This window comes from Pseudophryne corroboree, unplaced genomic scaffold, assembly GCF_028390025.1.
Source record: "Pseudophryne corroboree isolate aPseCor3 unplaced genomic scaffold, aPseCor3.hap2 scaffold_573, whole genome shotgun sequence".
Taxonomy (NCBI): domain Eukaryota; kingdom Metazoa; phylum Chordata; class Amphibia; order Anura; family Myobatrachidae; genus Pseudophryne; species Pseudophryne corroboree.
The window spans coordinates 411-144,589 of NW_026970172.1; positions in this window are offsets into that span (position 1 = coordinate 411).

The window sequence follows — 144,179 nt, forward strand, 5'->3', positions numbered from 1 at the left end:
TATCCCTGTCATCAATGTCATCACTCTCTCTCTCCCTGTCGTCATTGTCGTCACTCTCTCTCCCTGTCGTCACTGTCTCTCACTGTCTTCAATGTCGTCACTCTCTCTCCCTGTCATCACTGTCGTCACTTTCTCTCCCTGTCGTCACTGTCATCAATCTCTCTCCCTGTCATCAATGTCGTCACTCTCTCTCCCTGTCGTCGCTGTTGTCACTCTCTCTCCCTGTGATCACTCTCTCTCCCTGTCGTCACTGTTGTCACTCTCTCTCCCTGTCATCACTGTCTTCACTCTCCCTGTCATCACTGTCGTCACTCTCTCCCTGTCGTCACGTCATCACTCTCTCTCCCCCCTGACGTCACTGTCGTCACTCTCTCTCTCTGTTGTCTCTGTCATCGCTCTCTCTCCCTGTCATAAATCTCTCTCACTGTTGTCACTGTCATCACTCTCTCTCCGTGTTGTCACTCTCTCTCCTTGTCATCATTGTCTCTCGCTGTTGTCACTGTCATCACTCTCTCTCCCTGTCATCACTGTTGTCACTTTCTCTCCCTGTCATCACTCTCTCTCCCTGTCGTCACTGTCTCTCCCTGTCGTCACTGTCGTCACTCTCTCTCCCTGTCATCACTGTCGTCACCCTCTCTCCCTGTCGTCACTGTTTCTACCTGTCTTCACTGTCGTCACTCTCTCTCCCTGTCGACACTTTCTCTCCCTGTAGTCACTGTCATCACTCTCTCTCTCCCTGTCTTCACTGTCGTCGTCACTCTCTCTCTGTCGTCACTGTCATCACTCTCTCTCCCTGTCATCACTGTCGTCACTCTCTCACCCTGTTGTCACTAACTCTCCCTGTCGTCACTCTATCTCCCTGTCATCACTGTTGACACTCTCTCTCCCTGTCATCACTCTCTCTCCCTGTCATCACTCTCTCTCCCTCTCTTCACTGTCATCACTCTCTTTCCCTGTCATCACCGTCGTCACTCTCTCTCCCTGTTGTCACTGTCATCACTCTCTCTCCATGTCATCACTCTCTCTCCCTGTCGTCACTGTCGTCACTCTCTCTCCTTGTCGTCACTGTCATCACTCTCTCTCCCTGTCGTCACTCTCTCTCCCTGTTGTCACTGTCAACACTCTCTCTCCCTGTCATCACTCTCTCTCCCTGTCGTCACTGTCGTCACTCTCTCTCCTTGTCGTCACTGTCATCACTCTCTCTCCCTGTCGTCACTCTCTCTCCCTGTTGTCACTGTCATCACTCTCTCTCCCTGTCATCAATGTGGTCACTCTCTCTCCCTGTCATCACTGTCATCACCCTCCTCCCTGTCATCAGCATCATCACTCTCTCTCACCGTCGTCACTCTCTCTCTCTCTGTTGTAACTGTCATCACTCTCTCTCCCTGTCATCACTCTCTCTCCCTGTCGTCACTGTCGTCACTCTCTCTCCCTGTTATCACTGTAATCACTCTCTCTCCCTGTCGTCACTCTCTCTCCCTGTCGTCACTGTCTCTCCCTGTCGTCACTGTTGTCACTCTCCCTGTCAACAAAGTCTCTCCCTGCCGCCACTGTCATCACTCTCTCTCCCTGTCATCACTGTCATCACTTTCTCTCCCTGTCATCACTGTCGTCACTCTCTCTCCCTGTTGTCACTCTCTCTCCCTGTCATCACTCTCCCTGTCATCCCTCTCTCTCCCTGTCGTCACAGTCGTCACTCTCTGTCCCTGTCATCACTCTCTATCCCTGTCGTCACTGTCTCTCCATGTCGTCACTGTCATCACTCTCTCTCCCTGTCATAACTGTTGTCACTCTCTCTCTCCCTGTTGTCACTGTCATCACTCTCTCTCCCTGTCATCACCGTCGTCACTCTCTCTCGCTGTCTTCACTGTCATCACTCTCTCTCTCTCTGTCGTTACTGTCATCACTCTCTCTCCCTGTCATCACTGTTGTCACTCTCTCTCCCTGTCATCACTTTCTCTCCCTGTCGTCACTGTCTCTCCCTGTCGTAACTGTTGTCACTCTCTCTCCCTGTCATCACTGTTGTCACTCTCTCTCCCTGTCATCACTGTTGTCACTCTCTCTCCATGTCGTCACTGTCATCACTCTCTCTCCCTGTCGTCACCGTCGTCACTGTCTCTCCCTGTCGTCACTGTCTCTCCCTGTCATCCCTCTCTCTCCCTGTCGTCACTGTTGTCACTATCTCTCCCTGTCATCACTCTCTCTCCCTGTCATCACTCTCTCTCCATGTCATCACCGTCGTCACTCTCTCTCCCTGTTGTCACTGTCATCACTCTCTCTCTCTGTCGTCACTGTCATCACTATCTCTCCCTGTCATCACTCTCTCTCCCTGTCATCACTGTCGTCACTCCCTCTCCCTGTCGTCACTGTCGTCACTCTCTCTCTCCATGTCATCACTGTCTCTCCCTGTCGTCACTATTTCTCCCTGTCATCACTCTCTCTCCCTGTCATCAATGTCATCACTCTCTCTCTCCCTGTCGTCATTGTCGTCACTCTCTCTCCCTGTCGTCACTGTCTCTCACTGTCTTCAATGTCGTCACTCTCTCTCCCTGTCATCACTGTCGTCACTTTCTCTCCCTGTCGTCACTGTCATCAATCTCTCTCCCTGTCATCAATGTCGTCACTCTCTCTCCCTGTCGTCGCTGTTGTCACTCTCTCTCCCTGTGATCACTCTCTCTCCCTGTCGTCACTGTTGTCACTCTCTCTCCCTGTCATCACTGTCTTCACTCTCCCTGTCATCACTGTCGTCACTCTCTCCCTGTCGTCACGTCATCACTCTCTCTCCCCCCTGACGTCACTGTCGTCACTCTCTCTCTGTTGTCTCTGTCATCACTCTCTCTCCCTGTCATAAATCTCTCTCACTGTTGTCACTGTCATCACTCTCCGTGTTGTCACTCTCTCTCCTTGTCATCATTGTCTATCGCTGTTGTCACTGTCATCACTCTCTCTCCCTGTCATCACTGTTGTCACTTTCTCTCCCTGTCATCACTCTCTCTCCCTGTCGTCACTGTCTCTCCCTGTCGTCACTGTCGTCACTCTCTCTCCCTGTCATCACTGTCGTCACCCTCTCTCCCTGTCGTCACTGTTTCTACCTGTCTTCACTGTCGTCACTCTCTCTCCCTGTCGACACTTTCTCTCCCTGTAGTCACTGTCATCACTCTCTCTCTCCCTGTCTTCACTGTCGTCGTCACTCTCTCTCTGTCGTCACTGTCATCACTCTCTCTCCCTGTCATCACTGTCGTCACTCTCTCACCCTGTTGTCACTAACTCTCCCTGTCGTCACTCTCTCTCCCTGTCATCACTGTTGTCACTCTCTCTCCCTGTCATCACTCTCTCTCCCTGTCATCACTCTCTCTCCCTCTCTTCACTGTCATCACTCTCTTTCCCTGTCATCACCGTCGTCACTCTCTCTCCCTGTTGTCACTGTCATCACTCTCTCTCCATGTCATCACTCTCTCTCCCTGTCGTCACTGTCGTCACTCTCTCTCCTTGTCGTCACTGTCATCACTCTCTCTCCCTGTCGTCACTCTCTCTCCCTGTTGTCACTGTCATCACTCTCTCTCCCTGTCATCACTCTCTCTCCCTGTCGTCACTGTCGTCACTCTCTCTCCTTGTCGTCACTGTCATCACTCTCTCTCCCTGTCGTCACTCTCTATCCCTGTTGTCACTTTCATCACTCTCTCTCCCTGTCATCAATGTGGTCACTCTCTCTCCCTGTCATCACTGTCATCACCCTCCTCCCTGTCATCAGCATCATCACTCTCTCTCATCGTCGTCACTGTCGTCACTCTCTCTCTCTCTGTTGTAACTGTCATCACTCTCTCTCCCTGTCATCACTCTCTCTCCCTGTCGTCACTGTCGTCACTCTCTCTCCCTGTTATCACTGTAATCACTCTCTCTCCCTGTCGTCACTCTCTCTCCCTGTCGTCACTGTCTCTCCCTGTCATCACTGTTGTCACTCTCCCTGTCGACAAAGTCTCTCCCTGCCGCCACTGTCATCACTCTCTCTCCCTGTCATCACTGTCATCACTTTCTCTCCCTGTCATCACTGTCGTCACTCTCTCTCCCTGTTGTCACTCTCTCTCCCTGTCATCACTCTCCCTGTCATCCCTCTCTCTCCCTGTCGTCACAGTCGTCACACTCTCTCCCTGTCATCACTCTCTATCCCTGTCGTCACTGTCTCTCCATGTCGTCACTGTCATCACTCTCTCTCCCTGTCATAACTGTTGTCACTCTCTCTCTCCCTGTTGTCACTGTCATCACTCTCTCTCCCTGTCATCACCGTCGTCACTCTCTCTCGCTGTCTTCACTGTCATCACTCTCTCTCTCTGTCGTTACTGTCATCACTCTCTCTCCCTGTCATCACTGTTGTCACTCTCTATCCCTGTCATCACTTTCTCTCCCTGTCGTCACTGTCTCTCCCTGTCGTAACTGTTGTCACTCTCTCTCCCTGTCATCACTGTTGTCACTCTCTCTCCCTGTCATCACTGTTGTCACTCTCTCTCCATGTCGTCACTGTCATCACTCTCTCTCCCTGTCGTCACCGTCGTCACTCTCTCTCCCTGTCGTCACTGTCATCACTCTCTCTCTGTCGTCACTGTCATCACTCTCTCTCCCTGTCATCACTCTCTCTCCCTGTTGTCACTGTCGTCACTCTCTCTCCGTGTTGTCACTGTCGTCACTCTCTCTCCCTGTCATCACTGTCGTCACTCTCTATCCCTGTCATCACTGTTGTCACTCTCTCTCCCTGTCATCACTGTTGTCACTCTCTCTCCATGTCGTCACTGTCATCACTCTCTCTCCCTGTCGTCACCGTCGTCACTCTCTCTCCCTGAGGTCACTGTCTCTCCCTGTCATCCCTCTCTCTCCCTGTCGTCACTGTTGTCACTATCTCTCCCTGTCATCACTCTCTCTCCCTGTCATCACTCTCTCTCCATGTCATCACCGTCGTCACTCTCTCTCCCTGTTGTCACTGTCATCACTCTCTCTCTCTGTCGTCACTGTCATCACTATCTCTCCCTGTCATCACTCTCTCTCCCTGTCGTCACTGTCGTCACTCCCTCTCCCTGTCGTCACTCTCTCTCCCTGTCATCACTGTCGTCACTCTCTCTCTCCATGTCATCACTGTCTCTCCCTGTCGTCACTATTTCTCCCTGTCATCACTCTCTCTCCCTGTCATCAATGTCATCACTCTCTCTCTCCCTGTCGTCATTGTCGTCACTCTCTCTCCCTGTCGTCACTGTCTCTCACTGTCTTCAATGTCGTCACTCTCTCTCCCTGTCATCACTGTCGTCACTTTCTCTCCCTGTCGTCACTGTCATCAATCTCTCTCCCTGTCATCAATGTCGTCACTCTCTCTCCCTGTCGTCGCTGTTGTCACTCTCTCTCCCTGTGATCACTCTCTCTCCCTGTCGTCACTGTTGTCACTCTCTCTCCCTGTCATCACTGTCTTCACTCTCCCTGTCATCACTGTCGTCACTCTCTCCCTGTCGTCACGTCATCACTCTCTCTCCCCCCTGACGTCACTGTCGTCACTCTCTCTCTCTGTTGTCTCTGTCATCACTCTCTCTCCCTGTCATAAATCTCTCTCACTGTTGTCACTGTCATCACTCTCCGTGTTGTCACTCTCTCTCCTTGTCATCATTGTCTCTCGCTGTTGTCACTGTCATCACTCTCTCTCCCTGTCATCACTGTTGTCACTTTCTCTCCCTGTCATCACTCTCTCTCCCTGTCGTCACTGTCTCTCCCTGTCGTCACTGTCGTCACTCTCTCTCCCTGTCATCACTGTCGTCACCCTCTCTCCCTGTCGTCACTGTTTCTACCTGTCTTCACTGTCGTCACTCTCTCTCCCTGTCGACACTTTCTCTCCCTGTAGTCACTGTCATCACTCTCTCTCTCCCTGTCTTCACTGTCGTCGTCACTCTCTCTCTGTCGTCACTGTCATCACTCTCTCTCCCTGTCATCACTGTCGTCACTCTCTCACCCTGTTGTCACTAACTCTCCCTGTCGTCACTCTCTCTCCCTGTCATCACTGTTGTCACTCTCTCTCCCTGTCATCACTCTCTCTCCCTGTCATCACTCTCTCTCCCTCTCTTCACTGTCATCACTCTCTTTCCCTGTCATCACCGTCGTCAGTCTCTTTCCCTGTTGTCACTGTCATCACTCTCTCTCCATGTCATCACTCTCTCTCCCTGTCGTCACTGTCGTCACTCTCTCTCCTTGTCGTCACTGTCATCACTCTCTCTCCCTGTCATCACTCTCTCTCCCTGTTGTCACTGTCATCACTCTCTCTCCCTGTCATCACTCTCTCTCCCTGTCGTCACTGTCGTCACTCTCTCTCCTTGTCGTCACTGTCATCACTCTCTCTACCTGTCGTCACTCTCTATCCCTGTTGTCACTTTCATCACTCTCTCTCCCTGTCATCAATGTGGTCACTCTCTCTCCCTGTCATCACTGTCATCACCCTCCTCCCTGTCATCAGCATCATCACTCTCTCTCATCGTCGTCACTGTCGTCACTCTCTCTCTCTCTCTCTGTTGTAACTGTCATCACTCTCTCTCCCTGTCATCACTCTCTCTCCCTGTCGTCACTGTCGTCACTCTCTCTCCCTGTTATTACTGTAATCACTCTCTCTCCCTGTCGTCACTCTCTCTCCCTGTCGTCACTGTCTCTCCCTGTCATCACTGTTGTCACTCTCCCTGTCGACAAAGTCTCTCCCTGCCGCCACTGTCTTCACTCTCTCTCCCTGTCATCACTGTCATCACTTTCTCTCCCTGTCATCACTGTCGTCACTCTCTCTCCCTGTTGTCACTCTCTCTCCCTGTCATCACTCTCCCTGTCATCCCTCTCTCCCTGTCGTCACAGTCGTCACTCTCTCTCCCTGTCATCACTCTCTATCCCTGTCGTCACTGTCTCTCCATGTCGTCACTGTCATCACTCTCTCTCCCTGTCATAACTGTTGTCACTCTCTCTCTCCCTGTTGTCACTGTCATCACTCTCTCTCCCTGTCATCACCGTCGTCACTCTCTCTCGCTGTCTTCACTGTCATCACTCTCTCTCTCTGTCGTTACTGTCATCACTCTCTCTCCCTGTCATCACTGTTGTCACTCTCTCTCCCTGTCATCACTTTCTCTCCCTGTCGTCACTGTCTCTCCCTGTCGTAACTGTTGTCACTCTCTCTCCCTGTCATCACTGTTGTCACTCTCTCTCCCTGTCATCACTGTTGTCACTCTCTCTCCATGTCGTCACTGTCATCACTCTCTCTCCCTGTCGTCACCGTCGTCACTCTCTCTCCCTGTCGTCACTGTCATCACTCTCTCTCTGTCGTCACTGTCATCACTCTCTCTCCCTGTCATCACTCTCTCTCCCTGTTGTCACTGTCGTCACTCTCTCTCCGTGTTGTCACTGTCGTCACTCTCTCTCCCTGTCATCACTGTCGTCACTCTCTATCCCTGTCGTCACTCTCTCTCCCTGTAGTCACTGTCGTCACTCTCTCTCCCTGTCATCAATGTTGTCACTCTCTCTCCCTGTCATCACTGTCGTCACTCTCTATCCATGTCATCACCGTCGTCACTCTCTCTCCCTGTCGTCACTGTCATCACTCTCTCTCTCTGTCGTCACTGTCATCACTATCTCTCCCTGTCATCACTCTCTCTCCCTGTCGTCACTGTCATCACTCCCTCTCCCTGTCGTCACTCTCTCTCCCTGTCGTCACTGTCGTCACTCTCTCTCCATATCATCACTGTCTCTCCCTGTCGTCACTCTTTCTCCCTGTCATCAATGTCATCCCTCTCTCTCTCCCTGTCGTCATTGTCGTCACTCTCTCTCCCTGTCGTCACTGTCTCTCACTGTCTTCAATGTCGTCACTCTCTCCCCCTGTCGTCACTGTCGTCACTTTCTCTCCATGTCGTCACTGTCATCAATCTCTCTCCCTGTCATCACTGTCGTCACTCTCTCTCCCTGTGATCACTCTCTCTCCCTGTCGTTACTGTTGTCACTCTCTCTCCCTGTCATCACTGTCTTCACTCTCCCTGTCATCACTGTCGTCACTCTCTCCCTGTCGTCGCGTCATCACTCTCTCTCCCCCCTGACGTCACTGTCGTCACTCTCTCTCTGTTGTCACTGTCATCACTCTCTCTCCCTGTCATCACTCTCTATCCCTGTTGTCACTGTCATCACTCTCTCTCCGTGTTGTCACTCTCTCTCTGCCTGTCATCATTGTCTCTCCCTTTTGTCACTGTCATCACTCTCTCTCCCTGTCATCACTGTTGTCACTTTCTCTCCCTGTCATCACCATCTCTCCCTGTCGTCATTGTCTCTCCCTTTCGTCACTCTCTCTCCCTGTAGTCACTGTCGTCACTCTCTCTCCCTGTCATCAATGTTGTCACTCTCTCTCCCTGTCATCACTGTCGTCACTCTCTCTCCATGTCATCACCGTCGTCACTCTCTCTCCCTGTCGTCACTGTCATCACTCTCTCTCTCTGTCGTCACTGTCATCACTATCTCTCCCTGTCATCACTCTCTCTCCCTGTCGTCACTGTCGTCACTCCCTCTCCCTGTCGTCACTCTCTCTCTCTGTCGTCACTGTCATCACTCTCTCTCTCCATGTCATCACTGTCTCTCCCTGTCGTCACTCTTTCTCCCTGTCATCACTCTCTCTCCCTGTCATCAATGTCATCACTCTCTCTCTCCCTGTCGTCATAGTTATCACTCTCTCTCCCTGTCGTCACTGTCTCTCACTGTCTTCAATGTCGTCACTCTCTCTCTCCCTGTCGTCACTGTCATCAATCTCTCTCCCTGTCATCACTGTCGTCACTCTCTCTCCCTGTGATCACTCTCTCTCCCTGTCGTCACTGTTGTCACTCTCTCTCCCTGTCATCACTGTCTTCACTCTCCCTGTCATCACTGTCGTCACTATCTCCCTGTCGTCACGTCATCACTCTCTCTCCCCCCTGACGTCACTGTCGTCACTCTCTCTCTCTGTTGTCACTGTCATCACTCTCTCTCCCTGTCATCACTCTCTCTCCCTGTTGTCACTGTCATCACTCTCTCTCCGTGTTGTCACTCTCTCTCCCTGTCATCATTGTCTCTCCCTGTTGTCACTGTCATCACTCTCTCTCCCTGTCATCACTGTTGTCACTTTCTCTCCCTGTCATCACTTTCTCTCCCTGTCGTCACTGTCTCTACCTGTCGTCACTGTCGTCACTCTCTCTCCCTGTCATCACTGTCGTCACCCTCTCTCCCTGTCGTCACTGTTTCTCCCTGTCGTCACTGTCGTCACTCTCTCTCCCTGTCGACACTTTCTCTCCCTGTAGTCACTGTCATCACTCTCTCTCTCCCTGTCTTCACTGTCGTCGTCACTCTCTCTCCTTGTCACTGTCATCACTCTCTCTCCCTGTCATCACTGTCGTCACTCTCTCTCTCTGTTGTAACTGTCATCATTCTCTCTCCCTGTCATCACTCTCTCTCCCTGTCGTCACTGTCGTCACTCTCTCTCCCTGTTATCACTGTCATCACTCTCTCTCCCTGTCGTCACTCTCTCTCCCTGTCGTCACTGTCTCTCCCTGTCGTCACTGTCGTCACTCTCCCTGTCGACAAAGTCTCTCCCTGCCGTCACTGTCATCACTCTCTCTCCCTGTCATCACTGTCATCACTTTCTCTCCCTGTCATCACTGTCGTCACTCTCTCTCCCTGTTGTCACTCTCTCTCCCTGTCATCACTCTCCCTGTCATCCCTCTCTCTCCCTGTCGTCACTCTCTCTCCCTGACATCACTCTCTATCCCTGTCGTCACTGTCTCTCCCTGTCGTCACTGTCATCACTCTCTCTCCCTGTCATAACTGTTGTCACTCTCTCTCTCCCTGTTGTCACTGTCATCACTCTCTCTCCCTGTCATCACCGTCGTCACTCTCTCTCGCTGTCTTCACTGTCATCACTCTCTCTCTCTCTGTCGTTACTGTCATCACTCTCTCTCCCTGTCATCACTGTTGTCACTCTCTCTCCCTGTCATCACTCTCTCTCCCTGTCGTCACTGTCTCTCCCTGTCGTCACTGTCGTCACTCTCTCTCCCTGTCATCACTGTTGTCACTCTCTCTCCCTGTCATCACTGTTGTCACTCTCTCTCCATGTCGTCACTGTCATAACTCTCTCTCCCTGTCGTCACCGTCGTCACTCTCTCTCCCTGTTGTCACTGTCATCACTCTCTCTCTGTCGTCACTGTCATCACTCTCTCTCCCTGTCATCACTCTCTCTCCCTGTTGTCACTGTCGTCACTCTCTCTCCGTGTTGTCACTGTCGTCACTCTCTCTCCCTGTCATCACTGCCGTCACTCTCTCTCCTTGTCGTCACTCTCTCTCCCTGTAGTCACTGTCATCACTCGCTCTCTCTGTCGTCACTGTCATCACTATCTCTCCCTGTCATCACTCTCTCTCCCTGTCGTCACTGTCGTCACTCCCTCTCCCTGTCGTCACTCTCTCTCCCTGTCGTCACTGTCGTCACTCTCTCTCCCTGTCATCACTCTCTCTCCCTGTCGTCACTGTCGTCACTTTCTCTCCCTGTCATCACTGTCATCAATCTCTCTCCCTGTCATCACTGTCGTCACTCTCTCTCCCTGTCGTCACTGTCGTCACTCTCTCTCCCTGTCATCACTGTCTTCACTCTCCCTGTCATCACTGTCGTCACTCTCTCCCTGTCGTCACGTCATCACTCTCTCTCCCCCCTGACGTCACTGTCGTCACTCTCTCTCTCTGTTGTCACTGTCATCACTCTCTCTCCCTGTCATCACTCTCTCTCCCTGTTGTCACTGTCATCACTCTCTCTCTGTGTTGTCACTCTCTCTCCCTGTCATCACTGTCGTCACTCTCTCTCCCTGTTGTCACTCTCTCTCCCTGTCATCACTCTCCCTGTCATCCCTCTCTCTCCCTGTCATCACTATCGTCACTCTCTCTCCCTGTCATCACTCTCTATCCCTGTCGTCACTGTCTCTCCCTGTCGTCACTGTCATCACTCTCTCTCCCTGTCATAACTGTTGTCACTCTCTCTCCCTGTTGTCACTGTCATCACTCTCTCTCCCTGTCGTCACCGTCGTCACTCTCTCTCGCTGTCTTCACTGTCATCACTCTCTCTCTCTCTGTCGTTACTGTCATCACTCTCTCTCCCTGTCATCACTATCTCTCCCTGTCGTCACTGTCGTCACTCTCTCTCCGTGTTGTCACTATTGTCACTCTCTCTCCCTGTCATCACTGTCGTCACTCTCTCTCCCTGTCATCAATGTTGTCACTCTCTCTCGCTGTCATCACTGTCGTAACTCTCTCTCCCTGTCATCACCGTCATCACTCTCTCTCCCTGTCGTCACTGTCATCATTCTCTCTTTCTGTCGTCACTCTAATCACTATCTCTCCCTGTCATCACTCTCTCTCCCTGTCGTCACTCTCTCTCCCTGTCGTCACTCTCTCTCCCTGTCATCACTGTCGTCACTCTCTCTCTCCATGTCATCACTGTCTCTCCCTGTCGTCACTCTTTCTCCCAGTCGTCACTCTCTCTCCCTGTCATCAATGTCATCACTCTCTCTCTCCCTGTCGTCATTGTCGTCACTCTCTCTCCCTGTCGTCACTGTCTCTCACTGTCTTCACTGTTTTCACTCTCTCTCCCTGTCGTCACTGTCGTCACTTTCTCTCCCTGTCGTCACTGTCATCAATCTCTCTCCCTCTCATCACTGTCGTCACTCTCTCTCCCTGTCGTCACTGTCGTCACTCTCTCTCCCTGTGATCACTCTCTCTCCCTGTTGTCACTCTCTCTCCCTGTCGTCACTGTTGTCACTCTCTCTCCCTGTCATCACTGTCTTCACTCTCCCTGTTGTCACTTTCTCCCTGTCGTCACCGTCATCACTCTTTCTCCCTGTCGTCACTGTCATCACTCTCTCTCCCTGTCATCACTCTCTCTCCCTTTTGTCACTGTCATCACTCTCTCTCCGTGTTGTCACTCTCTCTCCCTGTCATCACTGTCTTCACTCTCCCTGTTGTCACTTTCTCCCTGTCGTCACTGTCATCAATCTCTCTCCCTCTCATCACTGTCGTCACTCTCTCTCCCTGTCGTCACTGTCGTCACTCTCTCTCCCTGTGATCACTCTCTCTCCCTGTTGTCACTCTCTCTCCCTGTCGTCACTGTTGTCACTCTCTCTCCCTGTCATCACTGTCTTCACTCTCCCTGTTGTCACTTTCTCCCTGTCGTCACCGTCATCACTCTTTCTCCCTGTCGTCACTGTCATCACTCTCTCTCTCTGTCGTCACTGTCATCACTCTCTCTCCCTGTCATCACTCTCTCTCCCTTTTGTCACTGTCATCACTCTCTCTCCGTGTTGTCACTCTCTCTCCATGTCATCATTGTCTCTCCTTGTTGTCAATGTCATCACTCTCTCTCCCTGTCAACACTGTTGTCACTCTCTCTCCCTGTCATCACCATCGTCACTCGCTCTCCCTGTCGTCACTGTCATCACTATCTCTCTCTGGGGTATATTTACTAAAATTCGTATTTTCCCGACTGAGGTTAAAGTTCAAACTCGAATGGCATCGAAAGTGTAAATTTGCAACTTTTTGAATTTATTATGACTAATTTACTAAGCTGTCGTATTCTGCATTTTCGTATTTTCCGATTTCGATGTCATTCATATTTTTTGGCAGTGCTTTACGGGAGTGAAGTGTAAAACACTGCTGACTTTATCACAATGAATCTCGGCCGCATCTGTGCGATCCATGCTGGGCTTCATTGTGCACCTTTTGTAAAAAGTTAAACTTTGTTAAAAAAAATTTTTAAATATGCGTGGGGTCCCCCCTCCTAAGCAAAACCAGCCTCGGGCTCTTTGAGCCGGTCCTGTTTCCAAAAATATGGGGGACAAAAAGCGTAGGGGTCCCCCATATTTTTAAAACCAGCACCGGGCTCCACTAGCCAGGTGCATAATGCCACAGCCAGGGGACACTTTTATACTGGTCCCTGCGGCCCTTGCATTACATACCCAACTAGTCACCCCTGGCCGGGGTACCCTGGAGGAGTGGGGACCCCTTCAATCAAGGGGTCCCCCCCTCCAGCCACCCAAGGGCCAGGGGTGAAGCCCGAGGCTGTCCCCCCCATCCAAGGGTGGCGGATGGGGGGCTGATAGCCTTTGTGAAAAGTGTTGAATATTGGTGGTCATTCCGAGTTGTTCGTTCGGTAAATTTTTTCGCATCTCAGCGATTTTCCGCTTAGTGCGCATGCGCAATGTCCGCAGTGCGACTGCGCCAAGTAAATTTGCTATGCAGTTAGGAATTTTACTCACGGTTTTTTCTTTGTTCTGGTGATCGTAATGTGATTGACAGGAAGTGGGTGTTTCTGGGCGGAAACAGGCCGTTTTATAGGTGTGTGTGAAAAAACGCTACCGTTTCTGGGAAAAACGTGGGAGTGGCTGGAGAAACGGAGGAGTGTCTGGGCGAACGCTGGGTGTGTTTGTGACGTCAAACCAGGAACGACAAGCACTGAACTGATCGCAGATGCCGAGTAAGTCTCGAGCTACTCAGAAACTGCACAGAGATGTCTTTTCGCAATATTGCGAATCTTTCGTTCGCAATTTTAAGAAGCTAAGATTCACTCCCAGTAGGCGGCGGCTTAGCGTGTGTAAAGCTGCTAAAAGCAGCTTGCGAGCGAACAACTCGGAATGAGGGCCATTGTTTTTAGTAGCAGTACTACAAGTCCCAACAAGCCTCCTCCGCAAGCTGGTTCTTGGAGAACCACAAGTACCAGCATGCGGTGGAAAACCGGGCCCACTGGTACCTGTAGTACTACTACTAAAAAAATACCACAATAAAAACAGGACACACACACCTTGAAAGTAAAAGTTTATTACATACATCCACACCTCCAAACATACATACTTACCTATGTTCACATGAGGGTCGGTCCTCTTCTCCATGTAGAATCCATGGGGTACCTGTTGGAAAAATTATACTCACATAATCCAGTGGAGATCGTTCCTCTTCTGTGCTATTTGTAATCCACGAACTTGGCAAAATAACAAAACGAACACCCGACCACGCACTGAAAGGGGCCCCATGTTTTCACATGGGACCCCTTTCCCCGACTGCCAGGAACCCCCCCTGACTTCTGTCTAAGAGGGTTCCTTCAGCCAATCAGGGAGTGCCACATCGTGGCACCCTCCTGATTGGCTGTGTTTTCCTGAAGTGTCTGTCAGGCAGCACACGGCAGTGTTACAATGTAGCGCCTATGCGCTCCATTGTAACCAATGTTGGGAACTTTGTGGCCAGCGGTTGACCGAAAGTAACCTCACCGCTGACCACAAAGTTCCCACCATTGGTTACAATGGAGCGCATAGGCGCTACATTGTAACACTGCCGTGTGCTGCCTGACAGACACTTCAGGAGCACACAGCCAATCAGGAGGGTGCCACAATGTGGCACTCCCTGATTGGATGAAGGAACCCTCTTAGACAGAAGTCAGGGGGGGTTTCCTGGCAGTCGGGGAAAGGGGTCCCATGTGAAAACATGGGGCCCCTTTCAGTGCGTGGTCGGGTGTTCGTTTTGTTATTTTGCCAAGTTCGTGGATTACAAAATAGCACAGAAGAGGATCGATCTCCACTGGATTATGTGAGTATAATTTTTCCAACATGTACCCCATGGATTCTACATGGAGAAGAGGACCGACCCTCGTGTGAACATAGGTAAGTATGTATGTTTGGAGGTGTGGATGTATGTAATAAACTTTTACTTTCAAGGTGTGTGTGTCCTGTTTTTATTGTGGTATTTTTTTAGTAGTAGTACTACAGGTACCAGCGGGCCCGGTTATCCACTGCATGCTGGTACTTGTGGTTCTCCAAGTACCAGCTTGCGGAGGAGGCTTGTTGGGACTTATAGTACTGCTACTAAAACCAATATTCAACACTTTTTACAAAGGCTATCAGCCCCCCATCCACCGCCCTTGGATGGGGGGGGCAGCCTCGGGCTTCACCCCTGGTCCTTGGGTGGCTGGAGGGGGGGAACCCTTGATTGAAGGGGTCCCCACTCCTCCAGGGTACCCCGGCCAGGGGTGACTAGTTGGGTATGTAATGCCAGGGCCACAGGGACCAGTATAAAAGTGTCCCCCGGCTGTGGCATTATGTACCTGGCTAGTGGAGCCCGGTACTGGTTTTAAAAATACGGGGGACCCCTGTCACTTTTCCCCCCATATTTTTTCAACCAGGACCGGCTCAAAGAGCCAGAGGCTGGTTTTGCTTAGGAGGGGGGACCCCACGCATTTTTTTTCAAAAAAAATAACACTTACCCACCCCTTCCAACTGATAAACATGCACGGATCTCATGGATCACTTTCTTATGATTTGTATTTTTTCACAGCAATGTTTGCCTATTGTCGGCAGTGTTTGGGAATTACACTTTATAGTAAATGACCGAGTTCTACCAAATTGCAGGTGTATTTGACCGAAGGTGTATTCATTTGTATTTTTTTACTAGAACTTCAAAAAATACGAATGCCCTCATTACTGTCGTGATTTGAGTTTAGTAAATTCCCGAGATGACACTTTGATAAAAACACCATCTCGGTCAAAATCGGGATCTTAGTAAATATTAGTGATGAGCGGGTTCGGATCCTCGGGATCCGAACCCGCCCGTACTTCACATTTTTTTACACGGGTCCGAGCGACTCGGATCCTCCCGCCTTGCTCGGTTAACCCGAGCGCGCCCGAACGTCATCATCCCGCTGTCGGATTCTCGCGAGATTCGGATTCTATATAAGAAGCCGCGCGTCGCCGCCATTTTCACACGTGCATTAAGATTGATAGGGAGAGGACGTGGCTGGCGTCCTCTCCGTTATATTAGAAAAGAAAAGAGTAAACTGACTCAGTGACTTAGTTATAATTGTGGGGAGGAGTGGGGACGGGGAGCAGCTGTTAGGGAGTACAGTGCAGTGAGTTTAATCCTTTGTTTCTCTGCCTGAAAAAAACGCTCCACCATATCTGTGCTCAGTGTGCTGCACTGCTGCTGCATGATATATATCTGTGCTGAGTGCACTGCTCTGCTCACACTGCCTAATTGTGGGGACTGGGGAGCAGTTATAGCAGGAGTACAGTGCACAGTTTTGCTGACAGTGACCACCAGTCCAGTATACGTTTGTCTGCCTGAAAAACACTCCTGTGGTGGTTTTTTTTTCCTTCATACTAGTTTAGCAGTCTGCTGACAGTGTCCACCAGGTCCGTTATACAGTATATTATATATAAGCAGCAGTACGGTAGGCCACGGCTGTACCTACCTCTGTGTCGTCAGTGCACTCGTCGTCCATAAGTAATATAATACTATACTATCCATCCATCTACATTGTATACCTGTGGTGTTTTTTTTTTCTTCATACTAGTTTAGCAGTCTGCTGACAGTGTCCACCAGGTCCGTTATACAGTATATTATATATATAAGCAGTACGGTAGGCCACGGCTGTACCTACCTCTGTGTCGTCAGTGCACTTGTCGTCCATAAGTAATATAATACTATACTATCCATCCATCTACATTGTATACCTGTGGTGGTTTTTTTTTTTCTTCATACTAGTTTAGCAGTCTGCTGACAGTGTCCACCAGGTCCGTTATATACAGTATGTTATATATATATAAGCAGTACGGTAGGCCACGGCTGTACCTACCTCTGTGTCGTCAGTGCACTCGTCGTCCATAAGTAATATAATACTATACTATCCATTCATCTACATTGTATACCCAGGGCCGGTGCAAGGTTTCTCGGCACCCTAGGCAAAATTTCTGCCTACACACCCCCCCCCCCCCCCCCCCGTCCTCCCGTCCTCCCGGCCCTCCCCTTCCCCTGTTGCTTGGACAGTGGAGTGATCACGTTATCTAGAGGCTGTGTTAACAGTATGTTGATCCTCCTGAAGCAGCCAAATAACAGCAAAAGAAAACCTGACAAATATTATATTACATGCGCACAAGTTAAAAAGCATCCAGACCCACATCCATATATAGTATAATACCACAGTCTGTAGTTTTATACAGTATTATAGATAGGCACCAGGGTTGTAACTAGAACTTTGTGGCAGTGACGTGCGGTGAGGTCATTGGCTGGGGAGGCACTGAGATTTTATATATAATATATATATATATATATATATATATATATACATATACACACACACACATACATATACAGTGGTCGAAGTGGACATTTTGAAGTGGGGGTATGGAAAAGTGAAGGTTGCAATTAAGCGCGCGCCTCCGGAAGAGGGGGTGTGGCCACTCAAATGGGGGCGTGTCCTTCAGTGTATTAGGACCCCTTATACTATCTAGAAATTCTTATACTATCTAGAAATTCACAATACAGCACACGGAATGAGCCGAAATTCACACTACAGCACATGGTATGATCCGAAATTCATATTTTACCACACAGTATGAGCCGAAATTCACATTACAGCACACCGTATGAGCCGAAATTCACATTACAGCACACAGTATGAGCCGAAATTCACATTACAGCACACGGTATGAGCCGAAATTCACATTACAGCACACGGTATGAGCCGAAATTCACATTACAGCACACGGTATGAGCCAAAATTCACATTACAGCACACCGTATGGTCCAAAATTCATATTTTACCACACCGTATGAGCCGAAATTCACATTACAGCACACCGTATGAGCCGAAATTCACATTACAGCACACGGTATGAGCCGAAATTCACATTACAGCACACGGTATGAGCCAAAATTCACATTACAGCACACGGTATGAGCTGAAATTCACATTACAGCACACAGTATGAGCCGAAATTCACATTACAGCACATAGTATGAGCCAAAATTCATATTTTACTACACAGTATGAGCCGAAATTCACATTACAGCACACGGTATGAGCCGAAAATTCACGTTACAGAACACGCTATGACCCAAAATTTCAGATTTTACCACACTGTATGAGCCGAAATTCACATTATAGCACACGGTATGACCCGAAATTCACATTACAGCATACGGTATGAGCCAAAATTCTGATTTTACCACATAGTATGAGCCGAAATTCACATTATAGCACATGGTATGAGCCGAAATTCACATTATAGCAAACGGTATGACCCACAAATCAGGGACAGGGAGAGAGAGTGACAGCAAGGACTGAGAGAGTGACAGCAGGGACTGAGAGTGTGACAGCAGGGACATAGGGTAACATTACCTGATATGTGCAGCGGAGGTGCGGAAGGGACTGTGGTTGTTGGTGGCGTATGAGCCCATGGTCTGTGGGAGATGCGGCGGTACTAAGCTGTCCTTCTTCGCTGAGGCGTTGATGTCCCTCTGACCACCGCCAGTTGTGGTCTGCGGTGGTCAGCTTTCAATGGCGGTGCAGCGTGCAGAAGTGAGCGCTGGTCAGCGGTGGGAGGCGGGCAGCTGTGATATAAATATATCATTTTTTTACATTTATTTTATTTATTTTTCCCTGTCCCTGCGTCCAAGTGATCTGGGGGTGAGCTGGAGTCCAAGTGATCTTGCCCAGATCACTTGGACTGCAGCTCACCCCCAGATCACTTGGACTGCAGCTCACCCCCAGATCACTTGGACTGCAGCTCGCCCCCAGATCACAAGGGGGGGAGCTGCAGTCCAAGTGATCTGGGGGTGAGCTGCCCAGACACTTGCCACCAAGCACAACTCCCCCCACCCCTCGCCTTTGTGGTCCTGGTTACTCAGTCCCGTAGGAAGCAGATGCTACCGGAGATGCTGAGGGCACGGAAATAGAGGTAACAGTGCTGCCTGTTGTCTCCGGAGCTGCCGCTGCTGTAGGCATCTCCAACATCGGGAGGCGCGGGGCGGCAGGGAGGGTGGGGATAGGGAGACGTGGGGTGGGAGGGAGGGGATAGGGAGACGCGGAGCGGCAGGGAGGGAGGGGATAGGGAGACGTGGGGTGGGAGGGAGAAGATAGGGAGACCCGGGGTGGAAGGTAGGGGATAGGGAGATGCGGGGTGGGTGGGAGGAGATAGGGAGGCGCGGGGCGGTAGGGAGGGAGGGGGATAGCGAGACGCGGGGCGGCAGGGAGGGGATAGTGAGACGCGGGGTGCGAGGGAGGAGATAGGGAGACACGGGGCGGCAGGGAGGGAGGGGATAGGGAGGCACGGGGCGGCAGGGAGGGAGGGGATAGGGAGGTGCGGGGCGGCGGGGAGGGAGGGGAAAGCGAGACGCGGGGCGGCAGTGAGGGGATAGTGAGACGCGGGGTGGGAGGGAGAGGATAAGGAGACGCGGGGCGGCAGGGAGGGAGGGGATAGGGAGGCACGGGGCAGCAGGGAGGGAGGGGATAGCGAGACGCGGGGCGGCAGTGAGGGGATAGTGCGACGCGGGGTGGGAGGGAGAGGATAGGGAGACTCTGGGCGGCAGGGAGGGAGGGGATAGGGAGGCGCGGGGCGGCAGGGAGGGAGGGGATAGGGAGGCGCGGGGAGGGAGGGGATAGGGAGACGTGGGGTGGAAGGGAGGGGATAGAGAGATGCCGGGTGGGAGGGAGGAGATAGGGAGGCGCAGGCGGCAGTGAGGGAGGGAATAGCGAGACGCGGGGCGGCAGGGAGGGGATAGTGAGACGCGGGGTGCGAGGGAGGGGATAGGGAGACGCGGGACGGCAGGGAGGGAGGGGATAGGGATGCGCGGGGCGGCAGGGAGGGAGGGTATAGGGAGGCGCGGGGCGGCGGGGAGGGAGGGGATAGCGAGACGCGGGGCGGCAGGGAGGGGATAGTGAGACGCTGGGTGGGAGGGAGAGGATAGGGAGACGCGGGGCGGCAGGGAGGGAGGGGATAGGGAGGCGCGGGGCGGCGGGGAGGGAGGGGATAGCGAGATGCGGGGCGGCAGTGAGGGGATAGTGAGATGCGGGGTGGGAGGGAGAGGATAGGGAGACGCGGGGCGGCGGATAGGGAGGCGCGGGGCGGTGGGAGGGAGGGGATAGCGAGACGCGGGGGGCAGTGAGGGGATAGTGAGACGCGGGGTGGGAGGGAGAGGATAGGGAGACGCGGGGCAGCAGGGAGGGAGGGGATAGGGAGGTGCGGGGAGGGAGGGGATAGGGAGACTTCTCTTGCCTTTCAGATGCTCCAATTAAATATATTTTGCAAAAAAAAATATATTTTGATAAGTAAGCCCAGACCAGGGGCGGCCGCGGCGAGGGTCTAGCCTGCCACAGCCGTCAGTTACCTCACCTACGCCAGTGTGTTGATTTCCCTGCTCCATGTCTCTAACAGAAATAGACGGAGCTGCGCGTATGAGTGAGCAGGTCAGGAGACGGGCGCCGCACAAGCGCACGGCATGTTCGTGCTGATGGCGACTAGGATGCGTGTTAGGCTGTCAGTGTGGGCGGCGCCCGTCTCCTGACCTGCTCTCTCATACGCGCAGCTCCGTCTATTTCTGTTAGAGACATGGAGCAGGGAAATCAATACACTGGCGCCGGTGAGGTGACTGACGGCTGTGGCAGGCTAGACCCTTGCCGCGGCCGCCCCTGGTCTGGGCTTACTTATCAAAATATTTTTTTTTTGTAAAATATATTTAATTGGAGCATGCCGCCCTCCAGTGGCCAGCGCCCATAGGCAGCTGCCTAAAGCTGCCTAATGGTAGCGCCGGCCCTGTGTATACCTGTGGTGGGTTTTTTTTTCTTCATACTAGTTTAGTAGTATGCTGACAGTGTCCACCAGGTCCGTTATACAGTATATTATATATAAGCAGCAGTACGGTAGGCCACGGCTGTACCTACCTCTGTGTCGTCAGTGCACTTGTCGTCCATAAGTAATATAATACTATACTATCCATCCATCTACATTGTATACCTGTGGTGGTTTTTTTTTTCTTCATACTAGTTTAGCAGTCTGCTGACAGTGTCCACCAGGTCCGTTATACAGTATATTATATATATAAGCAGTACGGTAGGCCACAGCTGTACCTACCTCTGTGTCGTCAGTGCACTTGTCGTCCATAAGTAATATAATACTATACTATCCATCCATCCACATTGTATACCTGTGGTGGTTTTTTTTTCCTTCATACTAGTTTAGCAGTCTGCTGACAGTGTCCACCAGGTCCGTTATACAGTATATTATATATAAGCAGCAGTACGGTAGGCCACGGCTGTACCTACCTCTGTGTCGTCAGTGCACTCGTCGTCCATAAGTAATATAATACTATACTATCCATCCATCTACATTGTATACCTGTGGTGGGTTTTTTTTTCTTCATACTAGTTAGCAGTCTGCTGACAGTGTCCAACAGGTCCGTTATACACAGTATATTATATATATAAGCAGTACGGTAGGCCACGGCTGTACCTACCTCTGTGTCGTCAGTGCACTCGTCGTCCATAAGTAATATAATACTATACTATAGTATATCCATCCATCTGCATTGTATACCTGTGGTGGGTTTTTTTTTCTTCATACTAGTTTAGCAGTCTGATGACAGTGTCCACCAAGTCCGTTATACAGTATATTATATATATAAGCAGCAGTACGGTAGGCCACGGCTGTACCTACCTCTGTGTCGTCAGTGCACTCGTCGTCCATAAGTAATATATAATACTATACTATCCATCCATCTACATTGTATACCTGTGGTGTTTTTTTTTCTTCTTCATACTAGTTTAGCAGTCTGCTGACAGTGTCCACCAGGTCCGTTATATACAGTATATTATATATATATATAAGCAGTACGGTAGGCCACGGCTGTACCTACCTCTGTGTCGTCAGTGCACTCGTCGTCCATAAGTAATATAATACTATACTATAGTATATCCATCCATCTGCATTGTATACATGTGGTGGGTTTTTTTTCTTCATACTAGTTTAGAAGTCTGATGACAGTGTCCACCAGGTCCGTTATATACAGTATATTATATATATATAAGCAGTACGGTAGGCCACGGCTGTACCTACCTCTGTGTCGTCAGTGCACTCGTCGTCCATAAGTAATATAATACTATACTATCCATCCATCTACATTGTATACCTGTGGTGGTTTTTTTTTTCTTCATACTAGTTTAGCAGTCTGCTGACAGTGTCCACCAGGTCCGTTATAAACAGTATATTATATATATAAGCAATACGGTAGGCCACGGCTGTACCTACCTCTGTGTTGTCAGTGCACTCGTCGTCCATAAGTAATATAATACTATACTATAGTATATCCATCCATCTACATTGTATACCAGTGGTGGGTTTTTTTTTCTTCATACTAGTTTAGCAGTCTGCTGACAGTGTCCACCAGGTCCGTTATACAGTATATTATATATATGCAGCAGTACGGTAGGCCACGGCTGTACCTACCTCTGTGTCGTCAGTGCACTCGTCGTCCATAAGTAATATAATACTATACTATCCATCCATCTACATTGTATACCTGTGGTGGCTTTTGGTTGTGCGCATTAAAATATGGAGAACAAAAATGTGGAGGTTAAAAAAATAGGGAAAGATCAAGATCCACTTCCACCTCGTGCTGAAGCTGCTGCCACTAGTCATGGCCGAGACGATGAAATGCCATCAACGTCGTCTGCCAAGGCCGATGCCCAATGTCATAGTACAGAGCATGAAAAATCCAAAACACAAAAGATCAGTAAAATGACCCAAAAATCAAAATTAAAAGCGTCTGAGGAGAAGCGTAAACTTGCCAATATGCCATGTACGACACGGAGTGGCAAGGAACGGCTGAGGCCCTGGCCTATGTTCATGGCTAGTGGTTCAGCTTCACATGAGGATGAAAGCACTCATCCTCTCACTAGAAAAAAGAAAAGACTTCAGCTGGCAAAAGCACAGCAAAGAACTGTGCGTTCTTCGAAATCCCAAATCCCAAAGGAGAGTCCAATTGTGTTGGTTGCGATGCCTGACCTTCCCAACACTGGACGGGAAGAGCTTGCGCCTTCCACCATTTGCACGCCCCCTGCAAGTGTTGAAAGGAGCACCCGCAGTCCAGTTCCTGATAGTGAAATTGAAGATGTCAGTTTTGAAGTACACCAGGATGAGGATATAGGTGTTGCTGGCGCTGGGGAGGAAATTGACAAGGAGGATTCTGATGGTGAGGTGGTTTGTTTAAGTCAGGCACCCGGGGAGACACCTGTTGTCCGTGGGAGGAATATGGCCATTGACATGCCTGGTCAAAATACCCAAAAAATCAGCTCTTCTGTGTGGAATTATTTTAACAGAAATGCGGACAACTGGTGTCAAGCCGTGTGTTGCCTTTGTCAAGCTGTAATAAGTAGGGGTAAGGACGTTAACCATCTCGGAACATCCTCCCTTATACGTCACCTGCAGCGCATTCATAATAAGTCAGTGACAAGTTAAAAAACTTTGGGCAACAGCGGAACAGTCCACTGACCAGTAAATCCCTTCCTCTTGTAACCAAGCTCGCGCAAACCACACCACCAACTCCCTCAGTGTCAATTTCCTCCTTACCCAGGAAAGCCAATAGTCCTGCAGGCCATGTCACTGGCAAGTCTGACGAGTCCTCTCCTGCCTGGGATTCCTCCGATGCATCCTTGAGTGTAACGCCTACTGCTGCTGGCGCTGCTGTTGTTGCTGCTGGGAGTCAATCGGCATCCCAGAGTGGAAGTCGGAAGACCACTTGTACTACTTCCAGTAAGCAATTGACTGTCCAACAGTCCTTTGCGAGGAAGATGAAATATCACAGCAGTCATCCTGTTGCAAAGCGGATAACTGAGGCCTTGACAACTATGTTGGTGTTAGACGTGCGTCCGGTATCCGCCGTTAGTTCACAGGGAACTAGACAATTGCTTGAGGTAGTGTGCCCCCGTTACCAAATACCATCTAGGTTCCACTTCTCTAGGTAGGCGATATCGAGAATGTACACGGACGTCAGAAAAAGACTCACCAGTGTCCTAAAAAATGCAGTTGTACCCAATGTCCACTTAACCACGGACATGTGGACAAGTGGAGCAGGGCAGACTCAGGACTACATGACTGTGACAGCCCACTGGGTAGATGTATTGCCTCCCGCTGCAAGTACAGCAGCGGCGGCACCAGTAGCAGGATCTCGCAAACGCCAACTCGTTCCTAGGCAGGCTACGCTTTGTATCACCGCTTTCCAGAATACGCACACAGCTGAAAACCTCTTACGGCAACTGAGGAAGATCATCGCAGAATGGCTTACCCCAATTGGACTCTCCTGGGGATTTGTGGCATCGGACAACGCCAGCAATATTGTGCGTGCATTACATCTGGGCAAATTCCAGCACGTCCCATGTTTTGCACATACCTTGAATTTGGTGGAGCAGAATTATTTAAAAAACGACAGGGGCGTGCAAGAGATGCTGACGGTGGCCAGAAGAATTGCGGGCCACTTTCGGCGTACAGGCACCGCGTACAGAAGACTGGAGCACCACCAAAAACACCTGAACCTGCCCTGCCATAATCTGAAGCAAGAGGTGGTAACGAGGTGGAATTCAACCCTCTATATGCTTCAGAGGATGGAGGAGCAGCAAAAGGCCATTCAAGCCTATACATCTGCCCATGATATAGGCAAAGGAGGTGGAATGCACCTGTCTCAAGCGCAGTGGAGAATGATTTCAACGTTGTGCAAGGTTCTGCAACCCTTTGAACTTGCCACACGTGAAGTCAGTTCAGACACTGCCAGCCTGAGTCAGGTCATTCCCCTCATCAGGCTTTTGCAGAAGAAGCTGGAGGCATTGAAGGAGGAGCTAAAACAGAGCGATTCCGCTAGGCATGTGGGACTTGTGGATGGAGCCCTTCATTCGCTTAACCAGGATTCACGTGTGGTCAATCTGTTGAAATCAGAGCACTACATTTTGGCCACCGTGCTCGATCCTAGATTTAAAACCTACGTTGGATCTCTCTTTCCGGCAGACACAAGTCAGCAGAGGTTCAAAGAACTGCTGGTGCGAAAATTGTCAAGTCAAGCGGAACGCGACCCGTCAACATCTCCTCCTTCACATTCTACCGCAACTGGGGGTGCGAGGAAAAGGCTACGAATTCCGAGCCCATCCGCTGGCGGTGATGCAGGGCAGTCTGGAGCGACTGCTGATGCTGACATCTGGTCCGGACTGAAGGACCTGCCAACGATTACTGACATGTCGTCTACTGTCACTGCATATGGGCCCTCATTCCGAGTTGATCGGTCGCAAGGCGAATTTAGCAGAGTTACACACGCTAAGCCGCCGCCTACTGGGAGTGAATCTTAGCTTCTTAAAATTGCGACCGATGTATTCGCAATATTGCGATTACTAACTACTTAGCAGTTTCAGAGTAGCTCCAGACTTACTCTGCCTGTGCGATCATTTCAGTGCTTGTCGTTCCTGGTTGACGTCACAAACACACCCAGCGTTCGCCCAGGCACTCCCACCGTTTCTCCGGCCACTCCTGCGTTTTTCCCGGAAACGGTAGCGTTTTCTGCCACACGCCCCTGAAACGTCGTGTTTCCGCCCAGTAACACCCATTTCCTGTCAATCACATTACGATCGCCGGAGCGAAGAAAAAGCCGTGAGTAAAAATACTTTCTGCATAGTAAAGTTACTTGGCGCAGTCGCAGTGCGAACATTGCGCATGCGTACTAAGCGGATTTTCACTGCGATGCGATGAAAAATACAGAGCGAACAACTCGGAATGAGGGCCCTGATTCTCTCATCATTGAAAGAATGGTGGAGGATTATATGAGTGACCGTATCCAAGTAGGCACGTCAGACAGTCCGTACGTATACTGGCAGGAAAAAGAGGCAATTTGGAGGCCCTTGCAGAAACTGGCTTTATTCTACCTAAGTTGCCCTCCCTCCAGTGTGTACTCCGAAAGAGTGTTTAGTGCCGCCGCTCACCTTGTCAGCAATCGGCGTACGAGGTTACTTCCAGAAAATGTGGAAAAGATGATGTTCATTAAAATGAATTATAATCAATTCCTCCATGGAGACATTCACCAGCAGCAATTGCCTCCAGAAAGTACACGGGGATCTGAGATGGTGGATTCCAGTGGGGACGAATTAATAATCTGTGAGGAGGAGGATGTACACAGTGAAAGGGGTGATGAATCGGACGATGATGATGAGGTGGACATCTTGCCTCCGTAGAGCCAGTTTGTGCAAGGAGAGATTGATTGCTTCTTTTTTGGTGGGGGCCCAAACCAACCAGTCATTTCAGTCACAGTCGTGTGGCAGACCCTGTCGCTGAAATGATGGGTTAGTTAAAGTGTGCATGTCCTGTTTTTACAACATAAGGGTGGGTGGGAGGGCCCAAGGACAATTCCATCTTGCACCTCTTTTTTCTTTCATTTTTCTTTGCGTCATGTGCTGTTTGGGGAGTATTTTTTGGAAGGGCCATCCTGCCTGACACTGCAGTGCCACTCCTAGATGGGCCAGGTGTTTGTGTCGGCCACTAGGGTCGCTTAGCTTACTCACACAGCTACCTCATTGCGCCTCTTTTTTTCTTTGCGTCATGTGCTGTTTGGGGAGTATTTTTTGGAAGGGCCATCCTGCGTGACACTGCAGTGCCACTCCTAGATGGGCCAGGTGTTTGTGTCGGCCACTAGGGTCGCTTAGCTTACTCACACAGCTACCTCATTGCGCCTCTTTTTTTCTTTGCGTCATGTGCTGTTTGGGGAGTATTTTTTGGAAGGGCCATCCTGCGTGACACTGTTGTGCACTCCTAGATGGGCCAGGTGTTTGTGTCGGCCACTAGGGTCGCTTAGCTTACTCACACAGCTACCTCATTGCGCCTCTTTTTTTCTTTGCGTCATGTGCTGTTTTGGGAGTATTTTTTGGAAGGGCCATCCTGCGTGACACTGCAGTGCCACTCCTAGATGGGCCAGGTGTTTGTGTCGGCCACTAGGGTCGCTTAGCTTACTCACACAGCTACCTCATTGCTCCTTTTTTTTTCTTTGAGTCATGTGCTGTTTGGGAGTATTTTTTAGAAGGGCCATCCTGCATGACACTGCAGTGCCACTCCTAGATGGGCCAGGTGTTTGTGTCGGCCACTAGGGTCGCTTAGCTTACTCACACAGCTACCTCATTGCGCCTCTTTTTTTCTTTGCGTCATGTGCTGTTTGGGGAGTATTTTTTGGAAGGGCCATCCTGCGTGACACTGCAGTGCCACTCCTAGATGGGCCAGGTGTTTGTGTCGGCCACTAGGGTCGCTTAGCTTACTCACACAGCTACCTCATTGTGCGTCTTTTTTTCTTTGCGTCATGTGCTGTTTGGGGAGTATTTTTTGGAAGGGGCATCCTGCGTGACACTGCAGTGCCACTCCTAGATGGGCCAGGTGTTTGTGTCGGCCACTAGGGTCGCTTAGCTTACTCACACAGCTACCTCATTGCGCCTCTTTTTTTCTTTGCGGCATGTGCTGTTTGGGGAGTATTTATTGGAAGGGCCATCCTGCGTGACACTGCAGTGCCACTCCTAGATGGGCCAGGTGTTTGTGTCGGCCACTAGGGTCGCTTAGCTTACTCACACAGCTACCTCATTGCGCCTCTTTTTTTCTTTGCGTCATGTGCTGTTTTTGGAGTATTTTTTGGAAGGGCCATCCTGCGTGACACTGCAGTGCCACTCCTAGATGGGCCAGGTGTTTGTGTCGGCCACTAGGGTCGCTTAGCTTACTCACACAGCTACCTCATTGCGCCTCTTTTTTTCTTTGCGTCATGTGCTGTTTTTGGAGTATTTTTTGGAAGGGCCATCCTGTGTGACACTGCAGTGCCACTCCTAGATGGGCCAGTTGTTTGTGTCGGCCACTAGGGTCGCTTAGCTTACTCACACAGCTACCTCATTGCGCCTCTTTTTTTCTTTGCGTCATGTGCTGTTTGGGGAGTATTTTTTGGAAGGGCCATCCTGCGTGACACTGCAGTGCCACTCCTAGATGGGCCAGGTGTTTGTGTCGGCCACTTGTGTCGCTTAGCTTAGCCATCCAGCGACCTCTGTGCAAATTTTAGGACTAAAAATAATATTGTGAGGTGTGAGGTGTTCAGAATAGACTGGAAATGAGTGTAAATTATGGATATTGAGGTTAATAATACTATGGGATCAAAATGACCCCCAAATTCTATGATTTAAGCTGTTTTTTAGGGTTTTTTGAAAAAAAACACCCGAATCCAAAACACAACCGAATCCGACAAAAAAAATTCGGTGAGGTTTTGCCAAAACGCGTTCGAACCCAAAACACCGCCGCGGAACCGAACCCAAAACCAAAACACAAAACCCGAAAAATTTCCGGTGCACATCACTAGTAAATATATCCCTCTGTCGTCACTGTCATCACTCTCTCTCCCTGTCATCATTCTCTCTCCATGTCGTCACTGTCGTCACTCTCGCTCCCTGTTGTCACTGTCGTCACTCTCTCTCCATGTCGTGACTCTCTCTCCCTGTCGTCACTTTCGTCACTCTCTCTTCCTTCCATCACTGTCATCACTCTCTCTCCCTGTTGTCACCGTCGTCACTCTCTTTCCCTGTCGTCATTGTTGTCACTCTCTCTTTCTGTCGTCACTGTCATCACTCTCTCTTCCTGTCATCACTCTCTCTCCCTGTCATCACTGTCGTCACTCTCTCTCTCTGTCGTCACTGTCGTCTGTCTCTCACCCTGTCGTCACTCTCTCTCCCTGTCGTCACTGTCGTCACTCTCTCTCTCCCTGTCATCACTGTCTCTCCCTGTCGTCACTCTTTCTCCCTGTCATCACTCTCTCTCCCTGTCATCACTGTCATCACTCTCTCTCTCCCTGTCGTCACTGTCGTCACTCTCTCTCCCTGTCGTCACTGTCATCACTCTCTCTCCCTGTCATCACTGTTGTCACTCTCTCTCCCTGTTGTTACTCTCTATCCCTGTCATCACTCACCCTGTCGTCACTCTCTCTCCCTGTCGTCACTGTCATCACTCTCTCTCCCTGTCATCACTCTCTCTCCCAGCCGTCACTGTCTCTCCCTGTCGTCACTGAAATCACTCTCTCCCTGTCATCACTGTCGTCACTCTCTCCCTGTCGTCACCGTCGTCACTCTATCTCCCTGTCGGCACTGTCATCACTCTTTAACTGTCGTCACTGTCATCACTCTCTCTCCCTGTCATCACTCTCTTTCCCTGTCATCACTGTCTCACTCTCTCTCCCTATCATCACTGTTTTCACTCTCTCTCTCCCTGTCGTCACCATCGCCACTCTCTCTCCCTGTCGTCACTGTCATCACTCTCTCTTTCTGTCGTCATTGTCATCACTATTTCTCCCTGTCATCACTCTCTCTCCCTGTCGTCACTGTCGTCACTCTCTCTCCCTGTCGCCACTCTCTCTCCCTGTTGTCACTTTCTCTCCCTGTCGTCACTGTTGTCACTCACTCTCCCTGTCATCACTGTCGTCACTCTCCCTGTCGTCACTGTCGTCACTCTCTCTCCCTGTTGTCACTGTCTTCACTCTCTCTCCCTGTTGTCACTGTCGTCACTGTCGTCACTCTCTCTCCCTGTCGTCACTCTCTCTCCCTGTCGTCACTGTCGTCACTCTCTCTCCCTTTCATCACTGTCATCACTCTCTCTCCCTGTCATCACCGCCGTCACTCTCTCTCTGTCGTCACTGTCGTCACTGTCGTCACTCTCTCTCTCTGTCGTCACTGTCTTTACTCTCTCTCCCTGTCATCACTCTCTCTCCCTGTCGTCACTGTGGTCACTCTCTCTCTCTGTCGTCACTGTCGTCACTCTCTCTCCCTGTTGTCACTCTCTCTCTCTGTCGTCACTGTTGTCACTCTCTCTCACCCTATCATCACTCACCCTGTCGTAACTCTATCTCCCTGTGATCACTCACCCTGTCGTAACTCTCTCTCCCTGTCGTCACGGTCATCACTCTCTCCCTGTCATCGCTCTCTCTCCCGGTCGTCACTTTCTCTCCCTGTCATCACTGTCATCACTCTCTCTCCCTGTCATCACTGTCGTCACTCTCTCCCTGTCGTCACTGTCGTCACTCTCTCTCCCTGTTGTCACTGTCATCACTCTCTCACTGTCGTCACTGTCATCACTCTCTCTCCCGGTCATCACTCTCTCTCCCTGTCGTGACTGTAGTCACTGTCTCTCCGTGTTGTCACTGTCATCACTCTCTCTCCCTGTTATAACTGTCGTCACTCTCTGTCCCTGTCGTCACCGTTGCCACTCTCCCTGTTGTCACCGTCGTCACTCTCTCTCTCTGTAGTCACTGTGATTACTCTCTCTCCTTGCCGTCACCGTCGTCACTCTCTGTCCCTGTCGTCACTGTCATCACTCTCTCTCTCTGTCGTCACTGTCATCACTTTCCCAGTCATCACTCTCTTTCCCTGTCGTCACTGTCGTCACTCTCTCTCTCCCTATCATCATTGTCGTCACTCTCTCTCCCTGTCGTCACTGTCTCTCCCTGTCATCACTGTCATCACTCTCTCTCCCTGTCATTACTGTCGTCACTCTCTCCCTGTCGTCACTGTCGTCACTCTCTCTCCCTGTCGTCACTGTCTCTCCCTGTCATCACTGTCATCACTCTCTCTCCCTGTCATCACTGTCGTCACTCTCTCCCTGTCATCACTGTCATCACTCTCTCACTGTCGTCACTGTCATCACTCTCTCTCCCTGTCATCACTCTCTCTCCCTGTCGTCACTGTAGTCACTGTCTCTCCGTGTTGTCACTGTCATCACTCTCTCTCCCTGTCATAACTGTCGTCACTCTCTGTCCCTGTCGTCACCGTCGCCACTCTCCCTGTTGTCACCGTCGTCACTCTCTCTCCCTGTCGGCACTGTCGTCACTCTTTAACTGTCGTCACTGTCATAACTCTCTCTCCCTGTCATCACTCTCTTTCCCTGTCATCACTGTCTCACTCTCTCTCCCTATCATCACTGTTGTCACTCTCTCTCTCCCTGTCGTTACCATCGTCACTCTCTCTCCCTGTTGTCACTGTCATCACTCTCTCACTGTCGTCACTGTCATCACTCTCTCTCCCTGTCATCACTCTCTCTCCCTGTCGTCACTGTAGTCACTGTCTCTCTGTGTTGTCACTGTCATCACTCTCTCTCCCTGTCATAACTGTCATCACTCTCTGTCCCTGTCGTCACCGTCGCCACTCTCCCTGTTGTCACCGTCGTCACTCTCTCTCCCTGTCGGCACTGTCATCACTCTTTAACTGTTGTCACTGTCATCACTGTCTCTCCCTGTCATCACTCTCTTTCCCTGTCATCACTGTCTCACTCTCTCTCCCTATCATCACTGTTGTCACTCTCTCTCTCCCTGTCGTCACTGTCGTCACTCTCTCTCCCTGTCGCCACTCTCTCTCCCAGTTGTCACTTTCTCTCCCTGTCGTCACTGTTGTCACTCACTCTCCCTGTCATCACTGTCGTCACTCTCCCTGTCGTCACTGTCGTCACTCTCTCTCCCTGTTGTCACTGTCTTCACTCTCTCTCCCTGTCGTCACTGTCGTCACTCTCTCTCCCTGTCGTCACTCTCTCTCCCTGTCGTCACTGTCGTCACTCTCTCTCCCTTTCATCACTGTCATCACTCTCTCTCCCTGTCATCACCGCCGTCACTCTATCTCTCTGTCGTCACTGTCGTCACTGTCGTCACTCTCTCTCTCTCTGTCGTCACTCTTTACTCTCTCTCCCTGTCATCACTCTCTCTCCCTGTCGTCACTGTGGTCACTCTCTCTCTGTCGTCACTGTCGTCACTCTCTCTCCCTGTCGTCACTCTCTCTCTCTGTTGTCACTGTCGTCACTCTCTCTCACCCTATCATCACTCACCATGTCGTAACTCTATCTCCCTGTGATCACTCACCCTGTCGTAACTCTCTCTCCCTGTCGTCACGGTCATCACTCTCTCCCTGTCATCACTCTCTCTCCCTGTCGTCACTCTCTCTCCCTGTCATCACTGTCGTCACTCTCTCCCTGTCGTCACTGTCGTCACTGTCGTCACTCTCTCTCCCTGTCGTCACTCTCTCTCCCTGTCGTCACTGTCGTCACTCTCTCTCCCTTTCATCACTGTCATCACTCTCTCTCCCTGTCATCACCGCCGTCACTCTCTCTCTGTCGTCACTGTCGTCACTGTCGTCACTCTCTCTCTCTGTCGTCACTGTCTTTACTCTCTCTCCCTGTCATCACTCTCTCTCCCTGTCGTCACTGTGGTCACTCTCTCTCTCTGTCGTCACTGTCGTCACTCTCTCTCCCTGTTGTCACTCTCTCTCTCTGTCGTCACTGTTGTCACTCTCTCTCACCCTATCATCACTCACCCTGTCGTAACTCTATCTCCCTGTGATCACTCACCCTGTCGTAACTCTCTCTCCCTGTCGTCACGGTCATCACTCTCTCCCTGTCATCGCTCTCTCTCCCGGTCGTCACTTTCTCTCCCTGTCATCACTGTCATCACTCTCTCTCCCTGTCATCACTGTCGTCACTCTCTCCCTGTCGTCACTGTCGTCACTCTCTCTCCCTGTTGTCACTGTCATCACTCTCTCACTGTCGTCACTGTCATCACTCTCTCTCCCGGTCATCACTCTCTCTCCCTGTCGTGACTGTAGTCACTGTCTCTCCGTGTTGTCACTGTCATCACTCTCTCTCCCTGTTATAACTGTCGTCACTCTCTGTCCCTGTCGTCACCGTTGCCACTCTCCCTGTTGTCACCGTCATCACTCTCTCTCTCTGTAGTCACTGTGATTACTCTCTCTCCTTGCCGTCACCGTCGTCACTCTCTGTCCCTGTCGTCACTGTCATCACTCTCTCTCTCTGTCGTCACTGTCATCACTTTCCCAGTCATCACTCTCTTTCCCTGTCGTCACTGTCGTCACTCTCTCTCTCCCTATCATCATTGTCGTCACTCTCTCTCCCTGTCGTCACTGTCTCTCCCTGTCATCACTGTCATCACTCTCTCTCCCTGTCATTACTGTCGTCACTCTCTCCCTGTCGTCACTGTCGTCACTCTCTCTCCCTGTCGTCACTGTCTCTCCCTGTCATCACTGTCATCACTCTCTCTCCCTGTCATCACTGTCGTCACTCTCTCCCTGTCATCACTGTCATCACTCTCTCACTGTCGTCACTGTCATCACTCTCTCTCCCTGTCATCACTCTCTCTCCCTGTCGTCACTGTAGTCACTGTCTCTCCGTGTTGTCACTGTCATCACTCTCTCTCCCTGTCATAACTGTCGTCACTCTCTGTCCCTGTCGTCACCGTCGCCACTCTCCCTGTTGTCACCGTCGTCACTCTCTCTCCCTGTCGGCACTGTCGTCACTCTTTAACTGTCGTCACTGTCATAACTCTCTCTCCCTGTCATCACTCTCTTTCCCTGTCATCACTGTCTCACTCTCTCTCCCTATCATCACTGTTGTCACTCTCTCTCTCCCTGTCGTTACCATCGTCACTCTCTCTCCCTGTTGTCACTGTCATCACTCTCTCACTGTCGTCACTGTCATCACTCTCTCTCCCTGTCATCACTCTCTCTCCCTGTCGTCACTGTAGTCACTGTCTCTCTGTGTTGTCACTGTCATCACTCTCTCTCCCTGTCATAACTGTCATCACTCTCTGTCCCTGTCGTCACCGTCGCCACTCTCCCTGTTGTCACCGTCGTCACTCTCTCTCCCTGTCGGCACTGTCATCACTCTTTAACTGTTGTCACTGTCATCACTGTCTCTCCCTGTCATCACTCTCTTTCCCTGTCATCACTGTCTCACTCTCTCTCCCTATCATCACTGTTGTCACTCTCTCTCTCCCTGTCGTCACTGTCGTCACTCTCTCTCCCTGTCGCCACTCTCTCTCCCAGTTGTCACTTTCTCTCCCTGTCGTCACTGTTGTCACTCACTCTCCCTGTCATCACTGTCGTCACTCTCCCTGTCGTCACTGTCGTCACTCTCTCTCCCTGTTGTCACTGTCTTCACTCTCTCTCCCTGTCGTCACTGTCGTCACTCTCTCTCCCTGTCGTCACTCTCTCTCCCTGTCGTCACTGTCGTCACTCTCTCTCCCTTTCATCACTGTCATCACTCTCTCTCCCTGTCATCACCGCCGTCACTCTATCTCTCTGTCGTCACTGTCGTCACTGTCGTCACTCTCTCTCTCTCTGTCGTCACTCTTTACTCTCTCTCCCTGTCATCACTCTCTCTCCCTGTCGTCACTGTGGTCACTCTCTCTCTGTCGTCACTGTCGTCACTCTCTCTCCCTGTCGTCACTCTCTCTCTCTGTTGTCACTGTCGTCACTCTCTCTCACCCTATCATCACTCACCATGTCGTAACTCTATCTCCCTGTGATCACTCAACCTGTCGTAACTCTCTCTCCCTGTCGTCACGGTCATCACTCTCTCCCTGTCATCACTCTCTCTCCCTGTCGTCACTCTCTCTCCCTGTCATCACTGTCGTCACTCTCTCCCTGTCGTCACTGTCATCACTCTCTCTTTCTGTCGTCATTGTCATCACTATTTCTCCCTGTCATCACTCTCTCTCCCTGTCGTCACTGTCGTCACTCTCTCTCCCTGTCGCCACTCTCTCTCCCTGTTGTCACTTTCTCTCCCTGTCGTCACTGTTGTCACTCACTCTCCCTGTCATCACTGTCGTCACTCTCCCTGTCGTCACTGTCGTCACTCTCTCTCCCTGTTGTCACTGTCTTCACTCTCTCTCCCTGTCGTCACTGTCGTCACTGTCGTCACTCTCTCTCCCTGTCGTCACTCTCTCTCCCTGTCGTCACTGTCGTCACTCTCTCTCCCTTTCATCACTGTCATCACTCTCTCTCCCTGTCATCACCGCCGTCACTCTCTCTCTGTCGTCACTGTCGTCACTGTCGTCACTCTCTCTCTCTGTCGTCACTGTCTTAACTCTCTCTCCCTGTCATCACTCTCTCTCCCTGTCGTCACTGTGGTCACTCTCTCTCTCTGTCGTTACTGTCGTCACTCTCTCTCCCTGTTGTCACTCTCTCTCTCTCTCTGTCGTCACTGTTGTCACTCTCTCTCACCCTATCATCACTCACCCTGTCGTAACTCTATCTCCCTGTGATCACTCACCCTGTCGTAACTCTCTCTCCCTGTCGTCACGGTCATCACTCTCTCCCTGTCATCGCTCTCTCTCCCGGTCGTCACTTTCTCTCCCTGTCATCACTGTCATCACTCTCTCTCCCTGTCATCACTGTCGTCACTCTCTCCCTGTCGTCACTGTCGTCACTCTCTCTCCCTGTTGTCACTGTCATCACTCTCTCACTGTCGTCACTGTCATCACTCTCTCTCCCGGTCATCACTCTCTCTCCCTGTCGTGACTGTAGTCACTGTCTCTCCGTGTTGTCACTGTCATCACTCTCTCTCCCTGTTATAACTGTCGTCACTCTCTGTCCCTGTCGTCACCGTTGCCACTCTCCCTGTTGTCACCGTCGTCACTCTCTCTCTCTGTAGTCACTGTGATTACTCTCTCTCCTTGCCGTCACCGTCGTCACTCTCTGTCCCTGTCGTCACTGTCATCACTCTCTCTCTCTGTCGTCACTGTCATCACTTTCCCAGTCATCACTCTCTCTCCCTGTCGTCACTGTCGTCACTCTCTCTCTCCCTATCATCATTGTCGTCACTCTCTCTCCCTGTCGTCACTGTCTCTCCCTGTCATCACTGTCATCACTCTCTCTCCCTGTCATTACTGTCGTCACTCTCTCCCTGTCGTCACTGTCGTCACTCTCTCTCCCTGTCGTCACTGTCTCTCCCTGTCATCACTGTCATCACTCTCTCTCCCTGTCATCACTGTCGTCACTCTCTCCCTGTCATCACTGTCATCACTCTCTCACTGTCGTCACTGTCATCACTCTCTCTCCCTGTCATCACTCTCTCTCCCTGTCGTCACTGTAGTCACTGTCTCTCCGTGTTGTCACTGTCATCACTCTCTCTCCCTGTCATAACTGTCATCACTCTCTGTCCCTGTCGTCACCGTCGCCACTCTCCCTGTTGTCACCGTCGTCACTCTCTCTCCCTGTCGGCACTGTCATCACTCTTTAACTGTTGTCACTGTCATCACTGTCTCTCCCTGTCATCACTCTCTTTCCCTGTCATCACTGTCTCACTCTCTCTCCCTATCATCACTGTTGTCACTCTCTCTCTCCCTGTCGTCACTGTCGTCACTCTCTCTCCCTGTCGCCACTCTCTCTCCCAGTTGTCACTTTCTCTCCCTGTCGTCACTGTTGTCACTCACTCTCCCTGTCATCACTGTCGTCACTCTCCCTGTCGTCACTGTCGTCACTCTCTCTCCCTGTTGTCACTGTCTTCACTCTCTCTCCCTGTCGTCACTGTCGTCACTCTCTCTCCCTGTCGTCACTCTCTCTCCCTGTCGTCACTGTCGTCACTCTCTCTCCCTTTCATCACTGTCATCACTCTCTCTCCCTGTCATCACCGCCGTCACTCTATCTCTCTGTCGTCACTGTCGTCACTGTCGTCACTCTCTCTCTCTCTGTCGTCACTCTTTACTCTCTCTCCCTGTCATCACTCTCTCTCCCTGTCGTCACTGTGGTCACTCTCTCTCTGTCGTCACTGTCGTCACTCTCTCTCCCTGTCGTCACTCTCTCTCTCTGTTGTCACTGTCGTCACTCTCTCTCACCCTATCATCACTCACCATGTCGTAACTCTATCTCCCTGTGATTACTCACCCTGTCGTAACTCTCTCTCCCTGTCGTCACGGTCATCACTCTCTCCCTGTCATCACTCTCTCTCCCTGTCGTCACTCTCTCTCCCTGTCATCACTGTCGTCACTCTCTCCCTGTCGTCGCTGTCGTCACTCTCTCTCCCTGTCGTCACTGTCTCACTCTCTCTCCCTATCATCACTGTTTTCACTCTCTCTCTCCCTGTCGTCACCATCGCCACTCTCTCTCCCTGTCGTCACTGTCATCACTCTCTCTTTCTGTCGTCATTGTCATCACTATTTCTCCCTGTCATCACTCTCTCTCCCTGTCGTCACTGTCGTCACTCTCTCTCCCTGTCGCCACTCTCTCTCCCTGTTGTCACTTTCTCTCCCTGTCGTCACTGTTGTCACTCACTCTCCCTGTCATCACTGTCGTCACTCTCCCTGTCGTCACTGTCGTCACTCTCTCTCCCTGTTGTCACTGTCTTCACTCTCTCTCCCTGTCGTCACTGTCGTCACTGTCGTCACTCTCTCTCCCTGTCGTCACTCTCTCTCCCTGTCGTCACTGTCGTCACTCTCTCTCCCTTTCATCACTGTCATCACTCTCTCTCCCTGTCATCACCGCCGTCACTCTCTCTCTGTCGTCACTGTCGTCACTGTCGTCACTCTCTCTCTCTGTCGTCACTGTCTTTACTCTCTCTCCCTGTCATCACTCTCTCTCCCTGTCGTCACTGTGGTCACTCTCTCTCTCTGTCGTTACTGTCGTCACTCTCTCTCCCTGTTGTCACTCTCTCTCTCTGTCGTCACTGTTGTCACTCTCTCTCACCCTATCATCACTCACCCTGTCGTAACTCTATCTCCCTATGATCACTCACCCTGTCGTAACTCTCTCTCCCTGTCGTCACGGTCATCACTCTCTCCCTGTCATCGCTCTCTCTCCCGGTCGTCACTTTCTCTCCCTGTCATCACTGTCATCACTCTCTCTCCCTGTCATCACTGTCGTCACTCTCTCCCTGTCGTCACTGTCGTCACTCTCTCTCCCTGTTGTCACTGTCATCACTCTCTCACTGTCGTCACTGTCATCACTCTCTCTCCCGGTCATCACTCTCTCTCCCTGTCGTGACTGTAGTCACTGTCTCTCCGTGTTGTCACTGTCATCACTCTCTCTCCCTGTTATAACTGTCGTCACTCTCTGTCCCTGTCGTCACCGTTGCCACTCTCCCTGTTGTCACCGTCGTCACTCTCTCTCTCTGTAGTCACTGTGATTACTCTCTCTCCTTGCCGTCACCGTCGTCACTCTCTGTCCCTGTCGTCACTGTCATCACTCTCTCTCTCTGTCGTCACTGTCATCACTTTCCCAGTCATCACTCTCTCTCCCTGTCGTCACTGTCGTCACTCTCTCTCTCCCTATCATCATTGTCGTCACTCTCTCTCCCTGTCGTCACTGTCTCTCCCTGTCATCACTGTCATCACTCTCTCTCCCTGTCATTACTGTCGTCACTCTCTCCCTGTCGTCACTGTCGTCACTCTCTCTCCCTGTCGTCACTGTCTCTCCCTGTCATCACTGTCATCACTCTCTCTCCCTGTCATCACTGTCGTCACTCTCTCCCTGTCATCACTGTCATCACTCTCTCACTGTCGTCACTGTCATCACTCTCTCTCCCTGTCATCACTCTCTCTCCCTGTCGTCACTGTAGTCACTGTCTCTCCGTGTTGTCACTGTCATCACTCTCTCTCCCTGTCATAACTGTCGTCACTCTCTGTCCCTGTCGTCACCGTCGCCACTCTCCCTGTTGTCACCGTCGTCACTCTCTCTCCCTGTCGGCACTGTCGTCACTCTTTAACTGTCGTCACTGTCATAACTCTCTCTCCCTGTCATCACTCTCTTTCCCTGTCATCACTGTCTCACTCTCTCTCCCTATCATCACTGTTGTCACTCTCTCTCTCCCTGTCGTTACCATCGTCACTCTCTCTCCCTGTTGTCACTGTCATCACTGTCTCTCTCTGTCGTCACTGTCATCACTTTCCCAGTCATCACTCTCTCTCCCTGTCGTCACTGTCGTCACTCTCTCTCTCCCTATCATCATTGTCGTCACTCTCTCTCCCTGTCGTCACTGTCTCTCCCTGTCATCACTGTCATCACTCTCTCTCCCTGTCATTACTGTCGTCACTCTCTCCCTGTCGTCACTGTCGTCACTCTCTCTCCCTGTCGTCACTGTCTCTCCCTGTCATCACTGTCATCACTCTCTCTCCCTGTCATCACTGTCGTCACTCTCTCCCTGTCATCACTGTCATCACTCTCTCACTGTCGTCACTGTCATCACTCTCTCTCCCTGTCATCACTCTCTCTCCCTGTCGTCACTGTAGTCACTGTCTCTCTGTGTTGTCACTGTCATCACTCTCTCTCCCTGTCATAACTGTCATCACTCTCTGTCCCTGTCGTCACCGTCGCCACTCTCCCTGTTGTCACCGTCGTCACTCTCTCTCCCTGTCGGCACTGTCGTCACTCTTTAACTGTTGTCACTGTCATCACTGTCTCTCCCTGTCATCACTCTCTTTCCCTGTCATCACTGTCTCACTCTCTCTCCCTATCATCACTGTTGTCACTCTCTCTCTCCCTGTCGTCACTGTCGTCACTCTCTCTCCCTGTCGCCACTCTCTCTCCCAGTTGTCACTTTCTTTCCCTGTCGTCACTGTTGTCACTCACTCTCCCTGTCATCACTGTCGTCACTCTCCCTGTCGTCACTGTCGTCACTCTCTCTCCCTGTTGTCACTGTCTTCACTCTCTCTCCCTGTCGTCACTGTCGTCACTCTCTCTCCCTGTCGTCACTCTCTCTCCCTGTCGTCACTGTCGTCACTCTCTCTCCCTTTCATCACTGTCATCACTCTCTCTCCCTGTCATCACCGCCGTCACTCTATCTCTCTGTCGTCACTGTCGTCACTGTCGTCACTCTCTCTCTCTCTGTCGTCACTGTCTTTACTCTCTCTCCCTGTCATCACTCTCTCTCCCTGTCGTCACTGTGGTCACTCTCTCTCTGTCGTCACTGTCGTCACTCTCTCTCCCTGTCGTCACTCTCTCTCTCTGTTGTCACTGTCGTCACTCTCTCTCACCCTATCATCACTCACCATGTCGTAACTCTATCTCCCTGTGATCACTCACCCTGTCGTAACTCTCTCTCCCTGTCGTCACGGTCATCACTCTCTCCCTGTCATCACTCTCTCTCCCTGTCGTCACTCTCTCTCCCTGTCATCACTGTCGTCACTCTCTCCCTGTCGTCGCTGTCGTCACTCTCTCTCCCTGTCATCACACTCTCTCCCTGTCGTCACTGTAGTCACTGTCTCTCCGTGTTGTCACTGTCATCACTCTCTCTCCCTGTTATAACTGTCGTCACTCTCTGTCCCTGTCGTCACTGTCGTCACTCTCTTTCTCTGTCTTCACTCTCTCTCTCTGTCGTTACTGTCATCATTCTCTCTCCCTGTCATCACTCTCTCTCCCGCTTATCACTGTCATCACTCTCTCTCCGTTTTGTCACTCTCTCTCCTTGTCATCATTGTCTCTCCCTGTTTTCACTGTCGTCACTCTCTCTCCCTGTCATCACTGTTTTCACTCTCTCTCACTGTCGTCACCATCATCACTCTTTCTCCCTGTCATTACTGTCATCACTCTCTCTCTCTCTGTCGTCACTGTCATCACTCTCTCTCCTTGTCATCACTCTCTCTCCCTGTCGTCACTGTCGTCACTCTCTCTCCCTGTTGTCACTGTCGTCATTCTCTCTCCCTGTCGTCACTGTCGTCAATCTCTCTCCCTATCGTCACTCTCTCTACCTTTTGTCACTGTCGTCACTCTCTCTCCCTTTCATCACTGTCATCAATCTCTCTCCCTGTCGTCACAGTCGTCTCTCTCTCTCTCTGTCGTCACTGTCATCACTCTCTCTCCCTGTCATCACTTTCTCTCCATGTCGTCACTGTCCTCACTCCCTCTCCCTGTCGTCACTGTCGTCAATCTCTCTCACCCTGTCATCACTCTCTCTCCCTGTCGTCATTCTTTCTCCCTGTCATCACTCTCTCTCACTGTCATCACTATCTCTCTCTCTGTCATCACTGTCATCACTCTCTCTCCCTGTCGTCACTGTCTCTCAGAGTCATCACTGTTGTCACTCTCTCTCACTGTCGTCACTGTCATCACTCTCTCTCTCCCTGTCATCACTATTGTCACTCTCTCTCCCTGTTGTTACTCTCTCTACCTATCTTTCACTCACCCTGTTGTCACTCTCTCTCCCTGTCGTCACTGTTGTCACTCTCTCTCCCTGTCATCCCTCTCTCTCCCTGTCATCACTGTCTCTCCCTGTCGTCACTGTCATCACTCTCTATCCCTGTCATCACTGTCGTCACTCTCTCCCTGTCGTCACCGTCGTCACTCTCTCTCCCTGTCGTCACTGTCGTCACTTTCTCTCTGTCATCACTGTCATCACTCTTTCTCCCTGTCGTCACTCTCTCCCTGTCATCACTGTCATCACTCTCTCTCTCCCTGTCGTCACTGTCATCTCTCTCTCCCTGTCGTCACTGTCTCTCTGTGTCGTCACTGTCGTCACTCTCTCTCCCTGTCGTCACTGTTGTCACTCTCTCTCCCTGTTGTCACTGTCATCACTCTCTCTCTCTGTCATCACTGTTGTCACTCTCTCTCCCTGTTGTTACTCTCTCTCCCTGTCATCACTCACCCTGTTGTCACTCTCTCTCCCTGTCATCACCGTCGTCACTCTCTGTCCCTGTCATCACTCTCTCTCCCTGTCGTCACTGTCTCTCCCTGTCATCACTGTCATCACTCTCTCTCCCTGTCATTACTGTCGTCACTCTCTCCCTGTCGTCACCGTCGTCACTCTCTCTCCTTTTCGTCACTGTCGTCACTCTCTCACTGTCGTCACTGTCATCACTCTCCCTGTCATCACTTTCTCTCCCAGTCATCACTGTTGTCACTCTCTCTCCCTGTTGTTATTCTCTCTCCCTGTCATCACTCACCCTATCATCACTCTCTCTCCCTGTCATCACTGTTGTCACTCTCTCTCCCTGTCATCACTCTCCCTGTCATCACTCTCTCTTCCAGTCATCACTGTTGCCACTCTCTCTCCCTGTTGTTATTCTCTCTCCCTGTCATCACTCACCCTGTCATCACTCTCTCTCCCTGTCATCACTCTCTCTCTCTGTCGTCACTGTCTCTCTCTGTCATCACTGTCATCACTCTCTCTCCCTGTCATCACTGTTGTCACTCTCTCCCTGTTGTCACCGTCGTCACTCTCTCTCTCCTTGTCGTCACTGTTGTCACTCTCTCACTGTCGTCACTGTCATCACTCTCCCTGTCATCACTCTCTCTCCCAGTCATCACTGTTGTCACTCTCTCTCCCTGTTGTTATTCTCTCTCCCTGTCATCACTCACCCTGTCATCACTCTCTCTCCCTGTCATCACTGTCGTCACTCTCTCTCCCTGTCATCACTCTCTCTCTCTGTCGTCACTGTCTCTCCCTGTCATCACTGTCATCACTCTCTCTCCCTGTCATCACTGTCGTCACTCTCTCCCTGTCGTCACCGTTGTCACTCTCTCTCCTTGTCGTCACTGTCGTCACTCTCTCCCTGTCATCACTGTTGTCCCTCACTCTCTGTCATCACAGTCGTCACTCTCCCTGTCATCACTGTCGTCACTCTCTCCCTGCCGTCACCGTCGTCACTCTCTCACCATGTCGTCACTGTCGTCACTCTCTCTCTCTGTCTTCACTGTCGTCACTCTCTCTCTCTGTCGTTACTGTCATCATTCTCTCTCCCTGTCATCACTCTCTCTCCCGCTTATCACTGTCTTCACTCTCTCTCCGTTTTATCACTCTCTCTCCTTGTCATCATTGTCTCTCCCTGTTGTCACTGTCGTCACTCTCTCTCCCTGTCATCACTGTTTTCACTCTCTCTCACTGTCGTCACCATCATCACTCTCTCTCCCTGTCATTACTGTCATCACTCTCTCTCACTGTCATCACTCTCTCTCCTTGTCCTCACTCTCTCTCCCTGTCGTCACTCTCTCTCCCTGCTGTCACTGTCATCATTCTCTCTCCCTTTCATCACTGTCATCAATCTCTCTCCCTGTCGTTATTGTCGTCACTCTCTCTCCCTGTCGTCACTGTCATCTCTCTCTATCTCTCTGTCGTCACTGTCATTACTCTCTCTCCCTGTCATCACTTTCTCTCCCTGTCGTCACTGTCCTCACTCTCTCTCCCTGTCGTCACTGTCGTCACTCTCTCTTCCTGTCGTCACTCTCTCTCCCTGTCGTCACTGTCGTCAATCTCTCACCCTGTCATCACTCTCTCTCCCTTTCGTCACTCTCTCTCCCTGTCATCACTCTCTCTCCGAGTCATCACTGTCGTCACTCTCTCTCCCTGTCGTCACTGTTGTCACTCTCTCTCCCTGTCGTCACTGTCATCACTCTCTCTCCTTGTCATCACTATTGTCACTCTCTCTCCCTGTTGTTACTCTCTCTACCTGTCATCACTCACCCTGTTGTCACTCTCTCTCCCTGTCGTCACTGTTGTCACTCTCTCTCCCTGTCATCCCTCTCTCTCCCTGTCATCACTGTCTCTCCCTGTCTTCACTGTCATCACTCTCTATCCCTGTCATCTCTGTCTTCACTCTCTCCCTGTCGTTACCGTCGTCACTCTCTCTCCCTGTCGTCACTGTCGTCACTTTCTCTCTGTCGTCACTGTCATCACTCTTTCTCCCTGTCGTCACTCTCTCTCCCTGTCATCACTGTCATCACTCTCTCTCTCCCTGTTGTCACTGTCATCACTCTCTCTCCCTGTCGTCACTGTCTCTAAGTGTCGCACTGTCGTCACTCTCTCTCCCTGTCGTCACTCTCTCTCTCTGTTGTCACTGTCATCATTCTCTCTCCCTGTCATCACTGTTGTCACTCTCTCTCCCTGTTGTTACTCTCTCTCCCTGTCATCACTCACCCTGTCGTCACTCTCTCTCCCTGTCATCACCGTCGTCACTCTCTGTCCCTGTCATCACTCTCTCTCCCTGTCGTCACTGTCTCTCCCTGTCATCACTGTCATCACTCTCTTTCCCTGTCATCACTGTCGTCACTCTCTCCCTGTTGTCACTGTCGTCACTCTCTCTCCTTTTCGTCACTGTCGTCACTCTCTTACTGTCATCACTGTCATCACTCTCCCTGTCATCACTCTCTCTCCCAGTCATCACTGTTGTCACTCTCTCTCCCTGTTGTTATTCTCTCTCCCTGTCATCACTCTCCCTGTCATCACTCTCTCTCCCTGTCATCACTGTCGTCACTCTCTCTCCCTGTCATCACTCTCTCTCTCTGTCGTCACTCTCTCTCTGTCATCACTGTCATCATTCTCACTCCCTGTCATCACTGTTGTCACTCTCTCCCCGTCGTCACCGTCGTCACTCTCTCTCCTTGTCGTCACTGTCGTCACTCTCTCACTGTCGTCACTGTCATCACTCTCCCTGTCATCACTCTCTCTCCCTGTCATCACCGTCGTCACTCTCTCTCCCTGTCGTCACTGTCGTCACTCTCTCCCTGTCGTCACTGTTTTCCCTCACTCTCCCTGTCATGACTGTCATCACTCTCCCTGTCATCACTGTCGTCACTCTCTCCCTGTCGTCACCGTCGTCACTCTCTATCCCTGTTGTCACTGTCGTCACTCTCTCTCTCTGTCTTCACTGTCGTCACTCTCTCTCTCTGTCGTTACTGTCATCATTCTCTCTCCCTGTCATCACTCTCTCTCCCGCTTGTCACTGTCATCACTCTCTCTCCGTTTTGTCACTCGCTCTCCTTGTCATCATTGTCTCTCCATGTTGTCACCGTCGTCACTCTCTCTCCTTTTCGTCACTGTCGTCACTCTCTCACTGTCGTCACTGTCATCACTCTCCCTGTCATCACTTTCTCTCCCAGTCATCACTGTTGTCACTCTCTCTCCCTGTTGTTATTCTCTCTCCCTGTCATCACTCACCCTATCATCACTCTCTCTCCCTGTCATCACTGTCGTCACTCTCTCTCCCTGTCATCACTCTCCCTGTCATCACTCTCTCTCCCAGTCATCACTGTTGCCACTCTCTCTCCCTGTTGTTATTCTCTCTCCCTGTCATCACTCACCCTGTCATCACTCTCTCTCCCTGTCATCACTCTCTCTCTCTGTCGTCACTGTCTCTCTCTGTCATCACTGTCATCACTCTCTCTCCCTGTCATCACTGTTGTCACTCTCTCTGTTGTCACCGTCGTCACTCTCTCTCTCCTTGTCGTCACTGTTGTCACTCTCTCACTGTCGTCACTGTCATCACTCTCCCTGTCATCACTCTCTCTCCCAGTCATCACTGTTGTCACTCTCTCTCCCTGTTGTTATTCTCTCTCCCTGTCATCACTCACCCTGTCATCACTCTCTCTCCCTGTCATCACTGTCGTCACTCTCTCTCCCTGTCATCACTCTCTCTCTCTGTCGTCACTGTCTCTCCCTGTCATCACTGTCATCACTCTCTCTCCCTGTCATCACTGTCGTCACTCTCTCCCTGTCGTCACCGTTGTCACTCTCTCTCCTTGTCGTCACTGTCGTCACTCTCTCCCTGTCATCACTGTTGTCCCTCACTCTCTGTCATCACAGTCGTCACTCTCCCTGTCATCACTGTCGTCACTCTCTCCCTGCCGTCACCGTCGTCACTCTCTCACCATGTCGTCACTGTCGTCACTCTCTCTCTCTGTCTTCACTGTCGTCACTCTCTCTCTCTGTCGTTACTGTCATCATTCTCTCTCCCTGTCATCACTCTCTCTCCCGCTTATCACTGTCTTCACTCTCTCTCCGTTTTGTCACTCTCTCTCCTTGTCATCATTGTCTCTCCCTGTTGTCACTGTCGTCACTCTCTCTCCCTGTCATCACTGTTTTCACTCTCTCTCACTGTCGTCACCATCATCACTCTCTCTCCCTGTCATTACTGTCATCACTCTCTCTCACTGTCATCACTCTCTCTCCTTGTCCTCACTCTCTCTCCCTGTCGTCACTCTCTCTCCCTGCTGTCACTGTCATCATTCTCTCTCCCTTTCATCACTGTCATCAATCTCTCTCCCTGTCGTTATTGTCGTCACTCTCTCTCCCTGTCGTCACTGTCATCTCTCTCTATCTCTCTGTCGTCACTGTCATTACTCTCTCTCCCTGTCATCACTTTCTCTCCCTGTCGTCACTGTCCTCACTCTCTCTCCCTGTCGTCACTGTCGTCACTCTCTCTTCCTGTCGTCACTCTCTCTCCCTGTCGTCACTGTCGTCAATCTCTCACCCTGTCATCACTCTCTCTCCCTTTCGTCACTCTCTCTCCCTGTCATCACTCTCTCTCCGAGTCATCACTGTCGTCACTCTCTCTCCCTGTCGTCACTGTTGTCACTCTCTCTCCCTGTCGTCACTGTCATCACTCTCTCTCCTTGTCATCACTATTGTCACTCTCTCTCCCTGTTGTTACTCTCTCTACCTGTCATCACTCACCCTGTTGTCACTCTCTCTCCCTGTCGTCACTGTTGTCACTCTCTCTCCCTGTCATCCCTCTCTCTCCCTGTCATCACTGTCTCTCCCTGTCTTCACTGTCATCACTCTCTATCCCTGTCATCTCTGTCTTCACTCTCTCCCTGTCGTTACCGTCGTCACTCTCTCTCCCTGTCGTCACTGTCGTCACTTTCTCTCTGTCGTCACTGTCATCACTCTTTCTCCCTGTCGTCACTCTCTCTCCCTGTCATCACTGTCATCACTCTCTCTCTCCCTGTTGTCACTGTCATCACTCTCTCTCCCTGTCGTCACTGTCTCTAAGTGTCGCACTGTCGTCACTCTCTCTCCCTGTCGTCACTCTCTCTCTCTGTTGTCACTGTCATCATTCTCTCTCCCTGTCATCACTGTTGTCACTCTCTCTCCCTGTTGTTACTCTCTCTCCCTGTCATCACTCACCCTGTCGTCACTCTCTCTCCCTGTCATCACCGTCGTCACTCTCTGTCCCTGTCATCACTCTCTCTCCCTGTCGTCACTGTCTCTCCCTGTCATCACTGTCATCACTCTCTTTCCCTGTCATCACTGTCGTCACTCTCTCCCTGTTGTCACTGTCGTCACTCTCTCTCCTTTTCGTCACTGTCGTCACTCTCTTACTGTCATCACTGTCATCACTCTCCCTGTCATCACTCTCTCTCCCAGTCATCACTGTTGTCACTCTCTCTCCCTGTTGTTATTCTCTCTCCCTGTCATCACTCTCCCTGTCATCACTCTCTCTCCCTGTCATCACTGTCGTCACTCTCTCTCTCTGTCGTCACTCTCTCTCTGTCATCACTGTCATCATTCTCACTCCCTGTCATCACTGTTGTCACTCTCTCCCCGTCGTCACCGTCGTCACTCTCTCTCCTTGTCGTCACTGTCGTCACTCTCTCACTGTCGTCACTGTCATCACTCTCCCTGTCATCACTCTCTCTCCCTGTCATCACCGTCGTCACTCTCTCTCCCTGTCGTCACTGTCGTCACTCTCTCCCTGTCGTCACTGTTTTCCCTCACTCTCCCTGTCATGACTGTCATCACTCTCCCTGTCATCACTGTCGTCACTCTCTCCCTGTCGTCACCGTCGTCACTCTCTCTCCCTGTTGTCACTGTCGTCACTCTCTCTCTCTGTCTTCACTGTCGTCACTCTCTCTCTCTGTCGTTACTGTCATCATTCTCTCTCCCTGTCATCACTCTCTCTCCCGCTTGTTACTGTCATCACTCTCTCTCCGTTTTGTCACTCGCTCTCCTTGTCCTCACTCTCTCTCCCTGTCGTCACTGTCGTCACTCTCTTTCCCTGTTTTCACTGTCTCATTCTCTCTCCCTGTCGTCACTGTCGTCACTCTCTCTCCCTGTCGTCACTCTCTATACCTGTCGTCACTGTCGTCACTCTCTCTCCCTTTCATCACTGCCATCAATCTCTTTCCCTGTCGTCACCGTCGTCACTCTCTCTCCCTGTCGTCACTGTCGTCTCTCTCTCTCTCTCTCTGTCGTCACTGTCATCACTCTCTCTCCCTGTGATTACTTTCTCTCCCTGTCGTCACTGTCCTCACTCTCTCTCTCTGTCGTCACTGTCGTCACTCTCTCTCCCTGTCGTCACTCTCTCTCCCTGTCGTCACTGTCGTCAATCTCTCTCACCCTGTCATCACTCTCTCTCCCTGTCATCACTCTCTCTCCCTGTCATCACTATCTCTCTCTGTCGTCACTGTCGTCACTCTCTCTCCCTGTCGTCACAGTCTCTCCGAGTCATCACTGTCGTCACTCTCTCTCCCTGTCGTCACTGTCGTCACTCTCTCTCTCCCTGTCGTCACTGTCATCACTCTCTCTCCCTGTCATCACTGTTGTCACTCTCTCTCCCTGTTGTTACTCTCTCTACCTGTCATCACTCACCCTGTTGTCACTCTCTCTCCCTGTCGTCACTGTTGTCACTCTCTCTCCCTGTCATCCCTCTCTCTCACTGTCATCACTGTCTCTCCCTGTCGTCACTGTCATCACTCTCTATCCCTGTCATCACTGTCGTCACTCTCTCCCTGTCGTCACCATCGTCGCTCTCTCTCCCTGTCGTCACTGTCGTCACTCTCTCACTGCCGTTACTGTCATCACTCTCTCTCCCTGTCATCACTCTCTCTCTCCCTTTCGTCACTGTAGTCACTCTCTCTCCGTGTTGTCACTGTCATCACTATCTCTCTCCCTGTCGTAACTGTCGTCACTCTCTCTCCCTGTCGTCACTCTCTCCCTGTCATCACTGTTGTCACTCCCTGTTGTCACCGTCGCCATTCTCCCTGTTGTCACCGTCATCACTCTCTCTCTTTCTCTGTCGTCACTGTCGTCACTCTCCCTGTCTTCACTGTCGTCACTCTCTTTCCCTGTCGTCAGTCTCTCTCCCTGTCGTCACTGTCATCACTCTCTCTCCCTGTCATCAATGTTGTCACTCTCCCTGTCATCACTGTTGTCACTCTCTCTTCCTGTCATCACCGTCGTCACTCTCTCTCCTTGTCATCACTCTCTCTCCCTGTTGTCACTGTCGTCACTCTCTCTCCCTGTTGTCACTGTCTTCATACTCTCTCCCTGCTGTCACTGTCATCACTCTCTCTCCCTGTCATCACTGTTGTCACTCTATCTCCCTGTTGTTACCCTCTCTCCCTGATGTCACTGTTGTCCCTCACTCTCCCTGTCATCACTGTCGTCACTCTCCCTGTCATCACTGTCGTCACTCTCTCCCTGTCGTCACCGTCTTCACTCTCTCTCCCTGTCGTCACTGTCGTCACTCTCTCTCTCTGTCGTCACTGTTGTCACTCTTTCTCTCTCTGTCGTCACTGTCATCATTCTGTCTCCCTGTCATCACTCTCTCTCCCAGTTGTCACTGTCATCACTCTCTCTCCGTGTTGTCACTCTCTCTCCTTGTCATCATTGTCTCTCCCTGTTGTCACTGTCGTCACTCTCTCTCCCTGTCATCACTGTTTTCACTCTCTCTCCCTGTCGTCACCATCATGACTTTCTCTCCCTGTCATCACTGTCATCACTCTCTCTCTCTGTCTTCACTGTCATCACTCTATCCCTGTCGTCACTGTTGTCACTCCCTCTCCCTGTCATCACTGTCGTCACTCTCCCTGTCATCACTGTCGTCACTCTCTCCCTGTCGTCACCGTCGTCACTCTCTCTCCCTGTCGCCACTGTTGTCACTCTCTCTCTCTGTCGTCACTGTCGTCACTCTCTCTCTCTGTCGTTACTGTCATCATTCTCTCTCCCTGTCATCACTCTCTCTCCCGGTTGTCACTGTCATCACTCTCTCTCCGTTTTGTCACTCTCTCTCCTTGTCATCATTGTCTCTACCTGTTGTCACTGTCGTCACTCTCTCTCCCTGTCATCACTGTTTTCACTCTCTCTCCCTGTCGTCACCATCATCACTCTCTCTCCCTGTCATCACTGTCATCACTCTTTCTCTGTCGTCACTGTCATCACTCTCTCTCCTTGTCATCACTCTCTCTCCCTGTCGTCACTGTCGTCACTCTCTCTCCCTGTTGTCACTGTCGTCATTCTCTCTCTCTGTCGTCACTGTCGTCACTCTCTCTCTCTGTCGTCACTCTCTCTACCTGTCGTCACTGTCGTCACTCTCTCTCCCTTTCATCACTGTCATCAATCTCTCTCCCTGTCGTCACTGTCGTCTCTCTCTCTCTCTCTGTCGTCACTGTCATCACTCTCTCTCCCTGTCATCACTGTCGTCAATCTCTCTCACCCTGTCATCACTCTCTCTCCCTGTCGTCACTCTTTCTCCCTGTCATCGCTCTCTCTCGCTGTCATCACTATCTCTCTCTCTGTCGTCACTGTCATCACTCTCTCTCCCTGTCATCACTGTCTCTCCGAGTCATCACTGTCATCACTCTCTCTCTCTGTCGTCACTGTTGTCACTCTCTCTCCCTGTCGTCACTGTCATCACTCTCTCTCCCTGTCATCACTATTGTCACTTTCTCTCCCTGTTGTTACTCTCTCTACCTATCATCACTCACCCTGTTGTCACTCTCTCTCCCTGTCGTCACTGTTGTCACTCTCTCTCCCTGTCATCCCTCTCTCTCCCTGTCATCACTGTCTCTCCCTGTCGTCACTGTCATCACTTTCTATCCCTGTCATCACTGTCGTCACTCTCTCCCTGTCGTCACCGTCGTCACTCTCTCTCCCTGTCGTCACTTTCTCTCTGTCATCACTGTCATCACTCTTTCTCCCTGTCATCACTCTCTCTCCCTGTCATCACTGTCATCACTCTCTCTCTCCCTGTCGTCACTGTCATCACTCTCTCTCCCTGTCGTCACTGTCTCTCTGTGTCCTCACTGTCGTCACTCTCTCTCCCTGTTGTCACTGTCATCACTCTCTCTCCCTGTCATCACTGTTGTCACTCTCTCTCTCTGTTGTTACTTTCTCTCCCTGTCATCACTCACCCTGTCGTCACTCTCTCTCCCTGTCATCACCGTCGTCACTCTCTGTCCCTGTCATCACTCTCTCTCCCTGTCGTCACTGTCTCTCCCTGTCATCACTGTCATCACTCTCTCTCCCTGTCATCACTGTTGTCACTCTCTCCCTGTCGTCACCGTCGTCACTCTCTCTCCTTGTCGTCACTGTCGTCACTCTCTCACTGTCGTCACTGTCATCACTCTCCCTGTCATCACTCTCTCTCCCTGTCATCACTGTGGTCACTCTCTCTCCCTGTTGTTATTCTCTCTCCCTGTCATCACTCACCCTGTCATCACTCTCTCTCCCTGTCATCACTGTCGTCACTCTCTCTCCCTGTCATCACTCTCTCTCTCTGTCATCACTGTCATCACTCTCTCTCCCTGTCATCACTGTTGTCACTCTCTCCCTGTCGTCACCGTCGTCACTCTCTCTCCATGTCGTCACTGTCGTCACTCTCTCACTGTCGTCACTGTCATCACTCTCCCTGTCATCACTCTCTCTCCCAGTCATCACTGTTGTCACTCTCTCTATCCCTGTCGTCACTGTCGTCACTCTCTCTCCCTGTCGCCACTCTCTCTCCCTGTTGTCACTTTCTCTCCCTGTCGTCACTGTTGTCACTCACTCTCCCTGTCATCACTGTCGTCACTCTCCCTGTCGTCACTGTCGTCACTCTCTCTCCCTGTTGTCACTGTCTTCACTCTCTCTCCCTGTCGTCACTGTCGTCACTCTCTCTCCCTGTCGTCACTCTCTCTCCCTGTCGTCACTGTCGTCACTCTCTCTCCCTTTCATCACTGTCATCACTCTCTCTCCCTGTCATCACCGCCGTAACTCTATCTCTCTGTCGTCACTGTCGTCACTGTCGTCACTCTCTCTCTCTCTCTCTGTCGTCACTGTCTTTACTCTCTCTCCCTGTCATCACTCTCTCTCCCTGTCGTCACTGTGGTCACTCTCTCTCTCTCTGTCGTCACTGTCGTCACTCTCTCTCCCTGTCGTCACTCTCTCTCTCTGTCGTCACTGTCGTCACTCTCTCTCACCCTATCATCACTCACCATGTCGTAACTCTATCTCCCTGTGATCACTCACCCTGTCGTAACTCTCTCTCCCTGTCGTCACGGTCATCACTCTCTCCCTGTCATCACTCTCTCTCCCTGTCGTCACTCTCTCTCCCTGTCATCACTGTCGTCACTCTCTCCCTGTCGTCGCTGTTGTCACTCTCTCTCCCTGTCATCACACTCTCTCCCTGTCGTCACTGTAGTCACTGTCTCTCCGTGTTGTCACTGTCATCACTCTCTCTCCCTGTTATAACTGTCGTCACTCTCTGTCCCTGTCGTCACTGTCGTCACTCTCTTTCTCTGTCTTCACTGTCGTCACTCTCTCTCTCTGTCGTTACTGTCATCATTCTCTCTCCCTGTCATCACTCTCTCTCCCGCTTATCACTGTCATCACTGTCGTCACTCTCTCCCTGTCGTCACCGTCGTCACTCTCTCTCACTGTCGTCACTGTCGTCACTCTCTCACTGTCGTCACTGTCATCACTCTCTCTCCCTGTCATCACTCTCTCTCTCCCTCTCGTCACTGTAGTCACTCTCTCTCCGTGTTGTCACTGTCATCACTATCTCTCTCCCTGTCGTAACTGTCGTCACTCTCTCTCCCTGTCGTCACTCTCTCCCTGTCATCACTGTTGTCACTTTCTCTCCCTGTCGTTACCGTCGCCACTCTCCCTGTTGTTACCGTCGTCACTCTCTCTCTCTCTCTGTCGTCACTGTCGTCACTCTCTCTTCCTGTCGTCACTGTCATCACTCTCTCTCCATGTCATCAATGTTGTCACTCTCTCTCCCTGTCATCACTGTTGTCACTCTCTCTCCCTGTCATCACTGTCGTCACTCTCTCTCCCTGTCATCACTGTCATCACTCTCTCTGTCTTCACTGTCATCACTCTCTCTCATTGTCATCACTCTCTCTCCCTGTCGTCACTGTCGTCACTCTCTTTCCCTGTTGTCACTGTCTTCATTCTCTCTCCCTGTTGTCACTGTCATCACTCTCTCTCCCTGTCGTCACTCTCTCTCCCTGTCGTCACTGTCGTCACTCTCTCTCCCTGTCGCCACTCTCTCTCCCTGTTGTCACTTTCTCTCCCTGTCGTCACTGTTGTCACTCACTCTCCCTGTCATCACTGTCGTCACTCTCCCTGTCGTCACTGTCGTCACTCTCTCTCCCTGTTGTCACTGTCTTCACTCTCTCTCCCTGTCGTCACTGTCGTCACTCTCTCTCCCTGTCGTCACTCTCTCTCCCTGTCGTCACTGTCGTCACTCTCTCTCCCTTTCATCACTGTCATCACTCTCTCTCCCTGTCATCACCGCCGTAACTCTATCTCTCTGTCGTCACTGTCGTCACTGTCGTCACTCTCTCTCTCTCTCTCTGTCGTCACTGTCTTTACTCTCTCTCCCTGTCATCACTCTCTCTCCCTGTCGTCACTGTGGTCACTCTCTCTCTCTCTGTCGTCACTGTCGTCACTCTCTCTCCCTGTCGTCACTCTCTCTCTCTGTCGTCACTGTCGTCACTCTCTCTCACCCTATCATCACTCACCATGTCGTAACTCTATCTCCCTGTGATCACTCACCCTGTCGTAACTCTCTCTCCCTGTCGTCACGGTCATCACTCTCTCCCTGTCATCACTCTCTCTCCCTGTCGTCACTCTCTCTCCCTGTCATCACTGTCGTCACTCTCTCCCTGTCGTCGCTGTTGTCACTCTCTCTCCCTGTCATCACACTCTCTCCCTGTCGTCACTGTAGTCACTGTCTCTCCGTGTTGTCACTGTCATCACTCTCTCTCCCTGTTATAACTGTCGTCACTCTCTGTCCCTGTCGTCACTGTCGTCACTCTCTTTCTCTGTCTTCACTGTCGTCACTCTCTCTCTCTGTCGTTACTGTCATCATTCTCTCTCCCTGTCATCACTCTCTCTCCCGCTTATCACTGTCATCACTGTCGTCACTCTCTCCCTGTCGTCACCGTCGTCACTCTCTCTCACTGTCGTCACTGTCGTCACTCTCTCACTGTCGTCACTGTCATCACTCTCTCTCCCTGTCATCACTCTCTCTCTCCCTCTCGTCACTGTAGTCACTCTCTCTCCGTGTTGTCACTGTCATCACTATCTCTCTCCCTGTCGTAACTGTCGTCACTCTCTCTCCCTGTCGTCACTCTCTCCCTGTCATCACTGTTGTCACTTTCTCTCCCTGTCGTTACCGTCGCCACTCTCCCTGTTGTTACCGTCGTCACTCTCTCTCTCTCTCTGTCGTCACTGTCGTCACTCTCTCTTCCTGTCGTCACTGTCATCACTCTCTCTCCATGTCATCAATGTTGTCACTCTCTCTCCCTGTCATCACTGTTGTCACTCTCTCTCCCTGTCATCACTGTCGTCACTCTCTCTCCCTGTCATCACTGTCATCACTCTCTCTGTCTTCACTGTCATCACTCTCTCTCATTGTCATCACTCTCTCTCCCTGTCGTCACTGTCGTCACTCTCTTTCCCTGTTGTCACTGTCTTCATTCTCTCTCCCTGTTGTCACTGTCATCACTCTCTCTCCCTGTCGTCACTCTCTCTCCCTGTCGTCACCGTCGTCACTCTCTCTCCCTGTCATCACTGTCGTCTCTCTCTCTGTCGTCACTGTCATCACTCTCTCTCCCTGTCATCACTTTCTCTCCCTGTCGTCACTGTCCTCACTCTCTCTCTCTGTCGTCACTGTCGTCACTCTCTCTCCCTGTCGTCACTCTCTCTCCCTGTCGTCACTGTTGTCAATCTCTCTCACCCTGTCATCACTCTCTCTCCCTGTCGTCACTCTCTCTCCCTGTCATCAGTCTCTCTCCCTGTCATCACTATCTCTCTCTCTGTCGTCACTGTCGTCACTCTCTCTCCCTGTCGTCACTGTCTCTCCGAGTCATCACTGTCGTCACTCTGTCTCCCTGTCGTCACTGTCGTCACTCTCTCTCCCTGTCGTCACTGTCATCACTCTCTCTCCCTGTCATCACTGTTGTCACTCTCTCTCCCTGTCATCACTCTCCCTGTTGTAACTCTCTCTCCCTGTCATCACTGTCGTCACTCTCTCTCCCTGTCGTCACTGTCTCTCCGAGTCATCACTGTCGTCACTCTCTCTCCCTGTCGTCACTGTCGTCACTCTCTCTCCCTGTCGTCACTGCCATCACTCTCTCTCCCTGTCATCAATGTTGTCACTTTCTCTCCCTGTCATCACTGTCGTCACTCTCTCTCCCTGTCATCACCGTCGTCACTCTCTCTCCCTGTCATCACTGTCATCACTCTCTCTCTCTCTGTCGTCACTGTCATCACTCTCTCTCCTTTTCATCACTCTCTCTCCCTGTCATCACTGTCGTCACTCTCTCTCCCTGTTGTCACTGTCTTCATTCTCTCTCCCTGTCGTCACTGTCATCACTCTCTCTCCCTGTCGTCACTCTCTCTACCTGTCGTCACTGTCGTCACTCTCTCTCCCTTTCATCACTGTCATCAATCTCTCTCCCTGTCGTCACCGTTATCACTCTCTCTCCATGTGGTCACTGTCGTCTCTCTCTCTCTCTCTCTGTCGTCACTGTCATCACTCTCTCTCCCTGTCATCACTTTCTCTCCCTGTCGTCACTGTCCTCACTCTCTCTCTCTGTCGTCACTGTCGTCACTCTCTCTCTCCCTGTCGTCACTCTCTCTCCCTGTCGTCACTGTCGTCAATCTCTCTCACCCTGTCAACACTCTCTCTCTCCCTGTCGTCACTCTCTCTCCCTGTCATCAGTCTCTCTCCCTGTCATCACTATCTCTCTCTCTGTCGTCACTGTCGTCACTCTCTTTCCCTGTCGTCACTGTCTCTCCTAGTCATCACTGTCGTCACTCTCTCTCCCTGTCGTCACTGTCGTCACTCTCTCTCCCTGTCGTCACTGTCATCACTCTCTCTCCCTGTCATCACTGTTGTCACTCTCTCTCCCTGTCATCACTCTCCCTGTTGTCACTCTCTCTCCCTGTCATCACTGTCGTCACTCTCTCTCCCTGTCATCACTCTCCCTGTCATCACTCTCTCTCCCAGTCATCACTGTTGCCACTCTCTCTCCCTGTTGTTATTCTCTCTCCCTGTCATCACTCACCCTGTCATCACTCTCTCTCCCTGTCATCCCTCTCTCTCCCTGTCATCACTGTCTCTCCCTGTCGTCACTGTCATCACTCTATCCCTGTCATCACTGTCGTCACTCTCTCCCTGTCATCACCATCGTCACTCTCTCTCCCTGTCGTCACTGTCGTCACTCTCTCACTGTTGTCACTGTCATCACTCTCTCTCCCTGTCATCACTCTCTCTCTCCCTCTCGTCACTGTAGTCACTCTCTCTCCGTGTTGTCACTGTCATCACTATCTCTCTCCCTGTCGTAACTGTCGTCACTCTCTCTCCCTGTCGTCACTCTCTCCCTGTCATCACTGTTGTCACTTTCTCTCCCTGTCGTTACCGTCGCCACTCTCCCTGTTGTCACCGTCGTCACTCTCTCTCTCTCTCTGTCGTCACTGTCGTCACTCTCTCTTCCTGTCGTCACTGTCATCACTCTCTCTCCCTGTCATCAATGTTGTCACTCTCTCTCCCTGTCATCACTGTTGTCACTCTCTCTCCCTGTCATCACCGTCGTCACTCTCTCTCCCTGTCATCACTGTCATCACTCTCTCTGTCGTCACTGTCATCACTCTCTCTCCTTGTCATCACTCTCTCTCCCTGTCGTCACTGTCGTCACTCTCTTTCCCTGTTGTCACTGTCTTCATTCTCTCTCCCTGTTGTCACTGTCATCACTCTCTCTCCCTGTCGTCACTCTCTCTCCCTGTCGTCACCGTCGTCACTCTCTCTCCCTGTCATCACTGTCGTCTCTCTCTCTGTCGTCACTGTCATCACTCTCTCTCCCTGTCATCACTTTCTCTCCCTGTCGTCACTGTCCTCACTCTCTCTCTCTGTCGTCACTGTCGTCACTCTCTCTCCCTGTCGTCACTCTCTCTCCCTGTCGTCACTGTCGTCAATCTCTCTCACCCTGTCATCACTCTCTCTCCCTGTCGTCACTCTCTCTCCCTGTCATCAGTCTCTCTCCCTGTCATCACTATCTCTCTCTCTGTCGTCACTGTCGTCACTCTCTCTCCCTGTCGTCACTGTCTCTCCGAGTCATCACTGTCGTCACTCTGTCTCCCTGTCGTCACTGTCGTCACTCTCTCTCCCTGTCATCACTGTCATCACTCTCTCTCCCTGTCATCACTGTTGTCACTCTCTCTCCCTGTCATCACTCTCCCTGTTGTAACTCTCTCTCCCTGTCATCACTGTCGTCACTCTCTCTCCCTGTCATCACTCTCCCTGTCATCACTCTCTCTCCCAGTCATCACTGTTGCCACTCTCTCTCCCTGTTGTTATTCTCTCTCCCTGTCATCACTCACCCTGTCATCACTCTCTCTCCATGTCATCCCTCTCTCTCCCTGTCATCACTGTCTCTCCCTGTCGTCACTGTTATCACTCTATCCCTGTCATCACTGTCGTCACTCTCTCCCTGTTGTCACCGTCGTCACTCTCTCTCCCTGTCGTCACTGTTGTCACTCTCTCACTATCGTCACTGTTGTCACTCTCTCTCCCTGTCATCACCGTCGTCACTCTCTCTCCCTGTCATCACTGTCATCACTCTCTCTGTCGTCACTGTCATCACTCTCTCTCCTTGTCATCACTCTCTCTCCCTGTCGTCACTGTCGTCACTCTCTCTCCCTGTTGTCACTGTCTTCATTCTCTCTCCCTGTTGTCACTGTCATCACTCTCTCTCCCTGTCGTCACCGTCGTCACTCTCTCTCCCTGTCATCACTGTCGTCTCTCTCTCTCTCTGTCGTCACTGTCATCACTCTCTCTCCCTGTCATCACTTTCTCTCCCTGTTGTCACTGTCCTCACTCTCTCTCCTTGTCGTCACTGTCGTCAATCTCTCTCACCCTGTCAACACTCTCTCTCCCTGTCGTCACTCTTTCTCCCTGTCATCACTCTCTCTCCCTGTCATCACTATCTCTCTCTCTGTCGTCACTGTCGTCACTCTCTCTCCCTGTCGTCACTGTCTCTCCGAGTCATCACTGTCGTCACTCTCTCTCCCTGTCGTCACTGTCTCTCCGAGTCATCACTGTCATCACCTTCTCTCCCTGTCGTCACCGTCGTCACTCTCTCCCTGTCGTCACTGTCATCACTCTCTCTCTCTGTCGTCACTGTCGTCACTCTCTCTCCCTGTCGTCACTGTCGTCACTCTCTTTCCCTGTCGTCACTCTCTCTCCCTGTCGTCACTGTCATCACTCTCTCTCCCTGTCATCAATGTTGTCACTGTCTCTCCCTGTCATCACTGTCGTCACTCTCTCTCCCTGTCATCACCGTCGTCACTCTCTCTCCCTGTCATCACTGTCATCACTCTCTCTCTCTCTGTCGTCACTGTCATCACTCTCTCTCCTTTTCATCACTCTCTCTCCCTGTCATCACTGTCGTCACTCTCTCTCCCTGTTGTCACTGTCTTCATTCTCTCTCCCTGTCATCACTGTCATTACTCTCTCTCCCTGTCGTCACTCTATCTCCCTGTCATCACTGTCGTCTCTTTCTCTCTCTGTCGTCACTGTCATCACTCTCTCTCCCTGTCATCACTTTCTCTCCCTGTCGTCACTGTCCTCACTCTCTCTCTCTGTCGTCACTGTCGTCACTCTCTCTCCCTGTCGTCACACTCTCTCCCTGTCGTCACTGTCGTCAATCTCTCTCACCCTGTCATCACTCTCTCTCCCTGTCATCACTATCTCTCTCTCTGTCGTCACTGTCGTCACTCTCTCTCCCTGTCGTCACTGTCTCTCCGAGTCATCACTGTTGTCACTCTCTCTCCCTGTCGTCACTGTCGTCACTCTCTCTCCCTGTCATCACTGTCATCACTCTCTCTCCCTGTCATCACTTTCTCTCCCTGTCGTCACTGTCCTCACTCTCTATCTCTGTCGTCACTGTCGTCACTCTCTCTCCCTGTCGTCACACTCTCTCCCTGTCGTCACTGTCGTCAATCTCTCTCACCCTGTCATCACTCTCTCTCCCTGTCATCACTATCTCTCTCTCTGTCGTCACTGTCGTCACTGTCATCACTCTCTCTCTCTGTCGTCACTGTCATCCCTCTCTCTCCTTGTCATCACTCTCTCTCCCTGTCATCACTGTCGTCACTTTCTCTCCCTGTTGTCACTGTCTTCATTCTCTCTCCCTGTCGTCACTGTCATCACTCTCTCTCCCTGTCGTCACTCTCTCTCCCTGTCGTCACCGTCGTCACTCTCTCTCCCTGTCGTCACTGTCGTCTCTTTCTCTCTCTGTCGTCACTGTCATCACTCTCTCTCTCTGTCATCACTTTCTCTCCCTGTCGTCACTGTCCTCACTCTCTCTCTCTCTGTCGTCACTGTCGTCACTCTCTCTCCTTGTCGTCACTCTCTCTCCCTGTCGTCACTGTCATCAATCTCTCTCACCCTGTCATCACTCTCTCTCCCTGTCGTCACTCTTTCTCCCTGTCATCACTCTCTCTACCTGTCATCACTATCTCTCTCTCTCTGTCGTCACTGTCGTCACTCTCTCTCCCATTTGTCACTGTCGTCACTCTCTCTCCCTGTCGTCAATGTCATCACTCTCTCTCCCTGTCATCACTGTTGTCACTCTCTCTCCCTGTTGTTACTCTCTCTACCTGTCATCACTCACCCTGTTGTTACTCTCTCTCCCTGTCGTCACTGTTGTCACTCTCTCTCCTTGTCATCCCTCTCTCTCCCTGTCATCACTGTCTCTCCCTGTCGTCACAGTCATCACTCTCTATCCCTGTCATCACTGTCGTCACTCTCTACCTGTCGTCACCGTCGACACTCTCTCTCCCTGTCGTCACTGTCGTCACTCTCTCACTGTCGTCACTGTCATCACTCTCTCTCCCTGTCGTAACTGTCGTCACTCTCTTTCCCTGTCGTCACTGTCGTCACTCTCTCCCTGTCATCACTGTCGTCACTTTCTCTCCCTGTCATCACCGTCGCCACTCTCCCTGTTGTCACCGTCGTCACTCTCTATCTCTGTCGTGACTGTCATCACCTTCTCTCCCTGTCGTCACCGTCGTCACTCTCTCCCTGTCGTCACTGTCATCACTCTCTCTCTCTGTCGTCACTGTCGTCACTCTCTCTCCCTGTCGTCACTGTCGTCACTCTCTTTCTCTGTCGTCACTCTCTCTCCCTGTCATCACTGTCATCACTCTCTTTCCGTCATCAATGTTGTCACTCTCTCTCCCTTTCATCACTGTCATCACTCTCTCTCCCTGTCATCACCGTCGTCACTCTCTCTCCCTGTCATCACTGTCATCACTCACTCTCTCTGTCGTCACTGTCATCACTATCTCTCCCTTTCATCACTCTCTCTCCCTGTCGTCACTCTCTCTCCCTGTCGTCACTGTCGTCACTCTCTCTCTTCCTATCATCACTGTCTTTCCCTGTCATCTCTCTTTCTCCCTGTAGTCACTCTCTCTTCCTGTCATCAATGTCATCACTCTCTCTCTAACTGTCGTCATTGTCGTCACTCTCTCCCTGTCTTCACTGTCTCTCTCTGTCTTCACTGTCATCACTCTCTCTCCCTGTCGTCACTGACGTCACTTTCTCTCCCTGTCATCACTCTCTCTCCCTGTCATCACTGTCGTCACTCTCTCTCCCTGTGATCACTCTATCTCCCTGTTGTTACTCTCTCTCCCTGTCGTCACTGTTGTCCCTCACGCTCCCTGTCATCACTGTCATCACTCTCCCTGTCATCACTGTCATCACTCTCTCCCTGTCGTCACCGTCGTCACTCTCTCTCCCTGTCGTCACTGTCGTCACTCTCACTCTCTCTGTCGTCACTGTCGTCACTCTCTCTCTCTCTGTCGTCACTGTCATCATTCTCTCTCCCTGTCATCACTCTCTCTCCCGGTTGTCACTGTCATCACTCTCTCTCCGTGTTGTCACTCTCTCTCCTTGTCATCATTGTCTCTCCCTGTTGTCACTGTCGTCACTCTCTCTCCCTGTCATCAGTGTTTTCACTTTCTCTCCCTGTCGTCACCATCATCACTCTCTCTCCCGGTCGTCACTGTCATCACTCTCTCTCTCTGTCGTCACTGTCATAACTCTCTCCCTGTCGTCACTGTTGTCCCTCACTCTCCCTGTCATCACTGTCGTCACTCTCCCTGTCATCACTGTCGTCACTCTCTCCCTGTCGTCACCGTCGTCACTCTCTCTCCCTGTCGTCACCGTCGTCACTCTCTCTCCCTGTCGTCACTGTCGTCACTCTCTCTCTCTGTCTTCACTGTCGTCACTCTCTCTCTCTGTCGTTACTGTCATCATTCTCTCTCCCTGTCATCACTCTCTCTCCCGCTTGTCACTGTCATCACTCTCTCTCCGTTTTGTCACTCTCTCTCCTTGTCATCATTGTCTCTCCCTGTTGTCACTGTCGTCACTCCTCTCTCCCTGTCATCACTGTTTTCACTCTCTCTCACTGTCGTCACCATCATCACTCTCTCTCCCTGTCATTACTGTCATCACTCTCTCTCTCTGTCATCACTGTCATCACTCTCTCTCCTTGTCCTCACTCTCACTCCCTGTCGTCACTGTCGTCACTCTCTCTCCCTGTTGTCACTGTCGTCATTCTCTCCCCCTGTCGTCACTGTCTTCACTCTCTCTCCCTGTCGTCACTCTCTCTACCTGTCGTCACTGTCGTCACTCTCTCCCCCTTTCATCACTGTCATCAATCTCTCTCCCTGTCTTCACTGTCGTCACTCTCTCTCTCTGTCGTTACTGTCATCACTCTCTCTCTCTGTCATCACTGTTGTCACTCTCTCTCCCTGTCATCACTCTCCCTGTTGTAACTCTCTCTCCCTGTCATCACTGTCGTCACTCTCTCTCCCTGTCATCACTCTCCCTGTCATCACTCTCTCTCCCAGTCATCACTGTTGCCACTCTCTCTCCCTGTTGTTATTCTCTCTCCCTGTCATCACTCACCCTGTCATCACTCTCTCTCCATGTCATCCCTCTCTCTCCCTGTCATCACTGTCTCTCCCTGTCGTCACTGTCATCACTCTATCCCTGTCATCACTGTCGTCACTCTCTCCCTGTTGTCACCGTCGTCACTCTCTCTCCCTGACGTCACTGTTGTCACTCTCTCACTATCGTCACTGTTGTCACTCTCTCTCCCTGTCATCACCGTCGTCACTCTCTCTCCCTGTCATCACTGTCATCACTCTCTCTGTCGTCACTGTCATCACTCTCTCTCCTTGTCATCACTCTCTCTCCCTGTCGTCACTGTCGTCACTCTCTCTCCCTGTTGTCACTGTCTTCATTCTCTCTCCCTGTTGTCACTGTCATCACTCTCTCTCCCTGTCGTCACCGTCGTCACTCTCTCTCCCTGTCATCACTGTCGTCTCTCTCTCTCTCTGTCGTCACTGTCATCACTCTCTCTCCCTGTCATCACTTTCTCTCCCTGTTGTCACTGTCCTCACTCTCTCTCCTTGTCGTCACTGTCGTCAATCTCTCTCACCCTGTCAACACTCTCTCTCCCTGTCGTCACTCTTTCTCCCTGTCATCACTCTCTCTCCCTGTCATCACTATCTCTCTCTCTGTCGTCACTGTCGTCCCTCTCTCTCCCTGTCGTCACTGTCTCTCCGAGTCATCACTGTCGTCACTCTCTCTCCCTGTCGTCACTGTTGTCACTCTCTCACTATCGTCACTGTTGTCACTCTCTCTCCCTGTCATCACCGTCGTCACTCTCTCTCCCTGTCATCACTGTCATCACTCTCTCTGTCGTCACTGTCATCACTCTCTCTCCTTGTCATCACTCTCTCTCCCTGTCGTCACTGTCGTCACTCTCTCTCCCTGTTGTCACTGTCTTCATTCTCTCTCCCTGTTGTCACTGTCATCACTCTCTCTCCCTGTCGTCACCGTCGTCACTCTCTCTCCCTGTCATCACTGTCGTCTCTCTCTCTCTCTGTCGTCACTGTCATCACTCTCTCTCCCTGTCATCACTTTCTCTCCCTGTTGTCACTGTCCTCACTCTCTCTCCTTGTCGTCACTGTCGTCAATCTCTCTCACCCTGTCAACACTCTCTCTCCCTGTCGTCACTCTTTCTCCCTGTCATCACTCTCTCTCCCTGTCATCACTATCTCTCTCTCTGTCGTCACTGTCGTCCCTCTCTCTCCCTGTCGTCACTGTCTCTCCGAGTCATCACTGTCGTCACTCTCTCTCCCTGTCGTCACTGTCTCTCCGAGTCATCACTGTCATCACCTTCTCTCCCTGTCGTCACCGTCGTCACTCTCTCCCTGTCGTCACTGTCATCACTCTCTCTCTCTGTCGTCACTGTCGTCACTCTCTCTCCCTGTCGTCACTGTCGTCACTCTCTTTCCCTGTCGTCACTCTCTCTCCCTGTCGTCACTGTCATCACTCTCTCTCCCTGTCATCAATGTTGTCACTGTCTCTCCCTGTCATCACTGTCGTCACTCTCTCTCCCTGTCATCACCGTCGTCACTCTCTCTCCCTGTCATCACTGTCATCACTCTCTCTCTCTCTGTCGTCACTGTCATCACTCTCTCTCCTTTTCATCACTCTCTCTCCCTGTCATCACTGTCGTCACTCTCTCTCCCTGTTGTCACTGTCTTCATTCTCTCTCCCTGTCATCACTGTCATTACTCTCTCTCCCTGTCGTCACTCTATCTCCCTGTCATCACTGTCGTCTCTTTCTCTCTCTGTCGTCACTGTCATCACTCTCTCTCCCTGTCATCACTTTCTCTCCCTGTCGTCACTGTATTCACTCTCTCTCTCTGTCGTCACTGTCGTCACTCTCTCTCCCTGTCGTCACACTCTCTCCCTGTCGTCACTGTCGTCAATCTCTCTCACCCTGTCATCACTCTCTCTCCCTGTCATCACTATCTCTCTCTCTGTCGTCACTGTCGTCACTCTCTCTCCCTGTCGTCACTGTCTCTCCGAGTCATCACTGTTGTCACTCTCTCTCCCTGTCATCACTGTCATCACTCTCTCTCCCTGTCATCACTTTCTCTCCCTGTCGTCACTGTCCTCACTCTCTCTCTCTGTCGTCACTGTCGTCACTCTCTCTCCCTGTCGTCACACTCTCTCCCTGTTGTCACTGTCGTCAATCTCTCTCACCCTGTCATCACTCTCTCTCCCTGTCATCACTATCTCTCTCTCTGTCGTCACTGTCGTCACTGTCATCACTCTCTCTCTCTGTCGTCACTGTCATCCCTCTCTCTCCTTGTCATCACTCTCTCTCCCTGTCATCACTGTCGTCACTCTCTCTCCCTGTTGTCACTGTCTTCATTCTCTCTCCCTGTCGTCACTGTCATCACTCTCTCTCCCTGTCGTCACTCTCTCTCCCTGTCGTCACCGTCGTCACTCTCTCTCCCTGTCGTCACTGTCGTCTCTTTCTCTCTCTGTCGTCACTGTCATCACTCTCTCTCTCTGTCATCACTTTCTCTCCCTGCCGTCACTGTCCTCTCTCTCTCTCTCTCTGTCGTCACTGTCGTCACTCTCTCTCCTTGTCGTCACTCTCTCTCCCTGTCGTCACTGTCATCAATCTCTCTCACCCTGTCATCACTCTCTCTCCCTGTCGTCACTCTTTCTCCCTGTCATCACTCTCTCTACCTGTCATCACTATCTCTCTCTCTGTCGTTACTGTCGTCACTCTCTCTCCCATTTGTCACTGTCGTCACTCTCTCTCCCTGTCGTCAATGTCGTCACTCTCTCTCCCTGTCATCACTGTTGTCACTCTCTCTCCCTGTTGTTACTCTCTCTACCTGTCATCACTCACCCTGTTGTTACTCTCTCTCCCTGTCGTCACTGTTGTCACACTCTCTCCTTGTCATCCCTCTCTCTCCCTGTCATCACTGTCTCTCCCTGTCGTCACAGTCATCACTCTCTATCCCTGTCATCACTGTCGTCACTCTCTACCTGTCGTCACCGTCGACACTCTCTCTCCCTGTCGTCACTGTCGTCACTCTCTCACTGTCGTCACTGTCATCACTCTCTCTCCCTGTCGTAACTGTCGTCACTCTCTTTCCCTGTCGTCACTGTCGTCACTCTCTCCCTGTCATCACTGTCGTCACTTTCTCTCCCTGTCATCACCGTCGCCACTCTCCCTGTTGTCACCGTCGTCACTCTCTATCTCTGTCGTGACTGTCATCACCTTCTCTCCCTGTCGTCACCGTCGTCACTCTCTCCCTGTCGTCACTGTCATCACTCTCTCTCTCTGTCGTCACTGTCGTCACTCTCTCTCCCTGTCATCACTGTCGTCACTCTCTTTCTCTGTCGTCACTCTCTCTCCCTGTCATCACTGTCATCACTCTCTTTCCCTGTCATCAATGTTGTCACTCTCTCTCCCTTTCATCACTGTCATCACTCTCTCTCCCTTTCATCACCGTCGTCACTCTCTCTCCCTGTCATCACTGTCATCACTCACTCTCTCTGTCGTCACTGTCATCACTATCTCTCCCTTTCATCACTCTCTCTCCCTGTCGTCACTCTCTCTCCCTGTCGTCACTGTCGTCACTCTCTCTCTTCCTATCATCACTGTCTTTCCCTGTCATCTCTCTTTCTTCCTGTAGTCACTCTCTCTTCCTGTCATCAATGTCATCACTCTCTCTCTAACTGTCGTCATTGTCGTCACTCTCTCCCTGTCTTCACTGTCTCTCTCTGTCTTCACTGTCATCACTCTCTCTCCCTGTCGTCACTGACGTCACTTTCTCTCCCTGTCATCACTGTCATCAATCTCTCTCCCTGTCATCACTGTCGTCACTCTCTCTCCCTGTGATCACTCTATCTCCCTGTTGTTACTCTCTCTCCCTGTCGTCACTGTTGTCCCTCACTCTCCCTGTCATCACTGTCATCACTCTCCCTGTCATCACTGTCATCACTCTCTCCCTGTCGTCACCGTCGTCACTCTCTCTCCCTGTCGTCACTGTCGTCACTCTCACTCTCTCTGTCGTCACTCTCTCTCCCTGTCGTCACTCTTTCTCCCTGTCATCACTCTCTCTACCTGTCATCACTATCTCTCTCTCTGTCGTCACTGTCGTCACTCTCTCTCCCATTTGTCACTGTCGTCACTCTCTCTCCCTGTCGTCAATGTCATCACTCTCTCTCCCTGTCATCACTGTTGTCACTCTCTCTCCCTGTTGTTACTCTCTCTACCTGTCATCACTCACCCTGTTGTTACTCTCTCTCCCTGTCGTCACTGTTGTCACTCTCTCTCCTTGTCATCCCTCTCTCTCCCTGTCATCACTGTCTCTCCCTGTCGTCACAGTCATCACTCTCTATCCCTGTCATCACTGTCGTCACTCTCTACCTGTCGTCACCGTCGACACTCTCTCTCCCTGTCGTCACTGTCGTCACTCTCTCACTGTCGTCACTGTCATCACTCTCTCTCCCTGTCGTAACTGTCGTCACTCTCTTTCCCTGTCGTCACTGTCGTCACTCTCTCCCTGTCATCACTGTCGTCACTTTCTCTCCCTGTCATCACCGTCGCCACTCTCCCTGTTGTCACCGTCGTCACTCTCTATCTCTGTCGTGACTGTCATCACCTTCTCTCCCTGTCGTCACCGTCGTCACTCTCTCCCTGTCGTCACTGTCATCACTCTCTCTCTCTGTCGTCACTGTCGTCACTCTCTCTCCCTGTCGTCACTGTCGTCACTCTCTTTCTCTGTCGTCACTCTCTCTCCCTGTCAACACTGTCATCACTCTCTTTCCCTGTCATCAATGTTGTCACTCTCTCTCCCTTTCATCACTGTCATCACTCTCTCTCCCTGTCATCACCGTCGTCACTCTCTCTCCCTGTCATCACTGTCATCACTCACTCTCTCTGTCGTCACTGTCATCACTATCTCTCCCTTTCATCACTCTCTCTCCCTGTCGTCACTCTCTCTCCCTGTCGTCACTGTCGTCACTCTCTCTCTTCCTATCATCACTGTCTTTCCCTGTCATCTCTCTTTCTCCCTGTAGTCACTCTCTCTTCCTGTCATCAATGTCATCACTCTCTCTCTAACTGTCGTCATTGTCGTCACTCTCTCCCTGTCTTCACTGTCTCTCTCTGTCTTCACTGTCATCACTCTCTCTCCCTGTCGTCACTGACGTCACTTTCTCTCCCTGTCATCACTGTCATCAATCTCTCTCCCTGTCATCACTGTCGTCACTCTCTCTCCCTGTGATCACTCTATCTCCCTGTTGTTACTCTCTCTCCCTGTCGTCACTGTTGTCCCTCACTCTCCCTGTCATCACTGTCATCACTCTCCCTGTCATCACTGTCATCACTCTCTCCCTGTCGTCACCGTCGTCACTCTCTCTCCCTGTCGTCACTGTCGTCACTCTCACTCTCTCTGTCGTCACTGTCGTCACTCTCTCTCTCTCTGTCGTCACTGTCATCATTCTCTCTCCCTGTCATCACTCTCTCTCCCGGTTGTCACTGTCATCACTCTCTCTCCGTGTTGTCACTCTCTCTCCTTGTCATCATTGTCTCTCCCTGTTGTCACTGTCGTCACTCTCTCTCCCTGTCATCAGTGTTTTCACTTTCTCTCCCTGTCGTCACCATCATCACTCTCTCTCCCGGTCGTCACTGTCATCACTCTCTCTCTCTCTGTCGTCACTGTCATAACTCTCTCCCTGTCGTCACTGTTGTCCCTCACTCTCCCTGTCATCACTGTCGTCACTCTCCCTGTCATCACTGTCGTCACTCTCTCCCTGTCGTCACCGTCGTCACTCTCTCTCCCTGTCGTCACCGTCGTCACTCTCTCTCCCTGTCGTCACTGTCGTCACTCTCTCTCTCTGTCTTCACTGTCGTCACTCTCTCTCTCTGTCGTTACTGTCATCATTCTCTCTCCCTGTCATCACTCTCTCTCCCGCTTGTCACTGTCATCACTCTCTCTCCGTTTTGTCACTCTCTCTCCGTGTCATCATTGTCTCTCCCTGTTGTCACTGTCGTCACTCCTCTCTCCCTGTCATCACTGTTTTCACTCTCTCTCACTGTCGTCACCATCATCACTCTCTCTCCCTGTCATTACTGTCATCACTCTCTCTCTCTGTCATCACTGTCATCACTCTCTCTCCTTGTCCTCACCCTCACTCCCTGTCGTCACTGTCGTCACTCTCTCTCCCTGTTGTCACTGTCGTCATTCTCTCCCCCTGTCGTCACTGTCTTCACTCTCTCTCCCTGTCGTCACTCTCTCTACCTGTCGTCACTGTCGTCACTCTCTCCCCCTTTCCTCACTGTCATCAATCTCTCTCCCTGTCTTCACTGTCGTCACTCTCTCTCCCTGTGATCACTCTATCTCCCTGTTGTTACTCTCTCTCCCTGTCGTCACTGTTGTCCCTCACTCTCCCTGTCATCACTGTCATCACTCTCCCTGTCATCACTGTCATCACTCTCTCCCTGTCGTCACCGTCGTCACTCTCTCTCCCTGTCGTCACTGTCGTCACTCTCACTCTCTCTGTCGTCACTGTCGTCACTCTCTCTCTCTCTGTCGTCACTGTCATCATTCTCTCTCCCTGTCATCACTCTCTCTCCCGGTTGTCACTGTCATCACTCTCTCTCCGTGTTGTCACTCTCTCTCCTTGTCATCATTGTCTCTCCCTGTTGTCACTGTCGTCACTCTCTCTCCCTGTCATCAGTGTTTTCACTTTCTCTCCCTGTCGTCACCATCATCACTCTCTCTCCCGGTCGTCACTGTCATCACTCTCTCTCTCTCTGTCGTCACTGTCATAACTCTCTCCCTGTCGTCACTGTTGTCCCTCACTCTCCCTGTCATCACTGTCGTCACTCTCCCTGTCATCACTGTCGTCACTCTCTCCCTGTCGTCACCGTCGTCACTCTCTCTCCCTGTCGTCACCGTCGTCACTCTCTCTCCCTGTCGTCACTGTCGTCACTCTCTCTCTCTGTCTTCACTGTCGTCACTCTCTCTCTCTGTCGTTACTGTCATCATTCTCTCTCCCTGTCATCACTCTCTCTCCCGCTTGTCACTGTCATCACTCTCTCTCCGTTTTGTCACTCTCTCTCCTTGTCATCATTGTCTCTCCCTGTTGTCACTGTCGTCACTCCTCTCTCCCTGTCATCACTGTTTTCACTCTCTCTCACTGTCGTCACCATCATCACTCTCTCTCCCTGTCATTACTGTCATCACTCTCTCTCTCTGTCATCACTGTCATCACTCTCTCTCCTTGTCCTCACTCTCACTCCCTGTCGTCACTGTCGTCACTCTCTCTCCCTGTTGTCACTGTCGTCATTCTCTCCCCCTGTCGTCACTGTCTTCACTCTCTCTCCCTGTCGTCACTCTCTCTACCTGTCGTCACTGTCGTCACTCTCTCCCCCTTTCATCACTGTCATCAATCTCTCTCCCTGTCTTCACTGTCGTCACTCTCTCTCTCTGTCGTTACTGTCATCACTCTCTCTCTCTGTCATCACTGTTGTCACTCTCTCTCCCTGTCATCACTCTCCCTGTTGTAACTCTCTCTCCCTGTCATCACTGTCGTCACTCTCTCTCCCTGTCATCACTCTCCCTGTCATCACTCTCTCTCCCAGTCATCACTGTTGCCACTCTCTCTCCCTGTTGTTATTCTCTCTCCCTGTCATCACTCACCCTGTCATCACTCTCTCTCCATGTCATCCCTCTCTCTCCCTGTCATCACTGTCTCTCCCTGTCGTCACTGTCATCACTCTATCCCTGTCATCACTGTCGTCACTCTCTCCCTGTTGTCACCGTCGTCACTCTCTCTCCCTGACGTCACTGTTGTCACTCTCTCACTATCGTCACTGTTGTCACTCTCTCTCCCTGTCATCACCGTCGTCACTCTCTCTCCCTGTCATCACTGTCATCACTCTCTCTGTCGTCACTGTCATCACTCTCTCTCCTTGTCATCACTCTCTCTCCCTGTCGTCACTGTCGTCACTCTCTCTCCCTGTTGTCACTGTCTTCATTCTCTCTCCCTGTTGTCACTGTCATCACTCTCTCTCCCTGTCGTCACCGTCGTCACTCTCTCTCCCTGTCATCACTGTCGTCTCTCTCTCTCTCTGTCGTCACTGTCATCACTCTCTCTCCCTGTCATCACTTTCTCTCCCTGTTGTCACTGTCCTCACTCTCTCTCCTTGTCGTCACTGTCGTCAATCTCTCTCACCCTGTCAACACTCTCTCTCCCTGTCGTCACTCTTTCTCCCTGTCATCACTCTCTCTCCCTGTCATCACTATCTCTCTCTCTGTCGTCACTGTCGTCCCTCTCTCTCCCTGTCGTCACTGTCTCTCCGAGTCATCACTGTCGTCACTCTCTCTCCCTGTCGTCACTGTTGTCACTCTCTCACTATCGTCACTGTTGTCACTCTCTCTCCCTGTCATCACCGTCGTCACTCTCTCTCCCTGTCATCACTGTCATCACTCTCTCTGTCGTCACTGTCATCACTCTCTCTCCTTGTCATCACTCTCTCTCCCTGTCGTCACTGTCGTCACTCTCTCTCCCTGTTGTCACTGTCTTCATTCTCTCTCCCTGTTGTCACTGTCATCACTCTCTCTCCCTGTCGTCACCGTCGTCACTCTCTCTCCCTGTCATCACTGTCGTCTCTCTCTCTCTCTGTCGTCACTGTCATCACTCTCTCTCCCTGTCATCACTTTCTCTCCCTGTTGTCACTGTCCTCACTCTCTCTCCTTGTCGTCACTGTCGTCAATCTCTCTCACCCTGTCAACACTCTCTCTCCCTGTCGTCACTCTTTCTCCCTGTCATCACTCTCTCTCCCTGTCATCACTATCTCTCTCTCTGTCGTCACTGTCGTCCCTCTCTCTCCCTGTCGTCACTGTCTCTCCGAGTCATCACTGTCGTCACTCTCTCTCCCTGTCGTCACTGTCTCTCCGAGTCATCACTGTCATCACCTTCTCTCCCTGTCGTCACCGTCGTCACTCTCTCCCTGTCGTCACTGTCATCACTCTCTCTCTCTGTCGTCACTGTCGTCACTCTCTCTCCCTGTCGTCACTGTTGTCACTCTCTTTCCCTGTCGTCACTCTCTCTCCCTGTCGTCACTGTCATCACTCTCTCTCCCTGTCATCAATGTTGTCACTGTCTCTCCCTGTCATCACTGTCGTCACTCTCTCTCCCTGTCATCACCGTCGTCACTCTCTCTCCCTGTCATCACTGTCATCACTCTCTCTCTCTCTGTCGTCACTGTCATCACTCTCTCTCCTTTTCATCACTCTCTCTCCCTGTCATCACTGTCGTCACTCTCTCTCCCTGTTGTCACTGTCTTCATTCTCTCTCCCTGTCATCACTGTCATTACTCTCTCTCCCTGTCGTCACTCTATCTCCCTGTCATCACTGTCGTCTCTTTCTCTCTCTGTCGTCACTGTCATCACTCTCTCTCCCTGTCATCACTTTCTCTCCCTGTCGTCACTGTATTCACTCTCTCTCTCTGTCGTCACTGTCGTCACTCTCTCTCCCTGTCGTCACACTCTCTCCCTGTCGTCACTGTCGTCAATCTCTCTCACCCTGTCATCACTCTCTCTCCCTGTCATCACTATCTCTCTCTCTGTCGTCACTGTCGTCACTCTCTCTCCCTGTCGTCACTGTCTCTCCGAGTCATCACTGTTGTCACTCTCTCTCCCTGTCATCACTGTCATCACTCTCTCTCCCTGTCATCACTTTCTCTCCCTGTCGTCACTGTCCTCACTCTCTCTCTCTGTCGTCACTGTCGTCACTCTCTCTCCCTGTCGTCACACTCTCTCCCTGTCGTCACTGTCGTCAATCTCTCTCACCCTGTCATCACTCTCTCTCCCTGTCATCACTATCTCTCTCTCTGTCGTCACTGTCGTCACTGTCATCACTCTCTCTCTCTGTCGTCACTGTCATCCCTCTCTCTCCTTGTCATCACTCTCTCTCCCTGTCATCACTGTCGTCACTCTCTCTCCCTGTTGTCACTGTCTTCATTCTCTCTCCCTGTCGTCACTGTCATCACTCTCTCTCCCTGTCGTCACTCTCTCTCCCTGTCGTCACCGTCGTCACTCTCTCTCCCTGTCGTCACTGTCGTCTCTTTCTCTCTCTGTCGTCACTGTCATCACTCTCTCTCTCTGTCATCACTTTCTCTCCCTGTCGTCACTGTCCTCTCTCTCTCTCTCTCTGTCGTCACTGTCGTCACTCTCTCTCCTTGTCGTCACTCTCTCTCCCTGTCGTCACTGTCATCAATCTCTCTCACCCTGTCATCACTCTCTCTCCCTGTCGTCACTCTTTCTCCCTGTCATCACTCTCTCTACCTGTCATCACTATCTCTCTCTCTGTCGTCACTGTCGTCACTCTCTCTCCCATTTGTCACTGTCGTCACTCTCTCTCCCTGTCGTCAATGTCGTCACTCTCTCTCCCTGTCATCACTGTTGTCACTCTCTCTCCCTGTTGTTACTCTCTCTACCTGTCATCACTCACCCTGTTGTTACTCTCTCTCCCTGTCGTCACTGTTGTCACACTCTCTCCTTGTCATCCCTCTCTCTCCCTGTCATCACTGTCTCTCCCTGTCGTCACAGTCATCACTCTCTATCCCTGTCATCACTGTCGTCACTCTCTACCTGTCGTCACCGTCGACACTCTCTCTCCCTGTCGTCACTGTCGTCACTCTCTCACTGTCGTCACTGTCATCACTCTCTCTCCCTGTCGTAACTGTCGTCACTCTCTTTCCCTGTCGTCACTGTCGTCACTCTCTCCCTGTCATCACTGTCGTCACTTTCTCTCCCTGTCATCACCGTCGCCACTCTCCCTGTTGTCACCGTCGTCACTCTCTATCTCTGTCGTGACTGTCATCACCTTCTCTCCCTGTCGTCACCGTCGTCACTCTCTCCCTGTCGTCACTGTCATCACTCTCTCTCTCTGTCGTCACTGTCGTCACTCTCTCTCCCTGTCATCACTGTCGTCACTCTCTTTCTCTGTCGTCACTCTCTCTCCCTGTCATCACTGTCATCACTCTCTTTCCCTGTCATCAATGTTGTCACTCTCTCTCCCTTTCATCACTGTCATCACTCTCTCTCCCTTTCATCACCGTCGTCACTCTCTCTCCCTGTCATCACTGTCATCACTCACTCTCTCTGTCGTCACTGTCATCACTATCTCTCCCTTTCATCACTCTCTCTCCCTGTCGTCACTCTCTCTCCCTGTCGTCACTGTCGTCACTCTCTCTCTTCCTATCATCACTGTCTTTTCCTGTCATCTCTCTTTCTTCCTGTAGTCACTCTCTCTTCCTGTCATCAATGTCATCACTCTCTCTCTAACTGTCGTCATTGTCGTCACTCTCTCCCTGTCTTCACTGTCTCTCTCTGTCTTCACTGTCATCACTCTCTCTCCCTGTCGTCACTGACGTCACTTTCTCTCCCTGTCATCACTGTCATCAATCTCTCTCCCTGTCATCACTGTCGTCACTCTCTCTCCCTGTGATCACTCTATCTCCCTGTTGTTACTCTCTCTCCCTGTCGTCACTGTTGTCCCTCACTCTCCCTGTCATCACTGTCATCACTCTCCCTGTCATCACTGTCATCACTCTCTCCCTGTCGTCACCGTCGTCACTCTCTCTCCCTGTCGTCACTGTCGTCACTCTCACTCTCTCTGTCGTCACTCTCTCTCCCTGTCGTCACTCTTTCTCCCTGTCATCACTCTCTCTACCTGTCATCACTATCTCTCTCTCTGTCGTCACTGTCGTCACTCTCTCTCCCATTTGTCACTGTCGTCACTCTCTCTCCCTGTCGTCAATGTCATCACTCTCTCTCCCTGTCATCACTGTTGTCACTCTCTCTCCCTGTTGTTACTCTCTCTACCTGTCATCACTCACCCTGTTGTTACTCTCTCTCCCTGTCGTCACTGTTGTCACTCTCTCTCCTTGTCATCCCTCTCTCTCCCTGTCATCACTGTCTCTCCCTGTCGTCACAGTCATCACTCTCTATCCCTGTCATCACTGTCGTCACTCTCTACCTGTCGTCACCGTCGACACTCTCTCTCCCTGTCGTCACTGTCGTCACTCTCTCACTGTCGTCACTGTCATCACTCTCTCTCCCTGTCGTAACTGTCGTCACTCTCTTTCCCTGTCGTCACTGTCGTCACTCTCTCCCTGTCATCACTGTCGTCACTTTCTCTCCCTGTCATCACCGTCGCCACTCTCCCTGTTGTCACCGTCGTCACTCTCTATCTCTGTCGTGACTGTCATCACCTTCTCTCCCTGTCGTCACCGTCGTCACTCTCTCCCTGTCGTCACTGTCATCACTCTCTCTCTCTGTCGTCACTGTCGTCACTCTCTCTCCCTGTCGTCACTGTCGTCACTCTCTTTCTCTGTCGTCACTCTCTCTCCCTGTCAACACTGTCATCACTCTCTTTCCCTGTCATCAATGTTGTCACTCTCTCTCCCTTTCATCACTGTCATCACTCTCTCTCCCTGTCATCACCGTCGTCACTCTCTCTCCCTGTCATCACTGTCATCACTCACTCTCTCTGTCGTCACTGTCATCACTATCTCTCCCTTTCATCACTCTCTCTCCCTGTCGTCACTCTCTCTCCCTGTCGTCACTGTCGTCACTCTCTCTCTTCCTATCATCACTGTCTTTCCCTGTCATCTCTCTTTCTCCCTGTAGTCACTCTCTCTTCCTGTCATCAATGTCATCACTCTCTCTCTAACTGTCGTCATTGTCGTCACTCTCTCCCTGTCTTCACTGTCTCTCTCTGTCTTCACTGTCATCACTCTCTCTCCCTGTCGTCACTGACGTCACTTTCTCTCCCTGTCATCACTGTCATCAATCTCTCTCCCTGTCATCACTGTCGTCACTCTCTCTCCCTGTGATCACTCTATCTCCCTGTTGTTACTCTCTCTCCCTGTCGTCACTGTTGTCCCTCACTCTCCCTGTCATCACTGTCATCACTCTCCCTGTCATCACTGTCATCACTCTCTCCCTGTCGTCACCGTCGTCACTCTCTCTCCCTGTCGTCACTGTCGTCACTCTCACTCTCTCTGTCGTCACTGTCGTCACTCTCTCTCTCTCTGTCGTCACTGTCATCATTCTCTCTCCCTGTCATCACTCTCTCTCCCGGTTGTCACTGTCATCACTCTCTCTCCGTGTTGTCACTCTCTCTCCTTGTCATCATTGTCTCTCCCTGTTGTCACTGTCGTCACTCTCTCTCCCTGTCATCAGTGTTTTCACTTTCTCTCCCTGTCGTCACCATCATCACTCTCTCTCCCGGTCGTCACTGTCATCACTCTCTCTCTCTCTGTCGTCACTGTCATAACTCTCTCCCTGTCGTCACTGTTGTCCCTCACTCTCCCTGTCATCACTGTCGTCACTCTCCCTGTCATCACTGTCGTCACTCTCTCCCTGTCGTCACCGTCGTCACTCTCTCTCCCTGTCGTCACCGTCGTCACTCTCTCTCCCTGTCGTCACTGTCGTCACTCTCTCTCTCTGTCTTCACTGTCGTCACTCTCTCTCTCTGTCGTTACTGTCATCATTCTCTCTCCCTGTCATCACTCTCTCTCCCGCTTGTCACTGTCATCACTCTCTCTCCGTTTTGTCACTCTCTCTCCGTGTCATCATTGTCTCTCCCTGTTGTCACTGTCGTCACTCCTCTCTCCCTGTCATCACTGTTTTCACTCTCTCTCACTGTCGTCACCATCATCACTCTCTCTCCCTGTCATTACTGTCATCACTCTCTCTCTCTGTCATCACTGTCATCACTCTCTCTCCTTGTCCTCACCCTCACTCCCTGTCGTCACTGTCGTCACTCTCTCTCCCTGTTGTCACTGTCGTCATTCTCTCCCCCTGTCGTCACTGTCTTCACTCTCTCTCCCTGTCGTCACTCTCTCTACCTGTCGTCACTGTCGTCACTCTCTCCCCCTTTCCTCACTGTCATCAATCTCTCTCCCTGTCTTCACTGTCGTCACTCTCTCTCCCTGTGATCACTCTATCTCCCTGTTGTTACTCTCTCTCCCTGTCGTCACTGTTGTCCCTCACTCTCCCTGTCATCACTGTCATCACTCTCCCTGTCATCACTGTCATCACTCTCTCCCTGTCGTCACCGTCGTCACTCTCTCTCCCTGTCGTCACTGTCGTCACTCTCACTCTCTCTGTCGTCACTGTCGTCACTCTCTCTCTCTCTGTCGTCACTGTCATCATTCTCTCTCCCTGTCATCACTCTCTCTCCCGGTTGTCACTGTCATCACTCTCTCTCCGTGTTGTCACTCTCTCTCCTTGTCATCATTGTCTCTCCCTGTTGTCACTGTCGTCACTCTCTCTCCCTGTCATCAGTGTTTTCACTTTCTCTCCCTGTCGTCACCATCATCACTCTCTCTCCCGGTCGTCACTGTCATCACTCTCTCTCTCTCTGTCGTCACTGTCATAACTCTCTCCCTGTCGTCACTGTTGTCCCTCACTCTCCCTGTCATCACTGTCGTCACTCTCCCTGTCATCACTGTCGTCACTCTCTCCCTGTCGTCACCGTCGTCACTCTCTCTCCCTGTCGTCACCGTCGTCACTCTCTCTCCCTGTCGTCACTGTCGTCACTCTCTCTCTCTGTCTTCACTGTCGTCACTCTCTCTCTCTGTCGTTACTGTCATCATTCTCTCTCCCTGTCATCACTCTCTCTCCCGCTTGTCACTGTCATCACTCTCTCTCCGTTTTGTCACTCTCTCTCCTTGTCATCATTGTCTCTCCCTGTTGTCACTGTCGTCACTCCTCTCTCCCTGTCATCACTGTTTTCACTCTCTCTCACTGTCGTCACCATCATCACTCTCTCTCCCTGTCATTACTGTCATCACTCTCTCTCTCTGTCATCACTGTCATCACTCTCTCTCCTTGTCCTCACCCTCACTCCCTGTCGTCACTGTCGTCACTCTCTCTCCCTGTTGTCACTGTCGTCATTCTCTCCCCCTGTCGTCACTGTCTTCACTCTCTCTCCCTGTCGTCACTCTCTCTACCTGTCGTCACTGTCGTCACTCTCTCCCCCTTTCCTCACTGTCATCAATCTCTCTCCCTGTCTTCACTGTCGTCACTCTCTCTCTCTGTCGTTACTGTCATCATTCTCTCTCCCTGTCATCACTCTCTCTCCCGCTTGTCACTGTCATCACTCTCTCTCCGTTTTGTCACTCTCTCTCCTTGTCATCATTGTCTCTCCCTGTTGTCACTGTCGTCACTCCTCTCTCCCTGTCATCACTGTTTTCACTCTCTCTCACTGTCGTCACCATCATCACTCTCTCTCCCTGTCATTACTGTCATCACTCTCTCTCTCTGTCATCACTGTCATCACTCTCCTTGTCCTCACTCTCACTCCCTGTCGTCACTGTCGTCACTCTCTCTCCCTGTTGTCACTGTCGTCATTCTCTCCCCCTGTCGTCACTGTCTTCACTCTCTCTCCCTGTCGTCACTCTCTCTACCTGTCGTCACTGTCGTCACTCTCTCCCCCTTTCATCACTGTCATCAATCTCTCTCCCTGTCGTCACCGTCGTCACTCTCTCTCCCTGTCGTCACTGTCGTCTCTCTCTCTCTCTCTCTCTCTCTCTGTCGTCACTGTCATCACTCTCTCTCCCTGTCATCACTTTCTCTCCCTGTCGTCACTGTCCTCAATCTCTCTCTCTGTCGTCACTGTCGTCACTCTCTCTCCCTGTCGTCACTCTCTCTCCCTGTCGTCACTGTCGTCAATCTCTCTCACTCTGTCATCACTCTCTCTCCCTGTCGTCACTCTCTCTCCCTGTCATCACACTCTCTCCCTGTCATCACTAACTCTCTCTCTGTCAGCACTGTCGGCACTCTCTATACCTGTCGTCACTGTCTCTACGAGTAATCACTGTCGTCACTCTCTCTCCCTGTCGTCACTGTCGTCACTCTCTCTCCCTGTCGTCACTGTCATCACTCTCTCTCCCTGTCATCACTATTGTCACTCTCTCTCCCTGTTGTTACTCTCTCTACCTGTCATCAATCACCCTGTTGTCACTCTCTCTCCCTGTCGTCACTGTTGTCACTCTCTCTCCCTGTCATCCCTCTTTCTCCCTGTCATCACTGTTTCTCCCTGTCGTCACTGTCATCACTCTCTATCCCTGTCATCACTGTCGTCACTCTCTCCCTGTCGTCACCGTCGTCACTCTCTCTCCCTGTCGTCACTGCCGTCACTTTCTCTCTGTCGTCACTGTCATCACTCTTTCTCCCTGTCGTCACTCTCTCTCCCTGTCATCACTGTCATCACTCTCTCTCTCCCTGTCGTCACTGTCATCACTCTCTCTCCCTGTTGTCACTGTCTCTCCGTGTCGTCACTGTCATCACTCTCTCTCCCTGTCGTCACCGTCGTCATTCTCTCTCCCTGTTGTCACTGTCATCACTCTCTCTCCCTGTCATCACTGTTGTCACTCTCTCTCCCTGTTGTTACTCTCTCTCCCTGTCATCACTCACCCTGTCGTCACTCTCTCTCCCTGTCATCACTGTCATCACTCTCTGTCCCTGTCATCACTCTCTCTCCCTGTCGTCACTGTCTCTCCCTGTCATCACTGTCATCACTCTCTCTCCCTGTCATCACTGTTGTCACTCTCTCCCTGTTGTCACAGTCGTCACTCTCTCTCCTTTTCGTCACTGTCGTCACTCTCTCACTGTCGTCACTGTCATCACTCTCCCTGTCATCACCCTCTCTCCCAGTCATCACTGTTGTCACTCTCTCTCCCTGTTGTTATTCTCTCTCCCTGTCATCACTCACCCTGTCATCACTCTCTCTCCCTGTCATCACTGTCGTCACTCTCTCTCCCTGTCATCACTCTCTCTCTCTATCGTTACTCTCTCTCTGTCATCACTGTCATCACTCTCTCTCCCTGTCATCACTGTTGTCACTCTCTCCCTGTCGTCACCGTCGTCACTCTCTCTCCTTGTCGTCACTGTCGTCACTCTCTCACTGTCGTCACTGTCATCACTCTCCCTGTCATCACTCTCTCTCCCTGTCATCACCGTCGTCACTCTCTCTACTTGTTGTCACTGTCGTCACTTTCTCCCTGTCGTCACTGTTGTCCCTTAGTCTCCCTGTCATGACTGTCGTCACTCTCCCTGTCATCACTGTCGTCACTCTCTCCCTGTCGTCACCGTCGTCACTCTCTCTCCCTGTTGTCACTGTCGTCACTCTCTCTCTCTGTCTGCACTGTCGTCACTCTCTCTCGCTGTCGTTACTGTCATCATTCTCTCTCCCTGTCATCACTCTCTCTCCCGCTTGTCACTGTCATCACTCTCTCTCCGTTTTGTCACTCTCTCTCCTTGTCATTATTGTCTCTCCCTGTTGTCACTGTCGTCACTCTCTCTCCCTGTCATCACTGTTTTCACTCTATCTCCCTGTCGTCACCATCATCACTCTCTCTCCTTGTCATCACTGTCATCACTCTCTCTCCTTGTCCTCACTCTCTCTCCCTGTCGTCACTGTCATCACTCTCTCTCCCTGTTGTTACTGTCGTCATTCTCTCTCCCTGTCGTCACTGTCGTCACTCTCTCTCCCTGTCGTCACTCTCTCTACCTGTCGTCACTGTCGTCACTCTCTCTCCCTTTCATCACTGTCATCAATCTCTCTACCTGTCGTCACCGTCGTCACTCTCTCTCCCTGTCGTCACTGTCGTCTCTCTCTCTCTGTCGTCGCTGTCATCACTCACTCTCCCTGTCATCACTGTCGTCACTCTCCCTGTCATCACTGTCGTCACTCTCTCCCTGTCGTCACCGTCGTCACTCTCTCTCCCTGTCGTCACCGTCGTCACTCTCTCTCCCTGTCGTCACTGTCGTCACTCTCTCTCTCTGTCTTCACTGTCGTCACTCTCTCTCTATGTCGTTACTGTCATCATTCTCTCTCCCTGTCATCACTCTCTCTGCCGCTTGTCAATGTCATCACTCTCTCTCCGTTTTGTCACTCTCTCTCCTTGTCATCATTGTCTCTCCCTGTTGTCACTGTCGTCACTCTCTCTCCCTGTCATCACTGTTTTCACTCTCTCTCACTGTCGTCACCATCATCACTCTCTCTCCCTGTCATTACTGTCATCACTCTCTCTCTCTGTCGTCACTGTCATCACTCTCTCTCCTTGTCCTCACTCTCTCTCCCTGTCGTCACTGTCGTCATTCTCTCTCCCTGTTGTCACTGTCGTCATTCTCTCTCCCTGTCGTCACTGTCTTCACTCTCTCTCCCTGTCGTCACTCTCTCTACCTGTCGTCACTGTTGTCACTCTCTCTCCCTTTCATCACTGTCATCAATCTCTCTCCCTGTCGTCACCGTCGTCACTCTCTCTCCCTGTCGTCACTGTCATCTCTCTCTCTCTTTCTCTGTCGTCACTGTCATCACTCTCTCTCCCTGTCATCACTTTCTCTCCCTGTCGTCACTGTCCTCACTCTCTCTCTCTGTCGTCACTGTCGTCACTCTCTCTCCCTGTCGTCACTCTCTCTCCCTGTCGTCACTGTTGTCAATCTCTCTCACCCTGTCATCACTCTCTCTCCCTGTCGTCACTCTCTCTCCCTGTCATCACACTCTCTTCCTGTCATCACTAACTCTCTCTCTGTCGGCACTGTCGGCACTCTCTCTACCTGTCTTCACTGTCTCTCCGAGTCATCACTGTCGTCACTCTCTCTCCCTGTCGTCACTGTCGTCACTCTCTCTCCCTGTCGTCACTGTCATCACTCTCTCCCTGTCATCACTATTGTCACTCTCTCTCCCTGTTGTTACTCTCTCTACCTGTCATCAATCACCCTGTTGTCACTCTCTCTCCCTGTCGTCACTGTTGTCACTCTCTCTCCCTGTCATCCCTCTTTCTCCCTGTCATCACTGTTTCTCCCTGTCGTCACTGTCATCACTCTCTATCCCTGTCATCACTGTCGTCACTCTCTCCCTGTCGTCACCGTCGTCACTCTCTCTCCCTGTCGTCACTGTCGTCACTTTCTCTCTGTCGTCACTGTCATCACTATTTCTCCCTGTCGTCACTCTCTCTCCCTGTCATCACTGTCGTCATCACTCTCTCTCTCCCTGTCGTCACTGTCATCACTCTCTCTCCCTGTTGTCACTGTCTCTCCGTGTCGTCACTGTCGTCACTCTCTCTCCCTGTCGTCACCGTCGTCATTCTCTCTCCCTGTTGTCACTGTCATCACTCTCTCTCCCTGTCATCACTGTTGTCACTCTCTCTCCCTGTTGTTACTCTCTCTCCCTGTCATCACTCACCCTGTCGTCACTCTCTCTCCCTGTCATCACTGTCATCACTCTCTGTCCCTGTCATCACTCTCTCTCCCTGTCGTCACTGTCTCTCCCTGTCATCACTGTCATCACTCTCTCTCCCTGTCATCACTGTTGTCACTCTCTCCCTGTTGTCACAGTCGTCACTCTCTCTCCTTTTCGTCACTGTCGTCACTCTCTCACTGTCGTCACTGTCATCACTCTCCCTGTCATCACCCTCTCTCCCAGTCATCACTGTTGTCACTCTCTCTCCCTGTTGTTATTCTCTCTCCCTGTCATCACTCACCCTGTCATCACTCTCTCTCCCTGTCATCACTGTCGTCACTCTCTCTCCCTGTCATCACTCTCTCTCTCTATCGTTACTCTCTCTCTGTCATCACTGTCATCACTCTCTCTCCCTGTCATCACTGTTGTCACTCTCTCCCTGTCGTCACCGTCGTCACTCTCTCTCCTTGTCGTCACTGTCGTCACTCTCTCACTGTCGTCACTGTCATCACTCTCCCTGTCATCACTCTCTCTCCCTGTCATCACCGTCGTCACTCTCTCTCCTTGTCGTCACTGTCGTCACTCTCTCCCTGTCATCCCTCTCTCTCCCTGTCATCACTGTCTCTTCCTGTCGTCACTGTCATCACTCTCTATCCCTGTCATCACTGTCGTCACTCTCTCCCTGTCGTCACCGTCGTCACTCTCTCTCCCTGTCGTCACTGTCGTCACTTTCTCTCTGTCATCACTGTCATCACTATTTCTCCCTGTCGTCATTCTCTCTCCCTGTCGTCACTGTCGTCACTCTCTCTCCCTGTCGTCACTCTCTCTACCTGTCGTCACTGTCGTCACTCTCTCTCCCTTTCATCACTGTCATCAATCTCTCTCCCTGTCGTCACCGTCGTCACTCTCTCTCCCTGTCGTCACTGTCGTCTCTCTCTCTCTGTCGTCACTGTCATCACTCACTCTCCCTGTCATCACTGTCGTCACTCTCCCTGTCATCACTGTCGTCACTCTCTCCCTGTCGTCACCGTCGTCACTCTCTCTCCCTGTCGTCACCATCGTCACTCTCTCTCCCTGTCGTCACTGTCGTCACTCTCTCTCTCTGTCTTCACTGTCGTCACTTTCTCTCTCTGTCGTTACTGTCATCATTCTCTCTCCCTGTCATCACTCTCTCTCCCGCTTGTCACTGTCATCACTCTCTCTCCGTTTTGTCACTCTCTCTCCTTGTCATCATTGTCTCTCCCTGTTGTCACTGTCGTCACTCTCTCTCCCTGTCATCACTGTTTTCACTCTCTCTCACTGTCGTCACCATCATCACTCTCTCTCCCTGTCATTACTGTCATCACTCTCTCTCTCTGTCGTCACTGTCATCACTCTCTCTCCTTGTCCTCACTCTCTTTCCCTGTCGTCACTGTCGTCATTCTCTCTCCCTGTTGTCACTGTCGTCATTCTCTCTCCCTGTCGTCACTGTCTTCACTCTCTCTCCCTGTCGTCACTCTCTCTACCTGTCGTCACTGTCGTCACTCTCTCTCCCTTTCATCACTGTCATCAATCTCTCTCCCTGTCGTCACCGTCGTCACTCTCTCTCCCTGTCGTCACTGTCATCTCTCTCTCTCTTTCTCTGTCGTCACTGTCATCACTCTCTCTCCCTGTCATCACTTTCTCTCCCTGTCGTCACTGTCCTCACTCTCTCTCTCTGTCGTCACTGTCGTCACTCTCTCTCCCTGTCGTCACTCTCTCTCCCTGTCGTCACTGTTGTCAATCTCTCTCACCCTGTCATCACTCTCTCTCCCTGTCGTCACTCTCTCTCCCTGTCATCACACTCTCTTCCTGTCATCACTAACTCTCTCTCTGTCGGCACTGTCGGCACTCTCTCTACCTGTCTTCACTGTCTCTCCGAGTCATCACTGTCGTCACTCTCTCTCCCTGTCGTCACTGTCGTCACTCTCTCTCCCTGTCGTCACTGTCATCACTCTCTCTCCCTGTCATCACTATTGTCACTCTCTCTCACTGTTGTTACTCTCTCTACCTGTCATCAATCACCCTGTTGTCACTCTCTCTCCCTGTCGTCACTGTTGTCACTCTCTCTCCCTGTCATCCCTCTTTCTCCCTGTCATCACTGTTTCTCCCTGTTGTCACTGTCATCACTCTCTATCCCTGTCATCACTGTCGTCACTCTCTCCCTGTCGTCACCGTCGTCACTCTCTCTCCCTGTCGTCACTGTCATCACTTTCTCTCTGTCGTCACTGTCATAACTCTATCTCCCTGTCGTCACTCTCTCTCCCTGTCATCACTGTCATCACTCTCTCTCTCCCTGTCGTCACTGTCATCACTCTCTCTCCCTGTTGTCACTGTCTCTCCGTGTCGTCACTGTCGTCACTCTCTCTCCCTGTCGTCACCGTCGTCATTCTCTCTCCCTGTTGTCACTGTCATCACTCTCTCTCCCTGTCATCACTGTTGTCACTCTCTCTCCCTGTTGTTACTCTCTCTCCCTGTCATCACTCACCCTGTCGTCACTCTCTCTCCCTGTCATCACTGTCATCACTCTCTGTCCCTGTCATCACTCTCTCTCTCCCTGTCGTCACTGTCTCTCCCTGTCATCACTGTCATCACTCTCTCTCCCTGTCATCACTGTTGTCACTCTCTCCCTGTTGTCACCGTCGTCACTCTCTCTCCTTTTCTTCACTGTCGTCACTCTCTCACTGTCGTCACTGTCATCACTCTCCCTGTCATCACTCTCTCTCCCAGTCATCACTGTTGTCACTCTCTCTCCCTGTTGTTATTCTCTCTCCCTGTCATCACTCACCCTGTCATCACTCTATCTCCCTGTCATCACTGTCGTCACTCTTTCTCCCTGTCATCACTCTCTCTCTCTCTGTCGTCACTCTCTCTCTGTCATCACTGTCATCACTCTCTCTCCCTGTCATCACTGTTGTCACTCTCTCCCTGTCGTCACAGTCGTCACTCTCTCTCCTTGTCGTCACTGTCGTCACTCTCTCACTGTCGTCACTGTCATCACTCTCCCTGTCATCACTCTCTCTCCCTGTCATCACCGTCGTCACTCTCTCTCCTTGTCGTCACTGTCGTCATTTTCTCCCTGTCGTCACTGTTGTCCCTCACTCTCCCTGTCATGACTGTCGTCACTCTCCCTGTCATCACTGTCGTCACTCTCTCCCTGTCGTCACCGTCGTCACTCTCTCTCCCTGTTGTCACTGTCGTCACTCTCTCTCTCTGTCTGCACTGTCGTCACTCTCTCTCTCTGTCGTTACTGTCATCATTCTCTCTCCCTGTCATCACTCTCTCTCCCGCTTGTCACTGTCATCACTCTCTCTCCGTTTTGTCACTCTCTCTCCTTGTCATTATTGTCTCTCCCTGTTGTCACTATCGTCACTCTCTCTCCCTGTCATCACTGTTTTCACTCTCTCTCCCTGTCGTCACCATCATCACTCTCTCTCCCTGTCATCACTGTCATCACTCTCTCTCCTTGTCCTCACTCTCTCTCCCTGTCGTCACTGTCGTCACTCTCTCTCCCTGTTGTTACTGTCTTCATTCTCTCTCCCTGTCGTCACTGTCGTCACTCTCTCTCCCTGTCGTCACTCTCTCTACCTGTCGTCACTGTCGTCACTCTCTCTCCCTTTCATCACTGTCATCAATCTCTCTCCCTGTCGTCACCGTCGTCACTCTCTCTCCCTGTCGTCACTGTCGTCTCTCTCTCTCTCTCTGTCGTCACTGTCATCACTCTCTCTCCCTGTCATCACTTTCTCTCCCTGTCGTCACTGTCCTCACTCTCTCTCTCTGTCGTCACTGTCGTCACTCTCTCTCCCTGTCGTCACACTCTCTCCCTGTCGTCACTGTCGTCAATCTCTCTCACCCTGTCATCACTCTCTCTCCCTGTCATCACTCTCTCTCCCTGTCATCACTCTCTCTCCCTGTCATCACTATCTCTCTCTATCGTCACTGTCGTCACTCTCTCTCCCTGTCGTCACTGTCTTTCTGAGTCATCACTGTCGTCACTCTCTCTCCCTGTCGTCACTGTCGTCACTCTCTCTCCCTGTCGTCACTGTCATCACTCTCTCTCCCTGTCATCACTGTTGTCACTCTCTCTCCCTGTTGTTACTCTCTCTCCCTGTCATCACTCACCCTGTCGTCACTCTCTCTCCCTGTCATCACTGTCATCACTCTCTGTCCCTGTCATCACTCTCTCTCCCTGTCGTCACTGTCTCTCCCTGTCATCACTGTCATCACTCTCTCTCCCTGTCATCACTGTTGTCACTCTCTCCCTGTTGTCACCGTCGTCACTCTCTCTCCTTTTCGTCACTGTCATCATTCTCTCACTGTCGTCACTGTCATCACTCTCCCTGTCATCACTCTCTCTCCCAGTCATCACTGTTGTCACTCTCTCTCCCTGTTGTTATTCTCTCTCCCTGTCATCACTCACCCTGTCATCACTCTCTCTCCCTGTCATCACTGTCGTCACTCTCTCTCCCTGTCATCACTCTCTCTCTCTGTCGTCACTCTCTCTCTGTCATCACTGTCATCACTCTCTCTCCCTGTCATAACTGTTGTCACTCTCTCCCTGTCGTCACCGTCGTCACTCTCTCTCCTTGTCGTCACTGTCGTCACTCTCTCACTGTCTTCACTGTCATCACTCTCCCTGTCATCACCGTCGTCACACACTCTCCTTGTCGTCACTGTCGTCACTTTCTCCCTGTCGTCACTGTTGTCCCTCGCTCTCCCTGTCATGACTGTCGTCACTCTCCCTGTCATCACTGTCGTCACTCTCTCCCTGTCGTTACCGTCGTCACTCTCTCTCCCTGTTGTCACTGTCGTCACTCTCTCTCTCTGTCTGCACTGTCGTCACTCTCTCTCTCTGTCGTTACTGTCATCATTCTCTCTCTCTGTCATCACTCTCTCTCCCGCTTGTCACTGTCATCACTCTCTCTCCGTTTTGTCACTCTCTCTCCTTGTCATTATTGTCTCTCCCTGTTGTCACTGTCGTCACTCTCTCTCCCTGTCATCACTGTTTTCACTCTCTCTCCCTGTCGTCACCATCATCACTCTCTCTACCTGTCATCACTGTCATCACTCTCTCTCCTTGTCCTCACTCTCTCTCCCTGTCGTCACTGTCGTCACTCTCTCTCCCTGTTGTCACTGTCGTCATTCTCTCTCCCTGTCGTCACTATCGTCACTCTCTCTCCCTGTCGTCACTCTCTCTACCTGTCGTCACTGTCGTCACTCTCTCTCCCTTTCATCACTGTCATCAATCTCTCTCCCTGTCGTCACCGTCGTCACTCTCTCTCCCTGTCGTCACTGTCGTCTCTCTCTCTCTCTCTGTCGTCACTGTCATCACTCTCTCTCCCTGTCATCACTTTCTCTCCCTGTCGTCACTGTCCTCACTCTCTCTCTCTGTCGTCACTGTCGTCACTCTCTTATCCTGTCGTCACACTCTCTCCCTGTCGTCACTGTCGTCAACCTCTCTCACCCTGTCATCACTCTCTCTCTCTGTCATCGCTCTCTCTCCCTGTCATCACTCTCTCTCCCTGTCATCACTATCTCTCTCTCTGTCGTCACTGTCGTCACTCTCTATCCCTGTCGTCACTGTCTCTCTGAGTCATCACTGTCGTCACTCTCTCTCCCTGCCGTCACTGTCGTCATTCTCTCTCCCTGTCGTCACTGTCATCACTCTCTCTCCCTGTCATCACTGTTGTCACTCTCTCTCCCTGTTGTTACTCTCTCTACCTGTCATCACTCACCCTGTTGTCACTCTCTTTCCCTGTCGTCACTGTTGTCACTCTCTCTCCCTGTCATCCCTCTCTCTCCCTGTCATCACTGTCTCTCCCTGTCGTCACTGTCATCACTCTCTATCCCTGTCATCACTGTCGTCACTCTCTCCCTGTCGTCACCGTCGTCACTCTCTCTCCCTGTCGTCACTGTCGTCACTCTCTCACTGTCGTCACTGTCATCACTCTCTCTCCTTGTCATCACTCTCTCTCTCCCTTTCGTCACTGTAGTCCCTCTCTCTCCGTGTTATCACTGTCATCACTATCTCTCTCCCTGTCGTAACTATCGTCACTCTCTCTCCCTGTCGTCACTCTCTCCCTGTCATCACTCTTGTCACTTTCTCTCCCTGTCGTCACCGTCGCCACTCTCCCTGTTGTCACCGTCGTCACTCTCTCTCTCTCTCTCTGTCGTCACTCTCTCTCCCTGTCGTCACTGTCGTCTCTCTCTCTCTGTCGTCACTGTCATCACTCTCTCTCCCTGTCATCACTTTCTCTCCCTGTCGTCACTGTCCTCACTCTCTCTCTCTGTCGTCACTGTCGTCACTCTCTCTCCCTGTCGTCACACTCTCTCCCTGTCGTCACTGTCGTCAATCTCTCTCACCCTGTCATCACTCTCTCTCCCTGTCATCACTCTCTCTCCCTGTCATCACTCTCTCTCCCTGTCATCACTATCTCTCTCTCTGTCGTCACTGTCGTCACTCTCTCTCCCTGTCGTCACTGTCTTTCTGAGTCATCACTGTCGTCACTCTATCTCCCTGTCGTTACTGTCGTCACTCTCTCTCCCTGTCGTCACTGTCATCACTCTCTCTCTCCCTGTCATCACTGTTGTCACTCTCTCTCCCTGTTGTTACTCTCTCTCCCTGTCATCACTCAACCTGTCGTCACTCTCTCTCCCTGTCATCACTGTCATTACTCTCTGTCCCTGTCATCACTCTCTCTCCCTGTCGTCACTGTCTCTCCCTGTCATCACTGTCATCACTCTCTCTCCCTGTCATCACTGTTGTCACTCTCTCCCTGTTGTCACCGTCGTCACTCTCTCTCCTTTTCGTCACTGTCGTCATTCTCTAACTGTCGTCACTGTCATCACTCTCCCTGTCATCACTCTCTCTCCCAGTCATCACTGTTGTCACTCTCTCTCCCTGTTGTTATTCTCTCTCCCTGTCATCACTCTCTCTCCCTGTCATCACTGTCGTCACTCTCTTTCCCTGTCATCACTCTCTCTCTGTCGTCACTCTCTCTCTGTCATCACTGTCATCACTCTCTCTCCCTGTCATCACTGTTGTCACTCTCTCCCTGTCGTCACTGTCGTCACTCTCTCTCCTTGTCGTCACTGTCGTCACTCTCTCACTGTCGTCACTGTCATCACTCTCCCTGTCATCACTCTCTCTCCCTGTCATCACCATCGTCACTCACTCTCCTTGTCGTCACTGTCGTCACTTTCTCCCTGTCGTCACTGTTGTCCCTCGCTCTCCCTGTCATGACTGTCGTCACTCTCCCTGTCATCACTGTCGTCACTCTCTCCCTGTCGTTACCGTCGTCACTCTCTCTCCCTGTTGTCACTGTCGTCACTCTCTCTCTCTCTGTCTGCACTGTCGTCACTCTCTCTCTCGGTCGTTACTGTCATCATTCTCTCTCTCTGTCATCACTCTCTCTCCCGCTTGTCACTGTCATCACTCTCTCTCCGTTTTGTCACTCTCTCTCCTTGTCATTATTGTCTCTCCCTGTTGTCACTGTCGTCACTCTCTCTCCCTGTCATCACTGTTTTCACTCTCTCTCCCTGTCGTCACCATCATCACTCTCTCTACCTGTCATCACTGTCATCACTCTCTCTCCTTGTCCTCACTTTCTCTCCCTGTCGTCACTGTCGTCACTCTCTCTCCCTGTTGTCACTGTCATCATTCTCTCTCCCTGTCGTCACTATCGTCACTCTCTCTCCCTGTCGTCACTCTCTCTACCTGTCGTCACTGTCGTCACTCTCTCTCCCTTTCTTCACTGTCATCAATCTCTCTCCCTGTCGTCACCGTCGTCACTCTCTCTCCCTGTCGTCACTGTCGTCTCTCTCTCTCTCTCTGTCGTCACTGTCATCACTCTCTCTCCCTGTCATCACTTTCTCTCCCTGTCGTCACTGTCCTCACTCTCTCTCTCTGTCGTCACTGTCGTCACTCTCTTATCCTGTCGTCACACTCTCTCCCTGTCGTCACTGTCGTCAACCTCTCTCACCCTGTCATCACTCTCTCTCTCTGTCGTCACTCTCTCTCCCTGTCATCACTCTCTCTCCCTGTCATCACTATCTCTCTCTCTGTCGTCACTGTCGTCACTATATCTCCCTGTCGTCACTGTCGTCATTCTCTCTCCCTGTCGTCACTGTCATCACTCTCTCTCCCTGTCTTCACTGTTGTCACTCTCTCTCCCTGTTGTTACTCTCTCTACCTGTCATCACTCACCCTGTTGTCTCTCTCTCTCCCTGTCGTCACTGTTGTCACTCTCTCTCCCTGTCATCCCTCTCTCTCCCTGTCGTCACTGTCATCACTCTCTATCCCTGTCATCACTGTCGTCACTCTCTCCCTGTCGTCACCGTTGTCACTCTCTCTCCCTGTCGTCACTGTCGTCACTCTCTCACTGTCGTCACTGTCATCACTCTCTCTCCTTGTCATCACTCTCTCTCTCCCTTTCGTCACTGTAGTCCCTCTCTCTCCGTGATGTCACTGTCATCACTATCTCTCTCCCTGTCGTAACTGTCGTCACTCTCTCTCCCTGTCGTCACTCTCTCCCTGTCATCACTGTTGTCACTTTCTCTCCCTGTCGTCACCGTCGCCACTCTCCCTGTTGTCACCGTCGTCACTCTCTCTCTCTCTCTGTCGTTACTCTCTCTCCCTGTCGTCACTGTCGTCACTCTCTTTCCCTGTCGTCACTCTCTCTCCCTGTCGTCACTGTCATCACTCTCTCTCCCTGTCATCAATGTTGTCACTCTCTTTCCCTGTCTTCACTGTCGTCACTCTCTCTCCCTATCATCACTGTCATCACTCTCTCTCTGTCGTCACTGTCATCACTCTCTCTCCTTGTCATCACTCTCTCTCTCTGTCGTCACTCTCTCCCTGTCATCACCGTCGTCACTCTCTCTCCCTGTTGTCACTGTCGTCACTCTCTCTCTCTGTCTGCACTGTCGTCACTCTCTCTCTCTGTCGTTACTGTCATCATTCTCTCTCCCTGTCCTCACTCTCTCTCCCGCTTGTCACTGTCATCACTCTCTCTCCATTTTGTCACTCTCTCTCCTTGTCATTATTGTCTCTCCCTGTTGTCACTGTCGTCACTCTCTCTCTCACTGTCATCACTGTTTTCACTCTCTCTCCCTGTCGTCACCATCATCACTCCCTCTCCCTATCATCACTGTGACGACATGTGATGACACAGCTGGCGCGTCGTGTCGCTCAGTGGTAAAAGACACGTGGTTACTTTCCCAGCCCTGGTCCTACACATGGACTTCACCAATTGCCAATATGTTATTAGTTATATGTTAGGCAATATTGTATTATATTGTATGATGTTATTGTTACAAGGGTACAGTTATGTTTTCAATGTATATATATGAATGTATTGGTTATTGTGTTTTTCCCCCCATATGACTGCGCAGATAACCTGTGTGTTTGCTGTTGTGTAGATACAGCCAGTCTCAGATGTCAGGCCATACAACCCCCCCTCATTCTTCCCCACACAATGGATTCCAGGCCACACAATCAGATTAAGTAAGGTTACTTTAGTTAACATCTATTGTGGCCTAGGGGACATGCCTGGGCATGTGAAAGTAGGTTTGCTCTGAAACTGTCTGGGGGTGTCGCCTTATTGTAGGAAAGACAAAGGCTTGATAATAGCAAACAGGGGAGGTGAGAGAGAGCTGGAGGAGAAGGAGAGTGTGGCAGGAGACTGACTAAGAAGTAATGTTCTGTCAGGAGTTCCAGGAGGGATTGTCGTGTAGAATTGGATCACAGAAGTGTGCTGAGCTGTTTATAACCCAGTCTGTTCAATAAACCACTGTTGGTGTTTCATCTACCACCATGACTGAGTGATTTGGAACCCGGTATCCTCACATTTGGTGGCAAGCAGAGGGATCACTCAGGTTACAAGCATGGATGCAAGATATTACAGCAGATTGGAGGCAGCAGCACAATATTACAAAGACATCAAGAAGGGAGTCCTGCAAGGACTGTGTCATGGAAGAAAAATTGTAATCAACACAGTGGATACCAAGGAATCCCTAATTGGAAAACTGGCTCAATGGGACGTTGAGCACCCTTGTGATAAGGAGGAAGAAGAGGATATGGTCCAGGCCTCAGCGGAGGAGACCAGTAATGGAACCAGGGCAGTGGAGCTTGTGGTTGGAAGTTTGTCAGCATATCGGCAGGCTGGGAAGCCGGATCTTTTATTTATAGTTTCCAAAATGCAGTACATTTGGGAGTACTGGAATGAAGCTCAGTGGGAAATCAGCAGGTGGAGAGTATCCAGCATACAGGACAAGTTGTGTCATCTGGGGAATGCGTTCATGCACTGCAGAAGTGAAGCAGCCACATGGAATCTGCTGGGGGAGCCAGAGTTTGAGGAATTCAGGAAGGAAGTGATCGCCACAGTGGCCCAAATGACACAAAGGATACAATATACAGAGACGGAAGGGCAAGTGCAGAGTAAATTGCCTTCCCGGACAGAGCCAAAGGAAGTGGCATTGGATCGGGGGGCCCTGGATACCCCAGCATGGCGAGACCAGTGTTACAGGGTGGATGCGGAAAGGCACCACCTGCAACAGCTTCTCCCATACCCAAGGGAAGAAGTTGCCCAGTGGTCTATACAGAAGGAAGCACACGAAGTGAAGACAGCAGTGAGCACAATCCAGGCACCCCAGGAGGAACTGCACTACAACTTCCCTTTTGCTGAGATGGAGGATGAGGACTTAGTGAGAGAGTGTCAAGAACTGTCTGCCCAGTATGTTACACTGGAAAAGGATGACCTTGACCAGGTGGATGCAAGGAAGCACTGTCTGCAACCCGTTCTCTTCTCCCTGGGGGAATGTCACAGTGAAACACTCAGTGAACGGCCTGAGCTGTGTTACAACTGGCCATTTGCAGGCTTGGAGGATATAGAAACCATCCCAGAGTGCCAGCGAGACATTGAGAAAGAAGTTGCCACTATCACCCGACCACCACTTGAGCAACAGAGCCTCCAAGGGAATCCTTCAGGTGAGCACCAACCAGTCCTGGCTACTGAGCCATTTACAGTGTTGTGTTTGGGGGAGGCTACTGAAAATGAGTAGGAAGTGGGGTCTGTCATCCAAACACCCCAGGAGAAGATGCACTATGCCTTCCCATTGGCAGAGGTGGAAGAGGAGATCTCTGCGAGGGCAGCAGTAGGTGGTAATGTCCCAACTATAAGCATGGCTAGTGCAGACAGGGTCTCACTTCAGGCTGATCAGCATATTCGGCTGAGGGAGGCCTATTGTGAAGCTATGTTCATGGCTGCCCCAGTTATTTTATCAGAAAAGGATGTTCAGGAAGGGCCCAGTGTATCCCCAGCTATTGTATCTCTCCCAGAAGATTCTGGAGGTCTGTTCCCATTCAGTGAACTTGATGGTAAGGAGCTGCAGTCTGAATGCCAGAATCTTCCCTATGACTCAGAGAAAATCCAGGTATCAGACCTGGTGAAAATAGCATCAGCTCAGGAACTGGAAGGGAACATGTTGCTCTACTCTAGGGCACCTGAATGTGTTTTGGACTGGCATTGTGTGCAAGGTGAAATGACTGACTCTAACCAGGACAGTGGTGGTCAGCCAGGACATGTAGCAGTGAATGGAGAAGGTAATGCCACTGTCCCGGTGAACCTACATCCATGTTCCAGTACAACGATGGTCGAGTTGGTGGGTACACACAAGGAAGCTGAGCAGATTGTACTCCAGGCCAAAGCATACAAGACTCAGAGTAGGATCCCACAAGTTACCCAGCCAACCAGGCTGGAGGAAGCATTTACCCAGGATAGCACAGAAGAAACTTCTGGCATGAAGGAATCCCCATTGTGCCCTGACAATTACCAGACCCGTGGTTCATGTTTGGGGGAGGGAAGCCACTGTCCTGATGCACCAGAGGTGACGGAAGTGGGGTTCCCAGGGAATACATTGTTGGGAAGGGAGAGTGAGGGCCCCAGAGATCAGATTTTGTTTATGGAGGAAAATTGTGACTTTCTGAAATGTGAGGTTACCCAGTTGGGTGTAGGGGAATTATTAAGTCCCCAGGTGCAGTTATTGGACTTACTGAATTACACTGTTGCACATGCTGTTACCCCAACCCAGCGGCTGTCTACAAAGGGGACTTTGATTAATGTATTTGGATGGGACACCGGGGGGAAATACAAGAACTATGGACTGCTGATCACATTTCCACCGGACCCTGGTAAGACTGTATTGATTTATGTACTGTGGGCCACGCACCAACCAGACCGGGGAAAGAAATTCCCACACAAGCCTCATGACAATTACCAGAGACTTTGGACCTTGGACGCTGGTGGGCTCCGTACAAACTGTAAAATGCTATTCACAAAAACCACCAGACCCACAAGAGAAACCAGCCAGTCATTGTTATGATGGGGCACAGACTGTCTGATGTAGAAGAGCATCACTGCGCTCAGCAAGCTTAAGCTACTTAGGACACAGGGCGAGAAAGTAGGGGAAGGTAATGTGACGACATGTGATGACACAGCTGGCGCGTCGTGTCGCTCAGTGGTAAAAGACACGTGGTTACTTTCCCAGCCCTGGTCCTACACATGGACTTCACCAATTGCCAATATGTTATTAGTTATATGTTAGGCAATATTGTATTATATTGTATGATGTTATTGTTACAAGGGTACAGTTATGTTTTCAATGTATATATATGAATGTATTGGTTATTGTGTTATAGCTTGTAAAATAATGTATCCCCCCATATGACTGCGCAGATAACCTGTGTGTTTGCTGTTGTGTAGATACAGCCAGTCTCAGATGTCAGGCCATACAACCTCCCCTCATTCTTCCCCACACAATGGATTCCAGGCCACACAATCAGATTAAGTAAGGTTACTTTAGTTAACATCTATTGTGGCCTAGGGGACATGCCTGGGCATGTGAAAGTAGGTTTGCTCTGAAACTGTCTGGGGGTGTCGCCTTATTGTAGGAAAGACAAAGGCTTGATAATAGCAAACAGGGGAGGTGAGAGAGAGCTGGAGGAGAAGGAGAGTGTGGCAGGAGACTGACTAAGAAGTAATGTTCTGTCAGGAGTTCCAGGAGGGATTGTCGTGTAGAATTGGATCACAGAAGTGTGCTGAGCTGTTTATAACCCAGTCTGTTCAATAAACCACTGTTGGTGTTTCATCTACCACCATGACTGAGTGATTTGGAACCCGGTATCCTCACAATCACTGTCATCACTCTCTCTCCTTGTCCTCACTCTCCCTGTCGTCACTGTCATCACTCTCTCTCCCTGTTGTTACTGTCGTCATTCTCTCTCCCTGTCGTCACTGTCGTCACTCTCTCTCCCTGTCGTCACTCTCTCTACCTGCCGTCACTGTCGTCACTCTCTCTCCCTTTCATCACTGTCATCAATCTCTCTCCCTGTCGTCACCGTCGTCACTCTCTCTCCCTGTCGTCACTGTCGTCTCTCTCTCTCTCTCTGTCGTCACTGTCATCACTCTCTCTCCCTGTCATCACTTTCTCTCCCTGTCGTCACTGTCCTCACTCTCTTTCTCTGTCGTCACTGTCGTCACTCTCTCTCCCTGTCATCACACTCTCTCCCTGTCGTCACTGTCGTCAATCTCTCTCACCCTGTCATCACTCTCTCTCCCTGTCATCACTCTCTCTCCCTGTCATCACTATCTCTCTCTCTGTCGTCACTGTCGTCACTCTCTCTCCCTGTCGTCACTGTCTTTCTGAGTCATCACTGTCGTCACTCTCTCTCCCTGTCGTCACTGTCGTCACTCTCTCTCCCTGTCGTCACTGTCATCACTCTCTCTCCCTGTCATCACTGTTGTCACTCTCTCTCCCTGTTGTTACTCTCTCTCCCTGTCATCACTCACCCTGTCGTCACTCTCTCTCCCTGTCATCACTGTCATCACTCTCTGTCCCTGTCATCACTCTCTCTCCCTGTCGTCACTGTCTCTCCCTGTCATCACTGTCATCACTCTCTCTCCCTGTCATCACTGTTGTCACTCTCTCCCTGTTGTCACCGTCGTCACTCTCTCTCCTTTTCGTCACTGTCGTCATTCTCTCACTGTCGTCACTGTCATCACTCTCCCTGTCATCACTCTCTCTCCCAGTCATCACTGTTGTCACTCTCTCTCCCTGTTGTTATTCTCTCTCCCTGTCATCACTCACCCTGTCATCACTCTCTCTCCCTGTCATCACTGTCGTCACTCTCTCTCCCTGTCATCACTCTCTCTCTCTGTCGTCACTCTCTCTCTGTCATCACTGTCATCACTCTCTCTCCCTGTCATCACTGTTGTCACTCTCTCCCTGTCGTCACCGTCATCACTCTCTCTCCTTGTCGTCACTGTCATCACTCTCTCACTGTCGTCACTGTCATCACTCTCCCTGTCATCACTCTCTCTCCCTGTCATCACCGTCGTCACTCACTCTCCTTGTCGTCACTGTCGTCACTTTCTCCATGTCGTCACTGTTGTCCCTCGCTCTCCCTGTCATGACTGTCGTCACTCTCCCTGTCATCACTGTCGTCACTCTCTCCCTGTCATTACCGTCGTCACTCTCTCTCCCTGTTGTCACTGTCATCACTCTCTCTCTCTGTCTGCACTGTCGTCACTCTCTCTCCCTGTCGTCACTCTCTCTACCTGCCGTCACTGTCGTCACTCTCTCTCCCTTTCATCACTGTCATCAATCTCTCTCCCTGTCGTCACCGTCGTCACTCTCTCTCCCTGTCGTCACTGTCGTCTCTCTCTCTCTCTCTGTCGTCACTGTCATCACTCTCTCTCCCTGTCATCACTTTCTCTCCCTGTCGTCACTGTCCTCACTCTCTTTCTCTGTCGTCACTGTCGTCACTCTCTCTCCCTGTCATCACACTCTCTCCCTGTCGTCACTGTCGTCAATCTCTCTCACCCTGTCATCACTCTCTCTCCCTGTCATCACTCTCTCTCCCTGTCATCACTATCTCTCTCTCTGTCGTCACTGTCGTCACTCTCTCTCCCTGTCGTCACTGTCTTTCTGAGTCATCACTGTCGTCACTCTCTCTCCCTGTCGTCACTGTCGTCACTCTCTCTCCCTGTCGTCACTGTCATCACTCTCTCTCCCTGTCATCACTGTTGTCACTCTCTCTCCCTGTTGTTACTCTCTCTCCCTGTCATCACTCACCCTGTCGTCACTCTCTCTCCCTGTCATCACTGTCATCACTCTCTGTCCCTGTCATCACTCTCTCTCCCTGTCGTCACTGTCTCTCCCTGTCATCACTGTCATCACTCTCTCTCCCTGTCATCACTGTTGTCACTCTCTCCCTGTTGTCACCGTCGTCACTCTCTCTCCTTTTCGTCACTGTCGTCATTCTCTCACTGTCGTCACTGTCATCACTCTCCCTGTCATCACTCTCTCTCCCAGTCATCACTGTTGTCACTCTCTCTCCCTGTTGTTATTCTCTCTCCCTGTCATCACTCACCCTGTCATCACTCTCTCTCCCTGTCATCACTGTCGTCACTCTCTCTCCCTGTCATCACTCTCTCTCTCTGTCGTCACTCTCTCTCTGTCATCACTGTCATCACTCTCTCTCCCTGTCATCACTGTTGTCACTCTCTCCCTGTCGTCACCGTCATCACTCTCTCTCCTTGTCGTCACTGTCATCACTCTCTCACTGTCGTCACTGTCATCACTCTCCCTGTCATCACTCTCTCTCCCTGTCATCACCGTCGTCACTCACTCTCCTTGTCGTCACTGTCGTCACTTTCTCCATGTCGTCACTGTTGTCCCTCGCTCTCCCTGTCATGACTGTCGTCACTCTCCCTGTCATCACTGTCGTCACTCTCTCCCTGTCATTACCGTCGTCACTCTCTCTCCCTGTTGTCACTGTCATCACTCTCTCTCTCTGTCTGCACTGTCGTCACTCTCTCTCTCTGTTGTTACTGTCATCATTCTCTCTCTCTGTCATCACTCTCTCTCCCGCTTGTCACTGTCATCACTCTATCTCCGTTTTGTCACTCTCTCTCCTTGTCATTATTGTCTCTCCCTGTTGTCACTGTCGTCACTCTCTCTCCCTGTCATCACTGTTTTCACTCTCTCTCCCTGTCGTCACCATCATCACTCTCTCTCCCTGTCATCACTGTCATCACTCTCTCTCCTTGTCCTCACTCTCTCTCCCTGTCGTCACTGTCGTCACTCTCTCTCCCTGTTGTCACTGTCGTCATTCTCTCTCCCTGTCATCACTATCGTCACTCTCTCTCCCTGTCGTCACTCTCTCTACCTGTCGTCACTGTCATCACTCTCTCTCCCTTTCATCACTGTCATCAATCTCTCTCCCTGTCGTCACCGTCGTCACTCTCTCTCCCTGTCATCACTGTCGTCTCTCTCTCTCTGTCGTCACTGTCATCACTCTCTCTCCCTGTCATCACTTTCTCTCCCTGTCGTCACTGTCCTCACTTTCTCTCTCTGTCGTCACTGTCGTCACTCTCTTATCCTGTCGTCACACTCTCTCCCTGTCGTCACTGTCGTCATCCTCTCTCACCCTGTCATCTCTCTCTCCCTGTCGTCACTCTCTCTCCCTGTCATCACTATCTCTCTCTCTGTCGTCACTGTCGTCACTCTCTCTCCCTGTCGTCACTGTCTCTCTGAGTCATCACTGTCGTCACTCTCTCTCCCTGTCGTCACTGTCGTCACTCTCTCTCCCTGTCGTCACTGTCATCACTCTCTCTCCCTGTCATCACTGTTGTCACTCTCTCTCCCTGTTGTTACTCTCTCTACCTGTCATCACTCACCCTGTTGTCACTCTCTCTCCCTGTCGTCACTGTTGTCACTCTCTCTCCCTGTCATCACTGTCATCACTCTCTATCCCTGTCATCACTGTCGTCACTCTCTCCCTGTCGTCACCGTCGTCACTCTCTCTCCCTGTCGTCACTGTCGTCACTCTCTCACTGTCGTCACTGTCGTCACTCTCTCTCCTTGTCATCACTCTCTCTCTCCCTTTCGTCACTGTAGTCACTCTCTCTCCGTGTTGTCACTGTCATCACTATCTCTCTCCCTGTCGTAACTGTCGTCACTCTCTCTCCCTGTCGTCACTCTCTCCCTGTCATCACTGTTGTCACATTCTCTCCCTGTCGTCACAGTCGCCACTCTCCCTGTTGTCACCGCCGTCACTCTCTCTCTCTCTGTCGTTACTCTCTCTCCCTGTCGTCACTGTCATCACTCTCTTTCCCTGTCGTCACTCTCTCTCCCTGTCGTCACTGTCATCACTCTCTCTCCCTGTCATCAATGTTGTCACTCTCTCTCCCTGTCATCACTGTTGTCACTCTATCTCCCTGTCATCACCGTCGTCACTCTCTCTTCCTATCATCACTGTCGTCACTCTCTCTCCTTGTCATCACTCTCTCTCCCTGTCGTCACTGTCGTCACTCTCTCTCCCTGTTGTCACTGTCTTCATTCTCTCTCCCTGTTGTCACTGTCATCACTCTCTCTCCCTGTCGTCACTCTCTCTCCCTGTCGTCACCGTCGTCACTCTCTCTCCCTGTTGCCACTGTCCTCTCTCTCTCTCTCTCTGTCGTCACTGTCATCACTCTCTCTCCCTGTCATCACTTTCTCTCCCTGTCGTCACTGTCCTCACTCTCTCTCTCTGTCGTCACTGTCGTCACTCTCTCTCCCTATCGTCACTCTCTCTCCCTGTCGTCACTGTCGTCAATCTCTCTCACCCTGTCATCACTATCTCTCTCTCTGTCATCACTATCTCTCTCTCTGTCGTCACTGTCGTCACTCTCTCTCCCTGTCGTCACTGTCTCTCCGAGTCATCACTGTCGTCACTGTCTCTCCGAGTCATCACTGTCGTCACTCTCTCTCCCTGTCGTCACTCTCTCTCCCTGTCCTCACTGTCATCACTCTCTCTCCCTGTCATCAATGTTGTCACTCTCTCTCTCTGTCATCACTGTCATCACTCTCTCTCCCTGTCATCACCGTCGTCACTCTCTCTCCCTGTCATCACTGTCATCACCCTCTCTCCCTGTCGTCACTTTTTCTCCCTGTCATCACTCTCTCTCCCTGTCATCACTATCTCTCTCTCTGTCGTCACTGTCGTCACTCTCTCTCCCTGTCGGCACTGTCTCTCCGAGTCATCACTATCGTCACTCTCTCTCCCTGTCGGCACTGTCTCTCCGTGTCGTCACTGTCATCACTCTCTCTCCCTGTCGTCACTGTCGTCACTCTCTCTCCCTGTTGTCACTGTCATCACACTCTCTCCCTTTCATCACTGTTGTCACTCTCTCTCCCTGTTGTTACTCTCTCTCCCTGTCATCACTCACACTGTCGTCACTCTCTCTCCCTGTCATCACTGTCATCAATCTCTGTCCCTGTCATCACTCTCTCTCCCTGTCGTCACTGTCTCTCCCTGTCATCACTGTCATCGCTCTCTCTCCCTGTCGTTACTGTCGTCACTCTCTCTCTCTGTCGTCACTGTTGTCACTCTCTCTCTCTGTCGATACTGTCATCATTCTCTCTCCCTGTCATCACACTCTCTCCCGGTTGTCACTGTCATCACTTTCTCTCCGTTTTGTCACTCTCTCTCCTTGTCATCACTCTCTCTCCCTGTCATCAAGTTTTTCACTCTCTCTCACTGTTGTCACCATCATCACTCTCTCTCCCTGTCATTACTGTCATCACTCTCTCTCTCTGTCGTCACTGTCATCACTCTCTCTCCTTGTCCTCACTCTTTCTCCCTGTCGTCACTGTCGTCACTCTCTCTCCCTGTTGTCACTTTCGTCATTCTCTCTCCCTGTCGTCACTGTCGTCACTCTCTCTCCCTGTCGTCACTCTCTCTACCTGTCGTCACTGTCGTCACTCTCTCTCCATTTCATCACTGTCATCAATCTCTCTCCCTGTCGTCACCGTCGTCACTGTCTCTCCCTGTCGTCACTGTCATCTCTCTCTCTCTCTGTCGTCACTGTCATCACTCTCTCTCCCTGTCATCACTTTCTCTCCCTGTCGTCACTGTCCTCACTCTCTCTCTCTGTCGTCACTGTCGTCACTCTCTCTCCCTGTCGTCACTCTCTGTCCCTGTTGTCACTGTCGTCAATCTCTCTCACCCTGTCATCACTCTCTCTCCCTGTCGTCACTCTCTCTCCCTGTCATCACTCACTCTCCCTGTCATCACTAACTCTCTCTCTGTCGGCACTGTCGGCACTCTCTCTCCCTGTCGTCACTGTCTCTCCGAGTCATCACTGTCGTCACTCTCTCTCCCTGTCGTGACTGTCGTCACTCTCTCTCCGTTTCGTCACTGTCATCACTCTTTCTCCCTGTCATCACTATTGTCACTCTCTCTCCCTGTTGTTACTCTCTCTACCTGTCATCAATCACCCTGTTGTCACTCTCTCTCCCTGTCGTCACTGTTGTCACTCTCTCTCCCTGTTATCCCTCTCTTTCCCTGTCATCACTGTCTCTCCCTGTCGTCACTGTCATCACTCTCTATCCCTGTCATCACTGTCGTCACTCTCTCCCTGTCGTCACCGTCGTCACTCTCTCTCCCTGTCGTCACTGTCGTCACTTTCTCTCTGTCGTCACTGTCATCACTCTTTCTCCCTGTCGTCACTCTCTCTCCCTGTCATCACTGGCATCACTCTCTCTCTCCCTGTCGTCACTGTCATCACTCTCTCTCCCTGTCGTCACTGTCTCTCCGTGTCGTCACTGTCGTCACTCTCTCTCCCTGTCGTCACTGTCGTCACTCTCTCTCCCTGTTGTAACTGTCATCACTCTCTCTCCCTGTCATCACTGTTGTCACTCTCTCTCCCTGTTGTAACTCTCTCTCCCTGTCATCACTCACCCTGTCGTCACTCTCTCTCCCTGTCATCACTGTCATCACTCTCTGTCCCTGTCATCACTCTCTCTCCCTGTCGTCACTGTCTCTCCCTGTCATCACTGTCATCACTCTCTCTCCCTGTCATCACTGTCGTCACTCTCTCCCTGTTGTCACCGTCGTCACTCTCTCTCCTTTTCGTCACTGTCGTCACTCTCACTGTCGTCACTGTCATCACTCTCCCTGTCATCACTCTCTCTCCCAGTCATCACTGTTGTCACTCTCTCTCCCTGTTGTTATTCTCTCTCCCTGTCATCACTCACCCTGTCATCACTCTCTCTCCCTGTCATCACTGTCGTCACTCTCTCTCCCTGTCATCACTCTCTTTCTCTGTCGTCACTCTCTCTCTGTCATCACTGTCATCACTCTCTCTCCCTGTCATCACTGTTGTCACTCTCTCCCTGTCGTCACCGTCGTCACTCTCTCTCCTTGTCGTCACTGTCGTCACTCTCTCACTGTCGTCACTGTCATCACTCTCCCTGTCATTACTCTCTCTCTCTGTCATCACCGACGTCACTCTCTCTCCTTGTCGTCACTGTCGTCACTTTCTCCCTGTCGTCACTGTTGTCCCTCACTCTCCCTGTCATGACTGTCGTCACTCTCCCTGTCATCACTGTCGTCACTCTCTCCCTGTCGTCACCGTCGTCACTCTCTCCCCCTGTTGTCACTGTCGTCACTCTCTCTCTCTGTCTGCACTGTCGTCACTCTCTCTCTCTGTCGTTACTGTCATCATTCTCTCTCCCTGTCATCACTCTCTCTCCCGCTTGTCACTGTCATCACTCGCTCTTCGTTTTGTCACTCTCTCTCCTTGTCATCATTGTCTCTCCCTGTTGTCACTGTCGTCACTCTCTCTCCCTGTCATCACTGTTTTCACTCTCTCTCCCTGTCGTCACCATCATCACTCTCTCTCCCTGTCATCACTGTCATCACTCTCTCTCCTTGTCCTCACTCTCTCTCCCTGTCGTCACTGTCGTCAATCTCTCTCCCTGTCGTCACTCTCTTTACCTGTCGTCACTGTCGTCACTCTCTCTCCCTTTCATCACTGTCATCAATCTCTCTCCCTGTCGTCACCGTCGTCACTCTCTCTCCCTGTCGTCACTGTCGTCTCTCTCTCTCTGTCGTCACTGTCGTCTCTCTCTCTCTCTCTGTCGTCACTGTCATCACTCTCTCTCCCTGTCATCACTTTCTCTCCCTGTCGTCACTGTCCTCACTCTCTCTCTCTGTCGTCACTGTCGTCACTCTCTCTCCCTGTCGTCACACTCTCTCCCTGACGTCACTGTCGTCAATCTCTCTCACCCTGTCATCACTCTCTCTCCCTGTCGTCACTCTCTCTCCCTGTCATCACTCTCTCTCCCTGTCATCACTATCTCTCTCTCTGTCGTCACTGTCGTCATTCTCTCTCCCTGTCGTCACTGTCTCTCTGAGTCATCACTGTCGTCACTCTCTCTCCCTGTCGTCACTGTCGTCACTCTCTCTCACTGTCGTCACAGTCATCACTCTCTCTCCCTGTCATCACTGTTGTCACTCTCTCTCCCTGTTGTTACTCTCTCTACCTATCATCACTCACCCTGTTGTCACTCTCTCTCCCTGTCGTCACTGTTGTCACTCTCTCTCCCTGTCATCCCTCTCTCTCCCTGTCATCACTGTCTCTCCCTGTCGTCACTGTCATCACTCTCTATCCATGTCATCACTGTCGTCATTCTCTCCCTGTCTTCACCGCCGTCACTCTCTCTCCCTGTCGTCACTGTCGTCACTCTCTCACTGTCGTCACTGTAGTCACTCTCTCTCCCTGTCATCACTCTCTCTCTCCCTTTCGTCACTGTAGTCACTCTCTCTCCGTGTTGTCACTGTCATCACTATCTCTCTCCCTGTCGTAACTGTCGTCACTCTCTCTCCCTGTCGTCACTCTCTCCCTGTCATCACTGTTGTCACTTTCTCTCCCTGTCGTCACCGTCGCCACTCTCCCTGTTGTCACCGTCGTCACTCTCTCTTTCTCTGTCGTTACTCTCTCTCCCTGTCGTCACTGTCGTCACTCTCTTTCCCTGTCGTCACTCTCTCTCCCTGTCTTCACTGTCATTACTCTCTCTCCCTGTCATCAATGTTGTCACTCTCTCTCCCTGTCATTACTGTTGTCACTCTCTCTCCCTGTCATCACCGTCGTCACTCTCTTTCCCTGTCATCACTGTCATCACTCTCTCTCTCTGTCGTCACTGTCATCACTCTCTCTCCTTGTCATCACTCTCTCTCCCTGTCGTCACTGTCGTCACTCTCTCTCCCTGTTGTCACTGTCTTCATTCTCTCTCCCTGTTGTCACTGTCATCACTCTCTCTCCCTGTCGTCACTCTCTCTCCCAGTCATCACCGTCGTCACTCTCTCTCCCTGTCGTCACTGTCGTCTCTCTCTCTCTCTCTCTCTCTCTCTCTCTCTGTCGTCACTGTCATCACTCTCTCTCCCTGTCATCACTTTCTCTCCCTGTCGTCACTGTCCTCACTCTCTCTCTATGTCGTCACTGTTGTCACTCTCTCTCCCTGTCGTCACTCTCTCTCCCTGTCGTCACTGTTGTCAATCTCTTTCACCTTGTCATCACTCTCTCTCCTTGTCGTCACTCTTTCTCCCTGTCATCACTCTCTCTCCCTGTCATCACTATCTCTCTCTCTGTCGTCACTGCCGTCACTCTCTCTCCCTGTCGTCACTGTCTCTCCGAGTCATCACTGTCGTCACTCTCTCTCCCTGTCGTCACTGTCTCTCCGAGTCATCACTGTCGTCACTCTCTCTCCTTGTCGTCACTGTCGTCACTCTCTCTCCCTGTCATCACTGTCATCACTCTCTCTCCCTGTCATCAATGTTGTCACTCTCTCTCCCTGTCATCACTGTCGTCACTCTCTCTCCCTGTCATCACCATCGTCACTCTCTCTCCCTGTCATCACTGTCATCACCCTCTCTCCCTGTCGTCACTCTTTCTCCCTGTCATCACTCTCTCTCCCTGTCATCACTATCTCTCTCTCTGTCGTCACTGTCGTCACTCTCTCTCCCTGTCGTCACTGTCTCTCCGAGTCATCACTGTCGTCACTCTCTCTCCCTGTCGTCACTGTCTCTCGGTGTCGTCACTGTCGTCACTCTCTCTCCCTGTCGTCACTGTCGTCACTCTCTCTCCCTGTTGTCACTGTCATCACTCTCTCTCCCTGTCATCACTGTTGTCACTCTCTCTCCCTGTTGTTACTCTCTCTACCTGTCATCACTCACCTTGTTGTCACTCTCTCTCCCTGTCGTCACTGTTGTCACTCTCTCTCCCTGTCATCACTCACCCTGTCGTCACTCTCTCTCCCTGTCATCACTGTCATCACTCTCTGTCCCTGACATCACTCTCTCCCCTGTCGTCACTGTCTCTCCCTGTCATCACTGTCGTCACTCTCTCCCTGTTGTCACCGTCATCACTCTCTCTCCTTTTCGTCACTGTCGTCACTCTCTCACTGTCGTCACTGTCATCACTCTCCCTGTCATCACTCTCTCTCCCAGTCATCACTGTTGTCACTCTCTCTCCCTGTTGTTATTCTCTCTCCCTGTCATCACTCACCCTGTCATCACTCTCTCTCCCTGTCATCACTGTCGTCACTCTCTCTCCCTGTCATCACTCTCTCTCTCTCTGTCGTCACTCTCTCTCTGTCATCACTGTCATCACTCTCTCTCCCTGTCATGACTGTTGTCACTCTCTCCCTGTCGTCACCGTCGTCACTCTCTCTCCTTGTCGTCACTGTCATCACTCTCTCACTGTCGTCACTGTCATCACTCTCCCTGTCATCACTCTCTCTCCCTGTCATCACCGTCGTCACTCACTCTCCTTGTCGTCACTGTCGTCACTTTCTCCATGTCGTCACTGTTGTCCCTCGCTCTCCCTGTCATGACTGTCGTCACTCTCCCTGTCATCACTGTCGTCACTCTCTCCCTGTCATTACCGTCGTCACTCTCTCTCCCTCTTGTCACTGTCATCACTCTCTCTCTATCTGTCTGCACTGTAGTCACTATCTCTCTCTGTTGTTACTGTCATCATTCTCTCTCTCTGTCATCATTCTCTCTCCCGCTTGTCACTGTCATCACTCTATCTCCGTTTTGTCACTCTCTCTCCTTGTCATTATTGTCTCTCCCTGTTGTCACTGTCGTCACTCTCTCTCCCTGTCATCACTGTTTTCACTCTCTCTCCCTGTCGTCACCATCATCACTCTCTCTCCCTGTCATCACTGTCATCACTCTCTCTCCTTGTCCTCACTCTCTCTCCCTGTCGTCACTGTCGTCACTCTCTCTCCCTGTTGTCACTGTCGTCATTCTCTTTCCCTGTCATCACTATCGTCACTCTCTCTCCCTGTCGTCACTCTCTCTACCTGTCGTCACTGTCGTCACTCTCTCTCCCTTTCATCACTGTCATCAATCTCTCTCCCTGTCGTCACCGTCGTCACTCTCTCTCCCTGTCATCACTGTCGTCTCTCTCTCTCTGTCGTCACTGTCATCACTCTCTCTCCCTGTCATCACTTTTTCTCCCTGTCGTCACTGTCCTCACTTTCTCTCTCTGTCGTCACTGTCGTCACTCTCTTATCCTGTCGTCACACTCTCTCCCTGTCGTCACTGTCGTCATCCTCTCTCACCCTGTCATCTCTCTCTCCCTGTCGTCACTCTCTCTCCCTGTCATCACTCTCTCTCCCTGTCATCACTATCTCTCTCTCTGTCGTCACTGTCGTCACTCTCTCTCCCTGTCGTCACTGTCTCTCTGAGTCATCACTGTCGTCACTCTCTCTCCCTGTCGTCACTGTCGTCACTCTCTCTCCCTGTCGTCACTGTCATCACTCTCTCTCCCTGTCATCACTGTTGTCACTCTCTCTCCCTGTTGTTACTCTCTCTACCTGTCATCACTCACCCTGTTGTCACTCTCTCTCCCTGTCGTCACTGTTGTCACTCTCTCTCCCTGTCATCCCTCTCTCTCCCTGTCATCACTGTCATCACTCTCTATCCCTGTCATCACTGTCGTCACTCTCTCCCTGTCGTCACCGTTGTCACTCTCTCTCCCTGTCGTCACTGTCGTCACTCTCTCACTGTCGTCACTGTCATCACTCTCTCTCCTTGTCATCACTCTCTCTCTCCCTTTTGTCACTGTAGTCACTCTCTCTCCGTGTTGTCACTGTCATCACTATCTCTCTCCCTGTCGTAACTGTCGTCACTCTCTCTCCCTGTCGTCACTCTCTCCCTGTCATCACCGTCGTCACTCACTCTCCTTGTCGTCACTGTCGTCACTTTCTCCATGTCGTCACTGTTGTCCCTCGCTCTCCCTGTCATGACTGTCGTCACTCTCCCTGTCATCACTGTCGTCACTCTCTCCCTGTCATTACCGTCGTCACTCTCTCTCCCTGTTGTCACTGTCATCACTCTCTCTCTCTGTCTGCACTGTCGTCACTCTCTCTCCCTGTCGTCACTCTCTCTACCTGCCGTCACTGTCGTCACTCTCTCTCCCTTTCATCACTGTCATCAATCTCTCTCCCTGTCGTCACCGTCGTCACTCTCTCTCCCTGTCGTCACTGTCGTCTCTCTCTCTCTCTCTGTCGTCACTGTCATCACTCTCTCTCCCTGTCATCACTTTCTCTCCCTGTCGTCACTGTCCTCACTCTCTTTCTCTGTCGTCACTGTCGTCACTCTCTCTCCCTGTCATCACACTCTCTCCCTGTCGTCACTGTCGTCAATCTCTCTCACCCTGTCATCACTCTCTCTCCCTGTCATCACTCTCTCTCCCTGTCATCACTATCTCTCTCTCTGTCGTCACTGTCGTCACTCTCTCTCCCTGTCGTCACTGTCTTTCTGAGTCATCACTGTCGTCACTCTCTCTCCCTGTCGTCACTGTCGTCACTCTCTCTCCCTGTCGTCACTGTCATCACTCTCTCTCCCTGTCATCACTGTTGTCACTCTCTCTCCCTGTTGTTACTCTCTCTCCCTGTCATCACTCACCCTGTCGTCACTCTCTCTCCCTGTCATCACTGTCATCACTCTCTGTCCCTGTCATCACTCTCTCTCCCTGTCGTCACTGTCTCTCCCTGTCATCACTGTCATCACTCTCTCTCCCTGTCATCACTGTTGTCACTCTCTCCCTGTTGTCACCGTCGTCACTCTCTCTCCTTTTCGTCACTGTCGTCATTCTCTCACTGTCGTCACTGTCATCACTCTCCCTGTCATCACTCTCTCTCCCAGTCATCACTGTTGTCACTCTCTCTCCCTGTTGTTATTCTCTCTCCCTGTCATCACTCACCCTGTCATCACTCTCTCTCCCTGTCATCACTGTCGTCACTCTCTCTCCCTGTCATCACTCTCTCTCTCTGTCGTCACTCTCTCTCTGTCATCACTGTCATCACTCTCTCTCCCTGTCATCACTGTTGTCACTCTCTCCCTGTCGTCACCGTCATCACTCTCTCTCCTTGTCGTCACTGTCATCACTCTCTCACTGTCGTCACTGTCATCACTCTCCCTGTCATCACTCTCTCTCCCTGTCATCACCGTCGTCACTCACTCTCCTTGTCGTCACTGTCGTCACTTTCTCCATGTCGTCACTGTTGTCCCTCGCTCTCCCTGTCATGACTGTCGTCACTCTCCCTGTCATCACTGTCGTCACTCTCTCCCTGTCATTACCGTCGTCACTCTCTCTCCCTGTTGTCACTGTCATCACTCTCTCTCTCTGTCTGCACTGTCGTCACTCTCTCTCTCTGTTGTTACTGTCATCATTCTCTCTCTCTGTCATCACTCTCTCTCCCGCTTGTCACTGTCATCACTCTATCTCCGTTTTGTCACTCTCTCTCCTTGTCATTATTGTCTCTCCCTGTTGTCACTGTCGTCACTCTCTCTCCCTGTCATCACTGTTTTCACTCTCTCTCCCTGTCGTCACCATCATCACTCTCTCTCCCTGTCATCACTGTCATCACTCTCTCTCCTTGTCCTCACTCTCTCTCCCTGTCGTCACTGTCGTCACTCTCTCTCCCTGTTGTCACTGTCGTCATTCTCTCTCCCTGTCATCACTATCGTCACTCTCTCTCCCTGTCGTCACTCTCTCTACCTGTCGTCACTGTCATCACTCTCTCTCCCTTTCATCACTGTCATCAATCTCTCTCCCTGTCGTCACCGTCGTCACTCTCTCTCCCTGTCATCACTGTCGTCTCTCTCTCTCTGTCGTCACTGTCATCACTCTCTCTCCCTGTCATCACTTTCTCTCCCTGTCGTCACTGTCCTCACTTTCTCTCTCTGTCGTCACTGTCGTCACTCTCTTATCCTGTCGTCACACTCTCTCCCTGTCGTCACTGTCGTCATCCTCTCTCACCCTGTCATCTCTCTCTCCCTGTCGTCACTCTCTCTCCCTGTCATCACTATCTCTCTCTCTGTCGTCACTGTCGTCACTCTCTCTCCCTGTCGTCACTGTCTCTCTGAGTCATCACTGTCGTCACTCTCTCTCCCTGTCGTCACTGTCGTCACTCTCTCTCCCTGTCGTCACTGTCATCACTCTCTCTCCCTGTCATCACTGTTGTCACTCTCTCTCCCTGTTGTTACTCTCTCTACCTGTCATCACTCACCCTGTTGTCACTCTCTCTCCCTGTCGTCACTGTTGTCACTCTCTCTCCCTGTCATCACTGTCATCACTCTCTATCCCTGTCATCACTGTCGTCACTCTCTCCCTGTCGTCACCGTCGTCACTCTCTCTCCCTGTCGTCACTGTCGTCACTCTCTCACTGTCGTCACTGTCGTCACTCTCTCTCCTTGTCATCACTCTCTCTCTCCCTTTCGTCACTGTAGTCACTCTCTCTCCGTGTTGTCACTGTCATCACTATCTCTCTCCCTGTCGTAACTGTCGTCACTCTCTCTCCCTGTCGTCACTCTCTCCCTGTCATCACTGTTGTCACATTCTCTCCCTGTCGTCACAGTCGCCACTCTCCCTGTTGTCACCGCCGTCACTCTCTCTCTCTCTGTCGTTACTCTCTCTCCCTGTCGTCACTGTCATCACTCTCTTTCCCTGTCGTCACTCTCTCTCCCTGTCGTCACTGTCATCACTCTCTCTCCCTGTCATCAATGTTGTCACTCTCTCTCCCTGTCATCACTGTTGTCACTCTATCTCCCTGTCATCACCGTCGTCACTCTCTCTTCCTATCATCACTGTCGTCACTCTCTCTCCTTGTCATCACTCTCTCTCCCTGTCGTCACTGTCGTCACTCTCTCTCCCTGTTGTCACTGTCTTCATTCTCTCTCCCTGTTGTCACTGTCATCACTCTCTCTCCCTGTCGTCACTCTCTCTCCCTGTCGTCACCGTCGTCACTCTCTCTCCCTGTTGCCACTGTCCTCTCTCTCTCTCTCTCTGTCGTCACTGTCATCACTCTCTCTCCCTGTCATCACTTTCTCTCCCTGTCGTCACTGTCCTCACTCTCTCTCTCTGTCGTCACTGTCGTCACTCTCTCTCCCTATCGTCACTCTCTCTCCCTGTCGTCACTGTCGTCAATCTCTCTCACCCTGTCATCACTATCTCTCTCTCTGTCATCACTATCTCTCTCTCTGTCGTCACTGTCGTCACTCTCTCTCCCTGTCGTCACTGTCTCTCCGAGTCATCACTGTCGTCACTGTCTCTCCGAGTCATCACTGTCGTCACTCTCTCTCCCTGTCGTCACTCTCTCTCCCTGTCCTCACTGTCATCACTCTCTCTCCCTGTCATCAATGTTGTCACTCTCTCTCTCTGTCATCACTGTCATCACTCTCTCTCCCTGTCATCACCGTCGTCACTCTCTCTCCCTGTCATCACTGTCATCACCCTCTCTCCCTGTCGTCACTTTTTCTCCCTGTCATCACTCTCTCTCCCTGTCATCACTATCTCTCTCTCTGTCGTCACTGTCGTCACTCTCTCTCCCTGTCGGCACTGTCTCTCCGAGTCATCACTATCGTCACTCTCTCTCCCTGTCGGCACTGTCTCTCCGTGTCGTCACTGTCATCACTCTCTCTCCCTGTCGTCACTGTCGTCACTCTCTCTCCCTGTTGTCACTGTCATCACACTCTCTCCCTTTCATCACTGTTGTCACTCTCTCTCCCTGTTGTTACTCTCTCTCCCTGTCATCACTCACACTGTCGTCACTCTCTCTCCCTGTCATCACTGTCATCAATCTCTGTCCCTGTCATCACTCTCTCTCCCTGTCGTCACTGTCTCTCCCTGTCATCACTGTCATCGCTCTCTCTCCCTGTCGTTACTGTCGTCACTCTCTCTCTCTGTCGTCACTGTTGTCACTCTCTCTCTCTGTCGATACTGTCATCATTCTCTCTCCCTGTCATCACACTCTCTCCCGGTTGTCACTGTCATCACTTTCTCTCCGTTTTGTCACTCTCTCTCCTTGTCATCACTCTCTCTCCCTGTCATCAAGTTTTTCACTCTCTCTCACTGTTGTCACCATCATCACTCTCTCTCCCTGTCATTACTGTCATCACTCTCTCTCTCTGTCGTCACTGTCATCACTCTCTCTCCTTGTCCTCACTCTTTCTCCCTGTCGTCACTGTCGTCACTCTCTCTCCCTGTTGTCACTTTCGTCATTCTCTCTCCCTGTCGTCACTGTCGTCACTCTCTCTCCCTGTCGTCACTCTCTCTACCTGTCGTCACTGTCGTCACTCTCTCTCCATTTCATCACTGTCATCAATCTCTCTCCCTGTCGTCACCGTCGTCACTGTCTCTCCCTGTCGTCACTGTCATCTCTCTCTCTCTCTGTCGTCACTGTCATCACTCTCTCTCCCTGTCATCACTTTCTCTCCCTGTCGTCACTGTCCTCACTCTCTCTCTCTGTCGTCACTGTCGTCACTCTCTCTCCCTGTCGTCACTCTCTGTCCCTGTTGTCACTGTCGTCAATCTCTCTCACCCTGTCATCACTCTCTCTCCCTGTCGTCACTCTCTCTCCCTGTCATCACTCACTCTCCCTGTCATCACTAACTCTCTCTCTGTCGGCACTGTCGGCACTCTCTCTCCCTGTCGTCACTGTCTCTCCGAGTCATCACTGTCGTCACTCTCTCTCCCTGTCGTGACTGTCGTCACTCTCTCTCCGTTTCGTCACTGTCATCACTCTTTCTCCCTGTCATCACTATTGTCACTCTCTCTCCCTGTTGTTACTCTCTCTACCTGTCATCAATCACCCTGTTGTCACTCTCTCTCCCTGTCGTCACTGTTGTCACTCTCTCTCCCTGTTATCCCTCTCTTTCCCTGTCATCACTGTCTCTCCCTGTCGTCACTGTCATCACTCTCTATCCCTGTCATCACTGTCGTCACTCTCTCCCTGTCGTCACCGTCGTCACTCTCTCTCCCTGTCGTCACTGTCGTCACTTTCTCTCTGTCGTCACTGTCATCACTCTTTCTCCCTGTCGTCACTCTCTCTCCCTGTCATCACTGGCATCACTCTCTCTCTCCCTGTCGTCACTGTCATCACTCTCTCTCCCTGTCGTCACTGTCTCTCCGTGTCGTCACTGTCGTCACTCTCTCTCCCTGTCGTCACTGTCGTCACTCTCTCTCCCTGTTGTAACTGTCATCACTCTCTCTCCCTGTCATCACTGTTGTCACTCTCTCTCCCTGTTGTAACTCTCTCTCCCTGTCATCACTCACCCTGTCGTCACTCTCTCTCCCTGTCATCACTGTCATCACTCTCTGTCCCTGTCATCACTCTCTCTCCCTGTCGTCACTGTCTCTCCCTGTCATCACTGTCATCACTCTCTCTCCCTGTCATCACTGTCGTCACTCTCTCCCTGTTGTCACCGTCGTCACTCTCTCTCCTTTTCGTCACTGTCGTCACTCTCACTGTCGTCACTGTCATCACTCTCCCTGTCATCACTCTCTCTCCCAGTCATCACTGTTGTCACTCTCTCTCCCTGTTGTTATTCTCTCTCCCTGTCATCACTCACCCTGTCATCACTCTCTCTCCCTGTCATCACTGTCGTCACTCTCTCTCCCTGTCATCACTCTCTTTCTCTGTCGTCACTCTCTCTCTGTCATCACTGTCATCACTCTCTCTCCCTGTCATCACTGTTGTCACTCTCTCCCTGTCGTCACCGTCGTCACTCTCTCTCCTTGTCGTCACTGTCGTCACTCTCTCACTGTCGTCACTGTCATCACTCTCCCTGTCATTACTCTCTCTCTCTGTCATCACCGACGTCACTCTCTCTCCTTGTCGTCACTGTCGTCACTTTCTCCCTGTCGTCACTGTTGTCCCTCACTCTCCCTGTCATGACTGTCGTCACTCTCCCTGTCATCACTGTCGTCACTCTCTCCCTGTCGTCACCGTCGTCACTCTCTCCCCCTGTTGTCACTGTCGTCACTCTCTCTCTCTGTCTGCACTGTCGTCACTCTCTCTCTCTGTCGTTACTGTCATCATTCTCTCTCCCTGTCATCACTCTCTCTCCCGCTTGTCACTGTCATCACTCGCTCTTCGTTTTGTCACTCTCTCTCCTTGTCATCATTGTCTCTCCCTGTTGTCACTGTCGTCACTCTCTCTCCCTGTCATCACTGTTTTCACTCTCTCTCCCTGTCGTCACCATCATCACTCTCTCTCCCTGTCATCACTGTCATCACTCTCTCTCCTTGTCCTCACTCTCTCTCCCTGTCGTCACTGTCGTCAATCTCTCTCCCTGTCGTCACTCTCTTTACCTGTCGTCACTGTCGTCACTCTCTCTCCCTTTCATCACTGTCATCAATCTCTCTCCCTGTCGTCACCGTCGTCACTCTCTCTCCCTGTCGTCACTGTCGTCTCTCTCTCTCTGTCGTCACTGTCGTCTCTCTCTCTCTCTCTGTCGTCACTGTCATCACTCTCTCTCCCTGTCATCACTTTCTCTCCCTGTCGTCACTGTCCTCACTCTCTCTCTCTGTCGTCACTGTCGTCACTCTCTCTCCCTGTCGTCACACTCTCTCCCTGACGTCACTGTCGTCAATCTCTCTCACCCTGTCATCACTCTCTCTCCCTGTCGTCACTCTCTCTCCCTGTCATCACTCTCTCTCCCTGTCATCACTATCTCTCTCTCTGTCGTCACTGTCGTCATTCTCTCTCCCTGTCGTCACTGTCTCTCTGAGTCATCACTGTCGTCACTCTCTCTCCCTGTCGTCACTGTCGTCACTCTCTCTCACTGTCGTCACAGTCATCACTCTCTCTCCCTGTCATCACTGTTGTCACTCTCTCTCCCTGTTGTTACTCTCTCTACCTATCATCACTCACCCTGTTGTCACTCTCTCTCCCTGTCGTCACTGTTGTCACTCTCTCTCCCTGTCATCCCTCTCTCTCCCTGTCATCACTGTCTCTCCCTGTCGTCACTGTCATCACTCTCTATCCATGTCATCACTGTCGTCATTCTCTCCCTGTCTTCACCGCCGTCACTCTCTCTCCCTGTCGTCACTGTCGTCACTCTCTCACTGTCGTCACTGTAGTCACTCTCTCTCCCTGTCATCACTCTCTCTCTCCCTTTCGTCACTGTAGTCACTCTCTCTCCGTGTTGTCACTGTCATCACTATCTCTCTCCCTGTCGTAACTGTCGTCACTCTCTCTCCCTGTCGTCACTCTCTCCCTGTCATCACTGTTGTCACTTTCTCTCCCTGTCGTCACCGTCGCCACTCTCCCTGTTGTCACCGTCGTCACTCTCTCTTTCTCTGTCGTTACTCTCTCTCCCTGTCGTCACTGTCGTCACTCTCTTTCCCTGTCGTCACTCTCTCTCCCTGTCTTCACTGTCATTACTCTCTCTCCCTGTCATCAATGTTGTCACTCTCTCTCCCTGTCATTACTGTTGTCACTCTCTCTCCCTGTCATCACCGTCGTCACTCTCTTTCCCTGTCATCACTGTCATCACTCTCTCTCTCTGTCGTCACTGTCATCACTCTCTCTCCTTGTCATCACTCTCTCTCCCTGTCGTCACTGTCGTCACTCTCTCTCCCTGTTGTCACTGTCTTCATTCTCTCTCCCTGTTGTCACTGTCATCACTCTCTCTCCCTGTCGTCACTCTCTCTCCCAGTCATCACCGTCGTCACTCTCTCTCCCTGTCGTCACTGTCGTCTCTCTCTCTCTCTCTCTCTCTCTCTCTCTCTCTGTCGTCACTGTCATCACTCTCTCTCCCTGTCATCACTTTCTCTCCCTGTCGTCACTGTCCTCACTCTCTCTCTATGTCGTCACTGTTGTCACTCTCTCTCCCTGTCGTCACTCTCTCTCCCTGTCGTCACTGTTGTCAATCTCTTTCACCTTGTCATCACTCTCTCTCCTTGTCGTCACTCTTTCTCCCTGTCATCACTCTCTCTCCCTGTCATCACTATCTCTCTCTCTGTCGTCACTGCCGTCACTCTCTCTCCCTGTCGTCACTGTCTCTCCGAGTCATCACTGTCGTCACTCTCTCTCCCTGTCGTCACTGTCTCTCCGAGTCATCACTGTCGTCACTCTCTCTCCTTGTCGTCACTGTCGTCACTCTCTCTCCCTGTCATCACTGTCATCACTCTCTCTCCCTGTCATCAATGTTGTCACTCTCTCTCCCTGTCATCACTGTCGTCACTCTCTCTCCCTGTCATCACCATCGTCACTCTCTCTCCCTGTCATCACTGTCATCACCCTCTCTCCCTGTCGTCACTCTTTCTCCCTGTCATCACTCTCTCTCCCTGTCATCACTATCTCTCTCTCTGTCGTCACTGTCGTCACTCTCTCTCCCTGTCGTCACTGTCTCTCCGAGTCATCACTGTCGTCACTCTCTCTCCCTGTCGTCACTGTCTCTCGGTGTCGTCACTGTCGTCACTCTCTCTCCCTGTCGTCACTGTCGTCACTCTCTCTCCCTGTTGTCACTGTCATCACTCTCTCTCCCTGTCATCACTGTTGTCACTCTCTCTCCCTGTTGTTACTCTCTCTACCTGTCATCACTCACCTTGTTGTCACTCTCTCTCCCTGTCGTCACTGTTGTCACTCTCTCTCCCTGTCATCACTCACCCTGTCGTCACTCTCTCTCCCTGTCATCACTGTCATCACTCTCTGTCCCTGACATCACTCTCTCCCCTGTCGTCACTGTCTCTCCCTGTCATCACTGTCGTCACTCTCTCCCTGTTGTCACCGTCATCACTCTCTCTCCTTTTCGTCACTGTCGTCACTCTCTCACTGTCGTCACTGTCATCACTCTCCCTGTCATCACTCTCTCTCCCAGTCATCACTGTTGTCACTCTCTCTCCCTGTTGTTATTCTCTCTCCCTGTCATCACTCACCCTGTCATCACTCTCTCTCCCTGTCATCACTGTCGTCACTCTCTCTCCCTGTCATCACTCTCTCTCTCTCTGTCGTCACTCTCTCTCTGTCATCACTGTCATCACTCTCTCTCCCTGTCATGACTGTTGTCACTCTCTCCCTGTCGTCACCGTCGTCACTCTCTCTCCTTGTCGTCACTGTCATCACTCTCTCACTGTCGTCACTGTCATCACTCTCCCTGTCATCACTCTCTCTCCCTGTCATCACCGTCGTCACTCACTCTCCTTGTCGTCACTGTCGTCACTTTCTCCATGTCGTCACTGTTGTCCCTCGCTCTCCCTGTCATGACTGTCGTCACTCTCCCTGTCATCACTGTCGTCACTCTCTCCCTGTCATTACCGTCGTCACTCTCTCTCCCTCTTGTCACTGTCATCACTCTCTCTCTATCTGTCTGCACTGTAGTCACTATCTCTCTCTGTTGTTACTGTCATCATTCTCTCTCTCTGTCATCATTCTCTCTCCCGCTTGTCACTGTCATCACTCTATCTCCGTTTTGTCACTCTCTCTCCTTGTCATTATTGTCTCTCCCTGTTGTCACTGTCGTCACTCTCTCTCCCTGTCATCACTGTTTTCACTCTCTCTCCCTGTCGTCACCATCATCACTCTCTCTCCCTGTCATCACTGTCATCACTCTCTCTCCTTGTCCTCACTCTCTCTCCCTGTCGTCACTGTCGTCACTCTCTCTCCCTGTTGTCACTGTCGTCATTCTCTTTCCCTGTCATCACTATCGTCACTCTCTCTCCCTGTCGTCACTCTCTCTACCTGTCGTCACTGTCGTCACTCTCTCTCCCTTTCATCACTGTCATCAATCTCTCTCCCTGTCGTCACCGTCGTCACTCTCTCTCCCTGTCATCACTGTCGTCTCTCTCTCTCTGTCGTCACTGTCATCACTCTCTCTCCCTGTCATCACTTTTTCTCCCTGTCGTCACTGTCCTCACTTTCTCTCTCTGTCGTCACTGTCGTCACTCTCTTATCCTGTCGTCACACTCTCTCCCTGTCGTCACTGTCGTCATCCTCTCTCACCCTGTCATCTCTCTCTCCCTGTCGTCACTCTCTCTCCCTGTCATCACTCTCTCTCCCTGTCATCACTATCTCTCTCTCTGTCGTCACTGTCGTCACTCTCTCTCCCTGTCGTCACTGTCTCTCTGAGTCATCACTGTCGTCACTCTCTCTCCCTGTCGTCACTGTCGTCACTCTCTCTCCCTGTCGTCACTGTCATCACTCTCTCTCCCTGTCATCACTGTTGTCACTCTCTCTCCCTGTTGTTACTCTCTCTACCTGTCATCACTCACCCTGTTGTCACTCTCTCTCCCTGTCGTCACTGTTGTCACTCTCTCTCCCTGTCATCCCTCTCTCTCCCTGTCATCACTGTCATCACTCTCTATCCCTGTCATCACTGTCGTCACTCTCTCCCTGTCGTCACCGTTGTCACTCTCTCTCCCTGTCGTCACTGTCGTCACTCTCTCACTGTCGTCACTGTCATCACTCTCTCTCCTTGTCATCACTCTCTCTCTCCCTTTTGTCACTGTAGTCACTCTCTCTCCGTGTTGTCACTGTCATCACTATCTCTCTCCCTGTCGTAACTGTCGTCACTCTCTCTCCCTGTCGTCACTCTCTCCCTGTCATCACTGTTGTCACTTTCTCTCCCTGTCGTCACAGTCGCCACTCTCCCTGTTGTCACCGTCGTCACTCTCTCTCTCTCTGTCGTTACTCTCTCTCCCTGTCGCCACTGTCATCACTCTCTTTCCCTGTCGTCACTCTCTCTCCCTGTCGTCACTGTCATCACTCTCTCTCCCTGTCATCAATGTTGTCACTCTCTCTCCCTGTCTTCACTGTTGTCACTCTCTCTCCCTGTCATCACCGTCGTAACTCTCTCTTCCTATCATCACTGTCGTCACTCTCTCTCTCTGTCGTCACTGTCATCACTCTCTCTCCTTGTCATCACTCTCTCTCCCTGTCGTCACTGTCATCACTCTCTCTCCCTGTTGTCACTGTCTTCATTCTCTCTCCCTGTTGTCACTGTCATCACTCTCTCTCCCTGTCGTCACTCTCTCTCCCTGTCTTCACCGTCGTCACTCTCTCTCCCTGTTGCCACTGTCCTCTCTCTCTCTCTCTGTCGTCACTGTCATCACTCTCTCTCCCTGTCATCACTTTCTCTCCCTGTCGTCACTGTCCTCACTCTCTCTCTCTGTCGTCACTGTCGTCACTCTCTCTCCCTGTCGTCACTCTCTCTCCCTGTCGTCACTGTCGTCAATCTCTCTCACCCTGTCATCACTATCTCTCTCTCTGTCATCACTATCTCTCTCTCTGTCGTCACTGTCGTCACTGTCGTCACTCTCTCTCCCTGTCGTCACTGTCTCTCCGAGTCATCACTGTCGTCACTGTCTCTCCGAGTCATCACTGTCGTCACTCTCTCTCCCTGTCGTCACTGTCGTCACTCTCTCTCCCTGTCCTCACTGTCATCACTCTCTCTCCCTGTCATCAATGTTGTCACTCTCTCTCTCTGTCATCACTGTCATCACTCTCTCTCCCTGTCATCACCGTCGTCACTCTCTCTACCTGTCATCACTGTCATCACCCTCTCTCCCTGTCGTCACTTTTTCTCCCTGTCATCACTCTCTCTCCCTGTCATCACTATCTCTCTCTCTGTCGTCACTGTCGTCACTCTCTCTCCCTGTCGGCACTGTCTCTCCGAGTCATCACTGTCGTCACTCTCTCTCCCTGTCGGCACTGTCTCTCCGTGTCGTCACTGTCGTCACTCTCTCTCCCTGTCGTCACTGTCGTCACTCTCTCTCCCTGTTGTCACTGTCATCACACTCTCTCCCTTTCATCACTGTTGTCACTCTCTCTCCCTGTTGTTACTCTCGCTCCCTGTCATCACTCACCCTGTCGTCACTCTCTCTCCCTGTCATCACTGTCATCAATCTCTGTCCCTGTCATCACTCTCTCTCCCTGTCGTCACTGTCTCTCCCTGTCATCACTGTCATCGCTCTCTCTCCCTGTCGTTACTGTCGTCACTCTCTCTCTCTGTCGTCACTGTTGTCACTCTCTCTCTCTCTGTCGATACTGTCATCATTCTCTCTCCCTGTCATCACACTCTCTCCCGGTTGTCACTGTCATCACTCTCTCTCCGTTTTGTCACTCTCTCTCCATGTCATCACTCTCTCTCCCTGTCATCAAGTTTTTCACTCTCTCTCACTGTTGTCACCATCATCACTCTCTCTCCCTGTCATTACTGTCATCACTCTCTCTCTCTGTCGTCACTGTCATCACTCTCTCTCCTTGTCCTCACTCTCTCTCCCTGTCGTCACTGTCGTCACTCTCTCTCCCTGTTGTCACTTTCGTCATTCTCTCTCCCTGTCGTCACTGTCGTCACTCTCTCTCCCTGTCGTCACTCTGTCTACCTGTCGTCACTGTCGTCACTCTCTCTCCATTTCATCACTGTCATCAATCTCTCTCCCTGTCGTCACCGTCGTCACTGTCTCTCCCTGTCGTCACTGTCATCTCTCTCTCTCTCTGTCGTCACTGTCATCACTCTCTCTCCCTGTCATCACTTTCTCTCCCTGTCGTCACTGTCCTCACTCTCTCTCTCTCTGTCGTCACTGTCGTCACTCTCTCTCCCTGTCGTCACTCTCTGTCCCTGTTGTCACTGTCGTCAATCTCTCTCACCCTGTCATCACTCTCTCTCCCTGTCGTCACTCTCTCTCCCTGTCATCACTCACTCTCCCTGTCATCACTAACTCTCTCTCTGTCGGCACTGTCGGCACTCTCTCTCCCTGTCGTCACTGTCTCTCCGAGTCATCACTGTCGTCACTCTCTCTCCCTGTCGTGACTGTCGTCACTCTCTCTCCGTTTCATCACTGTCATCACTCTTTCTCCCTGTCATCACTATTGTCACTCTCTCTCCCTGTTGTTACTCTCTCTACCTGTCATCAATCACCCTGTTGTCACTCTCTCTCCCTGTTGTCACTGTTGTCACTCTCTCTCCCTGTTATCCCTCTCTTTCCCTGTCATCACTGTCTCTCCCTGTCGTCACTGTCATCACTCTCTATCCCTGTCATCACTGTCGTCACTCTCTCCCTGTCGTCACCGTCGTCACTCTCTCTCCCTGTCGTCACTGTCGTCACTTTCTCTCTGTCGTCACTGTCATCACTCTTTCTCCCTGTCGTCACTCTCTCTCCCTGTCATCACTGGCATCACTCTCTCTCTCCCTGTCGTCACTGTCATCACTCTCTCTCCCTGTCGTCACTGTCTCTCCGTGTCGTCACTGTCGTCACTCTCTCTCCCTGTCGTCACTGTCGTCACTCTCTCTCCCTGTTGTAACTGTCATCACTCTCTCTCCCTGTCATCACTGTTGTCACTCTCTCTCCCTGTTGTAACTCTCTCTCCCTGTCATCACTCACCCTGTCGTCACTCTCTCTCCCTGTCATCACTGTCATCACTCTCTGTCCCTGTCATCACTCTCTCTCCCTGTCGTCACTGTCTCTCCCTGTCATCACTGTCATCACTCTCTCTCCCTGTCATCACTGTCGTCACTCTCTCCCTGTTGTCACCGTCGTCACTCTCTCTCCTTTTCGTCACTGTCGTCACTCTCTCACTGTCGTCACTGTCATCACTCTCCCTGTCATCACTCTCTCTCCCAGTCATCACTGTTGTCACTCTCTCTCCCTGTTGTTATTCTCTCTCCCTGTCATCACTCACCCTGTCATCACTCTCTCTCCCTGTCATCACTGTCGTCACTCTCTCTCCCTGTCATCACTCTCTCTCTCTGTCGTCACTCTCTCTCTGTCATCACTGTCATCACTCTCTCACCCTGTCATCACTGTTGTCACTCTCTCCCTGTCGTCACCGTCGTCACTCTCTCTCCTTGTCGTCACTGTCGTCACTCTCTCACTGTCGTCACTGTCATCACTCTCCCTGTCATTACTCTCTCTCTCTGTCATCACCGACGTCACTCTCTCTCCTTGTCGTCACTGTCGTCACTTTCTCCCTGTCGTCACTGTTGTCCCTCACTCTCCCTGTCATGACTGTCGTCACTCTCCCTGTCATCACTGTCGTCACTCTCTCCCTGTCGTCACCGTCGTCACTCTCTCTCCCTGTTGTCACTGTCCTCACTCTCTCTCTGTCTGCACTGTCGTCACTCTCTCTCTCACTGTCGTTACTGTCATCATTCTCTCTCCCTGTCATCACTCTCTCTCCCGCTTGTCACTGTCATCACTCGCTCTTCGTTTTGTCACTCTCTCTCCTTGTCATCATTGTCTCTCCCTGTTGTCACTGTCGTCACTCTCTCTCCCTGTCATCACTGTTTTCACTCTCTCTCCCTGTCGTCACCATCATCACTCTCTCTCCCTGTCATCACTGTCATCACTCTCTCTCCTTGTCCTCACTCTCTATCCCTGTCGTCACTGTCGTCACTCTCTCTCCCTGTTGTCACTGTCGTCATTCTCTCTCCCTGTCGTCACTGTCGTCACTCTCTCTCCCTGTCGTCACTCTCTCTACCTGTCGTCACTGTCGTCACTCTCTCTCCCTTTCATCACTGTCATCAATCTCTCTCCCTGTCGTCACCGTCGTCACTCTCTCTCCCTGTCGTCACTGTCGTCTCTCTCTCTCTGTCGTCACTGTCATCACTCTCTCTCCCTGTCATCACTCTCTCTCCCTGTCGTCACTGTCCTCACTCTCTCTCTCTGTCGTCACTGTCGTCACTCTCTCTCCCTGTCGTCACACTCTCTCCCTGACGTCACTGTCGTCAATCTCTCTCACCCTGTCATCACTCTCTCTCCCTGTCGTCACTCTCTCTCCCTGTCATCACTCTCTCTCCCTGTCATCACTATCTCTCTCTCTGTTGTCACTGTCGTCATTCTCTCTCCCTGTCGTCACTGTCTCTCTGAGTCATCACTGTCGTCACTCTCTCTCCCTGTCGTCACTGTCGTCACTCTCTCTCACTGTCGTCACTGTCATCACTCTCTCTCCCTGTCATCACTGTTGTCACTCTCTCTCCCTGTTGTTACTCTCTCTACCTATCATCACTCACCCTGTTGTCACTCTCTCTCCCTGTCGTCACTGTTGTCACTCTCTCTCCCTGTCATCCCTCTCTCTCCCTGTCATCACTGTCTCTCCCTGTCGTCACTGTCATCACTCTCTATCCATGTCATCACTGTCGTCATTCTCTCCCTGTCTTCACCGCCGTCACTCTCTCTCCCTGTCGTCACTGTCATCACTCTCTCACTGTCGTCACTGTAGTCACTCTCTCTCCCTGTCATCACTCTCTCTCTCCCTTTCGTCACTGTAGTCACTCTCTCTCCGTGTTGTCACTGTCATCACTATCTCTCTCCCTGTCGTCACTCTCTCCCTGTCATCACTGTTGTCACTTTCTCTCCCTGTCGTCACCGTCGCCACTCTCCCTGTTGTCACCGTCGTCACTCTCTCTTTCTCTGTCGTTACTCTCTCTCCCTGTCGTCACTGTCGTCACTCTCTTTCCCTGTCGTCACTCTCTCTCCCTGTCGTCACTGTCATTACTCTCTCTCCCGGTCATCAATGTTGTCACTCTCTCTCCCTGTCATTACTGTTGTCACTCTCTCTCCCTGTCATCACCGTTGTCACTCTCTTTCCCTGTCATCACTGTCATCACTCTCTCTCTCTGTCGTCACTGTCATCACTCTCTCTCCTTGTCATCACTCTCTCTCCCTGTCGTCACTGTCGTCACTCTCTCTCCCTGTTGTCACTGTCTTCATTCTCTCTCCCTGTTGTCACTGTCATCACTCTCTCTCCCTGTCGTCACTCTCTCTCCTTGTCGTCACCGTCGTCACTCTCTCTCCCTGTCGTCACTGTCACCTCTCTCTCTCTCTCTCTCTCTCTGTCATCACTGTCATCACTCTCTCTCCCTGTCATCACTTTCTCTCCCTGTCGTCACTGTCCTCACTCTCTCTCTATGTCGTCACTGTTGTCACTCTCTCTCCCTGTCGTCACTCTCTCTCCCTGTCGTCACTGTTGTCAATCTCTCTCACCTTGTCATCACTCTCTCTCCTTGTCGTCACTCTTTCTCCCTGTCATCACTCTCTCTCCCTGTCATCACTATCTCTCTCTCTGTCGTCACTGCCGTCACTCTCTCTCCCTGTCGTCACTGTCTCTCCGAGTCATCACTGTCGTCACTCTCTCTCCCTGTCGTCACTGTCTCTCCGAGTCATCACTGTCGTCACTCTCTCTCCTTGTCGTCACTGTCGTCACTCTCTCTCCCTGTCATCACTGTCATCACTCTCTCTCCCTGTCATCAATGTTGTCACTCTCTCTCCCTGTCATCACTGTCGTCACTCTCTCTCCCTGTCATCACCATCGTCACTCTCTCTCCCTGTCATCACTGTCATCACCCTCTCTCCCTGTCGTCACTCTTTCTCCCTGTCATCACTCTCTCTCCCTGTCATCACTATCTCTCTCTCTGTCGTCACTGTCGTCACTCTCTCTCCCTGTCGGCACTGTCTCTCCGAGTCATCACTGTCGTCACTCTCTCTCCCTGTCGTCACTGTCTCTCGGTGTCGTCACTGTCGTCACTCTCTCTCCCTGTCGTCACTGTCGTCACTCTCTCTCCCTGTTGTCACTGTCATCACTCTCTCTCCCTGTCATCACTGTTGTCACTCTCTCTCCCTGTTGTTACTCTCTCTCCCTGTCATCACTCACCCTGTCGTCACTCTCTCTCCCTGTCATCACTGTCATCACTCTCTGTCCCTGACATCACTCTCTCCCCTGTCGTCACTGTCTCTCCCTGTCATCACTGTCGTCACTCTCTCCCTGTTGTCACCGTCATCACTCTCTCTCCTTTTCGTCACTGTCGTCACTCTCTCACTGTCGTCTCTGTCATCACTCTCCCTGTCATCAATCTCTCTCCCTGTCATCACTGTTGTCACTCTCTCTCCCTGTTGTTATTCTCTCTCCCTGTCATCACTCACCCTGTTATCACTCTCTCTCCCTGTCATCACTCTCTCTCTCTGTCGTCACTCTCTCTCTGTCATCACTGTCATCACTCTCTCTCCCTGTCATCACTGTTGTCACTCTCTCACTGTCGTCACCGTCGTCACTCTCTCTCCTTGTTGTCACTGTCGTCACTCTCTCACTGTCGTCACTGTCATCACTCTCCCTGTCATCACTCTCTCTCCCTGTCATCACCGTCGTCACTCTCTCTCCTTGTCGTCACTGTTGTCTCTCACTCTCCCTGTCATGACTGTCGTCACTCTCCCTGTCATCACTGTCGTCACTCTCTCCCTGTCGTCACCGTCGTCACTCTCTCTCCCTGTTGTCACTGTCCTCACTCTCTCTCTCTGTCTTCACTGTCGTCACTCTCTCTCTCTCTGTCGTTACTGTCATCATTCTCTCTCCCTGTCATCACTCTCTCTCCCGCTTGTCACTGTCATCACTCTCTCTTCGTTTTGTCACTCTCTCTCCTTGTCATCATTGTCTCTCCCTGTTGTCACTGTCGTCACTCTCTCTCCCTGTCATCACTGTTTTCACTCTCTCTCCTTGTCGTCACCATTATCACTCTCTCTCCATGTCATCACTGTCATCACTCTCTCTCTCTGTCGTCACTGTCATCACTCTCTCTCATTGTCCTCACTCTCTCTCCCTGTCGTCACTGTCGTCACTCTCTCTCCCTGTTGTCACTGTCTTCATTCTCTCTCCCTGTCGTCACTGTCGTCACTCTCTCTCCCTGTCGTCACTCTCTCTCCCTGTCGTCACTGTCGTCAATCTCTCTCAACCTGTCATCACTCTCTCTTCCTGTCGTCACTCTTTCTCCCTGTCATCACTCTCTCCCTGTCATCACTTTCTCTCTGTCTCTGTCGTCACTGTCGTCACTCTCTCTCCCTGTCGTCACTGTCTCTCTGAGTCATCACTGTCGTCACTCTCTCTCCCTGTCGTCACTGTCGTCACTCTCTCTCCCTGTCGTCACTGTCATCACCCTCTCTCCCTGTCATCACTGTTGTCACTCTCTCTCCCTGTTGTTACTCTCTCTACCTGTCATCACAAACCCTGTTGTCACTCTCTCTCCCTATCGTCACTGTTGTCACTCTCTCTCCCTGTCATCCCTCTCTCTCCCTGTCATCACTGTCTCTCCCTGTCGTCACTGTCATCACTCTCTATCCCTGTCATCACTGTCGTCACTCTCTCCCTGTCGTCACCGTCGTCACTCTCTCCCTGTCGTCACTGTCGTCACTCTCTCACTGTCGTCACTGTCATCACTCTCTCTCCTTGTCATCACTCTCTCTCTCCCTTTCGTCACTGTAGTCACTCTCTCTCCGTGTTGTCACTGTCATCACTATCTCTCTCCCTGTCGTAACTGTCGTCACTCTCTCTCCCTGTCGTCACTCTCTCCCTGTCATCACTGTTGTCACTTTCTCTCCCTGTCGTCACAGTCGCCACTCTCCCTGTTGTCACCGTCGTCACTCTCTCTCTCTCTGTCGTTGCTCTCTCTCCCTGTCGTCACTGTCGTCACTCTCTTTCCCTGTCGTCACTCTCTCTCCCTGTCGTCACTGTCATCACTCTCTCTCCCTGTCATCAATGTTGTCACTCTCTCTCCCTGTCATCACTGTTGTCACTCTCTCTCCCTGTCATCACTGTTGTCACTCTCTCCCTATCATCACTGTCATCACTCTCTCTCTCTATCGTCACTGTCATCACTCTCTCTCCTTGTCATCACTCTCTCTCCCTGTCGTCACTGTCGTCACTCTCTCTCCCTGTTGTCACTGTCTTCATTCTCTCTCCCTGTTGTCACTGTCATCACTCTCTCTCCCTGTCGTCACTCTCTCTCCCTGTCGTCACCGTCGTCACTCTCTCTCCCTGTTGCCACTGTCCTCTCTCTCTCTCTGTCATCACTGTCATCACTCTCTCTCCCTGTCATCACTTTCTCTCCCTGTCATCACTGTCCTCACTCTCTCTCTCTGTCGTCACTGTCGTCACTCTCTCTCCCTGTCGTCACTCTCTCTCCCTGTCGTCACTGTCGTCAATCTCTCTCACCCTGTGATCACTATCTCTCTCTCTGTCATCACTATCTCTCTCTCTGTCGTCACTGTCGTCACTCTCTCTCCCTGTCGTCACTGTCTCTCCGAGTCATCACTGTCGTCACTGTCTCTCCGAGTCATCACTGTCGTCACTCTCTCTCCCTGTCGTCACTGTCGTCACTCTCTCTCCCTGTCATCACTGTCATCACTCTCTCTCCCTGTCATCAATGTTGTCACTCTCTCTCCCTGTCATCACTGTCATCACTCTCTCTCCCTGTCATCACCGTCGTCACTCTCTCTCCCTGTCATCACTGTCATCACCCTCTCTCCCTGTCGTCACTTTTTCTCCCTGTCATCACTCTCTCTCCCTGTCATCACTATCTCTCTCTCTGTCGTCACTGTCGTCACTCTCTCTCCCTGTCGGCACTGTCTCTCCGAGTCATCACTGTCGTCACTCTCTCTCCCTGTCGGCACTGTCTCTCCGTGTCGTCACTGTCGTCACTCTCTCTCCCTGTCGTCACTGTCGTCACTCTCTCTCCCTGTTGTCACTGTCATCACTCTCTCTCCCTTTCATCACTGTTGTCACTCTCTCTCCCTGTTGTTACTCTCTCTCCCTGTCATCACTCTCCCTGTCATCACTCTCTCTCCCTGTCATCACCGTCGTCACTCTCTCTCCTTGTCGTCACTGTTGTCTCTCACTCTCCCTGTCATGACTGTCGTCACTCTCCCTGTCATCACTGTCGTCACTCTCTCCCTGTCGTCACCGTCATCACTCTCTCTCCCTGTTGTCACTGTCTTCACTCTCTCTCTCTCTGTCTTCACTGTCGTCACTCTCTCTCTCTGTCGTTACTGTCATCATTCTCTCTCCCTGTCATCACTCTCTCTCCCGCTTGTCACTGTCATCACTCTCTCTTCGTTTTGTCACTCTCTCTCCTTGTCATCATTGTCTCTCCCTGTTGTCATTGTCGTCACTCTCTCTCCCTGTCATCACTGTTTTCACTCTCTCTCCTTGTCGTCACCATTATCACTCTCTCTCCATGTCATCACTGTCATCACTCTCTCTCTCTCTGTCGTCACTGTCGTCACTCTCTCTCCCTGTCATCACTGTTTTCACTGTCTCTCCTTGTCGTCACCATTATCACTCTCTCTCCCTGTCGTCACTGTCGTCACTCTCTCTCCCTGTTGTCACTGTCTTCATTCTCTCTCCCTGTCGTCACTGTCGTCACTCTCTCTCCCTGTCGTCACTCTCTCTCCCTGATGTCACTGTCGTCAATATCTCTCACCCTGTCATCACTCTCTCTCCCTGTCGTCACTCTTTCTCCCTGTCATCACTCTCTCTCCCTGTCATCACTTTCTCTCTCTCTCTGTCGTCACTGTCGTCACTCTCTCTCCCTGTCGTCACTGTCTCTCTGAGTCATCACTGTTGTCACTCTCTCTCCCTGTCGTCACTGTCGTCACTCTCTCTCCCTGTCGTCACTGTCATCACTCTCTCTCCCTGTCATCACTGTTGTCACTCTCTCTCCCTGTTGTTACTCTCTCTACCTGTCATCACTCACCCTGTTGTCACTCTCTCTCCCTGTCGTCACTGTTGTCACTCTCTCTCCCTGTCATCCCTCTCTCTCCCTGTCATCACTGTCTCTCCCTGTCGTCACTGTCATCACTCTCTATCCCTGTCATCACTGTCGTCACTCTCTCCCTGTCGTCACCGTCGTCACTCTCTCTCCCTGTCGTCACTGTCGTCACTCTCTCACTGTCGTCACTGTCATCACTCTCTCTCCTTGTCATCACTCTCTCTCTCCCTTTCGTCACTGTAGTCACTCTCTCTCCGTGTTGTCACTGTCATCACTATCTCTCTCCCTGTCGTAACCGTCGTCACTCTCTCTCTCTCTGTCGTTGCTCTCTCACCCTGTCGTCACTGTCGTCACTCTCTTTCCCTGTCGTCACTCTCTCTCCCTGTCGTCACTGTCATCACTCTCTCTCCCTGTCATCAATGTTGTCACTCTCTCTCCCTGTCATCACTGTTGTCACTCTCTCTCCCTGTCATCACTGTTGTCACTCTCTCTCCCTATCATCACTGTCATCACTCTCTCTCTCTGTCGTCACTGTCATCACTCTCTCTCCTTGTCATCACTCTCTCTCCCTGTCGTCACTGTCGTCACTCTCTCTCCCTGTTGTCACTGTCTTCATTCTCTCTCCCTGTTGTCACTGTCATCACTCTCTCTCCCTGTCGTCACCGTCGTCACTCTCTCTCCCTGTTGCCACTGTCCTCTCTCTCTCTCTGTCGTCACTGTCATCACTCTCCCTGTCATCAATCTCTCTCCCAGTCATCACTGTTGTCACTCTCTCTCCCTGTTGTTATTCTCTCTCCCTGTCATCACTCACCCTGTCATCACTCTCTCTCCCTGTCATCACTCTCTCTCTCTGTCGTCACTCTCTCTCTGTCATCACTGTCATCACTCTCTCTCCCTGTCATCACTGTTGTCACTCTCTCACTGTCGTCACCGTCGTCACTCTCTCTCCTTGTTGTCACTATCGTCACTCTCTCACTGTCGTCACTGTCATCACTCTCCCTGTCATCACTCTCTCTCCCTGTCATCACCGTCGTCACTCTCTCTCCTTGTCGTCACTGTTGTCTCTCACTCTCCCTGTCATGACTGTCGTCACTCTCCCTGTCATCACTGTCGTCACTCTCTCCCTGTCGTCACCGTCGTCACTCTCTCTCCCTGTTGTCACTGTCCTCACTCTCTCTCTCTCTCTGTCTTCACTGTCGTCACTCTCTCTCTCTGTCGTTACTGTCATCATTCTCTCTCCCTGTCATCACTCTCTCTCCCGCTTGTCACTGTCATCACTCTCTCTTCGTTTTGTCACTCTCTCTCCTTGTCATCATTGTCTCTCCCTGTTGTCACTGTCGTCACTCTCTCTCCCTGTCATCACTGTTTTCACTCTCTCTCCTTGTCGTCACCATTATCACTCTCTCTCCATGTCATCACTGTCATCACTCTCTCTCTCTCTGTCGTCACTGTCATCACTCTCTTTCCTTGTCCTCACTCTCTCTCCCTGTCGTCACTGTCGTCACTCTCTCTCCCTGTTGTCACTGTCTTCATTCTCTCTCCCTGTCGTCACTGTCGTCACTCTCTCTCCCTGTCGTCACTCTCTCTCCCTGTCGTCACTGTCGTCAATCTCTCTCACCCTGTCATCACTCTCTCTCCCTGTCGTCACTCTTTCTCCCTGTCATCACTCTCTCTCCCTGTCATCACTTTCTCTCTCTCTCTGTCGTCACTGTCGTCACTCTCTCTCCCTGTCGTCACTGTCTCTCTGAGTCATCACTGTCGTCACTCTCTCTCCCTGTCGTCACTGTCATCACTCTCTCTCCCTGTCGTCACTGTCATCACTCTCTCTCCCTGTCATCACTGTTGTCACTCTCTCTCCCTGTTGTTACTCTCTCTACCTGTCATCACTCACCCTGTTGTCACTCTCTCTCCCTGTCGTCACTGTTGTCACTCTCTCTCCCTGTCATCCCTCTCTCTCCCTGTCATCACTGTCTCTCCCTGTCGTCACTGTCATCACTCTCTATCCCTATCATCACTGTCGTCACTCTCTCCCTGTCGTCACCGTCGTCACTCTCTCTCCCTGTCGTCACTGTCGTCACTCTCTCACTGTCGTCACTGTCATCACTCTCTCTCCTTGTCATCACTCTCTCTCTCCCTTTCGTCACTGTAGTCACTCTCTCTCCGTGTTGTCACTGTCATCACTATCTCTCTCCCTGTCGTAACTGTCGTCACTCTCTCTCCCTATCGTCACTCTCTCCCTGTCATCACTGTTGTCACTTTCTCTCCCTGTCGTCACAGTCGCCACTCTCCCTGTTGTCACCGTCGTCACTCTCTCTCTCTCTGTCGTTGCTCTCTCTCCCTGTCGTCACTGTCGTCACTCTCTTTCCCTGTCGTCACTCTCTCTCCCTGTCGTCACTGTCATCACTCTCTCTCCCTGTCATCAATGTTGTCACTCTCTCTCCCTGTCATCACTGTTGTCACTCTCTCTCCCTGTCATCACTGTTGTCACTCTCTCTCCCTATCATCACTGTCATCACTCTCTCTCTCTGTCGTCACTGTCATCACTCTCTCTCCTTGTCATCACTCTCTCTCCCTGTCGTCACTGTCGTCACTCTCTCTCCCTGTTGTCACTGTCTTCATTCTCTCTCCCTGTTGTCACTGTCATCACTCTCTCTCCCTGTCGTCACTCTCTCTCCCTGTCGTCACCGTCGTCACTCTCTCTCCCTGTTGCCACTGTCCTCTCTCTCTCTCTCTCTGTCGTCACTGTCATCACTCTCTCTCCCTGTCATCACTTTCTCTCCCTGTCGTCACTGTCCTCACTCTCTCTCTCTGTCGTCACTGTCGTCACTCTCTCTCCCTGTCGTCACTCTCTCTCCCTGTCGTCACTGTCGTCAATCTCTCTCACCCTGTCATCACTATCTCTCTCTCTGTCATCACTATCTCTCTCTCTGTCGTCACTGTCGTCACTCTCTCTCCCTGTCGTCACTGTCTCTCCGAGTCATCACTGTCGTCACTGTCTCTCCGAGTCATCACTGTCGTCACTCTCTCTCCCTGTCGTCACTGTCGTCACTCTCTCTCCCTGTCATCACTGTCATCACTCTCTCTCCCTGTCATCAATGTTGTCACTCTCTCTCCCTGTCATCACTGTCATCACTCTCTCTCCCTGTCATCACCGTCGTCACTCTCTCTCCCTGTCATCACTGTCATCACCCTCTCTCCCTGTCGTCACTTTTTCTCCCTGTCATCACTCTCTCTCCCTGTCATCACTATCTCTCTCTGTCATCACTGTCGTCACTCTCTCTCCCTGTCGGCACTGTCTCTCCGAGTCATCACTGTCGTCACTCTCTCTCCCTGTCGGCACTGTCTCTCCCTGTCGTCCCTGTCGTCACTCTCTCTCCCTGTTGTCACTGTCATCACTCTCTCTCCCTTTCATCACTGTTGTCACTCTCTCTCCGTGTTGTTACTCTCTCTCCCTGTCATCACTCTCCCTGTCATCACTCTCTCTCCCTGTCATCACCGTCGTCACTCTCTCTCCTTGTCGTCACTGTTGTCTCTCACTCTCCCTGTCATGACTGTCGTCACTCTCCCTGTCATCACTGTCGTCACTCTCTCCCTGTCGTCACCGTCGTCACTCTCTCTCCCTGTTGTCACTGTCCTCACTCTCTCTCTCTCTGTCTGCACTGTCGTCACTCTCTCTCTCTGTTGTTACTGTCATCATTCTCTCTCTCTGTCATCACTCTCTCTCCCGCTTGTCACTGTCATCACTCTATCTCCGTTTTGTCACTCTCTCTCCTTGTCATTATTGTCTCTCCCTGTTGTCACTGTCGTCACTCTCTCTCCCTGTCATCACTGTTTTCACTCTCTCTCCCTGTCGTCACCATCATCACTCTCTCTCCCTGTCATCACTGTCATCACTCTCTCTCCTTGTCCTCACTCTCTCTCCCTGTCGTCACTGTCGTCACTCTCTCTCCCTGTTGTCACTGTCGTCATTCTCTCTCCCTGTCATCACTATCGTCACTCTCTCTACCTGTCGTCACTCTCTCTACCTGTCGTCACTGTCGTCACTCTCTCTCCCTTTCATCACTGTCATCAATCTCTCTCCCTGTCGTCACCGTCGTCACTCTCTCTCCCTGTCATCACTGTCGTCTCTCTCTCTCTGTCGTCACTGTCATCACTCTCTCTCCCTGTCATCACTTTCTCTCCCTGTCGTCACTGTCCTCACTTTCTCTCTCTGTCGTCACTGTCGTCACTCTCTTATCCTGTCGTCACACTCTCTCCCTGTCGTCACTGTCGTCATCCTCTCTCACCCTGTCATCTCTCTCTCCCTGTCGTCACTCTCTCTCCCTGTCATCACTATCTCTCTCTGTCGTCACTGTCGTCACTCTCTCTCCCTGTCGTCACTGTCTCTCTGAGTCATCACTGTCGTCACTCTCTCTCCCTGTCGTCACTGTCGTCACTCTCTCTCCCTGTCGTCACTGTCATCACTCTCTCTCCCTGTCATCACTGTTGTCACTCTCTCTCCCTGTTGTTACTCTCTCTACCTGTCATCACTCACCCTGTTGTCACTCTCTCTCCCTGTCGTCACTGTTGTCACTCTCTCTCCCTGTCATCCCTCTCTCTCCCTGTCATCACTGTCATCACTCTCTATCCCTGTCATCACTGTCGTCACTCTCTCCCTGTCGTCACCGTCGTCACTCTCTCTCCCTGTCGTCACTGTCGTCACTCTCTCACTGTCGTCACTGTCATCACTCTCTCTCCTTGTCATCACTCTCTCTCTCCCTTTCGTCACTGTAGTCACTCTCTCTCCGTGTTGTCACTGTCATCACTATCTCTCTCCCTGTCGTAACTGTCGTCACTCTCTCTCCCTGTCGTCACTCTCTCCCTGTCATCACTGTTGTCACATTCTCTCCCTGTCGTCACAGTCGCCACTCTCCCTGTTGTCACCGCCGTCACTCTCTCTCTCTCTCTGTCGTTACTCTCTCTCCCTGTCGTCACTGTCATCACTCTCTTTCCCTGTCGTCACTCTCTCTCCCTGTCGTCACTGTCATCACTCTCTCTCCCTGTCATCAATGTTGTCACTCTCTCTCCCTGTCATCACTGTTGTCACTCTATCTCCCTGTCATCACCGTCGTCACTCTCTCTTCCTATCATCACTGTCGTCACTCTCTCTCCTTGTCATCACTCTCTCTCCCTGTCGTCACTGTCGTCACTCTCTCTCCCTGTTGTCACTGTCTTCATTCTCTCTCCCTGTTGTCACTGTCATCACTCTCTCTCCCTGTCGTCACTCTCTCTCCATGTCGTCACCGTCGTCACTCTCTCTCCCTGTTGCCACTGTACTCTCTCTCTCTCTCTCTGTCGTCACTGTCATCACTTTCTCTCCCTGTCATCACTTTCTCTCCCTGTCGTCACTGTCCTCACTCTCTCTCTCTGTCGTCACTGTCGTCACTCTCTCTCCCTGTCGTCACTCTCTCTCCCTGTCGTCACTGTCGTCAATCTCTCTCACCCTGTCATCACTATCTCTCTCTCTGTCATCACTATCTCTCTCTCTGTCGTCACTGTCGTCACTCTCTCTCCCTGTCGTCACTGTCTCTCCGAGTCATCACTGTCGTCACTGTCTCTCCGAGTCATCACTGTCGTCACTCTCTCTCCCTGTCGTCACTGTCGTCACTCTCTCTCCCTGTCCTCACTGTCATCACTCTCTCTCCCTGTCATCAATGTTGTCACTCTCTCTCTGTCATCACTGTCATCACTCTCTCTCCCTGTCATCACCGTCGTCACTCTCTCTCCCTGTCATCACTGTCATCACCCTCTCTCCCTGTCGTCACTTTTTCTCCCTGTCATCACTCTCTCTCCCTGTCATCACTATCTCTCTCTCTGTCGTCACTGTCGTCACTCTCTCTCCCTGTCGGCACTGTCTCTCCGAGTCATCACTGTCGTCACTCTCTCTCCCTGTCGGCACTGTCTCTCCATGTCGTCACTGTCATCACTCTCTCTCCCTGTCGTCACTGTCGTCACTCTCTCTCCCTGTTGTCACTGTCATCACACTCTCTCCCTTTCATCACTGTTGTCACTCTCTCTCCCTGTTGTTACTCTCTCTCCCTGTCATCACTCACACTGTCGTTACTCTCTCTCCCTGTCATCACTGTCATCAATCTCTGTCCCTGTCATCACTCTCTCTCCCTGTCGTCACTGTCTCTCCCTGTCATCACTGTCATCGCTCTCTCTCCCTGTCGTTACTGTCGTCACTCTCTCTCTCTGTCGTCACTGTTGTCACTCTCTCTCTCTGTCGATACTGTCATCATTCTCTCTCCCTGTCATCACACTCTCTCCCGGTTGTCACTATCATCACTTTCTCTCCGTTTTGTCACTCTCTCTCCTTGTCATCACTCTCTCTCCCTGTCATCAAGTTTTTCACTCTCTCTCACTGTTGTCACCATCATCACTCTCTCTCCCTGTCATTACTGTCATCACTCTCTCTCTCTGTCGTCACTGTCATCACTCTCTCTCCTTGTCCTCACTCTCTCTCCCTGTCGTCACTGTCGTCACTCTCTCTCCCTGTTGTCACTTTCGTCATTCTCTCTCCCTGTCGTCACTGTCGTCACTCTCTCTCCCTGTCGTCACTCTCTCTACCTGTCGTCACTGTCGTCACTCTCTCTCCATTTCATCACTGTCATCAATCTCTCTCCCTGTCGTCACCGTCGTCACTGTCTCTCCCTGTCGTCACTGTCATCTCTCTCTCCCTCTGTCGTCACTGTCATCACTCTCTCTCCCTGTCATCACTTTCTCTCCCTGTCGTCACTGTCCTCACTCTCTCTCTCTGTCGTCACTGTCGTCACTCTCTCTCCCTGTCGTCACTGTCGTCACTCTCTCTCCCTGTCGTCACTCTCTGTCCCTGTTGTCACTGTCGTCAATCTCTCTCACCCTGTCATCACTCTCTCTCCCTGTCGTCACTCTCTCTCCCTGTCATCACTCACTCTCCCTGTCATCACTAACTCTCTCTCTGTCGGCACTGTCGGCACTCTCTCTCCCTGTCGTCACTGTCTCTCCGAGTCATCACTGTCGTCACTCTCTCTCCCTGTCGTGACTGTCGTCACTCTCTCTCTGTTTCGTCACTGTCATCACTCTTTCTCCCTGTCATCACTATTGTCACTCTCTCTCCCTGTTGTTACTCTCTCTACCTGTCATCAATCACCCTGTTGTCACTCTCTCTCCCTGTCGTCACTGTTGTCACTCTCTCTCCCTGTTATCCCTCTCTTTCTCTGTCATCACTGTCTCTCCCTGTCGTCACTGTCATCACTCTCTATCCCTGTCATCACTGTCGTCACTCTCTCCCTGTCGTCACCTTCGTCACTCTCTCTCCCTGTCGTCACTGTCGTCACTTTCTCTCTGTCGTCACTGTCATCACTCTTTCTCCCTGTCGTCACTCTCTCTCCCTGTCATCACTGGCATCACTCTCTCTCTCCCTGTCGTCACTGTCATCACTCTCTCTCCCTGTCGTCACTGTCTCTCCGTGTCGTCACTGTCGTCACTCTCTCTCCCTGTCGTCACTGTCGTCACTCTCTCTCCCTGTTGTAACTGTCATCACTCTCTCTCCCTGTCATCACTGTTGTCACTCTCTCTCCCTGTTGTAACTCTCTCTCCCTGTCATCACTCACCCTGTCGTCACTCTCTCTCCCTGTCATCACTGTCATCACTCTCTGTCCCTGTCATCACTCTCTCTCCCTGTCATCACTGTCTCTCCCTGTCATCACTGTCATCACTCTCTCTCCCTGTCATCACTGTCGTCACTCTCTCCCTGTTGTCACCGTCGTCACTCTCTCTCCTTTTCGTCACTGTCGTCACTCTCACTGTCGTCACTGTAATCACTCTCCCTGTCATCACTCTCTCTCCCAGTCATCACTGTTGTCACTCTCTCTCCCTGTTGTTATTCTCTCTCCCTGTCATCACTCACCCTGTCATCACTCTCTCTCCCTGTCATCACTGTCGTCACTCTCTCTCCCTGTCATCACTCTCTCTCTCTGTCGTCACTCTCTCTCTGTCATCACTGTCATCACTCTCTCTCCCTGTCATCACTGTTGTCACTCTCTCCCTGTCGTCACCGTCGTCACTCTCTCTCCTTGTCGTCACTGTCGTCACTCTCTCACTGTCGTCACTGTCATCACTCTCCCTGTCATTACTCTCTCTCTCTGTCATCACCGACCTCACTCTCTCTCTATGTCGTCACTGTCGTCACTCTCTCTCCCTGTCATCACACTCTCTCCCTGACGTCACTGTCGTCAATCCCTCTCACCCTGTCATCACTCTCTCTCCCTGTCGTCACTCTCTCTCCCTGTCATCACTCTCTCTCCCTGTCATCACTATCTCTCTCTCTGTCGTCACTGTCGTCATTCTCTCTCCCTGTCGTCACTGTCTCTCTGAGTCATCACTGTTTCGTCACTCTCTCTCCCTGTCGTCACTGTCGTCACTCTCTCTCACTGTCGTCACAGTCATCACTCTCTCTCCCTGTCATCACTGTTGTCACTCTCTCTCCCTGTTGTTACTCTATCTACCTATCATCACTCACCCTGTTGTCACTCTCTCTCCCTGTCGTCACTGTTGTCACTCTCTCTCCCTGTCATCCCTCTCTCTCCCTGTCATCACTGTCTCTCCCTGTCGTCACTGTCATCACTCTCTATCCATGTCATCACTGTCGTCATTCTCTCCCTGTCTTCACCGCCGTCACTCTCTCTCCCTGTCGTCACTTTCTCTCTGTCATCACTGTCATCACTCTTTCTCCCTGTCATCACTCTCTCTCCCTGTCATCACTGTCATCACTCTCTCTCTCCCTGTCGTCACTGTCATCACTCTCTCTCCCTGTCGTCACTGTCTCTCTGTGTCCTCACTGTCGTCACTCTCTCTCCCTGTCGTCACTGTCGTCACTCTCTCTCCCTGTCGTCACTGTCGTCACTCTCTCTCCCTGTTGTAACTGTCATCACTCTCTCTCCCTGTCATCACTGTTGTCACTCTCTCTCCCTGTTGTAACTCTCTCTCCCTGTCATCACTCACCCTGTCGTCACTCTCTCTCCCTGTCATCACTGTCATCACTCTCTGTCCCTGTCATCACTCTCTCTCCCTGTCATCACTGTCTCTCCCTGTCATCACTGTCATCACTCTCTCTCCCTGTCATCACTGTCGTCACTCTCTCCCTGTTGTCACCGTCGTCACTCTCTCTCCTTTTCGTCACTGTCGTCACTCTCACTGTCGTCACTGTAATCACTCTCCCTGTCATCACTCTCTCTCCCAGTCATCACTGTTGTCACTCTCTCTCCCTGTTGTTATTCTCTCTCCCTGTCATCACTCACCCTGTCATCACTCTCTCTCCCTGTCATCACTGTCGTCACTCTCTCTCCCTGTCATCACTCTCTCTCTCTGTCGTCACTCTCTCTCTGTCATCACTGTCATCACTCTCTCTCCCTGTCATCACTGTTGTCACTCTCTCCCTGTCGTCACCGTCGTCACTCTCTCTCCTTGTCGTCACTGTCGTCACTCTCTCACTGTCGTCACTGTCATCACTCTCCCTGTCATTACTCTCTCTCTCTGTCATCACCGACGTCACTCTCTCTCCTTGTCGTCACTGTCGTCACTTTCTCCCTGTCGTCACTGTTGTCCCTCACTCTCCCTGTCATGACTGTCGTCACTCTCCCTGTCATCACTGTCGTCACTCTCTCCCTGTCGTCACCGTCGTCACTCTCTCTCCCTGTTGTCACTGTCGTCACTCTCTCTCTCTGTCTGCACTGTCGTCACTCTCTCTCTCTGTCGTTACTGTCATCATTCTCTCTCCCTGTCATCACTCTCTCTCCCGCTTGTCACTGTCATCACTCGCTCTTCGTTTTGTCACTCTCTCTCCTTGTCATCATTGTCTCTCCCTGTTGTCACTGTCGTCACTCTCTCTCCCTGTCATCACTGTTTTCACTCTCTCTCCCTGTCGTCACCATCATCACTCTCTCTCCCTGTCATCACTGTCATCACTCTCTCTCCTTGTCCTCACTCTCTCTCCCTGTCGTCACTGTCGTCACTCTCTCTCCCTGTCGTCACTCTCTTTACCTGTCGTCACTGTCGTCACTCTCTCTCCCTTTCATCACTGTCATCAATCTCTCTCCCTGTCGTCACCGTCGTCACTCTCTCTCCCTGTCGTCACTGTCGTCTCTCTCTCTCTCTCTGTCGTCACTGTCGTCTCTCTCTCTCTCTCTGTCGTCACTGTCATCACTCTCTCTCCCTGTCATCACTTTCTCTCCCTGTCGTCACTGTCCTCACTCTCTCTCTATGTCGTCACTGTCGTCACTCTCTCTCCCTGTCATCACACTCTCTCCCTGACGTCACTGTCGTCAATCCCTCTCACCCTGTCATCACTCTCTCTCCCTGTCGTCACTCTCTCTCCCTGTCATCACTCTCTCTCCCTGTCATCACTATCTCTCTCTCTGTCGTCACTGTCGTCATTCTCTCTCCCTGTCGTCACTGTCTCTCTGAGTCATCACTGTTTCGTCACTCTCTCTCCCTGTCGTCACTGTCGTCACTCTCTCTCACTGTCGTCACAGTCATCACTCTCTCTCCCTGTCATCACTGTTGTCACTCTCTCTCCCTGTTGTTACTCTATCTACCTATCATCACTCACCCTGTTGTCACTCTCTCTCCCTGTCGTCACTGTTGTCACTCTCTCTCCCTGTCATCCCTCTCTCTCCCTGTCATCACTGTCTCTCCCTGTCGTCACTGTCATCACTCTCTATCCATGTCATCACTGTCGTCATTCTCTCCCTGTCTTCACCGCCGTCACTCTCTCTCCCTGTCGTCACTTTCTCTCTGTCATCACTGTCATCACTCTTTCTCCCTGTCATCACTCTCTCTCCCTGTCATCACTGTCATCACTCTCTCTCTCCCTGTCGTCACTGTCATCACTCTCTCTCCCTGTCGTCACTGTCTCTCTGTGTCCTCACTGTCGTCACTCTCTCTCCCTGTCGTCACTGTCGTCACTCTCTCTCCCTGTCGTCACTGTCGTCACTCTCTCTCCCTGTTGTAACTGTCATCACTCTCTCTCCCTGTCATCACTGTTGTCACTCTCTCTCCCTGTTGTAACTCTCTCTCCCTGTCATCACTCACCCTGTCGTCACTCTCTCTCCCTGTCATCACTGTCATCACTCTCTGTCCCTGTCATCACTCTCTCTCCCTGTCATCACTGTCTCTCCCTGTCATCACTGTCATCACTCTCTCTCCCTGTCATCACTGTCGTCACTCTCTCCCTGTTGTCACCGTCGTCACTCTCTCTCCTTTTCGTCACTGTCGTCACTCTCACTGTCGTCACTGTAATCACTCTCCCTGTCATCACTCTCTCTCCCAGTCATCACTGTTGTCACTCTCTCTCCCTGTTGTTATTCTCTCTCCCTGTCATCACTCACCCTGTCATCACTCTCTCTCCCTGTCATCACTGTCGTCACTCTCTCTCCCTGTCATCACTCTCTCTCTCTGTCGTCACTCTCTCTCTGTCATCACTGTCATCACTCTCTCTCCCTGTCATCACTGTTGTCACTCTCTCCCTGTCGTCACCGTCGTCACTCTCTCTCCTTGTCGTCACTGTCGTCACTCTCTCACTGTCGTCACTGTCATCACTCTCCCTGTCATTACTCTCTCTCTCTGTCATCACCGACGTCACTCTCTCTCCTTGTCGTCACTGTCGTCACTTTCTCCCTGTCGTCACTGTTGTCCCTCACTCTCCCTGTCATGACTGTCGTCACTCTCCCTGTCATCACTGTCGTCACTCTCTCCCTGTCGTCACCGTCGTCACTCTCTCTCCCTGTTGTCACTGTCGTCACTCTCTCTCTCTGTCTGCACTGTCGTCACTCTCTCTCTCTGTCGTTACTGTCATCATTCTCTCTCCCTGTCATCACTCTCTCTCCCGCTTGTCACTGTCATCACTCGCTCTTCGTTTTGTCACTCTCTCTCCTTGTCATCATTGTCTCTCCCTGTTGTCACTGTCGTCACTCTCTCTCCCTGTCATCACTGTTTTCACTCTCTCTCCCTGTCGTCACCATCATCACTCTCTCTCCCTGTCATCACTGTCATCACTCTCTCTCCTTGTCCTCACTCTCTCTCCCTGTCGTCACTGTCGTCACTCTCTCTCCCTGTCGTCACTCTCTTTACCTGTCGTCACTGTCGTCACTCTCTCTCCCTTTCATCACTGTCATCAATCTCTCTCCCTGTCGTCACCGTCGTCACTCTCTCTCCCTGTCGTCACTGTCGTCTCTCTCTCTCTCTCTGTCGTCACTGTCGTCTCTCTCTCTCTCTCTGTCGTCACTGTCATCACTCTCTCTCCCTGTCATCACTTTCTCTCCCTGTCGTCACTGTCCTCACTCTCTCTCTCTGTCGTCACTGTCGTCACTCTCTCACTGTCGTCACTGTCATCACTCTCTCTCCTTGTCATCACTCTCTCTCTCCCTTTCGTCACTGTAGTCACTCTCTCTCCGTGTTGTCACTGTCATCACTATCTCTCTCCCTGTCGTAACTGTCGTCACTCTCTCTCCCTGTCGTCACTCTCTCCCTGTCATCACTGTTGTCACTTTCTCTCCCTGTCGTCACAGTCGCCACTCTCCCTGTTGTCACCGTCGTCACTCTCTCTCTCTCTGTCGTTGCTCTCTCACCCTGTCGTCACTGTCGTCACTCTCTTTCCCTGTCGTCACTCTCTCTCCCTGTCGTCACTGTCATCACTCTCTCTCCCTGTCATCAATGTTGTCACTCTCTCTCCCTGTCATCACTGTTGTCACTCTCTCTCCCTGTCATCACTGTTGTCACTCTCTCTCCCTATCATCACTGTCATCACTCTCTCTCTCTGTCGTCACTGTCATCACTCTCTCTCCTTGTCATCACTCTCTCTCCCTGTCGTCACTGTCGTCACTCTCTCTCCCTGTTGTCACTGTCTTCATTCTCTCTCCCTGTTGTCACTGTCATCACTCTCTCTCCCTGTCGTCACCGTCGTCACTCTCTCTCCCTGTTGCCACTGTCCTCTCTCTCTCTCTGTCGTCACTGTCATCACTCTCCCTGTCATCAATCTCTCTCCCAGTCATCACTGTTGTCACTCTCTCTCCCTGTTGTTATTCTCTCTCCCTGTCATCACTCACCCTGTCATCACTCTCTCTCCCTGTCATCACTCTCTCTCTCTGTCGTCACTCTCTCTCTGTCATCACTGTCATCACTCTCTCTCCCTGTCATCACTGTTGTCACTCTCTCACTGTCGTCACCGTCGTCACTCTCTCTCCTTGTTGTCACTATCGTCACTCTCTCACTGTCGTCACTGTCATCACTCTCCCTGTCATCACTCTCTCTCCCTGTCATCACCGTCGTCACTCTCTCTCCTTGTCGTCACTGTTGTCTCTCACTCTCCCTGTCATGACTGTCGTCACTCTCCCTGTCATCACTGTCGTCACTCTCTCCCTGTCGTCACCGTCGTCACTCTCTCTCCCTGTTGTCACTGTCCTCACTCTCTCTCTCTCTCTGTCTTCACTGTCGTCACTCTCTCTCTCTGTCGTTACTGTCATCATTCTCTCTCCCTGTCATCACTCTCTCTCCCGCTTGTCACTGTCATCACTCTCTCTTCGTTTTGTCACTCTCTCTCCTTGTCATCATTGTCTCTCCCTGTTGTCACTGTCGTCACTCTCTCTCCCTGTCATCACTGTTTTCACTCTCTCTCCTTGTCGTCACCATTATCACTCTCTCTCCATGTCATCACTGTCATCACTCTCTCTCTCTCTCTGTCGTCACTGTCATCACTCTCTTTCCTTGTCCTCACTCTCTCTCCCTGTCGTCACTGTCGTCACTCTCTCTCCCTGTTGTCACTGTCTTCATTCTCTCTCCCTGTCGTCACTGTCGTCACTCTCTCTCCCTGTCGTCACTGTCGTCAATCTCTCTCACCCTGTCATCACTCTCTCTCCCTGTCGTCACTCTTTCTCCCTGTCATCACTCTCTCTCCCTGTCATCACTTTCTCTCTCTCTCTGTCGTCACTGTCGTCACTCTCTCTCCCTGTCGTCACTGTCTCTCTGAGTCATCACTGTCGTCACTCTCTCTCCCTGTCGTCACTGTCATCACTCTCTCTCCCTGTCGTCACTGTCATCACTCTCTCTCCCTGTCATCACTGTTGTCACTCTCTCTCCCTGTTGTTACTCTCTCTACCTGTCATCACTCACCCTGTTGTCACTCTCTCTCCCTGTCGTCACTGTTGTCACTCTCTCTCCCTGTCATCCCTCTCTCTCCCTGTCATCACTGTCTCTCCCTGTCGTCACTGTCATCACTCTCTATCCCTATCATCACTGTCGTCACTCTCTCCCTGTCGTCACCGTCGTCACTCTCTCTCCCTGTCGTCACTGTCGTCACTCTCTCACTGTCGTCACTGTCATCACTCTCTCTCCTTGTCATCACTCTCTCTCTCCCTTTCGTCACTGTAGTCACTCTCTCTCCGTGTTGTCACTGTCATCACTATCTCTCTCCCTGTCGTAACTGTCGTCACTCTCTCTCCCTATCGTCACTCTCTCCCTGTCATCACTGTTGTCACTTTCTCTCCCTGTCGTCACAGTCGCCACTCTCCCTGTTGTCACCGTCGTCACTCTCTCTCTCTCTGTCGTTGCTCTCTCTCCCTGTCGTCACTGTCGTCACTCTCTTTCCCTGTCGTCACTCTCTCTCCCTGTCGTCACTGTCATCACTCTCTCTCCCTGTCATCAATGTTGTCACTCTCTCTCCCTGTCATCACTGTTGTCACTCTCTCTCCCTGTCATCACTGTTGTCACTCTCTCTCCCTATCATCACTGTCATCACTCTCTCTCTCTGTCGTCACTGTCATCACTCTCTCTCCTTGTCATCACTCTCTCTCCCTGTCGTCACTGTCGTCACTCTCTCTCCCTGTTGTCACTGTCTTCATTCTCTCTCCCTGTTGTCACTGTCATCACTCTCTCTCCCTGTCGTCACTCTCTCTCCCTGTCGTCACCGTCGTCACTCTCTCTCCCTGTTGCCACTGTCCTCTCTCTCTCTCTCTGTCGTCACTGTCATCACTCTCTCTCCCTGTCATCACTTTCTCTCCCTGTCGTCACTGTCCTCACTCTCTCTCTCTGTCGTCACTGTCGTCACTCTCTCTCCCTGTCGTCACTCTCTCTCCCTGTCGTCACTGTCGTCAATCTCTCTCACCCTGTCATCACTATCTCTCTCTCTGTCATCACTATCTCTCTCTCTGTCGTCACTGTCGTCACTCTCTCTCCCTGTCGTCACTGTCTCTCCGAGTCATCACTGTCGTCACTGTCTCTCCGAGTCATCACTGTCGTCACTCTCTCTCCCTGTCGTCACTGTCGTCACTCTCTCTCCCTGTCATCACTGTCATCACTCTCTCTCCCTGTCATCAATGTTGTCACTCTCTCTCCCTGTCATCACTGTCATCACTCTCTCTCCCTGTCATCACCGTCGTCACTCTCTCTCCCTGTCATCACTGTCATCACCCTCTCTCCCTGTCGTCACTTTTTCTCCCTGTCATCACTCTCTCTCCCTGTCATCACTATCTCTCTCTGTCATCACTGTCGTCACTCTCTCTCCCTGTCGGCACTGTCTCTCCGAGTCATCACTGTCGTCACTCTCTCTCCCTGTCGGCACTGTCTCTCCCTGTCGTCCCTGTCGTCACTCTCTCTCCCTGTTGTCACTGTCATCACTCTCTCTCCCTTTCATCACTGTTGTCACTCTCTCTCCGTGTTGTTACTCTCTCTCCCTGTCATCACTCTCCCTGTCATCACTCTCTCTCCCTGTCATCACCGTCGTCACTCTCTCTCCTTGTCGTCACTGTTGTCTCTCACTCTCCCTGTCATGACTGTCGTCACTCTCCCTGTCATCACTGTCGTCACTCTCTCCCTGTCGTCACCGTCGTCACTCTCTCTCCCTGTTGTCACTGTCCTCACTCTCTCTCTCTCTGTCTGCACTGTCGTCACTCTCTCTCTCTGTTGTTACTGTCATCATTCTCTCTCTCTGTCATCACTCTCTCTCCCGCTTGTCACTGTCATCACTCTATCTCCGTTTTGTCACTCTCTCTCCTTGTCATTATTGTCTCTCCCTGTTGTCACTGTCGTCACTCTCTCTCCCTGTCATCACTGTTTTCACTCTCTCTCCCTGTCGTCACCATCATCACTCTCTCTCCCTGTCATCACTGTCATCACTCTCTCTCCTTGTCCTCACTCTCTCTCCCTGTCGTCACTGTCGTCACTCTCTCTCCCTGTTGTCACTGTCGTCATTCTCTCTCCCTGTCATCACTATCGTCACTCTCTCTACCTGTCGTCACTCTCTCTACCTGTCGTCACTGTCGTCACTCTCTCTCCCTTTCATCACTGTCATCAATCTCTCTCCCTGTCGTCACCGTCGTCACTCTCTCTCCCTGTCATCACTGTCGTCTCTCTCTCTCTGTCGTCACTGTCATCACTCTCTCTCCCTGTCATCACTTTCTCTCCCTGTCGTCACTGTCCTCACTTTCTCTCTCTGTCGTCACTGTCGTCACTCTCTTATCCTGTCGTCACACTCTCTCCCTGTCGTCACTGTCGTCATCCTCTCTCACCCTGTCATCTCTCTCTCCCTGTCGTCACTCTCTCTCCCTGTCATCACTATCTCTCTCTGTCGTCACTGTCGTCACTCTCTCTCCCTGTCGTCACTGTCTCTCTGAGTCATCACTGTCGTCACTCTCTCTCCCTGTCGTCACTGTCGTCACTCTCTCTCCCTGTCGTCACTGTCATCACTCTCTCTCCCTGTCATCACTGTTGTCACTCTCTCTCCCTGTTGTTACTCTCTCTACCTGTCATCACTCACCCTGTTGTCACTCTCTCTCCCTGTCGTCACTGTTGTCACTCTCTCTCCCTGTCATCCCTCTCTCTCCCTGTCATCACTGTCATCACTCTCTATCCCTGTCATCACTGTCGTCACTCTCTCCCTGTCGTCACCGTCGTCACTCTCTCTCCCTGTCGTCACTGTCGTCACTCTCTCACTGTCGTCACTGTCATCACTCTCTCTCCTTGTCATCACTCTCTCTCTCCCTTTCGTCACTGTAGTCACTCTCTCTCCGTGTTGTCACTGTCATCACTATCTCTCTCCCTGTCGTAACTGTCGTCACTCTCTCTCCCTGTCGTCACTCTCTCCCTGTCATCACTGTTGTCACATTCTCTCCCTGTCGTCACAGTCGCCACTCTCCCTGTTGTCACCGCCGTCACTCTCTCTCTCTCTCTGTCGTTACTCTCTCTCCCTGTCGTCACTGTCATCACTCTCTTTCCCTGTCGTCACTCTCTCTCCCTGTCGTCACTGTCATCACTCTCTCTCCCTGTCATCAATGTTGTCACTCTCTCTCCCTGTCATCACTGTTGTCACTCTATCTCCCTGTCATCACCGTCGTCACTCTCTCTTCCTATCATCACTGTCGTCACTCTCTCTCCTTGTCATCACTCTCTCTCCCTGTCGTCACTGTCGTCACTCTCTCTCCCTGTTGTCACTGTCTTCATTCTCTCTCCCTGTTGTCACTGTCATCACTCTCTCTCCCTGTCGTCACTCTCTCTCCCTGTCGTCACCGTCGTCACTCTCTCTCCCTGTTGCCACTGTTCTCTCTCTCTGTCTCTCTGTCGTCACTGTCATCGCTCTCTCTCCCTGTCATCACTTTCTCTCCCTGTCGTCACTGTCCTCACTCTCTCTCTCTGTCGTCACTGTCGTCACTCTCTCTCCCTGTCGTCACTCTCT